The following is a 135,196-nucleotide window of genomic DNA, read 5'->3' as shown; positions in this document are numbered from 1 at the left end:
TTCCGGATGCTGAAAATGGCTTCCCTCAGTTATTTTGCTTGTAACAGCTGTAGCGTTATGATGGGTTATTTTGATAAGAGCATTTTAGCTCTGAGCTGAAGCACTGATCCAAAGAAGACCTCTCCCCCCAAAGTTATCAGATTTCCTTAAAGCGTGGGACTGGTTTACATCAAAGTGACAGTCTGGGAGGATGGCACCGAGAATAGGCCAAATAGTTTGGAATCCTGCTGTGAGATGTCTGGGGAAGGGGGCCTGTAGGTAATAAAAACTCTTTGAAATGGATGAGAGCCGAAATCCTGACACAGAGCTACGAACCCGGGCCAACCGGCATTTCCAAAAGATGGATTGACATGAGTCATAAATCAAGCCCCCCTCCAATAGGACACTGGGGGCTGAAACCGAAATCCAATCTCAAAAATTGAAGAACCAATCACCTATTGATCTGACAGACTATAAAGAACAGCGCACAGTCTCTCTCTCTCTCACCTGAACCAGAAACTCGCTGCCACAGATCAACTTGTAGCTCTGTTGCCGAACCGGAACCAGAAACCAACCAAGTCTTTGCCGGCAACAGAAGAGTTAAACTGGGAGAAGGAGATTGAGCCGTACGAAGAATTCTTTTAAAGGACTTTATTAAATAAAGAACTTTACAGACTGCGCTGCCCGCCTGTGCCCACCTGATCAGTGGAGTTTTACAGCTGGACAATTGACTAAGTCGACTGTATACGAAAGTGTTCAGTCATTTAAATAGCTATTGAGTCTTAAGAAACTTGACCCTTGGAATGAACAGGGCCCTGCTTTCCTCAAAGACTTTGTCTTCAAGTAACTATGGTGGAAACCCTGCTTACAAAGAAGATTTTGTGCACAACCTTGGAGCCTTCAAACCAGTGGAAAATCTGTTTGGAAAAGACTCTACATTCGCGAAACCCCAACTTCCAGGTGCATCGACTGAGTGGAAGTTCTTGGACAAAGCCAAACCGGACTGCCTTTGTTCCAAACCACACGGACAGTTTGGAGTTTGTGATTCATGACATTTGAGAAATCAATTAGAAATGTTAATCTGTGATTCATAACTCTAGAATGTGTAATATCATTTAGTTTTATTAAATATAAATGTGTGTTGCATTAAATTGTTTTGTTGATAATTTTAGAAATAAAATCTGTCAACGCCGAGAAATATCTTCTCATTCCTGTTTACCTGTTTAATCTGAAATTGTCACAAGTTAATAGACACCAGATTATAGGTGGCCCTGCCTATCCTTAATCATTGAATAATAATCAGTTAAGGGAAATTGTGGTAACAAGTGATGATAGGATCTTTCTCGGCACCTAAACGTAAATGAGACTGATATACACTCACCTAAAGGATTATTAGGAACACCATACTAATACTGTGTTTGACCCCCTTTCGCCTTCAGAACTGCCTTAATTCTACGTGGCATTGATTCAACAAGGTGCTGAAAGCATTCTTTAGAAATGTTGGCCCATATTGATAGGATAGCATCTTGCAGTTGATGGAGATTTGTGGGATGCACATCCAGGGCACGAAGCTCCCGTTCCCCCACATCCCAAAGATGCTCTATTGGGTTGAGATCTGGTGACTGTGGGGGCCAGTTTAGTACAGTGAACTCATTGTCATGTTCAAGAAACCAATTTGAAATGATTCGACCTTTGTGACATGGTGCATTATCCTGCTGGAAGTAGCCATCAGAGGATGGGTACATGGTGGTCATAAAGGGATGGACATGGTCAGAAACAATGCTCAGGTAGGCCGTGGCATTTAAACGATGCCCAATTGGCACTAAGGGGCCTAAAGTGTGCCAAGAAAACATCCCCCACACCATTACACCACCACCACCAGCCTGCACAGTGGTAACAAGGCATGATGGATCCATGTTCTCATTCTGTTTACGCCAAATTCTGACTCTACCATCTGAATGTCTCAGCAGAAATCGAGACTCATCAGACCAGGCAACATTTTTCCAGTCTTCAACTGTCCAATTTTGGTGAGCTTATGCAAATTGTAGCCTCTTTTTCCTATTTGTAGTGGAGATGAGTGGTACCCGGTGGGGTCTTCTGCTGTTGTAGCCCATCCGCCTCAAGGTTGTACGTGTTGTGGCTTCACAAATGCTTTGCTGCATACCTCGGTTGTAACGAGTGGTTATTTCAGTCAAAGTTGCTCTTCTATCAGCTTGAATCAGTCGGCCCATTCTCCTCTGACCTCTAGCATCAACAAGGCATTTTCTCCCACAGGACTGCCGCATACTGGATGTTTTTCCCTTTTCACACCATTCTTTGTAAACCCTAGAAATGGTTGTGCGTGAAAATCCCAGTAACTGGGCAGATTGTGAAATACTCAGACCGGCCCGTCTGGCACCAACAACCATGCCACGCTCAAAATTGCTTAAATCACCTTTCTTTCCCATTCAGACTTTCAGTTTGAAGTTCAGGAGATTGTCTTGACCAGGACCACACCCCTAAATGCATTGAAGCAACTGCCATGTGATTGGTTGGTTAGATAATTGCATTAATGAGAAATTGAACAGGTGTTCCTAATAATCCTTTAGGTGAGTGTATATATATAACGAGAAGTTACCTGACATAAATACTAACCTGCGTAGTTATTTAATGTCTGACTAACAATACTAATGAGAGACTCACCTTCGTCTTACTAACCGGTATTGTAGTCAATGTGTTTATAACCTTTTTTGTTTAACGATTTGTGTTATCATATGCGATCCCATGGTCTTTGATTTGGTCACGGAAGTGATTTCTCTTTGATTTGTTGATCTAGAGTTGAATTTTAATTAGTTTTTCCCTTTTGTATAATTAGTGAAGTGCTACATTTAGTCTTTGTTTTTGAATACATTTGACAATTTATATCTTTGGAATTGGTGTCTGCGTCCAATTATTACAGAAATTGAGTTCTACAAGATTCCAGGATTCGTGATAAGGTGATACTATAAATTCACTTCTTTAATTGAAATTTATAAGTATACCTTACGCTACACAGCTTTTGATACTACTGCTGAAGCTCCTCCAGCAACGCCTTAACAACTGCACTGGTTTCTTGGGTTGCACACACCGAGATGAGCACCTATGTGTGTCGGTGAATGAAATGATGCAACTGCAGTCACCAGTATGTTATATTTGCCAGTGCTTTCATAAAGGCCATGCACGTTTAAAATGACCAAATGTTATATTATCACACTTTCCCCTTTGCCTGGTTTATTGCCTACAAACCAGTTAAACTCCACTAAATGCTACTTAGATCCAAAACCACAATGGAGACCTCATTTTGTGAGTTAACTGGCATTGATTTAAGAACTGATTCTATCTTTTACATTTAGAATTGCATAAGTGTTATATTTGCACATGGTGTGTAATCTTGCCCTATCCATGTTAATTAAACTCCTGTGATGTTGTGTAATAGATTTCTGGGAAATGTGTTATGTAATGATTAGAATAACCTAAATGATCGCTTATATACAGAAGTTTCAGTGCTAGTAGACCATATTCAGTACAAGACCATCTGAAATATCTTTACGTTTTAAGGGTTGAATCTTTTTCCGTTCACCTTAAAAACTGCAGTTTCTTTGTGTGTCCCCCCACCCCCAAAACATTCATTTTCAACATAGGATTGGTCCCATTTATCTCCGAGTCATTGCACTGAAAGATAATTTGACCAAGAGTGAACGCAGATTAATGTGTTGTATATTTCCAGCAACAACATGGTGAGTTCTGCGGCGAGGGCTCTTGGAAAGGAAAGTGTCGCTTAAAGCAATGTTGTCTGATCAAAGTTGATCTCTCAGTTTCTATTATAAATGGGGCCTGGGGTTCCTCATGTGTTTTCACTTGTTTTCTCCTGGCCTGTAATTTAGTCCTCCAGCGACAAAGAGGCAGCTTACTCTACTGAGTCATAAAAAGATAATTAGCCATCATTTAAACTCCTGCTAATACAGTATTTCACAATGAAGTGATGGGTAATTTAGCTGTTACCATGTAATTATTATAAAATTAATCAAATGCAATGTTCAGGGCCACAGGCATTTATTAAAGCTTTATATCAGCACCTAGGAGTGCATTATTATGCTAATGTATTACGTTCCACAATTTGTTTTCATGTCCCTTAAAAATTAGCGAAGTGTTGCATTTTGAAGGGCACTTGTGAATGGTAGTGATGCGGGACAGTGCCCTGTCTAGATGTCAAAAATATGACATTGTTGCAACAAGATTGTGAAACCTATGTATGAATTTCTGCTTTGTGTATTTCTCCAGAGAGGCCAGGTGCAGTAGTTGTAGCTGATATTAAGAAAAACATTTCCATCCAAGGCCATAGAGAGAACAGAAGACAAAGGGCAAGTCTGTGATAAAGTTTGGGGTACCTCATTGACGTCATATAGTTGCCTAGCAACCAAATGGAGTAATCTTCTATATGCTAGTTAGTACATCTGTGCAGCATTTCTTTATAGCTGGATAAACTATTTTCATATTATCCTAATTAAATCGGGCCCTGAGTATTCCTTGTCCTCCTATCTATGAAGGGAGTGCATTTCTCCCTATCATAAAAAGAATGAAGCTTCATTATTGTCCGCTGACTTGTGTGTGCAGTCTACCCCTCTTGTCTGCCAGTTAGTTTCTTCATTCGGAGACGGTGATTAATCTCAATAATATGAATCAGTTACAAGTAGGTGCAACGAATCAAGATCTGTTATATCAACACATCAGTGCAGCAGTGTAATGGTGCCAGTATAGTTTCCAAGTAGCCACAGAAGACTAAAGAAACTTGCTTGTTTGGTCAAAAAAATTTAAGATATGTTAATAAATGTCATAAAATGTCAAATACAGACTCCAGAGCAGTGTTGTTTTTGCCACCTGTTTTTGATTAAGTCTTATTCTTAGTATAATAATGGATTCTGTTAACGTTTGCTATGTCAAACCTTTTAATTAAGTAAATCTCTTGCAAGGAAACTTGAAACATGCTCTGCTTCTTAACAATTGACTAGTTAACCAGGGGAACTATCAATAATAACGATCACATGGAAACCCTTAAAGTATATATTTTTTTTTGTTTGGTTTAAGTAAAAGAAAAACAGATAGCGATTGTTAGCCTAATACACACAGCTTAATTGCTGTCTGTGTTACCTTTGAGTAAATGTGCCTCTTCAGAGTTTTTCCCACACTGTGTAGGTCAGTGCAGCACTTATCTCCCGGCATGGGGGCTTTGCAGGCAGTTTGTATTAGATTTGTCACATTTAAAAAGCCACCAGTTATTCATATGTATCCGTATGAAATGTATTTCTTCCAACCATACAGATCCGTGTGAATAAATACACATTTTTCATCTATTTGTACGGATCCGTATGAAACGTTTGTCCACTAATTGTACAGACCCTAACCATATACGGGTCCATACCTGATTTCTGTACATAACATCTGTATGAGTTAAAACAAAAACTTTTAGTATGGATCCGTATAAAATGTCTTGCTTATAACCGTACAGATCAGTATGAATAGACATTTACATTTCAATAACTGACACACTTCACTTTTTTCCTAACTGCACAGGACAACATTATTAGTGCTGTGCTAAATGAAAAGTTTACTACAAATATGGTCCCTTAGGTTTTGATAAGAATTGGGGCAGGATGAGCTAGGAAGGTATACAAAATATACCAGATATTGTAGATTACAAAACTCACTAATTGTATGTCCCTAGGGGATTCATCAAGGGTGGAAGTTTTTTTTATATATGATCAATGTATGGGGCAGGATGATAGCAATGGATCATGGTCAATTGAATTGTGTTACAGTAGTGCATCCATTGATGGCTTCAGAGTTTAATGTCCACAAATACTACAATTATGGTTCTAGTCGAGAATTCCATACAAAACATGCACAAACCAGCACATAAACCACTAAAATGCAGAATTAATTAGTCATGGTAATTGTCCTTATACTTCAATTTCATCACGTTATCGTCTCCGTCATCAAAAACATTGATGAATATTTTAATCATAATTTTAGTCGACAAAAACAGCACTATTCCAGAGGTCAGATTTAGATTGTAAATGTAAATTCCACAAAAGCTATTGCCTATTTTTTCCATCTAGTCTTAAAACAAAAGCTCACAATGATGGAAAATGGCAGGTTAATATTATTTTTTGGATTATTTGACATCATTATTTATTATGTGTCTGTATGTCAAGTGGCCTTGAAATGAGTTACAGTTGTTAAAGAATCTCACGGACCTGTGATTCTCAAGCCAAGGGCATTATGTAATGTAGAAAGAAAACTTATTGTAAGGAATAAAACAACCAGCACTTAAGATGTAGAGTACTTCATGGTGTCTGTTTCCCAAAGGTTGCAGAACAGTGCAATTATTCAGTTCAGTGGATGGGCATTCAAGTCAGAGCCCACACACTAAGGTGATGTTTAACTTGGCCTACAGTGAAGTACATCCTCAATTTACATTCCTGGCAGCTGCAACACTAAAATGAAAGACATCATTAAGAGTGAGATCTCGCTCTTGGCTTAACGCTATGGAAATTTAAAAAACACTGCAAGTATCTAGTGTTAACTGCAAACAATGATTAAAAATGCAATAATGTGTTAGACGGTGATTTGGAACCCCAGCAATGTGATTTAATAGTCAGGCAACAATCGAGCCAGCTACATAAACAAGGGCCAGGGATTCCTAAGGACCCCTCAAATCCATTTTTCTCCATTACTCACAAATACCCGGAGACAAGAATGCTTGTGATTGACCTCTATTCTACATTTTATTCTCTTCACAAATTCTGGAAAAATCTGTTCATGTAGCACTAGAAGTTATTGACTGTGAATGCTCAATGGACAGGAGACTAGAGGAGTACAAAGTGCCAAATTGAGAAAAACCAGTGTCTTTCATAACTACAATACTTAATAGTGTGTTTAATTCGCTTTTAAAGACTAACTTTACACCATTAAGTACACCACTGAAATGCATACTTAATGAAGATGAAGCTATATAATTGTTTAATCTTTTAAATATTTTTTTACTATAGTGTTCTAACCCACCCAGCCTCCCTGTGGCACAAGATGTTTCCTCCAGGAATGGGTGAGCATTGTCTAAATATTACATCTCACTACATTGCATATGCAGAAGAGTTTGAATCTTTTTTGATAATGAAGCATTTCACTGTCTTGTGGAGATGGCAGCTATAATAGGATATGCCTAGCTGACACACTCAACATCCCTCAACTCAACTACCCACAATCTGTCCTTATCTCCAAATGTCACCACGGCACCAAACTGACACGTTGTATCAGGAATGCACAAACAAAAAAATATCACCCACCTCAGCCAGTATATCTTTACAGTTTCATGTGTGGTAACTTAATGCTCAGAGATGCTATTGCTGTTTGATTGCATTTACTTAACGATGTTTGGCCTCACAATTTCTCATTTCTAATTTACTGCGTTGTCCAGTTTACTTCCCCTTTATGTCTTTTAGTCTATATCCTTTTCTACTTGAAAAAGAACAATTAATGAGTAATGCATTTATTGGATTATTTTATATCTAAAGATTTAAAATAAAATCTTGGATCAATTAATTCTGTTTTGGTGTGAATTTTAGGATAAAAGCACCTTAATGCAGGATGTATTTTATGGGGATGCACAGATATAGAAAATCATAAAATAATAATATATAAAGCTGACTAGCTAGTGAAATTAACCCTACTGGATCAAAAACAAAATGGACACTAAAGGGAAGCACAAATCTTGTGGATTTATATCTCTAATATAGATGGCTACCCAGACATAACTGTGTTTACTATCAGAGCAAATAGATTTGTGGCACACCAAGGAAAAACATTTTTAACAATATGTGAAATTCAACAGATTAGTGCCATGACATGCTCTGACGTCATTAATCATTTAACTGTCGCTTTTATCCAAAGCAATCTATGGAGAGTAGGGGCTGACCTGTGCATCAGTGGCTGCTGTAGAATCACTTGAAAGGGATCTTGGTCAATGGTCTCATCTGAAGGGCAGAACACACAGAGATGTGAAGTAACTCTTTAGTTTAACCATGGGTTATTAAAGTTTGAGTATATTATTTTCAGATTATATGCTGAACAAAAATATCAATATAACATCTAAAGTGTGGGTCCCATGTTTTATGAGCTGAAATGAAAGATTGCAGAAATTGTCCACAAAAAGTTTATTTCTCTAAAATGTTGTGCACACATTTGTTTACATCCCTGTTAGTGAGATACATTGGCTCCTTTGCCAAGATAATCCATCCTCCTGACAGGTGGTGAGGTCACCCAGTTGAGGACGATGAGCTGCAGATGAGCTTCCCTGAGACGCTTTCTGACAGTTTATGCAGAAATTCTTTGGTTGATCTAGTTTAATCAGCTGTCCAGGTGGCTGGTCTCGGATGATCCCACAGGTGAAGAAGCCTGCTGTGGAGTCCTGGGCTGGCGTGATACACGTGGTCTGCGGTTTGGAGGTCGGTTGGACGTACTGCCAAATTCTCTAAAACAGCATTGAAAGCGGCTTATGGTAGAGAAATGAACATTCAATTCTCTGACAACAGCTCTGGTGGACATTCCTGCAGTCAACATGCCAATCACACGCTCCCTCACAACTTGAGACTCTGGCATTGTGGTGTGTGACAAAACTGCACATTTTATAGTGGCCTTTAATTTTCCCCACCTGGGTGACCTCAGCACTTGTCAGGGGGATGGATTATTTTGGCAAATGAGCCAAGGTAGCTCACTAACAGGGATGTAAACAAATGTGTGCACAGAATTTGAGAGAAATATAAGCATGTTTGCGTATGGAAAAGATCTGAGCTCTTTCATTTCAGCTCATGAAACATGGGACCATTACTTTAATGTTGCATTTATATCTGTGTGCTGGTAGAGTGCAGTCCAGAAATCCACACGGGAGTCGAGCAGCCCACCAAACTAAAAAATGGTCCAGCCCTTCTGGCGTTTGCCAGAATTGCCCAATGACCAGTCCGCCTATGCTGTGGGGTACAAATAGATCAGCAGTCATCCTTATTTTTATGTTGGTTGCACTGTGAAGTTCAAACTTAAATAAGCCAATATGCATTATAAATACTAAGGACAACATGTACACAGAAGGGCACATTTCTCTTGATTTATTTTCAATTATATAATGAATGAAAAGGTATTTATCAGTGAGATTAAGTGTGCTAGTAAGATTGAAATCCCATTCCATTTTGTGTAATTGCTAAATTATGATGAAGTGAAAGTTAGTTTGAAAGGAGAGTGCAAAGATCGAATCAAGTTTCTGCATTAATTTTGCTTGAGAGGAGAGTTTGTGCCTTTAAGTATCACTATAATCACTTCCTTTAGGTGTTAATTAAAATCCCAGTCAACATGCAATCTGTATTCTCCTGAAAGGGAAATAAAATAGTCTCTAGCACTAAAGATGTATTAGACCTGTATGTATTAGAGATTTCATATGAAATTAAATTAATTTAATCCCATTAATTAAGGTAGCAGGTTTATGGCATAATTTACATGTAATACTTTTGCCAGCATCCTCTGGAATTCGTTACTTTACTGTGGGTCTCAAAAGCAATTACGGTTTGATGTACTGTACCTGCTATGTGGTAGTGAATGAGAAATGGCTATTGCACACACTGCGGGCAAAACATATGTAATCAAGTCTGAATAATGGTATATTTTGTTTTTGTTTTCTTAAATAGCAGATATTTGTCAGCAAAGGATATTAAAGGGGAAACGGGCAATGTTTCATTTTAAAGACACAGCCACAGGGAAGAGAAGGTAAATAATGTGTTATCTCCGTTTGTTGTTTTCTTTGCAGCTTTGTAGCCTTTCATGAACGATGTTCTTCTGGACGGCATTTCTGATAATTTCATTTTCAGAGTCCTATGGAGCTCAGCCCCAGCATAGTACCGTGATTTGATTTACTTTTTTTCATGCTGGACAGCCTTCTGTTGGATTCACAGGTCCGGTGTTTATAACAATAAATCATCTATTCACTTGAATGCACAGATTTGAATTAGATGAGAAAGCTATTCACAGAAATGCCAAGGTCAAGAGGGATAATGCCAGACCAGTTGACTTTCTGTGTATGTGTTACAAGCACAAAGTTAAGCCCAATGGTGCCAAAAGGTTCTCTAGCACCTAAAATCATAGAGAACATTTTGGCACCTGTGGGCTTAACATTAATACATTTACACAATTGAGGAGTCGCAAGAAGATTTGTGATTCTGTAGTCTGTTGCCATAAATGTGCCCATCCACTTCTGAATATCCCATTTCAACTGGATAGCAAAATGCAGACATATTTGTCACCAGTGATTTCCTTCTACTGTGTCACAAAATACCATTTAGTGTCTCGCAAGATGCATGAAAGTATTGCTGGTAAAAATCTAGTAGAGATCAAAGCTTATCTCTACTTTCATATTCAACAAAATGCTTTCTCTTTATGCCTCGCTGTTTTTTTTCATGTCAGAAATGGAAGGGATTGTTGCGATCGTTTCTGATATCTCAGTGGGAAAAGGTTAGAAAATGGTATTGTATCTTTGTTACTGGAAAATAAATTGAACTGTGCTCAATTTCTGATGAATTTCCTTTGATAATGTTTCAAATAAAGTATAAAGTAGGAGGAAAACATTCCCATTGTAACTAAGCAGACACCAAATCAGCCTAACCAGATTGAGACAGATTTATTTAAGAAATCTTATCTGGATTAATATGTGCTTCATAACGTCATCATTTCAGAGCATCTTAAGTTACCTTTACATATGAGTGAAACCATTGTTTGTGATCTTATAAATGTATAATAATAATTATTATTAATAAAAAATTATTATTATTATTATTATTATTATTATTATTATTATTATTATTATTGATAGCTTTCATGTTATAAATCCCAAGGAGCTATGACTCTGCTGCACAAGATTTGACGGGGTTGACCAGCTGGGTTGTAGAAATTAACCAGACATCCTAGAGAGAAATAAAATATTATTTATAAAAATAAATCTGAATAATAAATTGGAGCTTGGATGTGGAAAATACCAATTAGTGTCATTTGGCATTTGCTTAAGAGTGCTCCTTTCACATCTTATTAATTAATAGATGTCATAGCAGGACTCTCAGTATCCCTCTGAGTCACAATTAATTTTGATCTCTTTGTGACACCCTGTGCATAGCGCTATGAATTATGATGGTACATTTCTTTTAACTTCTTTGGTCTGTGTTAGCTGAGCACTTTCTTTGTCACCAGAGGTTCATCGCAACAGGAGATCCATGCACACATATAGGTCTGACTTTCTGTAATGCACCATGGGTGTGTATGATGCATGGCAGATCGTTTACTGCGGTGGAAAGCTGTTTGTGTGGTTTGTGTTATAGTCATACATGAGACACAAAAAGGGTCCTAAGTAATGTCCTTTGTCGGATAATCCTGTTCAGCATTTCAGGAGGGCTTATTTTTCTGCGCCCTCTTTTCAATGTCATGCTCCCACACTTTGGAAATCTCTCTCTGACGACATCTCAAGAGTATCTCATCTTTTTCAGTATTTAACTTAAGATTGACGTTCAATCAGACCTATATTAATATATGTTTCTGGTTTATAAAGTGCATTGAGACATTTTCTTTATATATGATACCCTATATAAAATAAATATTGATTTGATTGATTTAATGATAGTGTGAGCTATTTTGGGTAAATGTTTCTAGTTTCCAGTGATGTTTCCCCAGGGGATGGCAGCATTAGACTTGGGGTATAAAACAGAAGAGGTGCAGCTGGGCATATGAGTGAAGGGCAGTCACAATGTGCGGTGGCAAAAGGTGTTTGGGCACCACATTTGTATAAAGGAGTAAGCTGTTACCACCCCATCTACTAAAAAAAAACTAAAATCTTCTTGTCTCTTTGGGCTAGTTTAAGTCTAATGGTGTCTACTTCTTCCTGATAATAGCACACAGGTTATTACAATTCGCTTTATCTGTGGGTTAATGCTCTGTCACATATATGGGCTGACAATCAAGGCTAAAAGAATAGCTTTGACGCACTTCTCTGCAGCTGAGACCAACACAGTGATTGCCCATTCCCTGTTCTTTAGGGAAAGCTTTTCTCTTTCAGAAGTGCAGAAAAACTAAACTGTTTACAGCTTAATCTGTTAGTACATTTTTTTTGGTGTTCAGCCTCACAACTTGAATATATTAACCTTTCAGCCTAAACACAGCTCCATGTAAACAGCATTCTGAAGGAATTTATTGGATGTATTTGTGTTTGGGCCCGAGAGAGGGGCAATAAAGTGTCTCTTCCTGCTCCATGGTTCATGGAAATAGTCTCTGCTATTGTATGTCTGAAGTCTATTAATAAGTTCATATTTCAGCTGTGCCTCTTCATTTCCCATCACAACCTGCCATTTGCTATCATATCTTATTGAAACCAACCAAGATCAAAAAAGGTCAGTCCAAGCGGAATGCTCTTTGCATATGTCACTGTGCCCGTTCTCATGAACATTTTGACATTTCAAGGAAATGTTCAAACTAACAGAATGGAAAAAAAAAAGGAAAGAAATCCTTTGTGCCGGTGAATCATCATTTTCCTATTGTATTCAGTTTGAAGATAAAGAAATTATTATTATGCTAAATATATTCTTTACAATTGATGTTGGGTCATTTAAATCTCAGCACACTCCTCTCTATAATTGTTATTTTGACTTTGCTGAATGATACAAGGTCTAATTCAAATTCATCCTCTTTGTTTATTTAATCACTAAGACGCATGGCTAAATATGTTCATTGTGGCCTTTTTCAAAACTCAGAATGAAGTATAAATGATTGAGAGCCAATCTTAAGTCTGTGCCAAAGGAGCTTGAGGAATATATGCTGAGCATCACCCTGAAATGAAATGATGTCAGATCCTCAGCCTCCACATAAATATGCTGTATATATTCCCTAGGTGAGACACTTGTATTTAACACTAAGAAAAGCTATTACTAACCTCCATTTGCACACATCTTTTCATATTTGAAGATGTCATTCAAACACACATCACAATGTTCTTGAAGTGTTACAGAGGGCAGATGTGGTGAAGGATACACAGAATGTGTTGTTTGTTTAAAATTTGAACTTTTTTAACATAGAAAGATGGGAAGAAGGCAACAGTTGCATGGAATTACAAGTAGCAATACTCCGAACACTGCTGAGCTCTTGGAAGCATGTATAGCAAACCATTAAAAACAATATAATCTCCTTTATAAAACTATTCCAGACTACTTTATTTAGTGAAATTATATATAATCATGAATTTCCCAAGAGCTCTAAAATCACCTCGTTTGGCAGCATGGTTAATAATTATTTAAAACATCTGTGTAAATTAGAGTGGTCATGCAGCATGTTGGAGTTAATGAAAATAAAACGTATTTTTATTAAACCTAATTTCCAATGCACTTGTTGAACTATTGCTGAATGAAAAAATAAATATATTGTATATACCCATGAATAATAAAAAAAGACAGCTGTTGCAAATACTGGTAGCTAATAAAGCATACATGATAATCACTACATCTTACAATTCAAGTGGCAACATTATGATGATTCCTACAGCAATATCATGACAATGCAGAAACAAAGACATTTGTTTTTGTCAACATTTAAAATACAGTATCAATGAGAGAATAGTGAATCAAAGAATCAAAGACTCGGAAGATATTTAAAAAATTAAAGCGTCGTTATTGATTTATTTTTGATGTAAATGTAATAGTACCGCAATGTTTTAAAAACTGTCATCCAATGGCTTTACACTCTTGTGCTTGATAAACTACTATAAAAATGTAAACTATTTTGATACAGGACACAACAAAACAGTTCAACATTGCGTACAATAACATAGAATCAGACAAAAGAACAAATACGTTTATGGTTGAAGTAGACAAATGCAAGATTGTTTGACCCAGATCTCACCTGCCATACTAAGCACAAGTATGCCACTAGAACATGAACACATCTTCGAAAAAACATTATATCTCATATTTTGACAAAAGACTTCAAATTGTATGACACGTCACTGTATATCATTACACGGTGCATAAGCCTACTTTTTTCTATTAAGAGCACTGTACATCAAGAGTATTTGCTTCCTTTCCAATGCTTTTTTAACTGGAAATATATGGGAACACAGAAAAAAATGATTCTCGTTTTACAAATTTACAAGGATCTCCAGAAGTAACCCATTGGCCTTCTTTTATTAATTAACAATATTATCACTCTGTAAAATGTCTCTGATGTGCAGCGTGTTAATTATCCTGTATAATTACCCCATGGGAGGGAGCAAGTGCGTAATAAGCTATTTTTGCTCTTTATGGTGGGGGGGAATACAATTTTAAGGCTTTCAGTGTCTTCAGGAGGGGACAGATCACATTTATGTTGTGATCTATGCTGTGAACTCTTTAATGTGGACACAGTCAGACCCCCAACATCTGGGCTCAAATAAGTTCTCAAAACTTTATTTTCAAGTTTCTCTTATCAGAAGGAATTTTTAGGCATTTTATTCAAGTGCAACTGTATCGTATGTAATTCCCGGATTGAATAATTTGCCACTTCCTCGGTTTCAGTCAAGTTTCTATCTTAAATGCATGGTACAGATGAGGACCAGCAGACACAACCCTATGTTTTCAAACCTCTCCCCCACACCATCGTTGGTACTTAATATCAAAAAGCTGAATAATTGAGTTGCACCGGAGTCACTCAGAGAATTGTCAATGAGATGCCAAGGAGCTTCTCATATATAGCTAGCCTGGTTGAGTGTCTTCATCTTGCAAAATGTATTTGGAGATGTTTATTTACACCCCATTCTGTTAATATAGCAGATACAAGAAAGGAATCATGCTCTGTCATATGGGGCAGACTCTCTGTCCATAAGCAGATTTACTCTAATTGTTGGCTGATAACTCGGTCATACTTTTTCAACTACAGGTAATGAACTACAAATGAACAAGATTACAAGACGGGGTGAAGTCACACTGTGGAGCAGTGCTGTATTGGGACACGACAATCTTCACCGGAATAAATGAGCTGGATAAGAAACAAATTATGCTAGAATCAAGCATGCAGCAGCGCAAGAAAGACAAACAAAATCAGTACTTGTACATGACAGGGAGGACATAACAAAGATTACACAGTGTTCAGACTGGAGTTACACATTTTATAAGTGCAGTGACAGTCTCACGGAGGAGTGCATCAAAAGTTAGATCATCTATTTAAACTCAGCATGGGTGCACAAGAACGCAGGCTTTCAAAACCATCAATGGGTTAAGCCATTTATCTCAAAAGCAGGGTTAGAAATCACACTTGAAAAGTACAAAATTTACGTTTATTTTATTTTTTTCCAGAGATCACTGGCTACGTGTATTGAACTACTCAATCATGCTATAAATCACAGTACACTGGCATCGCTTAATAATTGTCTAGACTCTGCCTTGAGACCCACAGAGTTTTGCATGAACAAATGAATGTCAGTGGGCCAACAGAAAATTAATTATATTGATATTCCCAGGTAACACGAGCACATTTCTAGATATAGCAGCTCATCTGTCACAAAGCTTTTTGTCACCTCTATTTAGCACTGCCACCTTACCATACAAATTGCTCATTTCTCTAGAGGGCTCCCTTCATCCATAAACCTCCCTGCCTGGCTTATTAAGACAGCTTGCACGTCTGAATGAGACCACACCTCCATGATCGTCACATTTTAATTTGTTGCTGTGTATAAGCCTGGAATAGTTCAACTGCAGGATCAACACCCATGGCCTTTGCTCATGCGCTTGCTTACAGTATGTTTACAGCTGTGTTTTAAGAGTCTGGGTATCAAATTGGTTGGAAAATCCCGATTCACTTCATTTAAAAGGCCCAAATGAAAGAATATATGTTTTGACTTCAGAAACCTGAAAACCATTAAGAGTTCCACCGTGTTTGAAGCTTCTGTCACCTTCAAAGCTTTGCCAGACAAAGTCCCTTTCATTATTTGGCACTATTTCCCCAGAACCATTATTTTCTTTAATGAGAAGGAGCACTAGTTTATGCTGTTACCCTAATTTATTAGATGACATCTGGTGTGTTCCCTTCTTTTCTAAGCACTGTCATCAGTACATTGGGCTCAGGTGTTATCCCTTTCTCACATCTGTTGCAGGCCAGTACGGGCAAGTTTCCACCCAACAGCACTTCCCAAAAGCTAAACAGAGATTATATCCTCTTGCAACTGTTTAGCCATCACTGGGAAGGTGCTTTTTTGTGAGGGAATATTGGTTTCTAGCATTTTAGTGACCCCTACACCAAAATAAAGATGGGGTTTAAAATTGCAAAAATTGTATTTACTGTGTAGCAAGCTCTGTATCTGCAAGTGGACTTTCTTTTAGATTACATAAGTTTAGTTACATCACCAATGCCAGTGATGTAGGTCTAAAGTGTTTGATAATTAGTGTAGGTAAAACAAAGCAATGCAACAAGGGTTTATTTTAGGTAACGTTAGCCCACATTGTTTGCATCCATTAAAAAATGAGTTATAATTCAGCCGTGTGGGCTTTGAAGGAACTTTTGTTTAAGGCTAAGCAGTAGGCATTCTGCAATGCGGATTCTGGAAAGCAGCTTTCTTCCTCACTCTGCAGCAGCAGGTTTGGTCTGTGTTTGCAAAGAGCAACTTAATTGACTGGGAAGTCATTTCCACAGTTTACAGGAGTTTTAGTAAAAAAAGGGATTTTCTTAAAAAAGGCAAAGAAGGCATGCACAGAAAAGTTCCTGTTTACAAGCACTCTCCCACCGTGATGACTCTCTCCTAGGTGCTGTCTTTGACACTAGCTGTTGTATATGACCGAGCCCTCCGGTGGTCCAAGCATGTTGTTGTTGTGTCCATCTTGCACTTTCTCCTGGATCGCTGTAGATGTTTCACATTCATTGCCGGCTGCCTGCCCACTTTGCCCATGTTTTCTTAATCTGAACAAAGTACAAGGAGACTAGGTTAGTGCCATGACTCTCAGAGGTTCTGTTCCCTTCCTCACTGCAAATGGCTCCCCAGCAAGATGTTATTATTTAATTCTCTTAATTTGTAAAATAAACTGAGTTTCAACAAAGCCTGTATTTCAGATGAACATAATTCTTTCATATTAGAAAGAAGCTCAACAAACAATTGATCATAAGTTCAAATACTTATTTAGAAGTAAACATTTCATTTATTAAGATGAATGTACATGTGTTATGTTAGTTCCCCTACTACCCTGATGGTGTTTGTAGTGACATGATTAATTGATCAAAATTGGAGGGATTAGGCTCCCACTCTTCCAACCAAAATATTTTGATCAAGCATCTTCTCAGACATCAATAAAGCAGCTATTTTCAAAGCTTTTCCCCATTTACATTGAACTACACATTGCTTTTCCTTATGAAATGAATAAATCAAGTGGGGGCATGTTTTGTGTGTAATAGTATATAAATCCATGAACTGTGCGTTGCATCTGTTTTGCATCATCTATACTGACGTGGCTTTGCATTTTGATTTGGCCAACATTTCAGTGCAGACCTTCAGACGACTATTAAGGTCACTGCAAACAAAGTCAGTCGTGATATAAAATAAAAAAATATTTTACAATGTAACAAAAGTGCATTTAAAAAATATATATATATATATTCGTTATGTTAGCAGTACAGAAAGTAAACACTTCAGTATAATGCAAATTAGTACACTAATTTGAAAACAATTAAATATTGTCATGTTGTATTAATCTTTCTTTATTTCAGCTCCCCCAAAATACAATGCAAATTAGTACATGTTAAATTAGTACCACAAGACCAACTCTTCAGCTGATTTTTTTTTTTTAATTTTAAATTTTGGATTTCCAATTTGCTTTTAAATGTCAGGACACTTATTGGATTTTGTTCTATAATTGACTCCAATCTGAGGCTTTTTGAGTCAAATTAGAGACCGAAGTGCAAAACAGGTACAGAAATAAGCTCTTTACCACTTAGTAAGTTTGCAGTGCATTGCTATTTCCTAAATACTTGCTTTCCACAAAAAGAAGTTTAATTGTAAAAATAAATATCATAAAGATGTGCACACACAATAAATAGGCCCAAATACACAACATATATAGAATCACGCCACACACATTTACAGGAATATGCACCATATATGTTTAGTGAGCACCCTGCACAGTTGGATGTCTACTTGTTGATAAAGGCTTAATGGCTGATAAGGATTTTATGATTAATATGATTTCTACTTCTCGCATATGATTATTGGGTAAACCACTTCTTTCTCACAACTTCTTTATCACAACACTTGATTACCACAATTACAAAGTTTACATTTATTGATGAGTTGTATCATCTCAACACTCAATCATCAATCCAAACATCAAGGACACTGTCTGGAAAAACCTTACTTTGTCTGACAGTGTTACTTTTTTGTCATTGTGTGTCCACAGCACACCTCACAAGAGATTGACTTGACTTGCATCTGATTTCTATGTGAGAGATACAATCTATGCTGCCAAATGCCTCGCCATTGTATCATTTTTATGACCGTGTATGAGGAATACTTGAGGATAGGCTGAAACAATAGTGTATGTTTCCGATGCCCTGCGATTACCTCAGAAGAAGAGGCAGGCCTGTTGTTTTCATGTGCTGATACAATGCTCCTATGAAACTGTCACATAAACTGTCAGCAAGAAAGAATATTGTTTTGGTGGATTGGGAGCTGGTAGGGCAATAAGAACCTTGGGCTCTCTTTTGGGAATTCTGGGAGCCAGCTGTTTTTTCCAAAGGCAGTGTTATAGAGATGTGCGGAAAGGGAATTATAGATGGATGACTGTTTGCTGCATGTGGAAAAGATATTCAGAGATATTCATAGCTGCGGTTAAAAAATAATGAGTAGTGGAATGAGGCTCGGTTTTCTGTCAGATCTGTACTACACGTAAAGAGACTCATCCTTTACACTGATTATCCTAATAGTATTTTTAAATAATGTGCTACTTAAAATGTGTTTAAATAATATTGTATAATAAATGTTAGATTACAACAATTAGTTGTATTACTTTTTTCCCTTACAGCTATCCATTAGTCCTGTATTTATGATAAGTTAAGTACTATATATTTTCGAAAGTCAGGGGAAATGTGAAGATATTAAACTGGATGTATTGCCAGATTAAACTGTCAACATCCATTAAAACTCATCACAATTGAAACTGGCATAGAGATCTTCCAAATTAGACTTATTGTGACACTTCCTTTCAATATGTACTTCTATAACTGCATACAGTTTTGCATATTTTTCCCAGTGTGATTGGACTCTACATGGTGAAACTAGACTGCCTTTTAATTGAATACAAAGCTTCAGACAGTTTGAGACTCTAACAACATCCCTAATCTTAATTTCCACTTTCGATAAGTGTTTAATACACTAATAGTCATTGGGCTTGATATAATACCTGAACCAAATCTCATTGTAAGGTCCTCTGTTCAGGGCTAAAGACATTCACTTCCTTTAACCTCTGTGCATTCAAAAGCCCTTCAGGCCAGGCATTGTTACTCATTGGCAAAGTCCTTGACAAACATTACACACAATTCTCAATGAGGTCTTACTACTGCAAGCTACAACTTTAATCATTTTGTTTTTAATCAAAACTGCTCAGCATTGACTTGTTGAAGCATTAACAGATCCATGATCATGTCTGACTGTAAAGTCATACAAACGGTCCACTTAGCGGCATGCATTTTAATATGTTTTCTGGCTCAGCATCACAGAGTGAGCAGCAATCCAGTTCTATGTGGTTTATCTATTGTCAGCAGACACCTCGGTCATGTTTCTTCTCGAAGCTGTGGGGACTGGAAGTGACCTACTCTGAGCATGTTCTGCTTGCAGTAATTTGCTTACTTTCTGTGAAGAATGTGGGAATTTATTTGCTTGAGTATTACCCTGCGTGTCATAAAAAAAAACAATCAAGAGGAAAACCAGGAGTGCTTACTTCTCTCTATTGAATATGATGAATTCCTGCCTCACGGTTTCCAGACACTGTTGTAGATGCGCAGGCTTCAGTCCCAACAAGAAAAAACAATCAAAACAGACAGACAACAAATATTTATTTTAGCAACATTCAATATGATGATTTTTTTTTGTTTGTGTTTCACCCTATTAGGAATTCCCAACAGAGAACAGCAATAGACATGCAAAATGATCCTGTTATTTACAGGGGTGACGGCGAAAATGACAGCTATGGCTAAAATGCTGTTACTGTCTTTAGAGACACATTGAGAAAAGAGAAGAAAACACAGACAGCGGTGACTTTCCACTAACCAAAGGGCACGATTCTTTAGTTGCATCTCTTGATTTGCTCTTAGCTAATCTCTTCTTCTTTTTGTGGAGAGGCTTGGACTCGAGAATCATCTCTTCCAGTTCGAATGTGGGGTCACAGTTCAGCCGCCCCTTCTGGCAAGAAGCACAAACATAGACTAAGGTCAGCTGATGAAAGGATTCACTCATTTTGGTCTTGTACAAAAATATCTCCAAAACAAACAAACTAAAGATCAGTTCCCTTTCATCATAACTATTATTGAGAAATGGGGCCATTGCCATAGGTTTTAATGCTCTTTCCTGCAGCATTTTTGGCTCCTTAAAGGAAACATGTGTGTTTGCTTTCCTTATCAATAGGATACTTTTTTTTTTTTTAGAAAATGCTATTACAAAAATAAGAAACTATTTTTTAAATGTGACATTGACATAATCCTAAAAATCTCACACTGCCTCAAGAACTACCAGAGAAATTAAAAAGCAAGAATGTGTGTACAAGTTCACCTGGGTACTCATTTAAGAAGCTATTAAGTATTAAATAATTGTAAATACCTACATGCATATATATGTACTTTCTCTGGTGCTTTAAGTCCAGTAAATATTGCTTTTCACTTTTTGTCAGCCTTAATCTATCTATCTGATTAACACTTCACTTTAAAGCTGAATTTGTATTTAATTAGTTTAAAGGGACACCAACAACAGTTTATAAATGTATATTAACTAAGCTAAATACACCGTAATATTAAATTATAAAGGGATATTATACAAATACAAAATACATTACTCATTAGGAAAGGCCATTTACTATAATAATATGAATTTTAATAATACACCATTCATATATTTATAAATGTAATGCATGCACCCTAATCTACATACTAATATTTGTGCTATGTGAATGCTGCTTCAGAAATACATTGTGTGTCTATCTAATGACTAAACAAAGTATTGCACATCATACATTAAAATGCAATAATAATAAAAATATATACCTACTGTTGCATATAGCATTACAAACATTTTTCTAAATATAATTATAACATTTGATTTTGCCCTTTTACCATTTTCTTTGTAAGCTTAAAGCATGCATCAGTAAACTTTTCCACGCACTTCATTAAGGTCTGACATCCTAATAATATTAATAATACAATACATAGCCAGTGCTCATGCTATTAGTTTAATTTTGTTAATGTCTAGACATCTGGCTAGAATCAGAAGAATATCTTCTGTTGCTTTTAAAAAATGAGTTGCAAATTAAGTTTTATGTCTTATTGTAATGCAACTCACAGTTAAATATCACAGAAGTGTATCAGATTATTTTTCTTTTAATACCATTTATATTTGTGTTTCAGTAGCTTGGAGAAAGCTCTGTGAAGAGGATTTAGCTATTTTATTTTCTTCTTCGTTTACTGTGATATGCAAACCAACAAGGTTTAAATGATATTTATATGTGCATTTCAAGTACTTTATACATTTTCCATCTTTTTACATTTTAAACTCTTCCGGCAATGTCCCTAAATTCTATTAAAGCTTCTAGCATTTGTGTTTGATTCATTGATCCTTGATGTTAATCAAATAATGTAAGTGTAGCTGTCTCTTGGAATTCAAATGCAAAAAGTCAGAAGCGTCAAAACAGCACATAATTTCATATGCATTATTCATAGAGTATTATAGAAATAAAATCTGACATATATGGAAACTCCAATTTAGCTCAGTCAACAAATAAGGTTGTAAAACTCAGCAAATAATCACACAAACGGATGACAACTACACAAAGAGTAGTGATAGATATCCTTGAATGAGCCCTTTTCAACGTGACCATGAATCTTGTTTTTGGATCACTATACACCAGTGTTTCCCAACACTAGGCTGGCATTACATCAAAGCTCATGTGTCACAAATGACACACATGTACCTGGTGGCAGCTTCTTTTCCCCTTTTCTCATTCAAAAATAAACAAACTGCCATTACGTATGGGTTGTAATTTGCAGTTGGTGGGTGGGTCAAAGTTTTGCATTCATATTGAATTTAGATTGATATGGCCCCTAGTCCCTGTCAGATTAATTGGTCATTTCTTTTTGCTTTTTAAAAGGTTATGTAACCATTTTTAGACCAATATTTTGCAGTCTGGTGGTTTATAATGAATCATGCCTACATTACACCAAGCTCTCAGGACATATGTGTGTTGTACATTCATTTTAATCCTTAGGAAAAACAAACACAGTTCAGTACACAATAAGCATTTATACATGGAGCGATCTTAAAGCATTCTGAACTACATTTAAAATTAACTTAAATGGACTAGTTTTCTACCAATTGCAATTTTGCAGAGTCCATTTAACAGAAGAATACAAAAAAAGAAAAAGAAAAAAGGTTGTGCTCTGTGGTTGCAATAGTACATCTCAAATTGATCAGTTAGCACTTACATTTGGAACAAAGCCCGGAGCAACTGCCTTCTCTAGGACCGCATCCCAGTTTACATCTGCCAGATAAGGGGAACTCTGGATATCTGTGACACTTGAAAGACGGCATTCGGGATCTTTGGCAAGAAGCTAAGGAGGCCAAAACAATGAGATCAGCACTGCAATCATCTGAGGCTTGGATTTGTTATGAGTGATAAATTGCACCTCAGAAATATTTGATGTCAGCAGCAGGCCATAAAAAGATAGAAGGCCCGGAGAAAGCATTTATCTTCGGCGCTTCCATAACGAACAGCTAGCAAGACACTGCAGCATATGTTCATTATTTGGCAAACTGGAACTCCTCCGACTGAAAATGTGAAGTGTCTACAAGGTATGATGGAAGAGGCGTAAAGCACTCGCCTCCCCTTTGTTATTTAGAGCGTGTTGTCTTTTAAGTGTCTTTTTAAATTGTTGCCAAACATTGTGTTACATGACAGGTGGCTCCGTTCTAAGGGCATATATATCTACTAAGTATTCCGTTAGATGGATGGGGAAAGCATGTTCCTTAAAGGAGTCATTATTTATTTCCTCCTTTTTATGTTCCAATTTGGAATTTCAATTGTCAGCCTCATTCACAACAGCACTCAACAAGCCAGTCTGGGGAGACGCGAACATCACAATGAAATGAAGAATGGAGGAAATGTCACAGGGGAGACTGATGGTAGCCCTGCCAATTACAGAAGGGCTCAGCTAGTTAAATACTACAGCTGTCCACCTCCAGCCACAGGGTTACAGCCCGCATATTAGTAGGTAACCATTCAGGTTAGTACCTCTACATTCATTTCTATTCCATTCTATTCTGGGAGACATATTTTACAAGCAAGGAATTAGTCCTTGCAAAAGGCTCCTGTGTGGGAAATTTGCCATGCTTAAATTAACATCTTGGGGAACAAAATAAGTGTCAGATACTGGAATATATTTCCCTGCTTTCAGATCCGTCTAACGTGTTCCTGACCTTTCTCAGCAGTGACACCATGCCCTTAGACCAGGTAGAGGAGAAGTGCACGCGCTCAGCTCTGAACATGTTGATGATGTCCTCGACCGCGGTACTGGAGTGGATTTCATATGGTCGCTATGGAAGGAGATAAATCGGTTCGTGAATTACATTAAATACAATTCCAAAGGGATGAAAACACAGCAGTGAATTAAGTAGTTTCAAACGGATGACAGTTTAGTTGTCTAATCTGTTCATTGTTTACTGAAGTAAGTCATTATTAAACTGTTTCTTTTCTCTTTTTTACTTTGATTCCACTCGTAGTGTTTTCCCATTTGTAATTCTTGTCATTTGTCAAAGTAAGGGCTGACAGTGGGTAATCTTAGTACTTTATTACAACAACAAACCAATGTCTTTTTCAAGGGGGCATATGGGAAAACAGGATACATATTAGAGCAATGAAGGTTTATTTTCATTAAAGTGGTTTTGAAGGCTCCTACTGTGCTTACTAAATTGGTAGCACTGCTACAAACACAGCCAAGCCATTATTATTAAATAAACATGTAGTAAATGTTTGTAAGGAATGTAATAAATATCTATCTTACCCTGCCAAGAACCTGAAGGGTAAACAGAATGCAAGTTCATGATGGCATGCTAAAACTGATTCAATTAGATCATTCAAAAATATTTTAAACAACTTTTCAGTATTGTTGAATACTAAAGATGCTTTATTCATATTAACGGTGGGGCTTGCACTGTACCTGCTGATACCCCCAGAAACCTCTGAATCTCTGCAAAATTGTCACTAAATGTAAAAAACTTGAAAACTAGCCAAACACTGTGTTACAATGGAAGGTGTACTTACAGACTGTTACATTTATGGAACAGCAATGTATTATATCCAATTTTAAAATAGTTTAATATTTTGCTTGTTGATTCATTAAAAACAAACTATAAGCGACATCTATGCAAAAAGCAAAAAAGAAAACAAACAAAACAATTCTGCTCAATTAATACTTTATGAAGAATATGTTGCACAAAAATAATAATTAAAAAAAACAGTAAAACGCAATTCAAGTGAAAAAATATTAAACTGAAATGTAAACATTTACTCTCCACAAGTCACTTTGTTATGTGTATAAAGACATTTGTGTTTTTAATTCTGTTCTTACTGTAATGTTAATATTTTTCCGTGGTGACACCTGCTTTAGCAAGCCTTTATAATAATGTTCTAGTGTGGCTACTGGCCAGGATATCAGCAGGAAATTATTAAGCGCACCAATCATACCAATTGTGTGAATAAGCACCTAGAATTACATTGTCACAGTCAGGATCAATGTGACAAATACGCAGCTTCTTTCTACGTGACTAATTATTTGAATAATATGTTTATTGGTAGCATATGAATCTTTTATAATTCAATCCAGGGCCCTCAAGGTAGCTCTAAAACATCAGGAAAATAAACATATTTTAATATTCTATCTGTAATATTTATGTTATGTCTGTCTTAAATAACAGAGATTGTCTAATATTTTATTGATGCTCCCGTGAGACTAACATGAACGTACACAACCTATTCAAACAGGAGGAATTTCCCCTCATTACCTTATTAACTGCAATAATTAGACATCCATATATCTTTTTTGTCGACGTTAGTGCAGGAAATATGAACACTATTACAGAAGATGTGGTGCCTCATTTGAAGTATTATCTTTACAAGCAAATTCAAATGAAAGTGAAAGCAAGGAAGCAAGCAAACAAACAGACAGCCCAATAAATAAGCATATACATAATAACATCTAAGGAACAAATTACCAGCTGAAAAGCATCATAAACACATACAACAGAGTTGGGGAATAACAAAATGTCAATGAACTGAATGTAATATAAAGACATGTCCAGTAATCAACCTGGTAGTGTTGTGCTCACAATAAACCAGCACGGACCTGTTCATTAATGCTCTATACAGCTGAGCCTTGCTAGGTAATTGTTACAACAGTTTTAAGTTCAAGGCTGAAGCAGAGGACACACAATTAATGACAAGGTCAGGTGTTTCTCAGGTAATGGTCTCTGAACAGAGATGATATCTCGGAAGAGGAAAGGTGTGATATCCCTATAGCATATGAGTGTAACATATAAACAACTGACATTTGACATGTCAATATTAAGATAGGCTAATTGAAATGCAAGACACAAGAATGCATACTGTTTTGGAAATAGTTCAAACAGTCTTTTAGGCCAGTGGCATTTATTGTGAAATGGAAAATGCTTTTTCTGAAAGCTGTGGGTTTCCGAGTTTCTCTTTTCAATACTTGAGCCCCCGCCATTTCATAAGTACAATTATTCCAGGATTGACCCACGTGTCAAATACAGGAGAACAACCCCTTCAATGATTTTTCAGCAACTGCAGTGCATCAAATAACATTGTATTTCGAATTATTTCATACTGAAAATTGAACAATAAAAAGCTTTTTTCCTCTGTGTTTTTCTTTCTTTCTTTCTTTCTTTCTTTCTTTCTTTGTTAATAACCATGTCAGGGCAGAGAAATCCAAGAAGATAATTTATTGAGCCTCATGCATTAAGAGGTCATAAATGCCCTGCTGTAACCTTCAAACAGCTTTTCCGCAGCCAAAAACATGCATTCTCAGGAAATAACAGCAGTCGGTAATTGATTGAATTTAAATACTAATCCACAGACCATAAATGAACTCAAATGATGATGTTTTATGGTGTTTGAAGGACAGCGTGGAGATTCTGAGAGTCTTACCCAGCCTCGTAGCAGTTCGTAAGCTGTGATCCCAAGAGACCACCAGTCCACAGGATAAGAGTAACCAGGTCCTCCTTCCAGGAAAGAGTGGAACACCTCAGGAGCTTCAGAGGGGAGGGGGCACAAATGGAGCATCTCTAGTTATGCAACTGAAACTGAACGCATGCAAATTCAATTAATTGTTCATTCAAATGTACAGTAAGTATAATGTTCAGGACGAAGAAGCAGAACAATTTGAAGCTTCATCTTTAACAAAAGCTAATCTTAAAATGGACTCGACAGGCAGCCAATACAATGAAGCAAACAGAGAGGCGACATTAGATTTAGACCTAGATTTAATAAGGAAATGAAGAGCACAGTTATTGTGTATCAGCATCAGCCAATATCGGTCCCAATATGTTTCCACTTGCTTTGATCTACAGTGTCTCTTCTATGTCACACCTGCAAAGTGTATGATTTCATCTTTCCATCTTTTATGTGGACGTCTTCCAGGTCTTTTTCCTCTCTTGGGATCCATTCAATAGCTTCCTTTGTCCATCTTTGATCTGTTCCTCTTGCAATGTGTCCAGGCCACTAACTTTTTAATATTTGATCTCTTTCAACGACGTCACATATTTTGATTTGTTCTCGGATCTGTTCATTTCGTCTTGGTATTCCAAGCATATATCTCTCCATGCTCGTCCGCAGTTAGTTATATATATTTATATATGTAAATGTAATCTGCTGATTTAGCTTTGAGAAATACCAGCATAAATATAAAGGGTGTTACAGTAATCCATTTTGGAGGAGTTGATGACATGGATTAGTTTCTCAGAAGCAGACAAGGAGTGGCAATATCTAACACCGGTGATATACATTAAAAGTAAAAAATAGGACCCAGATAGAACCTTGGGAGACAAAATTTGAAGCAGCAGCTGTGATCAATATAAAACACAGTCTCTTAGAAAGGGAAAACCCAGACTAACTCCTAAAAAGCCAAGTAAGGCCCTGCGGTGTTTCAAAATGTTGTAATCAACTGTTTCCACTAGAACTCGCAGATCAAGTCGTATAATTATAGCAGCTGAGATGGAGAACATAGCCATCAATAAATAATTACCACATTTGACTAACGGTCAGTTTGCAATGCTTACAATCGGACACACACTGATGAGAGTTATAATAGATTAGAAAAGGACAGATAAACAGTTATAATTGCTAGATTACCATGAAAACATAACAGCAATGTTTAAATTCTTATATAGGCTGAGTATGTTTATTGGAAAACATACCATTATCCCACAATATAGTTCATAGTCTGTGTCTTATAATTGCAATATATTTTCTAAGGTATATATGTGCTACAACTTCTATAGTATTCATAATTCAGCTATTAACAGCAATGTACATGTTTAAAGGAAAACAAGCTTAAAACATTAAGATATTTTAATAAAAACAAATCTATACCACAATTTATTTATTCCACAAATGTAAATGATCTTCCTGCTGTTGGTGGAACAGGTTGCTCATTTTAAACTCTTATCAATTTAGGTGATACGGATAGAAATGTATTTCACTAATTGCATTTGCTTTTCCAGGAACGTATCATTCCCCAAGCAGAAGATTGAATTTAGTCTTCTTTTTATTCCACTAAAAAAGCAATTTAGAAAATCATTATTTGACTCAAACATTTTCCATTAACCACATGATTTATATAAAAAATGACATTTTGGGGTTTGCTTTCTTGAGCTCCAAGCTTAAGGAAAGAGCTTTAAAAACTTTACCATGAGTTTAAAATCTTTAATTGGCAATATGCATTTGGATTTAGAATGTATAAACACACAATCTATTGATTGAGACTCAACAGCCTGCAACGTGCTGTTTATGATCTTTGACACTTACCTGATGCTTAACATTTGTTTATGTTTATGTCTGTATTACCATTTAAACATTTTAACATGCTGTCTTTAAGCTCTGGTAGTATCTAAACGTAATGGGAATATTAAGGGTAAGGTTAAAAAACAGTTAAATCATCTATTAACTAGAATTCTCTGATTTAATTTGTTCAGACTATGGATCAAGAACAATACATAAAATATGATAATCTAATGTTTCTTGCATGAGTTCTCTATAAAATATATAATTTTTGTATGCTGATAGGATTAAAATTATTCTAAAAAAGCAGTGTGGCATGAAAACAGTAAACACAGAGATGCTGGATAAAGCCTCAGGCTGTATTTGAATTTGGTAATTAATTAAATTAAATGAAAAGAGAAAATCTGAGATTCAGAACAACATGGAGGGTGGGCGGTTGCTCAGACTCAAGCATTTACAGCGGTAAGAGGATATGAAGAACAACTTCCCCCTGTAATGAAGTGAAGGCATCTTTGTGCCAAATGCACAAGTGTTTGTTTAGATTATTTGTAATTGTTAATGTAAAACCTGGTCTGAACCTTTTTTATTCAATTTTAAAAATAAACCATAGTTCAAACCATATATATTTTAATGCCTTGATCCTATAATAAACCAGCTGTCTAAAGAAATGAACAAAAGGAGAAATGGGAATATGTACAGTCTTTTTTAATGCGATTAGACAGAAATAAATGATGTGAAGTCTTGATTTTTAAATGCTTGGTTTGCATATTACTTCACAAACTGCACATATGGAAAATAAATTTCTAACTGCAAACAGATGCTGTTAAAAGCACACTAATGCTTCATAAATAGGGAGACAGATTGTGTTTTTGGCTCTTGCTTCATTAAATGGATATTCACTTTCCAATTGTAGACAGTTCAATTACTTTGTTTTTCCATCTTAGGTAGTATAGGGCCCAAATTCATACTCATTACTTATTCTAAGACTCAGTGAATTAAAAACACAGTTAAATGAATATCTCAATTATAAATTTGGTCCCAGACTGCAATACATCATAACAACTCTTTTGATCATAACAAATTCAATAAATACAACATGACTTTTTTTTAGAACACCTGTGAAGGAAGGACATGAATCTTAGACGTGATGGACTGTGGTCCCATCCTCACAGTTCTTAGAAAAGTAAAGATTCATGTTAGACTTCACAACTGCCAGTGCCACAGTGTGCATAACTTCATGAGTCTCCTGACATGGTTCCTTTATATTGGCATGAGTGACAGAGGAGGCGGCATCATTAGGACTAGCAGAAATGATCTCTAAATTTGTCATGGTGGATAGTACAGAGACAGCATCTTTAAGCAGTTGATTTTTCTGAAAGTCATGGTGACAGATTCACTTTCTAGGAGTACAGTGCCTGGGATCCCTGTTTACACCGTGACCAGGGACACCTCCCGGGATGCATATCCAGACTTTAAGATAGGTGACCCCTAGAACCAGTTTGGTAAATTCCTGGCCAATACCTCCAAAAATGTTGTCTGTTCTCACATAACCTACAGCAGCTGGATGTGGCACAACGTGAAATGGGTCTGCAGTACAGCTGGACCAACAGATTACTATTAGATTTTGTGGCCAAACCTGTCTTGTTGCTAATGGATGACCAACCTTTTACTGACATGTGAAAAATGTAAACACTTTGGGGTGTCATAGACATGACTTCGGAAACATATCTTAAAATAAAACTTGTAATGTTCCACTAACCCAGTGAATTTAATTTGTTGCTGTGGATTGTTTTATTTGAGTTTATATCACCAATTTTATGTGAATAGTATATAATAAGTGGTGCTAATTTGAAATACTTGAACAGGCAGAATTATGTAATCTATATTTTAAATACACCGATCAGCCATATCATTATGACCACCTGCCTAATATTGTGTAGGTCCCCCTTTTGCCGCCAAAACAGCCCTGACCCGTCGAAGCATGGACTCCACTAGACCTCTGAAGGTGTGCTGTGGTATCTGGCACCAAGACGTTAGCAGCAGATCCCTTAAGTCATGTAAGTTGTGAGGTGGGGCCTCCATGGATCAGACTTGTTTGTCCAGCACATCCCACAAATGCCCGATTGGATTGAGATCTGGGGAATTTGGAGGCCAAGTCAATACCCTGATTTCGTGATTCATCAGACCAGGCCACCTTCTTCCATTGCTCCGTGGTCCAGTTCTGATGCTCACGTGCCCATTGTAGGCGCTTTCGGCAGTGGACAGGGGTCAGCATGGGCACCCTGACTGGTCTGCGGCTACGCAGCCCCATACACAACAAACTGCGATGCACTGTGTGTTCTGACACCTTTCTATCAGAACCAGTATTAACTTTTTCAGCAATTTGAGCTACAGTAGCTCGTCTGTTGGATCGGACCACACGGGCCAGCCTTCGCTCCCCACGTGCATCAATGAGCCTTGGCCGCCCATGACCCTGTCGCCGGTTCACCGCTTTTCCTTCCTTGGACACTTTTGATAGGTACTGACCACTGCAGACCGGGAACACCCCACAAGAGCTGCAGTTTTGGAGATGCTCTGACCCAGTTGTCTAGCCATCACAATTTGGCCCTTGTCAAAGTCGCTCAGATCCTTACACTTGCCCATTTTTCCTGCTTCTAACACATCAACTTTGAGGACAAAATGTTCACTTGCTGCCTAATATATCCCACCCACTGACAGGTGCCATGATAACGAGATTATCAGTGTTATTCACTTCACCTGTCACTGGTCATAATGTTATGGCTGATTGGTGTATATATTTAAAAGGCTCAGTTGTTTCTCCCAAATTGTATTCAATATTTGGAAGGTCTGTTGTAATATTTTGTTGAATCTTATTTAAGTTCATGAAGATTGTTCAGTTGTTTTTGATATTGCCTCACATCTTTGATTATCAGGATACTCGTCCATGTTAGCTCATACATTTCAATTAATCCTCCTTATGTGCTTGTGACTTTTATTCATTCCTAGTCTTCAGCTTCTGACAAATATTTTCTATTGGGTTTAGATCATTAGAATGAGATAGTGTTTCTGAGTGGACTGATCTTTTTACTTACGAATCACATTTTCAACCGCAGGAATAACATTTTTGATTCAACACCATCTTGCCACATAGAATCACTTATGGATAGAGTAATTGAGCAATTATCTAATCAATAAATTATAGCAGCTCATTATCCAATATAGTTTTATAATTACTCACTAAATCTAACTACTGCCATAACTGTTGGGATGGTGAGGGCTGAAAATAGTTTGTCATCTGAAAGGAGAAGGTTCACCTCTGTCTCATTAGTGGAAACACTGACATATTTGCTGGTTTATTAACATGCTATTTGGCCAGTTTTCTACATTTTTTAATTATATTTTTTCTCAAAAATGAATAATCATGACATTCCTTGTACAAATGCCTCAGATGGTCTTTAATTTACAATGCCTCTGCCCTTCAATGTCTTTCTAATTCCAGTGGCAGGGGAATATCTGTCCTAACTCACCTCTAACTTATTGTTAATTTCTTTTAAATGTGTCAGATCTCTTTCTCTTGGATAGAATTCTAATTATTTTGCAAATGAACTGGCAAAAATGTGGTCACAGACTTGATTTTCTTGCCGTTTCTTTCATGGATAGAATGTAAAAGCAACATTGTTCGTAAATGCTTAAGGATATGTTTATACGATAAGGAAATTAATGAAGGTTTATTTCCTAAAAAAGCAATGAGAAATCTAAAAATGTTTGGAAGATCCAATTGTAGTGAACTTATTAAAAGAGATACATTTGTATTTGAACCTTTTTATTTTTTTCACTCAGACATTAAGTCAATTATTTTGGGAAAACAATTTATTTTGGTCTAGACACACCAAGAAAAAAATATTATTAAATTCAGTTGCTGACATTCTGGGAATCAACAATACAAAGAAAGCCATCTACAGCACAAAATTCAATTTAATCGAAGCAGGCCTATGCAAAATATAATTAGGCAATATACTTGCACTGAGAAAGACTAGGGAAGCATTCACTGAAGCTGTCAGAATGATAAGCCAAGTATGCTGAACATGTCAGCTGCAAACGTCACTAAATTGTTCATGTTGAATCAATCAAGAAAAAATACATAAACAATACATAGGAATTGTTTGTTTTGAAAAAGTGTAACACACTATGCTTGTCAGTGTAGTTATAAATGGTAGAATGTACTGACTTTCTTAACAATAATACAAGTGACTGGAGAAATTTAGATTTTCTCCCTTCACAGTTGGTACTTGTGTAAGAGCTTTGGAAAGCGTAAAACAATAATAATAATAATAATAATAATAATAATAATAATAATAATAATAATAATAATAAAATATACTAATGCATCAAAATGATGCATTGGAAATAATAATAGCATTTCATTGTAAAAGTTACCTTTAATTACATCATTAATTAATATATTTTAAAAATTAATATCAATAAAATACTTCAATTAAATAATTAAGAAAACAAATCTTAATATCAGTACACAATGAATTCAGAAATTCATACCTACTGTGTAGTTAGAATGTTTGAAGTGCAGACCTTATCCATCTGTCTGTCATTCCATGCTGTTCTACTTACCCATGTAAGGCTTTGTTCCAGCCATTGATGTGGCTTTTTCTGAGCCTTTCAGTACGGTGGCAATATTGAAGTCTGTAATATGAACGTGTCCTGCAGAGTAGAAGTGAAAAATACTTTTTTGTACTTCTTTTAGTCATAGAAACACATATATGTATTATACTATGTTTTATAATAATGATGAACAATACATACATTTGGAGGCAAACTATGTATGCACATTGTAAGTTGCTTAAAGGTCATACTAGGTCTTCAATAATATGACCATTATACCTTCCTGTGATCTATGAACAAACGTGTCCATGTCATTCAATAAAGTTTATATCATATTCGCTACAAATGTTAGGTATCACAAAATATGAACTCAGCTTGAGGCCAAAGTGAAATGTCCAGCTCAGTAGCACTGATGAATATAGTATGTGTGTCACTCTAATTTAAATCCATGCAGAAACAAGCTTTTTATTTCAAATGCTAGATTTGTTGCTTGCTCAATGTTTGTTTTTGCCTTTTTTGATCTTTGATAAATATTTGATAGATGTGTGATCATTGTTTTTCCTTAACAATGTGAGAACAGTCATAAATCACATATGTGTGCTTATGCAGTTCCTATTTGTGTCTTGATTCAGGAATCTCATTGACATGTTTCATGACCGCTCTTTACCCAGAAGTCTTTCTGTAAGTTAATGTTTTGGTGTCTGTACAATTTTCAAAAGTATAGTAAATCACCTCTTATGCATTTGAAAAAAACAAACAAAACGTATGTATTTCATTTTTAAGACCACTCACCATATTCTCTAAAGACAACACGTTGGTATATGAAAACACACAAGAGAGCAGAGTTCTGTAAGTAATTTCCCCCAAAATTGAACCGGATAACCTCAGTTAATAAGCTGAATGAAGATTTACAGCAGCTGCAAAATATTTCCCCACACTGTGCATGTTCAGTAGGGCACTGACCCGAATTAAAACCACTTAGTTTTTATTACCCAGTAAATGGTTCTTAATGTTCACATTAGGTTGCCTCTCATGACACATAACTTGCTGTATCTAAAACAATGAATCAGCAATGACTCAAGAGCACAAATCACAGTATATACACCAAGCCATGCAATGTTTCAGCAGAAAGTTATTTCAAATTAAACTGATCAAGTTTGACCTGACTTTAATATATGTCTTTGTATTACCAGTAGCAGTAATAAAATATACAATTTATTGTTAGTACAAGAAGAATTTAGAAAAATGTGTACAGCTGAGTACAAACAATTAACTTAGCCTATGCCTTTACCTCATGATAATGTACAAGAATATTTAGTCACCAGTTATTTAACACATAAAGATAGTCTTGATGCAATACAGGTGAATAGTATGATTAACACTATTTAAAAAATGCATGAAAACGTGTGCACAATATTAATAGTAAATCAAGTTTAGTAACGTTCCTGTATAAATTGTTTACGTATAATAAGCAGCTGACAATAACATAATCCTGTCAACGGATTCTATCCTACCAGCTAAAAATGCTTTGTTGGGAGACAAAAAATGTCAGTTTCATGTTCTGTCAGTTTATTTCAAATTTAACATTTACTGGGAGTTTTAAGTAACATTTTGTTTGTTATCAGTATGAATGATCATCAGAAAAAAAGCTGCTTAACTGCATATCAAATTTGTCATTTGATAAACTGAAAAATTATATGTGTATCTTCTCCCTTCAACTAAAAGAACACCCTAATCCAATTATTTCTCAAGAAAACAAGGATAGGGTATCACAGCATCTAATTACAGAGAGAACTACAGATTATGGAAGTTGCTTATAGCAGTGTGAAAGATTCTTGCCTAATCCTTTCTTATTATGTACTCAACCATAACAAAGTATCACGCAGTCTCACCACGCTGAGTGCATTAATACTCACACCAGGCACAGATGATAAACTATTAGGCTTTTCCACAAGAATATCCAGTATATTATTATGATAAACACTATACAAGATGTATTTGAGAAACATCTTGGTATTTAATCACTTTTCAATAGAAAAAAACCTCCAGGATGTATCCAGATAAGCTTAGTTCCATGGGTTTAATGGTCAGAACCGTTCAAAGCTGAAATCTTGTTGAATGCTTAAACAACAGGTTACATCTTATGTTCTCAACAGCAGGTGTATCTGCTTTAAAATGTATTCAAAATAAAGGTATATAACGTTCAACCATTGCCATTTTTATTAATGAATTCATTCAGTTTGCTTCTAGCAGACTCACATAGGTTTGGAAAATGACTTTTTTCCCCAGAAAGATTTCAATGAACTCTGTCAAGAAAATGTGAATAAAGAATAGGACGTTCTTTGGTGGCCTGGGAAGTAATTTCCCTTTTCTGAGAAAGGAGAATCTCAGCAGTCCTCTGTATTTAGAAAAGAGACCTCTCTTTTCTATTTGAGTAGCAAACATTGCCACGGGATTATACTTCACTTATAGATTATATTACACACAGCACAGTTAAATAATAGAAAATGAGCTAAGGAACATATTCATTATGGTGGCCGTGTTAATACCATAATATGATCATGTTTGTTACGTATTTTATTTCCTTCAGGTATTGTACTCTATGAGCCCTGTTCAACAAAACTGGCCTAAATTCCCTCACAATACCTCCATATAGACTTATCCTTGGGTGAATACTTCTGAATGTGAAATTGGTGAATCTAATGATGGCCTCTTCTCAGCTGTGTTGCCAATTGTAGTCTTGGATATGTCTATATAGAGGATACATATATATTATATATACATATATATTGTAGTGACCTGACCAAATCAGGGGATCTGTTTGTACTCTGTTCATGTTTATGTGTATTGTAAGGCGGGCCCACGCCAGGGGGGGGTCGGGGGATTGTATATAGTTACCCAATTAGTTCTCTTTTTATCCAGGGCTAGGCTGCGCTCGGTCTGGCTAGGTTGACAGGTAGACTGTGTGAGCGTAGCGATTGGTGAGTGTGTGCGGGGGGCGTGTCTGGCGGGGAATTGAGAGGAGGGGATTGTGACTGAGGAGTGAGCGTGAGCAGATGCTGTGTGCGAGTGAGAGAGTGTTAGAGAGCGCATTCAGTGAGATAGAGAGGACTATTTGTGTTATTTCGGTGTGGGTCCCAGCCAATAGGGATCCCTAGTTCTGTATTCCAAAGGGCAATAAACTCCCAACGTTGCTTTGAACAGTTGTCTGCAGTCCATCATTAAAAACAAATAAAAGAGACCCCCATTCGCTACAGTATACATATATATATATATATACATATATATATATATATATACATATATATATATATATATATATATATATATATACATATATACATATATATACATATATACATATATATATATATACATATATATATATATATACGTATATATATATATGTATATATATATATATATACGTATATATATATACGTATATATATATATATACGTATATATATATACATATATGTCCAATTTTTTTCAACTCACCATGTTCATCAAGAAGAATGTTGTCTGGTTTTATATCTCTGAAAGGTAGAGAAAGAAAGGATTTGTAAGTCATGACAGTGGAAGATCAAGTGGTGCTTTAAGTCTTCTTCAATTTCTGCAACTTAGAATCAGAATTCAATCAAACAAATTACTATTGGCTTGATGACATTTTATGGAATCTACTCACAATATCTGGGACCTGGGGACAAGGCCAATCATCATGGATTCGTTTACAAGGCTGGCTGATATTAAGAAACTCCATTCAGTGTCACATTCCTCCTATCGCCAGATGTCAGTTTTGTGTATAATTTTTCATATAATGAATTAAATCAGTAGAGCATAATGCTTAATATGCAGTGTTAAAAAAAATGAAATATTGCAGTAATAAATTAATTTCAAAATCATGGTCATGTTCTATTCAGCATAAAGACAAAAGCTGATCTGTTCGGCATGTCTTTGTTTGTATGCACATATCATTCTCGTGTTGCAGTTTGGCCGTAAAAGCAATACATTTAGTTATGCAATACCTATCCTATCTACTCACCTATATGTATACATTTACCAAACAATGGAATACAGTGTTGTTTTCATGAAAATCAAGGTGCTATTAGAGAAATTACCTTCGCATCTCTATTTTAAACTTGCATTTGATTTTAATAAGTAAGACATTTACATAACCTTCAAACATATTTGCATAGGGCAATCAGGAAGATCTCAATGAGATGTTCTTTAATTAAAATTATCCCCACATGAATGCATTAAATCACTTTCAGAAATATCCAGACAAATATGTTCCTACTCACGGAACAGTACACACTAGGACAGGTATTACTGCAGGACTGTGTTTAACCTGTGGTTTGATCACTTGATTAAAGATCTAATTATTGTGTCTCACTCTGAAATGAAAGTGCTTCTCATTATCTTTATATTTGAACATACGTATCGATTTCATGTGTAAAGTTTATTCTAAATCTCTAAATGAAATGCTCTATACACTGATATCTACAGAGAGAACGTGTGTTTAGTTCTGTCAGATGGACAAAACAGGTTGCATTGGAAAATAAATGTGCGAACGACAGATTCACATTTTGAGATCAAATTGAGTTCAGTCATCTATAGCAACCACTTTGAACACAACACATATAAACACTGTGCTGTTGCCAACAGCAAACAAAGTTCTATACAGTTACTATTTACTACCTATTAATATCAGTCTGTTTGTTGGTCTGCCTGTGGCCTTATGAAAATAAAGGATTAATTCATTATATCTATCGGTATATTACATTTATTCCAAATATTCAAATGTATAATGATTATGGTTATTTCTGGTCTTGGGTATGACACAACTTCATACGCATTTCTGATATTGATTTTGTTATTGAAGATCTTTAAAATACTCCAGAGATTCACAGTGGAAGATCAACAGTGTTAATTATATTATAAAAGATTTAAAGAACAAAACTATATCACAAAAAATTACTGCAATGAGAGGTCTTGTTGTAATTAAATGTTTTTGTCCAATTAAGTCATGATTGGATGCTTTGAAACAAACTTAGTCATCTATTTAAGCTAAAGTGGGCCTGCAGAAGGGAAAGTGAGTCATGTGCAATACAATGCGTTCCACCTTTCAGGAGCGCCTTTCATCACAAGCATGCCAGAGTGTTTTAGAAAAAATACAAGTGATCTAACACAAAGGTCAGCGAGATCAGTATGAGAAAATGATAAGCATTGTTTTGTTTGAATAAACAAACGGAAGGTTTACATGTTTAAAGACCCTAGTTTGTAAAATATGTCTAAATGAAATCAAACAATACAAATATTCAACTGGCTTCATATTTAGAAATAGTGAACCATTTGAACGTTGTGTCTGTTTTTTCTAAAGACGATACATTGTACAACAGATTACGTTGATTAACTATTTGATTATATTTTGAAAAACCTAAAGGAAGAAAAAACTTTAGAAAATCTTTATTTAGCATTGTCTTGGCTATTTTGTAAGAAACATAGTACTTGCAAATTCCAATGACATGTTGTTTAAGTGCACCAAAGGGCAGTATCTGTCAGTAACCTTTTATTCTTTCAGGTGTTTCACCTTCCTTTTTGTCAGGTCAAATCCATTTCCACTTTGTTAGATTTCTGCTTGAAGCATTTAATTGTTGCTGATGTATGAATGCACTTGAGTTTCAGAGCAATGAAAGAATGCATCTGCTCAAGCTACTTGTTCTGGTCATAAAACATCTTGCATAAACGAAGAGGTCCCATTGGCTGCCAAGTTCTAATCAGCGATTGCGTCAATCAGTCATTTTCAAAAATACAGAACATCTGTTCTCATTCAGTCCCAGTATCTTTTGGATAAATCTGTTGAAATGACAGGGGCCTGATTCACAAAGTGATCTGCATTAGCTTGGCTCTGGAAAGTCCATATAAAGTACTGGACACTTCAGCTGTATAAGCTACTGCAGTAATATCTTATATTACAAGTGGCTTTTAAAGGCAGATATGAGTACAGTTTTACCAGAGAGCACAGTATGTCTTATGTTAAGAAACAAACAGTTACAATTCCAAGGATATTTTTGATAATGCGTTTGACCTTTGGAGAATTTGTCCTGCTGTGTGAATTTGATGGAATACTGTAACATGAATAATTATGTACCAAATAATAATGTAAGATTTACAAGGATAGCTCTGAAGCTTTTCTCACTGTTATTTTTTTTTCACCCTTTAACATTATTTTTAAATAATGTACCATAACTTCAGAAAAACATCTCTGTAAACAATTTAGTAAGTGAAAGAAAACATTATACTAAACAATAATATGTACAGTCTTTTTTTAGTTTTGTTTCTTTTTCCAATTTTAATTCTTAGGCATTTAAACAACTTACTACACTAGTGATGTGAAGCTTTCAACTGGAAACCATTGGATACACTTCCATTAATAATGAGTTTGTTGCCTTTTCAATTCATTTTCATGCACACAGGATTTGGGATGAATTTAAATTCCACAGTCATGTAAGCATGGACCAAAATTGAGGATAATTTGGAAAATTGCTCTCATGCAAAATATAATCTTGGCCTACATTCATGTTTTCAAGAGAAAAACAACAAGCACACACATTTCAACAGCACTATAAGTACAATTACCAACATAGCAAAGATGAGAACATATAAAATCCTAATTAAATCTTATATGAGAATACAACCTTTTTCCTTCAAATGAATACACTCTTGTCCAAACCTACCATTGCACAATTACTAACCTGTGGAGAAGAATTTACAGTTTTTCATAGATAAACACAAAGTACAAATACAAAGACTCCAGGAAACACAGATGTCGTAAGTAGTGCTTCAGCACTACAAATTCTGTAAGAAAATATTGAAATATTGTAAACTTAAATAAATGATCAAGACTTCAAATAATGTCCAAGTTTTAGTTGGACTGTGAAAATGTGTTTTATTAGCAAGTTGAAATTACAGTTATCTTTCAAGTCAGAAGCACTACCCAAGGACTTCCTTCTGAGTCTTTACTGGCCTCCTCCCTGCCGCGCCGTCTGCGAAGGAGGTCGGGCTCAGTGGACAGGGAGCGCAATGAGGCCATCCTCGCTCTCAGCAGCAGGATGGACCAAATCTGCACTCTCCTGGCCGTGTAGGCAGCACAAGCAGCGCACAGACAGGACTCGCCTCATGGACGCCCCTATCTCACCGGGCTTTAATTTTGGCCCCTCAGTGGAGGAGATGCTCTCACGCACCCTTCAGGAGAGGGAGCAGTCCCTGCAGCTGGCCCGAGTGTACCCAGTAGCACCTCAGGTCCAGCAATGCAGACCGTCTGTGGCAGCTCGCCGGTGGGGAGGCCCCCCGACCACAGCTCCCAGGCCACAGCCCAGGCCACAGGCCAGACAACAGCCCAGGTCACAGCCCCGCCCACCTGCCGATCTTGCCAGCGTCTCACTGGCAGGCAGGCGCCCCCCCCAGGCTCGCCGCCCTGGCCCCCAGCGGCACACAGCAGCTCGTGGTAGGAGGGGAGGAGGCCCGACCCCACCTCCTCCACCACCCGAGCCCCACCCCTGAGGCGTTCCAGCAGCATCTGGCCCACCCTTACACCCCCCAGCAACTCTTAAATTGGCAACTCTGCACCCAAGACTCTTGGGTGCTCCAAATTATATCCGTTGGCTACTCCCTGCAATTTCAGACACGTCCACCCCCCTTCCAGGGCATGGTGTGGACGCGAGTGAGGGACCCGTTGCAGTGTGCGGTGCTTCGCATCGAAATTGCGGCTCTCCTGGAGAAGCGAGCAATCCGCGAAGAGTCCCCGCCGATCTGAGGCGCTTGAACCGCCACCTCAAGGTGTTGCGCTTCAAGATGCTCAACCTGCGCACCATTTCCCAGGCCATCAAGCCCGGCGACTGGTTCACCACGGTGGGTCTGAAAGATGCTTACTTTCACATCCCCATTGCGCAGCCGCACAGGAAGTTTCTCCACTTCGCCTCCGAGGCCCGAGCGTTCGAGTTTGCTGTTCTCCCCTTCGGCCTGTCGCTAGCTCCACGCACTTTTTCCAAGTGCATGGACGTTGTGCTAGCCCCCTTGCGTTGCCAGGGGGTCCGTGTCCTCAATTATCTAGATGACTGGCTGGTTTGTTCTCACTCGAGGTAGCAGGTTCGGATTCACATGGACCTGATTTTAGGCCGCCTCTCCGAATTGGTCCTTCGGGTCAATCGAGAGAAGAGCCGCCTGACGCCAACTCAGCAGGCACAGTTCCTCGGACTGTGCCTCGATTCCGTTGCCATGCTCGCCATGATGGCGCCAGAGAGAGTTGCCTCCATTCCCTCTTTCAACTGAGAGCTTGTGTCAGGGTGTCCCTTTGCCAGAGGCTGCTGGGCCTCCTAGCGGCTGCATCACAGACCCTCCCCCTCGGCCTCCTCCAGTTGAAGCCGTTGCAGTGGTGGTTCAGGTCTCTCAGGATGCACCCTCGCCGCGATCGAGCACACTGTGTCACGGTCACTCCGGCGTGCTGGAAGGCGCTCCATTGGTGGCGGAGCCCCCACAATTTGACCCTCGGTGTGCCCCTGGGGCCAGTCTACCATCGAACAGTCATGACGACAGATGCCTCCAAGCAGGGTTGGGGAGCAGTCTGCGATGGACTTGGAGTCCGAGGCAGGTGGACAGAGCCAGCACGGGCCCTCCATATCAACATCCTGGAGTTACAAGCAGTACTCCTTGGACTGTCTCATTTCCTGCCAGTCCTGCAAGACAGAAATGTGCTGGTTCGGACGGACAACACAGCGGTGGTTGCCTATATCAACAGGCAAGGAGGTCTCCGGTTGTGCAGACTGTACTGTCTAGCACGCCATCTGCTTCTGTGGGCTCAGCCACGGTTCCGCTCCATCAGAGCAGTTCACCTCCCAGGCCTGTCCAACACGGTGGCGGACCTCCTCTCTTGGGGAGGCCCCCCGGTCTCGGAATGGCACCTCCACCCGCTTGTGGTACAACAACTGTGGAGCCGGTTCGGCAGGGCGGAAGTGGATCTCTTTGCCTCAGCAGAGTCCACATACCGCCCACTATGGTTCTCCATCCGAGACCGCTCAGGAACCCTAGGGATCGACGCGCTAGCCCACACGTGGCCACGCTGTCTCCTTTACGCATTCCCACGCGTTCCCACCGTTCCCCCTTCTCCCTTGAGTGCCCCGCTGTGTACATAGTTCATTTATTCACATGGTAAAAGCTGTAGTTGCCCTGCGTTAGCTGCGCTATTCGACAGGTGTCAACTGCTCCTGTGTTCCATGTGTGGCGCATGAGCCAGCGCCTGCACCCCGTGATGTATATATGTGTATTAAGTAGATTACGGCCTCGCTCCTAGCTGCACTAGTAGAGCAGCCAGCCTTGCTCTTGTAAGCGGAGGGCGTAAGAGTTAACGTCTGTAGCCCCGCTTTGTATATGCTGATTGCAGACCGTTCCCGGTAGAGTGTGACTACGGTCCTTGCTCCTGGACGGCTCAGGTGCGGCCCTACGGGGCCCCTGAGGTTACTTTCTGGAGTTGTGTTGCCGAGGCCCCCTAGTGGTGCACCTCGGGGCAGGCTCCCTTATCAGCTCGCTGCCTCCTCCCTTGCGACGGTTTTGTTATACACCCCTCCACCTTGGGCAGTGCTTCCGACTTGAAAGATAATGATAGTTTGCGTATGCAACCCCGGTTATCTGAAAAAGGAAGCACTGCCCAAGGGTTGCAAGGTCGCGCGGTAGTCCTGGCTCCCGGCAAAAGAGGACGAACCTGCACTGATGTCACGTTTTATAGAACAGGAAGTGGGAAGGGACCTGTTCTGAGTGACAGGGGCCAATGGCAGCTTTGATAGAGTGACGTTTCGATCGGGTTGCTACGGAAGTGTGCAGAAACCCCTCTCCCTTGGATAGTGCTTCCTTTTTCAGATAACCGGGGTTGCATACACAACCTATCATTACTGACTAAACATACATAGACATCTTTCCCAGACCCATCAACTTAATATGTGGTGGAAGCACCTTTGGCAGCAATTACAGCCAGAAGTCTTTTGGGTCTCTACCAACTTTGGACACTGGGTTGGTGCAATTGTTGCCCACTCTTCTTGGCAGATTTGCTCAAGCTCTCTCAAGTTGCTTGGGGATCACTTCTGGACAGCAGTTTTTCAAGTTTTTCCATACATTCTCAGTAGGATTCAAGTCAGAACTTTCACTGGGTCACTCCAGGTCATTCACTTTCTTATTCTTAAGTGACTCAAGTATAGCTTTGGCTTTGTGCTTTGGACCAATGTCCTGCTGAAAGGTGATTGTTCACACAAGTTTTTAGACTTTAGCAGACAAACTATTTTCCCTCTAGTATTTGCCTGTACTTTGCCTTGGCTGCTCAGTTTGGAAGGACAGCCTGATCTAGGCAGTGTCTGAGTTTTACAGTGAGCTCACCTTCCATTTTTTGATGATTATGTACACTGTGCTAACATAGATATTCACAGACTTTGCTATATTTTTGCATCCTTTTAATGTCCTGTGTTTTTTCATTGACTTGCTCCTTGGTCTTCATGGTTGAGTAAGGAACCTCACAGAGGTTTTTTTATTCTGAAATCATGAAAACCACTAATATTGCACACAGACAGAGGCTGTTAAACTAATTGTGTGGCTATATAAAATACAAATAATGGGCTATAATTCCACCTGCTAAACTACAAAACCAACCAACCAAATAAACAGCAACAGTATCCAAGAGTCTCTTTAGTTTAAAACTGCTGCTATTTTCAGTGTACACTCTCTGTGGGAAACTGTTTAGCTGGTGATAACTCCCTGCATGTGGTATTTCCCATTTCACAATCAATAGTTTGGAGAGGAGTTATATGTGCAGGGAGATACTCATCTCAGCCAAATAAAAGAGAAGTTGGCATCTTTACTGAAGCATAAAATAGTGCAGGATATGCACCTGCATGTTAATAATACTTTTGCAAATGTGGGTTGAATATTTTAACATAAAAGAATTGATCTGTTCACCATAGCCTTCTTTATTTTTTCTGTTTTGAATAATGTATTCTGCATTGGTCTTGAATATTTAATATTGAGGCTTTGTAAATGTCTGTATCCTTATGTTAACATAAATACCATAAAATAACTGGTTATGTTAATATTTACATCCTCATAGTAACAGGCTTGTAAAATGTATACATTTCTTCAAATATAGTGTGTTACTAATATAAACATTAATTAGAACGGTATTCTCTCTGTTATTTAAGATATTATAAGTCTGATTTGGGACAGTTATGCAGTTATTTCGGAGTATACCGTTTATTTACAATGACCGAATATATTAGGAATAGCTAGGTGGGATTGTTTTTTAAATAGTGCACTTTTACTCTTTATCTATGCAGGCAGTGGAACAACAATCATAAAATGTAATATATATATACTGAAAGCCAATCTTCCTTCCATGATTGGTATATTAACAAATCATTATGTTTTTCTTTTTTAAGCTGTAAATAATAGGTATTGTGATGTGGTTATTAACTGCTGAGGTATAGTGAAAGGAATATAGTTGAGTTCAAAGCATGTTCAAACATGGGTGTTGATTCAGCAGAATCTGGTTATTTTCCTTAAAAGTCCAGTATGCATGGACCCTACTAATGTGAGAACGTAATGTTCCACACATCAATACAGAAAGAACATTCTTTGAGACTTCTGTATTACTAATAGACGCATGGAGAGGAAGAATCAAAATCTGAACTTGTTTATTTTAAGTGTCTCTTCCATCAGTTGCAACCTGAGTGTCTTAAATATGGTTTTAAGCTCTTTCTGTGATGAATGGGAAATGCTTAGAGTTGACTGAATAGAAGCAACATCAAAAGGATGGAAGAAATGGGTTGTATAAATAATTCACCAATGGCACAACCTTGTCTGGCATCCCACAGACTGCAAAATTCCTGTTTCATCTCGCCATTCTGAAGTGTAAATCGATGGCAAAACCTCGCTCCAAATTTCATGGGACTCAGAATAATGGAGTCATAATATGTGCCAATCTTGCTTCATATACAAACTAATAGAGCCAATTTTCCAAAACAACCATTTCAAATAAGCATTGAGATTGCATTGCAGGTATCACAAACAACAGTATTATGTAAAAGTTTCAGTCATATATTGGTTTATGGAAACCTTTAATTTAAAAACAAATCAAGCTACCAGGATTACTAACCGAAGGGAAAGCTTCCAGATATAATATATAGCTTTTTTTTTCTTCCTTTCTCTATATTTAAACAATAGACATAGGCTACATTTCAGTTATAAAAAGCAGACCATGCATTATTAATTGTCTGTTAATGTCAGTAGACCTTTAGAAGCATATAATAATTTGGAAACCCAAGAGGAAAATAAACTGTTAATTGTCAGTAATTAATTCAATTCCATTCTATCCACTTGAATGTATTCAATTATTAAAAATGAAGAAATACTATATTAATAATACATTTATATGCATAAAGTAGTCTAGTAATATAAGAACTAGAATTCAAAATTACATGTAAAAGGTGGGCTAAGGTCAGTCTAACTTGGCATTGCACTTGTCTTGCAATAAGAAACACAGACCTGGGGCCTTAAATTCATAATTTAGTCATGATTACCAAATTGTGAAACTTAGGGGAAAGATTTCTGTGTTGCCACTGCAACAGAATTAATGGAGTTTATCATGGGGGACTTTTTAGTGCCACAATATACTTTGATACAAGATGTGTATATTTGCTGACAATGGGAAATTACTGCTTGATTCTTTGTTTGGCAGAATACTCCCTATTTTGAAATTCTACGAACTGAAAAGCATGCTAAATTAGGCAGCAACTGATTTTGCAGGGTCAATATTGACAACACACCGACCGCTGTTCTCTGATCCTTTGCGAATGTATTTAAAGTGAACGGCAGCACCTTAACCTTAAGGCTAACAGCATATCCCAGAACATAAGAAGGAAGAAAAAGAAAACACTTTCAAAGAAGAATGGTGAGACTATGTAAACTAATCTCAAATGCTCCGACACCAGTTCAATGTCAGCCTAAGGGTGAGAATGAACTTCTGCTTTTCTAATACTAACCTGGCCAGCAGTAATATTACATTATTGAGACTTTAAAAAAACTTCCACATCAGTGGAATAATATTTTTACTGTGTAATGTGTGGTATGCTTTACAAATTGGCATTATCATATCAGTGCTGAGGAATCAGCTTGAAAAAATAAAGGAAATAAAAGCTAATGCTGTGTATACTGACATTAAAATTAAAATTATTATACTGTTGTAAAATTAATTCAGATAAAGGTTCACATTATACTTTACAGCAGGGGTAGTCAATTATTTGTGTCAGGGTCCAAATGTCTTGGTCATTGGGGGGTCACACCTTAATGCCCCTTTCCAACACACACACAATTCTATGAATTAGTAATATACCCTGTTGCTTATATTTAGTACATTCATTTGACAAAGTACCAAAATAAAATGTTTAAATACTTGTATATATTAGTATTAAAACTGTTTCAGACCACTTAAATCTAAATTTGTTAAAGATTATTGTAGTCATATAGATAAACATAATAGAAGCTTTCAAGTATTTTGTGTCTTATTAGATTCAAGTATTTAAGATTAGTGTTGAAAAATGAGGGCAAAGACGATTGAGTAATCAAGGGCAGGGGGTCTGGGGGACCCCCAGAAGATTTTGACAGCTGGAGACCTGAAATGTGCGATTCTGAGTCATTTTGAAGTAAAAAAGCAGCTCAAAATCTCCATGAAATCAGGCAGATTTGGACTCAAACATATCTTTGCTTCACAACCACATATCACCAGCGAAAAATCACACATCAACTGACATTTTATATGCAAACTAAACGCGGTTTCTGGTGCTGGTCAATCACAGATCTATGTCGATGGGATGTGATTGAAATGGCTGAGGAGCTCAGCTCTCAATGTGTCGCTGCTAGAAATATGTGTCTGCATTGGAAATCATTTGTTTCCATCGCTGATGTAGGAGTTTCTAGGTGAACACAAGCTGTGGCACCGTGCACCCCCGGGTCCTATGTGTGCACTTTTATATTTTAGAGGCGAGGCTGACATCTGTCCACACGACAAACAATGCACATTTTAGCTGCTTATCTATAGAAATCAGGAAAACCGAACAGCTGTTTTTGTGTTTTGTTTTTGAGGAGTACAAATTGCCGCTCTTGCCCAGTGCAGAGTGTGTGCAGAGACACCGGACAGGGAATCTGCGAGCAATCAACTCACTGACTAACTAACACCAGCTCTATATAGGACATCCATATTAATATGTCACATCCTATTGGCTAATAACCAGGAATTGCTGCGACAGGGTTCCACACTGTAACAAGCACTGAGTGCAACAAACCTGCGTAACATTACATTAAAATGTATATATGATAATAAGTTCATTAAAATTATTCTCGCGGTCCAGTCAAAACCGTCTGGCAGCCGCCTATTGACGACCCCTGCTCTACACTGATGTGGACTTTCCTTGTAATCCTTCTTGATCCCTGTCTGGTCTACATCCACAAATATTTTATCTTCTCCCCCTTTACCTTCACAAAACAATTACAAAGTAATTTCTTGTTCACATTACATATTGTTGTTGTTGTTGTTGTTGTTACTGCTTATTTGGTAAAGTCCCTTTTTAATATAGTGTATAGGACCCTTTTCTGTAACTGGATGTAGATTTATATGGAATGAAAAGTTAAATGAAAATATTGTATGAAAACTCACATTCTGTTGTAATTAGTGTAACATTAGAATTCATATCTTAAAATTTTATATCTGCAGATGATCATTTAATTTGATGGTACTCCTTCATAGCTGCATACAATGCAAAAATCAGGTTCCTCTTCTTCTCATTAGGCAGATCACTGAGTTTCTTTGCAATTTAATTCTGCATTTTTGAAGATAGAGAGTTCAGTCAAAGATAAGACCTTTTGATTTTTCAGAAATGATTAATTTCAACAGATTGTTCCACAACGGAAAGCCTGAACATAAATAAGCACTGCTCTGTGTGATTTATTGGGGATAGCTAAACATAAATAAAAGTGTGGCCGCTGAGAAGGATCAAGTATTAAGTAAATGCAGCCAGGGATTTAAATTCAAATGAAAATAAGATAGTTACATATATTCATTATCATTTCAACTATATTTTCATCATGGGCTTTAAAATTGAATTAATCTTTATCAAAGAGCACATTGTTTTTGTTTTCTGTTTTTATTTGCAGGAATTTTGTGATATGAAGTGTAAACTTTGTTGCTTATCCCAAAAAGCAATATATGAAAAAGTGTATAAAGGCAGGATTGATACATTATTTTAATGTTATACATTTTTCGTTATCTGTTTAGCCATAAAACGTTTGTATCTTGAAATTAAACTTTTTTTTGAAAATGCAATATTGTTGAACCATTTAAGTGTAGCTGTAAATTATGTTCATATTCTGAGAAAATCCAATTAAATCTCTAAGCTTCCCTTATAATGCCAAATATTAATGACATTTCATTCAGGCTTTGTATTATTTTTTTATCAGAGACTATACTGTTGATGTCTACCTTCAGTAATATTGGAGCAAAAAGCTGTGCAGACTGTCTGATACATCTGACGAAAAGCCATTTGCTCTGCCCTCACAGACACAGGTCAGACTGAATCCTGGATTGCACTTTCATGTTGCTTAACATAATCCTACAAGTCACATACAAATAAAGTTCAGTGCTATATTTTCTGTTCAATTAACTGTGAAACAAAAGGAACTTGTGGTGATATTTATTAAAAACAGCTTCTCATAAAATTAAACATAATAGTTGCCACTTACTGTGTGGCAGGGCATTATAATGTTTGCCTCTTGATTCACTGTAAACATGAGTTACCCTGAGATTACATTTCATAGCATTAGTAGTTGAGTATAATGATCACTGAATTGCTGGAATAATGTTTCTACCCGTGAATAATATATGTACACTATTAGCAGTCTAATTTGGTCAAACATAATTTTTTCTGCAGTAATTATATATATATATATGTTTAATGGGATGCATAACCGCTGTGCCCATGATTGTACAAACAGAATTAGCCGTTGCTTCTATTCAAAGCACACATTACATAATTCATAGGAACGATATTTTAAATTTCCTAAAATATCCAACATATTAATGACTGCACAACTGAATGCAATATAGGACTTAAACAAGAAAAACTAAAAGGGAAGCGCATTTTTTACACACACACACACACACACACACACACACACACACACACACACACACACATACATACACACACACACACACACACACACACACATACACACACACACACACACACACACACAAATACTAGGTAGGCCTATTTGTAAAATATAACAGCACAAAACGGGATGGCATGTGTTATCGGAAAGCACACTGCTGATTGTATTCACATACAATTGAAATGCAATAGGGATAGACATTTGTGACATTTTAAAAGCCTTGATATGCAAATGTGTGTAACAATACAACAGTGTTTCACTCTAAAGCATCAAAATGTCAGTAAAGATTCATATTATGATACATTCAAATCACCCCAAAACTGTGCCTCACATTGTATGTCTTCAGTTCAAAATCTGCATAACACCATTGAATTGCATGCTAAATTGTAGTTATACTGATTTTTTAAATACTCACCGATGGATTATATGGCAGCATTGCAAGTAATACAGAGCTAGTGCTAATTCACAGATGTAAAGTTTCACAGTTTCTTCTTTAAAATGCACATTCTGCTGTAAGTGATAGCGTAAATCTCCCCCAAGTAGAAGATCTACCACCATGAACATATCTTCTTCATCTTGAAATGAGTACCTGGGGAGGACAAGAAGCAAAAGCATGAATATCAGCATATTAGGTTCTTAAAAAATATATAAAATTGGAAATGCCATAAACAAATTGATTATTTTTTCACTAATGCCAGTCTAGAACTTGTTTTCAAGTCAAATCTTCCATCAGAATATAGTTTAGTTGGCATGAATTGTGATTCCTTTAGCTTAATGTAATCACTGCTGTTCAGAGGGAAAACAATCCCAAAGGTATACAATGATAAATAATTGAACTTTTCTCAGAAATCAGTCAGCTATATTATCTTCCATGAACTCCAGGTCAGTACAAACCTAATAAGGTTATTTGCGAAAATAGTGTGAAAATACACAGATTCTGCAGTGAGCCTAGTAGAAATAACAAATTACATGGTATACTTAGAAAGAGCTGGAGTTTCATTCTCAAGTTCTTCTGTCTGGTATTTACTGGACCATGAAATGTTTATGGATAAGTCAAATGAAAGAGCATGTATTAGTTTATTGTTAATGCTTAATGTGTTAGGTGTTTTTTGATTGTTTGCAATGAGTTAGTTACAGTCAGTCAGTTACAGATTGCAAGAGAATCAGTGTGAGTGTTACATTACATTTTATTTCAAAATAATAATACAGAAATAGCATTTAATTATTTAACAGTTAGCAAGCATTCTCAACTATAATGAGAAGATTGTCAATGAAAGTATGCCATTGGTGAATTGAAAGAAACAGTGAGGGTCAAGGAAAAGGTCCAAAGGAAGAACACAGGGTAATGTCTTTCACACTTCCAGGCTGAGAACACATATATTTTAAGTTGTTGATGCAAAACCATTCCTTTTAACATCCCTTGGTTTAGAAACTAAATGTTACTGAAATCGAAACTTCGGAAATGTGGATTTTTCTTTTTTTTTCTAAAAAAAGATTCTCCAGGCATAACAAAATAAAGAAAATAAAAAAAATCAGCAGTCTTTGTGAGAAAATCAGCCTCGCCATGATTACTTTTTTTCACAAAGCCATGTAATTTTACTTCTGTAAGCCTCTTATAAGCTCAAAGCAAAATAACAGGAAAGACTTGATTGATTCCAAAGTAAATCAGCAGCTCTTTCATTCAACTGCCTGTAAGTTAGGAAAGCCTCAACTCGCATAACCACAGGGCCTGGAAAACAAGTATAGCCACCATCATAGCAAGCTAACCAAATTATCAGGATTCTTTCAAAGCTTTCTTATTGATTTTTCAGCTTACCCTTAAAAGAAGAATGCATTTTCAAATCTCCCAGTGGCTATTCATTTTAATCTCGCAGAAATAAAACAAATCTGGTTTTCAATTATTTTATCGCAATCAAAAAACACCACCTGCTACCCTTACCATGGAAGGCCTTCCCTTGAGAAAAATCATTCTTTGATCCACCTGAGCCATACAGTGCAAAATGAAACATCATGGGCGCAAGTTTCATAATGCTAATGCAAGGCTAAAGCAATTCAGAAAGTTTGATGGGTGAGGCCTGTGCTAAGAGAACGATTGTGACCAGAATTAGTGATATGTATCTATTGAGAGAGGCGAGAGAATGAGTTAAAAACTACAGATGGATGTTGGAGGTTGAAGACCAAACTTACAGATGAAGAAGGGCTATTGCTCGAAAGGACCTGAAACTAATTATTTTATTTAAACTTGTGTAGATTTGTACCAGTATATAAATAGTAGTAGTAGTTGGTTAAGTATTTGTAATGTACTTTATTAATGTATTAAGTATTTGTAATGTATTTAAACAAAGTAATAGGGTAGATGGACACTTTGTGGGGACAAGTTCAGTTAACTCCTACCCCTGGCCAGTACAAGGTAAGGACTGAAAATTCACGGCCTGATTCAGAGTCGGCTCAACAAAATTGCCAGTGGGTAACGTGCCATACCAGCCTGGTTCCGGGTTGGGGCGTATATGCCAGTAGAAAAGGGGTTGAAGAGGCCATTGATGCTTACTACAATTGTTCAGCGATAGAAAGACAGAGCCCTAGCTACACTTCTGAATTCAGCAGGTAAGAGACACTGCTGACTGTGGGTTGCAAAACTATGTGATAAGCCATTTTTTCAATAGTAAGCTCTCCAGAAAGTCATCCTACCTGCAGCCGAGTTCATAAGTATGTATGAATCATGAGCAGAATCACGATTATTAGCAAACACGTTATTCCCCTCACACACTGGTTGCATGTTCATAGAATTTACACTTTCACGATTTATGGAAAAGTTACTATTCCTTAACGTGCATGTAGCTGTTTAAGTGTGTAATTGATCAAACCAAGGACTTGAACAAACACTAAATATATAAAAAACATTGATCTAGTGGCTAGTGGACATGGATCAATTGTTTGTTTGATCGTTTTATCAAAAACGGTTGCGATAACCCCTATCAAAATTCAACATTGAGAAACATTAACAGGGATCTGGAATACCATAATCTCCTGCACAACCCTATATAGTACTTTGTATTGCTTTCATATTATTTCTTATTCAATCAATACCCATTTTAGGGCAAACTGCCAGTCTTAGGATTGAGTTGTCTGTGATGAACAATTGCTCCAATCACTAATTTGAAACACTTCACAGTATTAATTAAATCCTGCTTAAGATGTCATGAGCATAAAAATGAAAAGCATAATAGCTTAACATAATAGAAACAATTATTACAGTCAATTAAAATGAATAAATGATGACTAAATGTACTTGATGTGCACTAATAATTAGATGCCCCATTCGGTTCTTTAAAACTGACAACATTCTATCATTGAACCCTCAGAGTCAACAAAAAGGATTAAAAAGGAACAAAAAAACGAAAACTAAACTGTTAGCAGAACAATACACACATGCACACACACATCGTTTCAAGAAATAAATCATAAAGTAAAGAATTAAGAAAATGTATGTCCATCAATAGCAAATCTGTAAAAGACAATATGAAATTAGTTTTTTTTTTTTTTTTTACCAAATATACTGCTGGTCTGTGTGCTAAAAAATAATCTGAATTATTCTCCTTTTTATTACAACCACTAAAATACCTTGGACCAGGGGAATATTTGGTGCAAAAAAGTGAAACTTCTGCAGAGAAGAAAGTCACAAGCACTATGAATCACTGAGGGGGAACTGTTGTGTTTCTGTGCTATATTGCATCCCTGGTCTTGTAAAATAACCTTTCAGGTAAGATCATTGTTCCTGTGACAATCCAAGTTGAATTACAAGATGCAAGGATTTCTAACGTTTAGTCTAAGAGATAGAATAAGAAATATGGTTTGGTTTTATTTAACATCCATCACCATTTAACGTACTGGAGTTGGCAGGCTGCTTGACATGAATGGCATATTGATTGCTCATAACTGGGCCATGACAGACCAGGATGGTTTTTATCAATAGCCCAATTAAATAAAAATAAAACCTGTTAGATGAAGTTTAGCACTTACGCGACCGAGCACTTCTGGTAATATGAAAATCGTATGTGCATGTGTATATGTAAACAGTGGCTACAGGAAGTGTTCACCCCCCGTGGACTTTTTCACATTTTGTTGTGTTAATACCTGAAATGTTCATGTTGATTGTTTTACATTGTTTTTTTTAATTGTGAATCAACAGTTAAAATCTGAAAGCTCTTGTTAGATAAGTATTCACCCCCTGAGTCAATACTTGGAGGAACCACCTTGTAGGTCAAGGATTTCTGTAAAGTGATGTAGGCATGTTGGTACAGCAAGAACATTTATATGAGATTTCATCAGATAATATAATACATAAATGCATAAATGAATGAATCAATGAAAAGATGCAGCACTCAAACCATGGTATGTTCTCAACAGTGCTACCTCTTGAAGAACTCATTTTATCAGAAGGAAGTCTGCACTGGAAAACTGCACATGCAGAGCTTCAAACAAGCTCCATTCAAAACCCTGTTATTCCATCACACAGACAAACAGAGATCATTCATCAGGTAGTTTCCAGAATCTTACACTACACAGCTGAAAGCAAGGAGATAAAATGTCAAGAAGAAACACTGTCTTCTCACAAAACACTGCACTAGGAGATGCCTGCTTTCATTATGTAGTGACTTTCATCAGTACATATACATATTACTATATAGTTCTGTATTTTGCAATGCAAATGACATCTAATGTGATTTGGGGATATTAAAAAGCAGTGCAGTGCATTTTTTGTTGCTCCAGAACATCCCTACTCACACACTTATTTAATCAAAATAAGAAGCATTGGCTCTTAATTCAAGTATGACAAAATGACTTGATGTTAAGTGTAATGTACTGACAATTTTATGCAAATACGTTAAGCACAGTGGGAAATTACAGTTTGTTAAAAGATGATTTATTAACTCGGATGTTATAATATGAAATAACCATGCTTCAGGTTGAAATGTGTTGCCCTGTGGATTACAAATTAGTACAATGACTTTAGTTGATATTTTACACTATGGTATTCTTTATCATTTAAATAAATACAATCTTTAAAATAAATAAATATTAAGAATTTAAAATGTATATATTTGATCTATGTTATTTAATCTAAAGCTTTAATATTAAACTAAGGAAACAATAAGGACATTTCCTAGTTTTATTTTATTTTATTTATTTAAAAAACAACAACATGTTAATAAGTCCCCCCAAATAATAAGACTTCCACACTTCACAGAAGAGTCTAAGCATTCAGGCACAAGCAAATGAAACGTTTTGAATAAAGACTGCCTCCAGCGAAATGGATGTATTTCCAATTAAAGCAAATCCCAGGACATGTTCTCACCCTGCAGCTTCCAATGCAGTAAGAAGTCTACATACTACTTAGACAATCTTACATTCTGCTTAAATATGTGTCTTTTAAATTGGAGGGTGCAAGAACAATCAGTGATAATGAAGCCATCAACATTGCAGATACCTCTGCTCAGGATACAGTCTGTTTTGGCAGTGTGTAATCAATGTTGTGCTGCTTAACTTGGAGAGCCTTAGCTGAAGATGCTACGAAAAATCCATAAGGCAGAAATATCAGACAGGTTACAAAGAAAAGGAAGCCATTTGGCCTATTTTCTGGTTTGGTTTCTAGTAGGTTATGTTATTGATCTTAGGACCTCATCAAGCTGATCCCATTTAATCAGCTTCCACAACATGATGAGGTCATTTGTTTTGGAGTGTTTCCCATTTCCTGCCTTGAATTGCTCTTGTCTTTAACTTGAATGTGCTTCTCCTGGAGGTTTTCAGCTCATTGAGGACATTTCAATGACATCCAGGGAAATGATGTCAAGTGTTCAGCTTTATTTTGGAGCAAACCAATACCAACACGTTGCAGAATATAAGGTGTGCAATACTGTCCATTATAGCGGCACAAGAATGTGAAAAAATGTGATATTAACACAATGTGTGATTTGGGCTCTTAACGATCAAAGACCAGGGTTTTTACATCTGCGTTGTCAACTTCAATGTCCTTTAAGGGTACTAAATCACATTGGTGTGTAAGGTCTGTTTCCTCATGAGTGCACCAGACTTTGGTGATCTTTACTGTTCTGATTGTGTTGTATAGAGTGAATACAATGTTTCTGGTAACGCTTTACAATCAGTCTCACTAATAACAGTGTATTTACATTGTAGTTACTCATAAGAACAGTTTTATTATGCATTAATACAATGTGGGCCATGCCCGATATAACTCCAAAGGTAGCCTCTCAGTCGGTGGGCATCACAGACAATTGTGTATTTACATATACCGTTAATCATTTTTAAATATTAATTACATTGTAATAATGCAAATTGCACTGTTCTTTTGAATAACTAAATGTAGTTACTGAGTACCTACCTACTATATAAATACACTGTAACTGGGAGACTTATTGTAAAGGGTTACCATGTTTCCTTTTACGGTTTACCTTAAAGACTATCTTTTATAACCTGTACGTTAAAAACAAAACAAAATCCAGAGAAAATAGGTTGTTCCTCTGTAGGTAGCAGATGTCTTTATTCATATTCTTTTTCCTGAAGTGAATGAAATACATCTAAAAGTAGACAAACATCTGACAGATTTCTGTAGAACCAGGTGGCCTTTCAATTAAAATACAATGGTGCATATGTGCTTATCTGGACTGTGGACAATGAAGCATGGTACATTTCAGTGAGTAAGACTTATTATATGATGTAAAAAATATATATTGCCAATAAGATGATGTTATTTTCTATTTGAAGATTAATTTCAACAACAACAGTAGCAATGGTAGTTCAATAAGAGAAAATAAACAGTGCGAGAGTTGGAAGTTTACCAAGCCCTGGTCTTAAATCAGTTCCAATCAATGGGAATCCTTAAAAAATTTGTGAAGATGAAAGTGTTCAACAAACTCTTAAAATAAATCACTGTTAAATAAAGATAATTTAATGATCAATATTTATTCAAGGGGTGTGAATTATTTTGACAACAGCTATATATATATATATATATATATATTTCTCTTGTGTCCTGAGTAGATATTCCTGGAACACAAATTCCTGCCAATTAACTTTATAGCTGACTCAAAAAATCATGAATCATTACAAATAACCGTGTCACTGAGCTTTGTATTGTAATGTGGCATGTCACACAGCTACTGCTTGGCTCCTTCTCACAGGTAGGTGTTATTGTATTTAATTACTACAGTCTGACCGGCTAAAGCGATCACACTGAGTCAGAGTCAGACTGCTTTACTAACCAGAGGTTGACAAGGAAGGGATGCTCCAGGCCCTGCATTATCTGTAGTTCTCTGAAGACATTACGGACTTCATCTCTCTCAATGCACTTCTGTTTGTTCATGTACTTCATTGCGTACATTTTCTTGGTGTCTCTCTTCTGCACAATGCAGACCTGTGGAGAAACAGGGAAGACAGGAAAGAAATTATGAACAAGCACACAATTACACATTTTCAGTCCGTCCCATTTTTATTTATAAGTAGTGGAAATGGGCATCTGACAATAAAATAACCCACAACTGAAAACAAATTTGCAATTTACAGGTAGAACAGGCCCAGGCACAGTGCAAGTAAAAATAATTCATGAAAACAGATTGTGACACACTACAGCCTCTTACTGAGAAGTAAAATAATCAAGATGTGAAATATGAAAGTATTTTTTGAATACCAGTATGTTACTTGAAAGCTTTAACAGTACATAGGCAACTACAGTCCTCTCTCATTACGCTGCCAAGTTTGGGACAGTCATATAAATTGACAGTATGCAGAATTGGCACAATTAAAGGGGCAGTGAAGGGAAACAACCACACAGTTCATTGGTGTGAAACGATTCAACATCGGAAACTGGCAACAGGCAAGGAGGAGATTATAAAGGGGGGTGGTATAGAGATGTATCTGTCTGAACCCCCTGCTGCTTGATCTATGAAGCCTCACAAAAGACAATCAGAATTCAGCCTTGAAAAAACAAACATGCAATAAACTGTCATATCAGAGACCTGAGCTCTGAAGCAAGGCTAAATCATTAATTTCCAGCTAGCTTTAATAGTTTCACTGCAAGAATATTAATAATGTGGGTAATTACCGCATTACCCCATATCTGACACTCAACTTTAAAAATAATAGCAATTAAAAATAATTAGAAATGGAAAAAAAAAGTAACTGACACCCTCCAAAGCGATTTCATAAGAGTAGTGGTAGTAAAGCACAGGTATAAACTGATGGATGGTCAAATCAAAGGCTTTTCATTTGTTATATCCCATTGAGACAGGATTCACATGGATCCAGTTTCCACATGATTGTACTTAATGGAATTTCTATTTCAACACTTTTAAAATAATTCCCTATCTACTTTATTTCCCCTTATTTGAACTTACTTTTTCTGTCTCCCCTAACCAGCAATGTCCCACTTAATCAATTACAGGATAATTTAATAGGATATTTGCAAAAGCACTTATTAGTGCAGCAAAGAAATTGGAAAGTGAAGCACAGAAGTCAACAAATAACGCAGTGAGAATTAGAATATAGACAGAGAGCAACCATGAACATAAATAAATAAAAAAGCAAACAAACAAGTAAATAAATGAATACATAAATAAAAAGCCTAAAGCAGACTATGGAGCAAGAAGAAATAGATACTGATTCTAATTAAGTCTCTCATTCATATATTTTTTTACACAATTTACCAATACTGTTTTGTTAACCTAAGCATACCTTTAATAAGGTTTTGTATATATACAAATGCTCTGTAATTACTTGTATCACAAGCTCACGAATACATAAATCTTGATTTCTTCATACTCAAAAAAGAATTTCATAAGACAAAATTGAGCCACTGTCTCCAGGTAACATCCCCCTGCATGGATCATATGAACGTGCTTCAATTTCTCTCATTGTAGGGAAATTGCCATCTATTGAGACATGACTGGAATAAGACAAGCTACTAGGATGAGGCATTAAAACAATGATAATTGTCCCAAATGTATATTGCTTGATTACTCCTAATTTTGGGTTTATTGAAATCTCAATTATTTTGTTCATTTATTGTATTTAGTGCTTCTGAAGTATAATACATTCAGTATCTATCAAAATAGAAAACATTCACTTGGGTAGCGAAACACAACAAAGGTTTTACAGATGTGTGACAACATTTCTGATTTGACATTCTGCAATTGTTCCCCAGTTTACAGATCCTCAATTTAATTTAAAACACTCTTTACTGTTCAATTTACAGTTTCATATGAAAGGCTGACCTTTCACTTCAAGTGCTGCAAGTAGTCCTTACTTCCAGTATATTGTAGTTTCAAACCAGGGTAAATGTGTTCTATATTTATTTTAAAAAATATCAGTGTTTGGGGTTCAGTTTCAGGACTTTTAGGCATCTGTATTGGTAATGGAAAAATGGAATCACAAATGACCATACATTCTTAAATAATTCGATAAAGATGGATCAAAAGAGATGTTTTATCCTTAAAAAATGTATAAAATCCAAGTCCTTTATCACATGCTTTCTCATTGACTCTAATGTGTTACTGTGAAAAAGAAATTACTTTAATAATACAGGAGACCACAATTTTGAAGCTTTTCCCATTTGTTATGAATTCTGTTCCACCTGTTCTTCCTAGGCTTGTTTGGGTTTTTCAGGGTAAATTGAGTTTATATGAATATTCTCTCAAGTTACAGGTGAAGGTCAAATACTATCCAGCAGTATGATACCATTCACTGTTTAGTTGGCAGCTGGGTTGCTTATGTTTGCTGATGGCTTTTTTCAGGTTGATAAAGCATTTGATAGCCTTTCTTAAATGGAAAAGAAAAATGTTGACTCTCTGCCTTAGGTAAAGAACAGATATTCTGCACATGACATTTAAACATCCCCTTATAAAGGCAAAACTATTGTGTATTCTGTCATTTCCTGGTGCAATTTCAATTAGATAGGTCAGGGAAGAATACAATACTTCTATGCCACAGGGTTTTGATAAACTATAAGTGGATATATTATACTTGTGTCACACATTTCATGTTACCACTGACTATGTTTACTAAAACAGGATATCATTGATGGGATGAGATTATTTTTTTCATGTAATTTCCTTTGAATGCTTCTGTGGATATCATTAGTCTACAAGCTCCTAAACTTTCACATCATGAAGTAAGATATTAAAATAAAAAATAACTACTGCCTCCAAGGCTATTTTGATAAACTAGACATGCCATAATTTACCTACAGCGCCTAGTGATTGGATTTTCTAGTAAAAATAATAGCTCACTTGTGTAAAACAATAAACCTACAATGAATCTCATAAATCTTATTTCACCATAGTAGACATGTATACAATGATATACTAGATTGATTTAAAAAGTATATTACGCAATATAGGAAAAAACTCCAGAAACCATTTCAGATTGATGCCTAAGAATATGTTCAGCAAAGGTATATTAAAGGACCTGTGGCTATCCTACAGAAACATATAAATAAGTTAGGTATACATGAACAATAATACATACATTATTTATTATTATTAATCATCATTATCATCGTCATAATACTTAATTTTTTACAGACACCCTTACCCTTACTCAGGGTGACTGATAGTGGTCACAACAGGACACCAGGATCACAAAAGCATTATTTATTACAGTAAGTGAAATAAAGTACAATATTCAGCATTCTTTGCATTAAGGAAAACTACAAGTACAAAAAGTGCCAGAAACCACAATATACAACATAATTCCTTCTTAAAGTTAACTAAAATCGGTACACAATACAGTACAAAAGGTACAACAATAAAAAATCAGCACATGAACTCTCCCTGGTAGCCCATTTAATAAGATAGTATGTGTAACTTGAATAGACAAAGCTGGCATGTAAATGTGTAGCACAAATAGTCTTCTTCAGTGACAGGACAAAATTTTGGGAAGGAGGAAAATATCTAAAATCATCAAAATATCAGACTGGGGTCAAATACAAAATGTGTCTAGAACATTGAAATATATCTAGTGACCAGGTAGCTGAGTTTAATGTAAAAACAGCCATCACGGGATCATGCATGTGATCAGAAACAGAAAAGGCTAAGGGTGTGAGTTTGGATTTGTTTTGGAGTTTGGACTCCCCAAGATGTGTCCTCTTGCTTCAATCTATATCTTCCATTTTCCACGTCACAGATACAAACATGTAATATTTAATCTTCTTATCTTTTATGTGGTCTTCTTCTAGGTCTTTCCTCTCCTGGGATCCATCTGAGACTTTCCTTTGTCCATTTTGGATCTGTTCTTCTTGCAATGTGTCAGGCCCATTGCCATTTTACCATTTTCACTCTTTTAATATATACATATCTTCCACTTACCTCACTGTGTATTATTACATGTTTTGTTTACTTGACTTCAGGATTAGGTGTACTTCAAGCCTAGACTGCTCTTACAGAAAATCACAATGTTTTCATAAAAAATAGGAACACATGGGAGTTTGTACAAGTAGCTTGAGGATAAATTGCAAAGCTTTTTTTTCATGGTTACACAGCAGATGGTGAGCCTGCTGAATTTCAGAGCACCACAGCTTCACTAAGCACTGTCTAAATATTTTGACACAATCGAGACAAATGTTCATCCAGAGGCGAAGTACATAAGTATTTACCAAACATAAGTGTCAGCAAACATCATGAAAGAGGGAAAAAGTGGTACCTTCAAAAATCACTAAGTAGCTAAATTATGCTCTGCCTGTTACCTATGGTCTTGTGAAACTGGCAATTCAAGAGAAAGTGTCAGTTTGTGACTTTGCAAATTCCCCTACAGATGTAATTTTAAAATCTCTACATTACTTAAATCAGACATTAAGCTCTTTATGCATTAGTACAGTTATCTTGTTACAGTAATACATATCACTGATTCTTGAGATAGGGGACAAAACATGTCCTACATAGAAAAGTCATATTTATGTTAAAACTCAAGACATTTATAATAATGGAAATGCTTAAAAAAATTATCTAAAGGAACTGTGAATACTGATGACATTAATTTCATATTTTTAAAAATAGTTTAATTAGAATTTGTTAAAAGTAATGCTCTGTACTTGGAAAGTACATGTAACTTAACCTGTCCTCAGAGTTCACAATGTCAAACTGCCTAATTTTATTTTTAGAAATACTACAAATGCATAAATATCAATATCAGATGAAAGGAAATGATCAATAAGTTGTGTCCTCACTTTCCATCAACTCCGTCAAATTTTTTTATAATCCTGAATAAATCAGGAAATGCATGGTCAGCTATAACCCCTTTTCCACTTCCTGCTCATGGTGGATGCAACAGTAGTACACAGAGTTTGGTAAGTTTTACATTTTTTTATATTTTAAACAAACAATGTTGATATCACTGCGGTCACTGCTTTAACATGTCAATACCGTCTTCCCATTATGGTAATCTTAGTTTGAATTGTGGAATACATTTTGGCCTTTTAATTAGGTTATAGAGGCAGCTAGCAACTGAGGAAAAAACAAAATGGCTCCAGTGTACAACACATGGTCAAGACGGAAAATATTCAATTTTGTCAACTGTCAGGTTTTATGTCTGACAGAGTTGACATGTAAGCTGAAGTGCTCCCAAAAACTATTTGGAAAGTAATATAATATTATTTTTGAATATGAGAAAATATTCTAATGTTATTTCATGGTTTTATTTACATATACATTTACACAAATGGCCTGATTTACATAACCTGTATATATAACACCTTTACATCGACTTGCATAGACAGGCTGGTGAGGTTACAATGCTATGCTTAAGATTTACTTTATTAATCCTAAGTATTAAAATTATATATTTATAGGTAACAATTGACATTTGGTTGCACTATTACACCACTAACATTGTAATGCTATGACAAGATGTTGCACTGTAACTAAGGCTGGATTTATACTCGAAGCTACAGTGACAATTTAAACTGTGTATTAAACTTCATTAAAATCATATCTTACAAGTGCAAAACTTGTTTTACTTGCATGCAGGCACACACACACACATACAATTCACACACTATGCTGTGTAGTTTCAAATTGACCTTTTCTAGATTTCTATAAAAATTCTAATATATTTTATTGCTTTGATATGTACTGTAGACACGCATGGCCAGAAAGAAACTGTCAGTGGAGGAGCAAAGAATGTGAAATAGGAGTATCAAAGAAAGAGAAGAGAGAAATTAAACAGTGACCCAGACAGCAAAAGTGAGATTCTAGAGAAGGAAAGACAAAGGTGGAAGAAGAGGGTTCAAGACAACAAAGCAAGACGAATCGGAGAATTGGGAGCAAGGGGGCAGAGGTATCAGAGAAAGTGTTTGAAGGATGCTCACAAAAGGTCCAGAAAGTGCAGGGCAGTGCAGCAAGTGGACACACCCCCAGATCTGATGGAAGATGAAATGGAGGAGATAGAGGAAATAGAAGAGTTGATGGAGGAGGAGAGGGAAGAGGAGCCGCTGAAAGGTCCTGAGGGCACTATTACAGAAATAACACTTGACAGCATTGAGGATGGAGACTGGCTAGCAGTGGTGTACAATGACCACTGGTGGCTAGCAAAGGCCATTGGTGTGGACACGGAGCTCCAAGATGTGAAAGTGGAGTTTCTGCACCCTCATGGTCCAAAACAAATATTCACCCACAAAATGGAAGGAGGAATGTCTGTTTCTGTCCAGTCAAAGACATTATATTGAAACTAATGGGGAAGGCATCTCCACTCCAATCAAGCCGTACAAGAGAGCTCTACAGCATAGCCCCTGATGTAATGGACTTCATAGAGAGAGAGCATGTCCGACGCCTGTTGCACAATGCCTAAGGCATGCAGATCAGACAAAAATGAAATCTAAGTAACTGATCCTGTTTCAAAACATATAGAAGTATTAATAGTCTCTGTCCTAGAGGGGGACATACTGCTGCAAGGAGGAAGGACAACCACTGGAAGGATTCTCAAATACAATTACAATGAAATATCTTTTAACACTTTATTAGTTCGTTCTCTCAATGTGTTAGTGACCTCAATCAGTTTGAAAAAATATTTGTTAGTATACTTAATCAGTTTTAATCTCCATCAGTTGTTTGTCAACACCGTCAATAATTGTCAACACTGTCAGATGAAGGTTTATGTTACTCTTTGTTAAATTTCTTGTGTTTATAAATTAAAACACCAGCTGAAATACATGTAATGATGTCGTCTTTGTCTAAGAACACTGGTTATACACTCACCTAAAGGATTATTAGGAACACCTGTTCAATTTCTCATTAATGCAATTATCTAACCAACCAATCACATGGCAGTTGCTTCAATGCATTTAGGGGTGTGGTCCTGGTCAAGACAATCTCCTGAACTTCAAACTGAATGTCTGAATGGGAAAGAAAGGTGATTTAAGCAATTTTGAGCGTGGCATGGTTGTTGGTGCCAGACGGGCCGGTCTGAGTATTTCACAATCTGCTCAGTTACTGGGATTTTCACGCACAACTAGGCTTTACAAAGAATGGTGTGAAAAGGGAAAAACATCCAGTATGCGGCAGTCCTGTGGGCGAAAATGCCTTGTTGATGCTAGAGGTCAGAGGACAATGGGCCGACTGATTCAAGCTGATAGAAGAGCAACTTTGACTGAAATAACCACTCGTTACAACCGAGGTATGCAGTAAAGCATTTGTGAAGCCACAACACGTACAACCTTGAGGCGGATGGGCTACAACAGCAGAAGACCCCACCGGGTACCACTCGTCTCCACTATAAATAGGAAAAAGAGGCTACAATTTGCACAAGCTCACCAAAATTGGACAGTTGAAGACTGGAAAAATGTTGCCTGGTCTGATGAGTCTCGATTTCTGTTGAGACATTCAGATGGTAGAGTCAGAATTTGGCGTAAACAGAATGAGAACATGGATCCATCATGCCTTGTTACCACTGTGCAGGCTGGTGGTGGTGGTGTAATGGTGTGGGGGATGTTTTCTTGGCACACTTTAGGCCCCTTAGTGCCAATTGGGCATCGTTTAAATGCCACGGCCTACCTGAGCATTGTTTCTGACCATGTCCATCCCTTTATGACCACCATGTACCCATCCTCTGATGGCTACTTCCAGCAGGATAATGCACCATGTCACAATGGTCGAATCATTTCAAATTGGTTTCTTGAACATGACAATGAGTTCACTGTACTAAACTGGCCCCCACAGTCACCAGATCTCAACCCAATAGAGCATCTTTGGGATGTGGTGGAACGGGAGCTTCGTGCCCTGGATGTGCATCCCACAAATCTCCATCAACTGCAAGATGCTATCCTATCAATATGGGCCAACATTTCTAAAGAATGCTTTCAGCACCTTGTTGAATCAATGCCACGTAGAATTAAGGCAGTTCTGAAGGCAAAAGGGGGTCAAACACAGTATTAGTATGGTGTTCCTAATAATCCTTTAGGTGAGTGTATATGCTTAATACTAAAAATTAAGGTGTGAAATTAAGGAATTTAGAATTTCTTTCAGAATAGTGTGAGATCAGAACAAAAAATTATATAATGAATTTTATTACTTAGCTCCTTTACTGAACACCATTATTACATACTTGAGGACTTTACACTCTTGTTGGATTAGTCAAATTAAAATAGCATGCTTTTAAGTGTGTCTGACGGAGTTGACACAAATCAAGTTATGAAGTGAATAAATATCAATTTTCAGAAAAAAACATTTTAATAAAATCCTGTTGTTAGCTTACACCTTTGTCTACAAATATATCCATTTCAAATTAATGCAGTGTTAAAAAATATAAAATAAGATCTAAAACATGTTTTATGTTGAATTCCATACCACACCTTCAGGCTTTCCTGAATACAGCTCAGTGAAACTGTACAATTCTCTGAGAGATTATTTTATCTGGGGGTTTCACTACATACATTCAGGAAACAAGGCTGTTGGATTGAATTTTAATAGATCGTTATTTACATGCTATGGTTGCATCAGTTGCATTGACAGGTGGAGAAGCACAGTAACATGTCTCTGCATTTAAACACTGGATCAGGAAGATCAGACATGAATGCCTTCCATGTAAACATGTAAATACCCTTTGAATGTCTTTTTGTTTTGTTATTTTTATGAGGAAATTATTTGAATGTGTTTTTCTCTTGTTAACCTGTTTATATTACATATCTCACTGAATCCATAACTAATTTGAAAAATGTGCAGTATCTTCTTTAAACCAAGCAAACTGTGACTGTGTTTGATCACACACTAAACATATTTTTGGTTTGTTTGTTTATTTTGCCAATGGGGCAAATTACATGCACAAACTGAAAAGACAACACATTTCTCATGCATTTGTGGTCACCACACTTCTGCTTCTCTCTGTGAATATGAGTTGTTGTTCTTTTTAGAAATAATTGAGTTTTTGAAAAGCAAAGTATTAATAATAAAATAATGGGAGGGTTGGTTTTATGGAACATGCTGAAAAGAGATGGTGTGTACTGATATCGCTCAAATAACTAATGGGTTTATACGGGGTGTAATGCTGGACAGAGAAGATTGAAAGAGTAGATTGCCATTGTGTCCAGTGGCGGTTCTAGACCATTTTAGCTGGGGGGGCATGGCCGGGGCAAGTTGTGATTTTGGGGGGGCCATCATCATCCCCGCGGTTAGCCAAATTAACAGGGGGTGCTGACGGTGTAAACAATTTGTCACATTTTTTATATCAGAAATACAATTGCTCATATAAGCAAATCAGTTGTTGATATCAGCAATTGTATTTCTGATATAAAAAATGTATCCCTAATTTTATGATTAAATGTTAAAACCTGTGATTTTAATCTGGTCAGTAAAATGGCTATTTACTGACTATTAAAAAAATATATTAGTAGTATTATTTTAATTAATAATAATAATAATAATAATAATAATAATAATAATAATATAGGTAAATGTAAAGGTTAAATTAATAATTTATGTTCAGCACAGTAAAAAATGGTAATTAAGCTTTTGAAATGTATGAATGAGTCAATGTTCAACTATACACATGAGAAAGTCACTATTTTTCAGTTACAAAGGTTTCAGTAACAAACTACCTCCATCCCTAAAGGGTTTGTAACTATTGTACATTTAATCTTGAAGTTTGCAGAACTATTAAAAAATGTAGGCCAATATTTGAAACAAATGGCTGTTATACCTGTCATAAAAACTGGATGGTTTTATGAGGTGACACTGATGGAGATGGCTATAATGATGCGGCTGACTAAAGTGTGATAAGACACTATTAAAGATTGATCTTCTGTACCTTTCCACTGTGGGATTTGCCTTGTAAAATTAATGAGGGAGAAAAGTGTATTATTCTACCTGAGTGCAGAAAAAAGGGCAGATCTAGCCTTAGAAAGAAATAGGAATGAAGTATTAATTGACTGTTAAAATATTCTATATTATGACATTTCCAGAAAGTCTACTACTTATATTTTGAGAGCTAAAATAAATGTGTTCCAGAACATGCAAAGGTTTTTGGAACAGTATGAGGAAAACTTGTATTGATGTAAAATAAAGAAAGAAGAATCAGAAGTGAATAGGTTTTACATTTTGCTTCCATTTCTACTTATTGAGTATGTAATTATTTGTCTTTGAAATATCTCTGTGGTGTTCACAACACTTGGGGACAAGCTTCATTGATATTTAATGTCAGGTCTAATTGCAGAAAAAAATGGCGCTGCACACTTTTTGGAATGAAATTAATATTTAAAGAATGATGTGTCACTTTATATATATAAAAAAGAAATTAATTGTACCAAATGTGTGCTTTCAGTTTTGTTGTTTGTGGATGTTCTGTGCCAAGCACGTTAAGTTCGCTATTTGTTTAAAAACAATCTTAAAAGATAGCCTATTACTTGATAATATTATCAAGACTTTGGAGCCCAAAAAAGCATCCTGTTGTTACATGAAAATACAAAATTATTTTACAAACCATAAATAGCCTACAGACCATAATTACACATCTCAATTAGTGCATTTGACTGAAAAAGCTTTACCTAAAGTTGTATATATTTTTCAATATGTTGAAAATAAGAAGTAGCCCCACATTGTTTTTTAACTGTCCGCAGGTGATACTCTTGCATTGAGGTTTAGTTTCTATCACAGCTGCAGGGTATTAAGCACAGCTTTCGATTTAAGAAGAAAATGCAGATTGTCTTGCTGCACAAAAAAATATATATATAAAACATGTAAAGTCATTATAAGATACAAATAATCATAAAAAACATATAGGCTTAATGACAACACATGTTGGTGTAGGCTATTCTACTGCCACTGACTCGTCATTATATCAGAACATGCAACAGTTAACTCCCCTGGCCATTCACCTGGGCTACTCAACCCACTCCTCCCCAAGTCGATAATATCGAATATCACGTTGTTTGCACATCTATCATCTGCGATATGCTAGGTCTTTAACTAAATCAAAGAGATGGGCCCACATTACTCCTGTTTTTACAAAATGGCTTTCTTAAACTAACTATTTCTAACATTGCTGATGTTTTTATCTTTTATGTTTTTATTGTTTTCTGTATATTATTTTTATATTATTTTGAAGAAATGAATTAATTCCATTAATTCCATATATTTTAGTATGAAAGGCTGCTATATAAATACATTATTATTATTATTATTATTATTATTATTATTATTATTATTATTATTATTATTATTATCATCTTTGGCAACATCAGTAAATTAAAGGGTCAGGCCTTTTTGAAGAAGGGTTAGGTTGAAGAAACAAATGTAATTTCTTTGGATTCCCCTTTAAGTATTATACAGAACATTAACATATTTAAAAGGCTGAGGCAATGACTGACAAATTCCTATAACATTACAGCCGATCTCGGGAGGGATTTCATCTCCTATGCACAATTTCACAATCAATATATATAATGGCTATACATCAATTTATCAAAATCTGATCCTACTCACCTTTCCAAAACTCCCCTTTCCAATGGCTCTGAGAATTTGAAAATGGTCAAAGTTAACTGGAAAAGACAAGAAAAAAAAGAAGAGAATGCTTTTCATATGCATGTTATTTTAAACATTGTTACAAATATTCCATGTTTATGGTCTGGGTGTAGGGAGAAATTAAGGTCTAGAGGACATCTGGTCAAGACATCAATAGAGACGTACAAGAGTCTAGAAACAGATATAAACTATTATCATGGTAAAAGCACACTAAAACATATACAATTTTCACATGTAAACCTGTATCTTATGTGAACATTGTCATAAGTTTAATAAGAGGTGGCTTTTGAATATTCTATTCAGTCTCCTAAAACAAAGACATAATTGTACAGTGTCTAGCTGGGTGACTGGGTGTCTAGCAAATATCTCTATAAAAGTAGAACTGCACTGGTTTGCAATCTCTGGGAAAGCTGCTAAATTATAGTGGAAATTTACAGTTGTAAACTTTCATAAGGGAATCGGTGAGTATGAAATTCACAACATACAGTGGACACATATATAAACCCATACGTGTGGACGTTATTCTCCTGGGTGAAAAACCTAATGTTAGACATCTGGTTTGACTAATAAAATTCAGAACCTATGTCAAACAGTCTGCCAGTTCTGTACATTTATTCTCCATGGACTGTCTGAACCATAAAGTCTCCACACTCTAACAGATGGTCAAACATGCTATAGAGAAATCAAACACCACATATTGAAATGCTATCAGCTTTAATCCAGGTACTATACTTAAAGAGTGCATATTGCATGTATATCTTGTTGGACTGACACACACCCTGAATTTGAAATCTGGTTAATACATTATGGCTTTTCCCAATACTTCAGCAGATATATACACACAGATACAGACACCTATGATATGGATAGATAGAGAGAGAGAGATATCAATAAATATATGTTTAGATAGAGATAGATGGATAGATACTATAAGTACAAATGGTAAAACAAGAATGAGGATAGATTTATTCAGGAATACTTGAAAGAATGGTATAGAGTACAAATATGGGAACCGTGTAAACAAAAAGCCATTGCTTTTATAGAAAAAAGTGGGATTCCATTATTGGAATCAAAGTAAACAAAAACACAGCGAAAATGTCCACCCTTGCCCTGTAGTTATCACAGGAGTCTGAAACGTTCACCTATTATCTAGAATCTTTCAAAATTGCAGGTTCTGGTATTTCCTAACACAGACAACAGGCTGAGAATGGTGAATATCTCTCGACATCAGTTGCATTCAATTTCTTCAATGCAATTTAAGGGTAATGAGTTGAAAATTCCAAATGAAAATATGAATGTTTAAATGAACAAGAAAATTCTCGACTGCTGACATCTGTGCCGATTATGAGAAGAGTTATCAAAAAAGCAAAAGTGCAAAGGTTGTGATGTCACAATAAAATGTGTTATCCTTTTCCCTCTGAAGTTTTATTTCACTTGGTATTGCAAGTAATAAAATGTATAAAATAAACTTGAATCGTTGATGTTTAAATGTAACAACCAGACAGAATTACAATAATGTAAAAACAAATGCATGTGTATTTTATGCAAGAATTTGCCACGACTACTGAGGTCTATCAAGTAGTAAATAGACTAAGGTTATTTAAATTAATACATACTTTTCATATTTAATTTAGTTTTGAGTGTACGTTTTCTGTTTTTGCTGCATTTATTTAGATATAAATCCTCACAAACCCATTTTGAAGAGCACCACAATGTGTGCAGTGATCTGTAGCAAGGACTGTGAACAGTTTGAATTTAAATTCCTAAGTGTCTTCTATGAAGTGTTGCTTTACAGGTGTGGGCTGTAATAATACAATGAGCAACATACTTCTGAAAGAGGAGCAGTAGTGCATCATTAGTAAGATGTTGTAGAATGCAATTATCCCCAAAAGCAAGGGTTCTCTGTAATGGAGTAGGAGTGTGAGTGAGTACAGTATGTCTGTGCTAAACATATGTTTTCGGTGGGAACCTCAGCCTTCTGTTCCATTCATAGCAGTCGTTCAAAGCAGTAGTCAGACACGTCAGACATTTCACACACTGAATCTGAAAGTCAGAGGAAGGATTAGACCGAAGTCACTCATAACTCTGTGAGTGGGAGCTCACTTCTACTTATAGCTCTCAATCATGGAAAAAACAGATGGAAATGTGAGCAGAATGTAGGATGAGCACTTTAAAGGGTTCCTAACTATTTCAATTATTCAAAGGAGGGGGAAGCCCCAAGCGTGGTAGTTGTGAGTGCAGATGTTATATAATCAGTAACATACACATGTACTGTGAAAACTGTGTAAATAATCGAACTTCTCACTTTGAACCTGTTGCAGCCATATTACGTATGTCAACATTATATACTGTAGACAAATGAATACATCAATAAAGTCCTGCCTGATGTTGAATTAGATATAGAGTAGCATTTTAAATGGTGTCTTCATTTTTGTTTTATATTCACCCTGAGTCAGAATAGAGAAGACTATTAACTAATTCTGTTGTATTTTTCCAACAGGAGCTTGTAAAAACCTGCAGGGGTTATTGCAATTTGCCTACCTGTTTCTCCCACTGGCAAGTCGAAATGACAAATGACTTGAACTTGAACGAAAACCTGAATGTGGAGCTCTCTGATTTTAGTCTCCCGGTAATTTCTCTTCCCCACCCTATTACTGTATACATGAAACCACTATTTACAATATTGTCAGTGTCAACTCTACTGCAAACTGCAAAATGTACAAATAGTTTTGAAGATGATATAATCAGAGCACGACCATACCTATTCATGTGGTCGCAGTTCTGACAAAAATCAATAGCTGTTAAGGAGGTAATCTCAAGTTTGTTTTTCAAATGAAAACATCACCCACCAAGAAGCCAGCTTTTTAAAGAGCTATTTCTTTTCTATTGATCCATGTAGAAATAGGGTAGAGTGCAGATTTGCTCAACAGGTTAAGTGTAAAGCAAATAGAAACCTGCAGCTGCAACTATACACTGATATGTATCACATGGTGAAATATAAGACCTTTTGAAACACATGAGAGAAAATAGTTGCAGTATATATTACAGATAACAAGTCTTCTGAATGTGCATGGTATTATCTCTTAAGATAATTATACATTTCTCAGATTGACTTTAATTCAATTGTACTTTTGGGTTATTAGAATTCCACCTAACAAAAATGTGCATACAGGGATTCTGAGTCATTCAAAAGTTAGTATTGGATTCCTGTACTACGCTGTCAGTTGCATGCTATCTTATTTATGAGTTCACAATGTAAACAATTTGTTCAATTTGTTTCAGTAAATCTTTATTTAGTGTAAATACTTAATAATAATAATAAAATAATTTGGTTTTATTACTTTTGACAATTGATCGGTTTAATTAGTTTTTAGGAAGGTCAAACTATCCCAGAGGTATTCAGTAAAGATACATAAATAAATATGGTGTTTGCCAATACACAGTGAGCAAACAAGATTATATTTGCAATACAGTTGACAGGACCAAATGTTCTCCCAAGTTGTAATCTATTTATTTATTTAATTAATGCATACATAGAAGACATGATCTCTGGTAGAATAAAACTCAGAAAGTCAGAGGTGTTTATGTATAGATTACAATACGTAAATACAAAATAATTGAATTTCTTCCAATTTGACAACTTATTCATTAATGTCAAAAAATATATAAATAAACAAATAATGATATTAAATCCCTGATCTCACTGGCAGAAAATAAATAGTACCTGACAGGCCTTTGAAATACATGAATATATGGCTTAACACAGTTAACCAGTTAATCTCCAAATATCCAATGAATGATATTCAATTACTTAAACTTTATTAGTTGCATATTGGCCATCTCTGTTTGAAGCCTGACTTTAAAGTGCAACTGGGTTTCAGATAGAATACTTTCTTTTTATACTCTTATTCTTTTGAATTGAAAAAGTCCTTAGTCGTCCAGTTCTATTATAAAACATGACATCATTATAGATGGTACTTTTGACAGAAACATGTCCTTTTCTATGTAATCTCTTGACATATGAAAGTGTTTATCAATGTCTGAGCCATTTGGATTTTTTATTGCGATCATTCATTCAATTTGTGAAAGGCATTGAGAACACTGTAGCAGCTGTTGAGGTTTTGTAATGTGATTTGGGACTTGTATTGATGATCCCTTTTGGGTTTGCTGTATCAAGGCAAAATGCTAAAGGTAGCTCCCCCAGGGTATTCTTAAATGATTTCCTATTTAGTGCCTGCTCTCTTGTAACAACAACTCTCTTATTTTCAGGCTAAACTTTACCCTTAAACACACCTCAAACCCCCCTGGACCTAGAAACTCTCAGTCAGCTGTGCACCACCCCTAGACCTGCTGCTAATAGTACAGCATTTGAGTCTAGCTGGCACCAGAGTGTAGGACACACTACCCTGTGGGACAGGCTCTTTACTTTACTCATTTTACTCAAGTTACAAATGCAAACACAGAAAGGCCTGTTGGAGAACATATAACCTGTACTTGCCATCACATAGTAGAATAAGTACCAACAGAAGCAATGCACCCTTCTTACAGATCAGATATTTTGCCGTTTTCCCTTCCGTTTTCAATTGCACACTTGTTGAAGTCACATCAGTGTTAATTAATTTCCCACAAGGTTCCCAGTCATTGTTTTTTCAATACGGTGAGGAAACAGAAATAACAATCCAGCTGGAGATCGGTATGTCAATGATGAGATCTGGCTTGTGCTGCAATCCTCTTTAAAGCACTCAGGCTCTGACACATGTAATAACATATTCATAACTCATCCAAACACAGAGTGGAGGAAAGGGGAAACTAACATGAGCTTAAAATCTTAGCTGATACTTCGATGGCGATATTTCAAGTTTGTACCGACGTATGGATTCCAGAATGCAGACCGTTGACTCCTAAAAACCCAGAGCAGCATTATTATCAAAGCTTTACTGGATGTATTTACACTCACCTAAAGGATTATTAGGAACACCATACTAGTACTGTGTTTGACCCCCTTTCGCCTTCAGAACTGCCTTAATTCTACGTGGCATTGATTCAACAAGGTGCTGAAAGCATTCTTTAGAAATGTTGGCCCATATTGATAGGATAGCATCTTGCAGTTGATGGAGATTTGTGGGATGCACATCCAGGGCACGAAGCTCCCGTTCCACCACATCCCAAAGATGCTCTATTGGGTTGAGATCTGGTGACTGTGGGGGCCAGTTTAGTACAGTGAACTCATTGTCATGTTCAAGAAACCAATTTGAAATGATTCGACCTTTGTGACATGGTGCATTATCCTGCTGGAAGTAGCCATCAGAGGATGGGTGCATGGTGGTCATAAAGGGATGGACATGGTCAGAAACAATGCTCAGGTAGGCCGTGGCATTTAAACGATGCCCAATTGACACTAAGGGGCCTAAAGTGTGCCAAGAAAACATCCCCCACACCATTACACCACCACCACCAGCCTGCACAGTGGTAACAAGGCATGATGGATCCATGTTCTCATTCTGTTTACGCCAAATTCTGACTCTACCATCTGAATGTCTCAACAGAAATCGAGACTCATCAGACCAGGCAACATTTTTCCAGTCTTCAACTGTCCAATTTTGGTGAGCTTGTGCAAATTGTAGCCTCTTTTTCCTATTTGTAGTGGAGATGAGTGGTACCCGGTGGGGTCTTCTGCTGTTGTAGCCCATCCGCCTCAAGGTTGTACGTGTTGTGGCTTCACAAATGCTTTGCTGCATACCTCGGTTGTAACGAGTGGTTATTTCAGTCAAAGTTGCTCTTCTATCAGCTTGAATCAGTCGGCCCATTCTCCTCTGACCTCTAGCATCAACAAGGCATTTTCGCCCACAGGACTGCCGCATACTGGATGTTTTTCCCTTTTCACACCATTCTTTGTAAACCCTAGAAATGGTTGTGCGTGAAAATCCCAGTAACTGAGCAGATTGTGAAATACTCAGACCGGCCCGTCTGGCACCAACAACCATGCCAAGCTCAAAATTGCTTAAATCACCTTTCTTTCCCATTCAGACATTCAGTTTGGAGTTCAGGAGATTGTCTTGACCAGGACCACACCCCTAAATGCATTGAAGCAACTGCCATGTGATTGGTTGGTTAGATAATTGCATTAATGAGAAATTGAACAGGTGTTCCTAATAATCCTTTAGGTGAGTGTATATTATATTTGGTATCATAATACCTTGATTGTATTTGTGTAAATATGACAGCTTGTATGAAGCATTACATGTTGTGTCAGTGGTTGAAATTAAATGAAAAGCTACAGGACCACAAATCTTCATTCGGAATCTATCAGATCCAGAGCAGCCCCCAGGCAAAACTACAATGTGCTGCCATTACTGTGTTTTCCCTTTTGTTCCTTGAGTAAATCATCAAGAATTGCTCTGACATGTTAGGGCAGAAGGCTTTAGGCCTTAGTGCAACACAAAGGCTTCTGTTTACTTGCCTCTTAAAATAGTGCAGCCTTTTGTGACATGTGGTCATGTTTCAAAATGCCCTCAACCATAGCCACAGTCAGACAAAGTACTGTTATGTACACTTGCTTGCCTTGGTTTTCTCAGTGGCCTTATTAGACATTGTTCACCAGAGACAGATAACAGGATTTAGCTATGAAATATCTGCACAGCGCTTGCAGAGGGAGCTTTCATTCTTGGCTAAGACATGTAATGGGGTATAGCTTGCTGTACGTTATTCTTTTATTGTAAATTAAAAATAATGGTTAATATACAACTTTCCAGGTTGTGAAATAAAAAAGAATTGAATAAATGAAATGCAAATAAATTTAAATACTACAGAATAAACTTGTTTTTAAATGTTGTTGGCATAGTGCATCAGTTTCTTTCAAAGTAAAACATGAAAGCTTTAAAAACTGACATGATTCACATTTCAGGTTTCTATTCCATAAGTCTGTCATAAGATATAAAGCTGTTCTGATCATCTTGAACCATTTACCCACTCATCCACAGCAACCTTATAAGATTACTTGTATAAGTGAACCATACAAGAGCTCTCCGTGCTTTGTGACGTCATGGAAATGTAGCAGGGCATCGCTAAGAAACCTTTTCTGAAATGACTGAAACAATTTGTTGTAGCTCACTGGCTCATTTATCCTGATGACTAATGCCTTTCAAATGTTACAGTCATTAAAGTCACCAGATGTAAGTGACGAACACAGATGCACATACTCCTTTATGTGTCAACGGCTGCCAAACATTTATGCTAAATTATAATGAATAAATCAAGTATTTTTACTTCTCTGACAGAAACTTCAAAAAAGGAGATGCGTAGTGGAGGCATACAATAATTAAATTAGCATACTGTATGAAGGAGGTGTCTAACGTCCTTACAGGAGTCTTAGAGAATTTCATCATTACAGATTTCCATCAAATCATTGCTTCATTCTTCACTGAATAGTTATGAACAAAAATAAGTCTTCTGTACACTTCACATGTAAAACAAACTCCTGTTTTCATTTGAAGTCCCTAGGTACCCCGACAGTCAGTGTTGTTTCTGAGATGGTTTTTCTAAGCTGGCAGAGATTTAAAATAGTGTAGTTCTACAAACTTCTGCAGTTCTAGTCCCAAAATTACAAGAAACCACATTATTTGCATTGCATGCTTTTAATAAATCTGCTAGGGCAGGAATAGTTTTCCGACCTTTTATCTCAAAAATAAAACTGTATGATGTTTCAATATATAATATTGTATAATTTATTTATGAAATAGAATTATAAAGTTTGTGCCTAAATGCATAGATTTCAATACAAATATGTATTGTGGGTTATGATCAATAGGAACTGTTGCCATGGATGAGTAATGTTGAATTTATGTATGGAGTAACAAAATCATATAAAACTGCAATGTATCATTCTTCTGTATTGTTCTGCCATCAAAAACATATGTGGCAGCTTTATAACTTTGGAATCAGCAGTGAGATAGAGTGAGAGAGAGAGAGCACATTTGATTAAATCTATTCAAGCTATGCAAGTTTAGTCATCAGTACTCAAGAAATCAAAACATTGATAAAACGTACATAAATCGTATTAAGTATTTCTACAACAACGCCACATCTACCAGACCAAGAGACTGACAAGATCAAGATCTTCACAGAAGTGCTTCAGGAAACACATTCTCTCCAAAACTCTTCACGGCAACACTTGAGAAGTGTTGTAATAGACTGACAATAGACTAACAACGATTTACTGATAGCATAGCCATCATTACAAAAACACCTGCAGATCAGTAATTTAGAACTCAAGAACTTGGATACACGTAAGAAACCTGGACTCAAAATTAATTTGATTAAAACCAGTGTTCAAGCTAAATTGAAAATTAAGTGAACAGTTATGTCTATCTTGGATAACAAATATGTGAAAATTTAGATCTTATGGAAGAAATGATAAGAGAAATAAAAATCGGATGGAGTATATTCCGAAGAAATGGCATGCTATTAAAAGGAAAGTTACCAATATGCCTGAAGAAAAAAGTATTTGATCAATGCATACTACCAATGCTCACCTATGGACAGAAATTCTAAACTTTGACCCAATATAAAACTACACAACTGTTGTGTGTTCAGTTGTGACTTCATTTTTAGTAAGGTGCAACTTTCTTTTAATCATAAATGTAACTGCTATGATGTACAGGTATTTCATTTACTATCAGCTGATGGGCCAAAGTTTTGATTTAATCCCACCCCTGGTCACTAAATACAAGAATTATACAGAGACTGCAAACTGCAAACAACACAGAGAAGCATGGAAAGATGTATGCTTGGAATAACAATAAGAGACAGAGAAAAATGATCAGAGAACAAACAAATATATGTCACATCATTGAAACAGTGAAAATCCTAAATTGTCACTGGGCTGGACACATTGCATGAAGAACAAAAGATGCTACAGAACAGATGCCAAAGAGAAAAATGACCTAGAAGAAGATCACATAAAAGATCAAATAAGAAGTTCTGCTGGTGTGACAGTGAAATAAGATGCTTTTCACTGAAAACAAATTTAAATAAGTTGGGGAGACCATCAATCAACAGTGGATATATATACGTATACCCCACTCATTTAAGAACAAGAATATAGCTGCAAGCAGCGATACAAGGGGCCAAGTACACATCTACACAGTACCATTCAGTCGAACACATTATAATGTAGTTCAAAACTGCTGTTTATGACACTTTATGCAATTTCACCATTGTTGAAATATGATTGGCTCATGGCGGCCATCTTGTTCCGTCAATCATTTTGCCTTAAACAAATCTGATATAGGACCTAGCCAAGGGCATGTGTACAAAATTTTGAATCAATCAGACCAACCGTTTCAGAGTAGATATTTGAAAATTATCCAAAGTTGACTTTAAATCCAAGATGGACACCATGCCATATGGCCTGCATATTCCACATGGCATAGCTCTGCATAAGACTCTCCAATTTTATGAAGTTTTGTGAGTTTTAATTTTTTTCCAATTTTAAGATGGCCACCAACTTATTGGTGACCTTGGACCACAATATTGCATATGGGACTAATTCTGTCAAAGAACAATGAGTCACACACATTCTAACATTGTACAATACTACAATATATGCAAGTTTGTACAATTCAACCTTTGCTGAAATTTGATTGGCTCATGGTGGCCATTTTGTTGTATGAATCAACTTGCTTTGAACATATCGAGGAGGTCAAGTGTTAAAAATGTTCTCTCAATCAGACCAGCAGTTATAGAGAAGAAGATCTTTGAATATTCATGGCCAATCCAACATGGCGGAAAAACCATGTGACGTATCCACTTGTCTTGAACAAATCTGAATATAGGTCATAACATAACTTCACACACAAAGTTTCACATCTGTACCATAAGCGGTTTCTGAGAAAATGTTTGTAGATTGTCCAAAAAGTGTGACTTAATCCAATATGGCCACCAGAACATGTAACATATGGCCTCCATATTGCATATGGCATAGCTATACATAGCCATCTATCACTGTATTAAGTTTCATGACTTTTCGTCCAGCAGTTTGGTTTTTCATAGGCTTTTTTAAAAAATGGCAGAAAAATAATAATAATCCTAACAATAACAATAGGGTTCCAGCAAACTTCATTGCTTGGCCCCCTAATTATTCAAATCCACAGTGAGTCATAAATCAAAGAAAGCACATCCTCCCTGCAGTCACAATAAACCCCCTCCCTTGGAATAAAGTGCTGGCAATCCAGAAAAAAAATAGAGAATGTTTAAAAAATAGGAAAAAATATATAATATTGGGACCAAAACATGATGGAACTGAAAGTTCTGTAGGAGAATTGAAAATGAAGCAAAAGCATCAGTCAGGAGCTCGAAGCTTCATCAGATTAAAATTACGTTTACAAAAAATATGGTGAGTTTATGGAGTTTATTATAATTTGTAGTATTGCTAAACAGTGAGATACTATTGTACATGCATGCATTTGTTATTCTTGAGCAATTCATATAATTATTAATTAAGAATAATAACCAATAAAGTTACCCAATTGAAATACATTTCCACACATTAACATTATCCATAGTAAGTAAATGACTCATGCAGTAACGCTTTCCACACAATTCATTCCACGTGCTGTCATACACCACTGGTTAGTGAACTGGGAAAGTACATACAGCATGTAGTAAAGGGCTAACTATGCGCAAGACATGTTACTGCTGTTTAGTGCGTGAGGCTCTGAGAAAGATTCCTTGTTTCTGCTCATAAGTAAATTTTACTTGCAGCTTTGCTTGCAGTTTTGCTTGATATACTCTGTCACTGAAAAGTTTCCACAAGCATCTGTTGATGTTGTTTCTTGGCAACCAGGAGCTCTATGAATAAAGAAAACACTAGGCCTTTATTCCTCAACTGCAGTAGTCACACCTATCCTTGGGCTTTAACTTTAATCATGTTAAATTACATGGGCAATGATTGAGACCATTTAATCCTCAAGTGTACAAGAAAAATGCTTATATCTATTGAATAGCAGCACTGCATTGTAGACCAAAGGAAGAAAGAAAAAAAAAAAACGAATGTACATACCTTTTCATTCAAGTGTTTCGATCAAGAGCTAGTATATCAGCATTTCTTTTACTGCCAGATATAAAATAATGTATAACAAGTATTCACATTTTATTGTAAAACTACATTACTTCTGTTAATTACCTTAAGCACTATATTTTAATTTATAAAAATAAATCACATTAATATGCCAAAAATTACAAAAGCAAATGTGTATCAGGTATCACCTATTTTGTTAAAGTTATAATATAATGTAATTGTGTTACTGAATGTTATTTGTCTTTGAAAGGCATCAAGCAATATTATTATTATTATTATTATAACCCATTCATAGCCCCATTCTCCCTATTTTAATTTACAATGTATAATTATACTGTAGGTGTGTTCTTTATGTACTGTAGGAGTTCACAAATTAAATTCTAAGTCTGGTTTGAAGTTGAATTAAGATATCCATGTAGCTCACAAACAGCATAACCAAAGAAAGGGTTAATGCCACAGCAGTTAGCACACATTGAGCTCTATAGCACAGAGATCACTGGTTTGAATAGGAAACAAAGGAAACGTGTCATTGCCCACTAATCCATGGTTCTGTGTGAAATTGGCAGAGTTCTGCCACATCTGGCATGGTTTAAGTTGGTCAGGATGCCCTTAGCTTGCCATGCAACAGTGACTCCTTTGACATAATGTTCACCTAAGAGCCTTCAGTGTTACCTGTGATAATGACATCCATCCTCCTCACGATACTATAGTTATGTTGTTTGTACTGTGGACTCACAGTGTGAAAAGAAGCAGATGGCTTGCCAGAGACAATTTAGAAGGACACCTTTTAGCTTCCTAAGTCTATGCTGGCACAGATGACAGAGCATTGAGCTGAGTTGAATTTCACATAGCAATTACAAAACTGGGGTGTTACACACACATACAATCTGTGAGTCTAAATTTAAAAATGAATAAAATGAGGATAGGCTACTAAAGCTGATGAAATGTAATATTTCAAAGGTTTGCTTTAAAAACAAAATCAGCATCTTGCTGTGTAGACCTGCACAGTTCAATATCTATTATCCTGTTGCTTTTAAAGCTGAGTCATTGCTGTAATATATTAAAATGCAGGAGAACCTCCTATAAATAGGAATCTATTGTTATGATTTACATACAAGTCTGTTTTCTTTGCTACCTGTCTTATTATATATATGTATATATACATATAAATGAACCATTACAAAATCTATTGCCATGTGCAACTTTGGAGTATGTCTTCCTACAACTATTAAAATGTAAGGAGAAGAGTAAGAAACAGTATTTATAACAACAGTAGTAGCAATTGCAGTTCCATCATAACTCTCTTTACAGCTAATATTTGCTTTTTGCCTGTTTGTTTATATTTTATTTCTGTATTAAGCCCATTTATATTATAAAATACAAAAAGGTAATGAATCGTATTATAATCTAGCTCACTTGGATAACCAAGCCTAACTGAAATGACACTACTGTACTTTACATATCACATGTTGATAAGCTTCACCCCAGCAAAGTGCAATTTCACAGAGAAGAGGATGATATTAAATCATTTTTGAAAACGTAAGCAATCTAAAATGAATGTCCTCAGATAAATTAACTGGAACTGTATTTGCTTTCGAGTTTTGAGAAAGGTAAAATTAAGTCAGAGGTCCACTTAAAAGGGATCCGTCTATTTAAATAATAAACTCCACTCTGTGCACTTGTAGAATAGTGAATTAAGGTGACGGAGCAACAATTTTATTACATAACATGTCATTTTAAGAAACTTGTAACATCTAGCACCATTGCCCAATTTATAAAAGGACACATCCGTTACTAGCCTGGGGGGGTTGATATTAATATATTGCCTAAGTAGACGATCCGCAGCAATTAAACAAACTCCATTCCAGATGTAGGTATCAGTAATTAAACCACTCATTATTTTGAATGTAGGCTATACATGCATATTCATATAAAATCAATCAATCAATCAATCAATCAATCAATAAAACATAAAGTGTGCTTTCATTTAAATGATACACAGTGGACACAGTATTATTAACTTATCAGCTACGTGAAATCAGATCCTCGAAACCAAAATACGTTTTTCTGTTGGTTATCCGAATAGATTGACCATGAACAAACACACGTATACGTCGGTCCTGCAGTAAATATGCAACCCATTTTCAATGTGCATTATTGTACACGAATATGTCTCTCAGAGCAGTGAGGAGACTGGCTTGTCTGTAAGCGCTTGTGCAGCAGTGTGTGGAAGTGCATGCTAAACCCTGCACAGAAGCAGCACTTCGGACAGCTCCTTACCGTCCTCATTCTCATCAAACACCGGAGTTTTGTGGGAGTGATTTGCGCCCATATTACGGAGCTTCTTCCAGCACCCCCAGACAATCTCCGGCAATTTCCACCACGGGCATCCCACGATAGAAAAGAAAAAGAAAGTAGCATGTATTTTTAATGCTTTGAGTTGATTTTCCACCTAGGATCCTTAAGTTCTTTCAAGTTTTCTTCCTTCCCGTTGTTAACAAGAATAGCAAAGCCACGCGTTTTCATCCATGGTCTCGGACTAGTGCAGCCTCTGATTCAAGCCTTTGCGAGACGCGAGTCTAGAGCATCCCCATCGAAGCATATACAAAAGAAAAGGCAATCCTTTATATATGTACAAATATCACTGGGAACGAGGACAAGTCTTCAGTTTCTTCTGGAAATAAATGCACCCCTCTATTGGCTAATTGGATCCATTTTCCAGAAGGGGCTGTTTTGAGCGGGGAAGCTGAGGTAGATACTAGCTCCCAGGTTGTAAGTCAATGAAATGACTGAAAGACTTCTTTCTCCCAACAGATACGCTGATAAAGGAAATTATGGAAACCCTACTGGCAGGTGCTGTTAGAGCGACTCCGCTGATGATTAACTCTTAGAGGGAAACACCGTCCAGATAAAGAAAGGATACATTTGTATATCCTTCAGCCAAGAAATGCTAAAAATAGATCATTGATATCCAGCTTGATTAAATAAGAGAAAACACGTGTGGCTACTGTGGCCAATTAAAAAATATGAGAGGTGGCTCTAGACTGCTCAGTACCAAAGCCTATGGTATGGGGGCATGATGTTACATTGTAAAATATCCATAATAAATACATATATTTAGTTAAACTTGGTAAATCAAGTATTCTCATCTGAAGTACCTTTACGTGCATTTATATTTCTACAGACAAGAGTTGAGGCAATTCAATGTTGTCTTATTACTGTATGTGAAAAACAAACTTCTACATTAATGTATTGATACTAAAAGATCTGTGTCTGCAACACATTTTATGTAGGTACCAAACGGAAACTAACAGGATAGCTATTCTCTATTGACTTTCTACTCTGTAAAGGGTTGGTTTATATCTATTTCTTTTTGGTCAAATTTCTCAATCCAGTATGTTATTATTCTAAGAACTCAAGTTGTGCTATTGTATGCCGTAAACCACCTTTAATTGTCATGTATTTCCAAGACTTTGTGTTCGTAAACACCTCCTGTGCTATCAAGAAATGAATGCTTCTTAATTTACAATTCTGCTTTTCTGGTCTTGCTTTGTGCGTTGAACTAATAGGTAAGTAATTCTACAATCTCTTCCACAATGTTTGAAATGTCAATACAATCATAGCTCATTTGTTAGAAACAGAAGTTACCACTATTCAAATATGTGTTGCTGTCCATTTATGCAGTATCTGAATCCTGGCAACATTTGGTTGAATGTGTTGTACAGCAGGTAACAATTTTAAAGTGTAAATAAACAGAATGAAAATTCAACAACACACCCTTCTCAAATCCTGATGAAATCTTCATGTTGAAAGGAAAACAAATTACTTACATTACAGCAAAGAAGAGAACATGTTGGTATACTAATGCAAATTAGCCTCAGTCGATTTGGCCTGTTGTTCATAGTCAATGGGAACACAATAACGGATGTGCTACTCCCAGCTCAGCTAAACTAGGCATCCAACTGGGAACCTTCCAGTTGTACAGGTTGCTTTACATATAATATTAGGTGGGGGTGAATCAAGGTTCAAAACATGAATGCAGAAAAATGGGTTGTGTCAAGATTACACAAAAACCCTGAGGATACTGGCGTTTTGTGGTAACAGGTACTCTAACAGCAGTAGCAATGGCTGCACACTCTATGGCTGCCTAGGAAAGGACACTATTTATTTCATTCATTGAAACATTTGAATCTTTTTGCTCCATGGATCAGATCATAGTGCTTTCTAAGTCTTTTATTAGAGACAACTTTTCCCAATAAATACTCTGTGTGCATCACTGAGATCCCAGAAACAATCTACAGTTATGTCCATAAATATTTGGACATTGACACAATTGTCATCATTTTGGCTCTGTACACCACCACAATGGATTTGAAAGGAAACAATCAATATGATCTTTAAGTGTAGACTTCCATCTTTAATTTGAGGGGAGTTACATCCAAATTGGGTGAACGTTGTAGGAATTACATAATTTTTTATATGTGATCCCCGCAGTTTTAGGGGCTCCAATACTTGGTGCAAATCCTTTGCAGTCAATGACTGCCTGAAGTCTGGAACCCATAGACATCACCAGATGCTGGGTTTCTTCCCTGGTGATGCTCTGCCAGGCCTGCACTGCAGCTGTCTTTAGTTCCTACTCATTCTTGGGGCGTTCAAAAATGGTGACAATTGTGTCTCTGTCCAAATATTTTTGGACCTAACTGTACAATGCATGTTTCTGGAATTAAGTTCTAGACTGAAGAATGAACACAATATTAAGAAATTAAGAAGTATGATACAGTAATGGCAACAGTATATTCTCATACTTAAACAGACAATCCATAAGTGTTCAGAAGTATGACCCAGTAGCACCTAGTCAGACACACAGAGATACATTTTGTGAGTACCTATTGTTAAATTGTACAAATATTTAGAAACCATTGTCCACATTCAAAGGGAGCAGCCTTATATTTTGCCACTGGTTACAATTACTATACTTACAAATTACTAACTGACGATACAATGGAATCACTAATGAATCACGTAGGATAAATACCAGTAACAGACAATCTTATCACAGAAATTGTTACTCAACTTTAAGTAAATAACTGATTACAACTATTTGTTTTCTGTAATGTATATCTAAACAGATGCTTAAAATGAGTGCCAGGTTTGTATTTGGAAAAACAGACAACTCTAGAGGGACACCTAGTGTTACTTTTCAAGACCTTCAGGCACAGTATCCACACATCAGTCTTTATTTCTTAGAAATTCTCTCCATACCAACAGTTTTCATTTAGGAATGTTAAAATGTAATATATAATTTATAGATATTGCCCTTAAGAATTTCCAGATAAATTTGCATTGAAAATGTTTGTAGTTAATGTAACTTAAATTGAAATATACACTACCATTCAAAAGATGTGTTTGAATAGGAAGTATAGGAAAATGAACAGGAAATATAGTCATTGACAAATAATGATTTTAATTGAAATAATAATTGTGTCCTTCAAACTTTGCCTTCGTCAAAGAATCCTCCGTTTGCAGCAATTACAGCCTTGCAGACCTTTGTCATTCTAGTTGTCAATGTGTTGAGGTAATCTGAAGAGATTTCACCCCATGCTTCCTGAAGCACCTCCCACAAGTTGGATTGGCTTGATGGGCACTTCTTACGTACCATACGGTCAAGCTGCTCCCACAACAGCTCAATAGGGTTGAGATCCGGTGACTGTGCTGGCCACTCCATTACAGACAGAATACCAGCTGACCGCTTCTTCCCTAAATAGTTCTTGCATAGTTTGGAGCTGTGCTTTGGGTCATTGTCCTGTTGTAGGAGGAAATTGGCTGTAATCAAGCGCCGTCCACAGGGTATGGCATGGCGTTGCAAAATGGAGTGATAGCCTTCCTTCTTCAAGATCCCTTTTACCCTGTACAAATCTCCCACTTTACCACTACCAAAGCACCCCCAGACCATCACATCGCCTCCACCATGCTTGACAGATGGCGTCAAGCACTCCTCCAGCATCTTTTAATTGGTCTGCATCTCACAAATGTCCTTCTTTGTGATCCGAACACCTCAAACTTAGATTCGTCTATCCATAGCACTTTTTCCAATCTGTGTTCTTTTGCCCATAGTAATCATTTATTTTTATTGGCCAGTCTAAGATATGGCTTTTTCTTTGTAACTCTGCCTAGAAGGCCAGCATCCTGGAGTCGCCTCTTCACTGTTGACATTGAGACTGGTGTTTTGTGGTTACTATTTAATGAAGCTGCAAGTTAAGGACCTGTGAGGCGTCCATTTCTCAAACCAGACACTCTAATGTATTTGTTCTCCTGCTCAGTTGTGTCCCACTCCTCTTTCTATTCTGGTTAGACCCAGTTGGCGCTGTTCTGTGACGGGAGTAGTACACAGCGTTGTACGAGATCTTCAGTTTCTTGGCAATTTCTTGCATGGAATAGCCTTCATTTCTCAGAACAGGAATAGACTGACGAGTTTCAGAAGAAAGTTCTTTGTTTCTGGCCATTTTGAGCCTGTAATTGAACCTACAATTGCTGATGCTCCAGATACTCAACTAGTCTAAAGAAGGCCAGTTTTATTGCTTCTTTAATCAGCACAACAGTTTTCTGCTGTGTTAACATAATTGCAAAAGGGATTTCTAATGATCAATTAGCTGTTTAAAATTATAATCCTGGATTAGCAAACAATGTGCCATTGGAACACAGGACTGATGGTTGCTGATAATGGGCCTCTGTACGCCTATGTAGATATTCCATTACAAATCAGCCGTTTCCAGCTACAATAGTTATTTACAACAGTAACAATGTCTACACTGTTTTTCTGATCAATTTTATGTTATTTTAATAGACAACAAATTTGCTTTTCTTTCAAAATCAAGGACATTTCTAAGTGACCCCAAACTTTTGAACGGTAGTGTATTTTACATGAATTTCATATTTTCTTGTTATACTTAATTAAGTTTTACTAGTTATCAATGTAAACATTTCAGACTGAAACTGAATTATTGATCTGTTTGTGATTTGGTTATCTTGAATAGTTATTCCTCTACAATCTAGAGGAAAAATAAAATAAAATTGTTGTATATAAAAAAACCTATATAACCTAAAAAATATATTTTGAAATGTATGACGGTGATCTTACCCACTGTAAAATACCATTATACACTCACCTAAAGGATTATTAGGAACACCTGTTCAATTTCTCATTAATGCAATTATCTAAACAACCAATCACATGGCAGTTGCTTCAATGCATTTAGGGGTGTGGTCCTGGTCAAGACAATCTCCTGAACTCCAAACTGAATGTCTGAATGGGAAAGAAAGGTGATTTAAGCAATTTTGAGCGTGGCATGGTTGTTGGTGCCAGACGGGCCGGTCTGAGTATTTCACAATCTGCTCAGTTACTGGGATTTTCACGCACAACCATTTCTAGGGTTTACAAAGAATGGTGTGAAAAGGGATAAACATCCAGTATGCGGCAGTCCTGTGGGCGAAAATGCCTTGTTGATGCTAGAGGTCAGAGGAGAATGGGCCGACTGATTCAAGCTGATAGAAGAGCAACTTTGACTGAAATAACCACTCGTTACAACCGAGGTATGCAGCAAAGCATTTGTGAAGCCACAACACGTACAACCTTGAGGCGGATGGGCTACAACAGCAGAAGACCCCACCGGGTACCACTCATCTCCACTACAAATAGGAAAAAGAGGCTACAATTTGCACAAGCTCACCAAAATTGGACAGTTGAAGACTGGAAAAATGTTGCCTGGTCTGATGAGTCTCGATTTCTGTTGAGACATTCAGATGGTAGAGTCAGAATTTGGCGTAAACAGAATGAGAACATGGATCCATCATGCCTTGTTACCACTGTGCAGGCTGGTGGTGGTGGTGTAATGGTGTGGGGGATGTTTTCTTGGCACACTTTAGGCCCCTTAGTGCCAATTGGGCATCGTTTAAATGCCACGGCCTACCTGAGCATTGTTTCTGACCATGTCCATCCCTTTATGACCACCATGTACCCATCCTCTGATGGCTACTTCCAGCAGGATAATGCACCATGTCACAAAGGTCGAATCATTTCAAATTGGTTTCTTGAACATGACAATGAGTTCACTGTACTAAACTGGCCCCCACAGTCACCAGATCTCAACCCAATAGAGCATCTTTGGGATGTGGGGGAACGGGAGCTTCGTGCCCTGGATGTGCATCCCACAAATCTCCATCAACTGCAAGATGCTATCCTATCAATATGGGCCAACATTTCTAAAGAATGCTTTCAGCACCTTGTTGAATCAATGCCACGTAGAATTAAGGCAGTTCTGAAGGCGAAAGGGGGTCAAACACAGTATTAGTATGGTGTTCCTAATAATCCTTTAGGTGAGTGTATATCTGTGTAAGAAAAGGGGATGTACAATGAATTTTGATAGTGCTTTCAATATGGTACAAATTTCATTTTTTAGTCAAACAAGATGAATGAGATGCATGTTTTGGTTTATTCAGTGCAGGAATATATATTGTTTATTTTTCTTGTCTTTATTTTAAAGGGAGTCATGGCTTACAATATGCAATTGAGGCAGTTCAACCAGAAAATGCAAACCAGCCATGCAAGTAATTCAAAGAGGGATTCAGTTAAATAAATGGCATTTCAAAACACTCAGCTCAAGCTTCACAAACCCTTTTATACTCTTTCTACTTTGCAATTCGTCCAGAATCTGCAAGACAATACTGTTTTATTTTACTTTACATGTATACTCTACTTATATACTAATGTATTTGAAAAGCAAGTTAATAAGTTTAAATGACATATGGTTACAGCTGTACAATAGTGATTGATGTATGAAAAATAATGAACTTTTACTTTTTATTCATTATTCATTGAAAACCATCAGAAAACCCCCAATCAAAGTTAAACATCACAAATACCATGGACTTTATTTGTATGTATGACATTTAGTCATTAGTGTTATTGCTTGTAGTTTTGATTTGTATAATAAGGGAGGGATAGCATTTTTATTTGTGAGAGTTAGTGTAAGAAGACACAGTCAGTTTTCACTCTACTGCTTTCAAACTCGGACACAAACATCCCTGAATATCCACTCATGACACTGCACTGTGTCACCATGTAGCAGCTTTTGATGTTAAGACATGTGTACTGAGGATTAGGCAAAGTTGCTTATACACTTTAATAATGTCAAGTATATGAAGATGAGCAATGTATAGTGGTTTCCCCTATCAAAACAATTCACCAGAATAGTTTCGGTCAAAGGGATCTGTTTCTTATCAATTTAAAAAATAATTTATACTTAACAACATAATTGAAAGCCAAACAAAGAAAGTAATAACTAACATATTTCTTAAAGGTTTATATCCCTTACAAATATGCGGTGTTAGGGCAGCCCTAGAGGTGCACTACACACACATACCTTACTAATCTGATTCATTAGCTGAAGGGTTGCACGGTGACCTGAATGCGGCGTGTTTCTTAAAGTTTACAACAGCCTGTAGCCCTAGACGTCACTGCTGTGTATCCCTCCAGCTGTTGAAAAGCAGGGAAACTGAGAGGCAGGAGTTAGTTTCCTACCCACTGCTTTGTTTCTCCATCAGTCTTTGCAGAACATCTGGGGAGCTCCAGTATGAAACTGGGAGTCGGGGTTTTGGCTATTTTGAGCACTTTGCTTGTCCTGGCAAACTGTGCTCCACCGACATGTTACTCCAGAGTGTTAGGGCTGAGCAAAGAAATTATGGATAGTCTGGAAAAGTTACAAAAATACCAACGTACGGTAAGTTTAACTTTTAATTTATTTTTTAAATAATAATATTAATATTACTATGGATAATAATAATAATAATAATAATAATAATAATAATAATAATAATAATAATAATATGTTGTTGTTTTTCAGAAATCGTGTGTTGAGGTGTTACCCAAAATGTATCTTGATGTCCATGTGAGTTCAACTTTGTTGCTTTAAAAATGCGCATGCTATGTATTACATATGTATACTCATGTATTATGTATTACGTAATGGTTGTTAATTATCCGAATATCATGTGGGGGTGCTTACTGTAATATGTATTTATTTGAAGTTTATTATTAGTCAACATATACTACAACGGCGTTAGTAGTCTCTATACAATTATATGGTTGACCTTCAGTTGAGTAGGATTTCTACATTACAAATGCGATTTATACTTATTTATTATAGTTTTATTTACCAGTTTTCTAAAATAATACTCATCTCTTACTAAACATCGTTGAGTGACTTCATGATACAACTGAATATATTTGTCAAATATTTGCACAAATGAGACTCCTATGTGTTATGTATAAACTAAGATATGTATCACTTTCCATATGTGCATTAATCAGGCAACCAACCTCCTCTCATATCGAGGTAATGTCATCATAATGAGTAATGGCTCTCACGTCTTGTGGGTATTTTTAGGGCTGTTTCGTTATTTGAACAAGAAGGAAAAACTTGTGGCTGTTAACTTTCAAATTGTAATCAAGTACATCATTTTACACTGCACATACACATTTCTTATGTTAAATTTGTTATTTATTGCATTTATTATTCTTTTCTAAATCTTTACTAAAAACGTGTTTAATATGAATATAAATATAAATTGTATGTTCTATTTTTATTTGAAAAAGTATGGAATTTAAGCAGAATATTAATTTAGTTATAACATTAAATGTTTAATTTGTACAATCAAGCTATTCATATAATTAGAAAGTTCACCGAAAACACCAGTTCACTTACTTGTGTATGTATACATAAAGGTGTTTGTTTTTACTAAACTGTGATTATTTTCCCAGAACTCTTGTGTTATGCCTAAACTGCGAGACTTCCTGTATATGCTGGAGAATCTCACCACTCCAGAGTGCAGGGAGCGCCCCAGAATAAAAGCCCTGAATCGCAGAGTCAGAAGCCTGTATATCATTATCAACAAAGTCTGCTACAGGGTACATGCCAAAACTATTTGTATTATTCTGTCTTGCCTTTGGCCTGCTATGGTATCGACCACTAACTTTGTCTTCATTTATTAAACAGGACCTGGTGTTTTTTACTGATGACTGTGATGCACTGGAAACTGGTGAAAGTACACCAAGACACAGAGAAGACAGACTTCAGCTTTATCAAGAAAGTTGAAAAGAAAACGTTTCAGTTGTGGCATAGCACACTGGATAATTGATAGGGCGTTTCAGGCAGTTGAGGTTTAATTACTTCAAAGAAGGAATATTTTGGCAAAATATACCAGAGGATGTCAAGCCTCACACAGGAAATGAAGTAAATGCCTTTCATTCCTAAAACCTGGTAAAAATAGGACGGAAAATGAACATGCTTCTTTTGACTGCAGCTTAGACAATACACTATGATACTACTATGATAGGAGATGTAAAGGCTTTCAAAATAGATGTTTATATATAAGCTCAGTCACATAGGTAAAGAGTATATTCACGACCAGAAACTCAGAATTTTAAAGCAAGTACTCAAAGAGAGTTCTGCACAATTCCATATGAGAGCACTGAATATATTGTACTTGCTAGGCTTCACTTTAAAATAGTTACAAGTTCACCTTCCTCTTTTTTGATTGAAATATCTGTTTTATATTTTTTTCTACTTTAGAAAATATGTTTTAATAATACAGTTCCTGTTTCATTCAATTTTAATTTTACTAACTTCTTTTACAAATAATTTACATAATTGTGTATTTGTTTTTATTATAATTACATCTTGCTTCTTGCTTATGTATTTTTTTTGTATGCAATAAAACATTGTCTTAGTAAATAATAGTAAATAGCATTTTATAACTATATGTTTAATTATTCTGCATTATTCTACCTAGTAAGTTGCTTGTGCTTTTTGTACAGATATCATTAATAATTACTGATTTATTATTAATCAAAATCACCACAAAATCCCATTTAAAACAATGGTGGACCAATCAAAATTTCATTCCATTCTGATAGCCAATTAGTAGTAAGAACTTACAGCCATTCAATATAATATGTAGAATGGTGTCCCCTGAAAGTAGAAACATCTGGTGTCCCATTAACGGTGATAAGACCATACAGATATTTATGTATGTTCATATTATATTTCTTACTAAGACACCACAATATGTATGTTGTGCTTTATGTTGAAGCACTTCTTAATCTGTGACGTAGAGACATTTCAATGAATGCACCCTGTCGCAATGAACATTTTGAAAAATGTTTTTACCATTATTACTATGACAGTAAGATATATAGATAATGAAATAGCTAAATAAATACATTATACAGGAACTGTACAAGTTTGGATATTTCGACTCCCACATACAGATCTTAGAATCCTTACTTGTGGATTATGAGACAGATTTTTCTTCAATTTTATCAAGATTATGAATAATAAACTCTGAAAAGCGTAATATGGGGAAATGAAGTACAGTACAACAACACAGAAAAATGACTAGAAACTGATGACAAGGAGAGCATGCTGGATATCAGCAACAGACATTTTGCTGATTTAAATATTCAAATTATCTCAACAAGCATACAGGTAGGGTTTGTCTCACATATATATGTTGCCACATGTATTTTATGTTTTTCTGGTCTTCTTAAACACATACCAATGAACAACCAACAAATGTCAATAAAACAATACAGTCAAAGCATTTGTAGCCTAGGTGTAGGCCTAATCAGTCTGTGTTTGACCAATAATTTACCAGTCATGGTCTACTGTTTATTCATAGACTTCATAGGCCTTAATATATTTGATAATGTTTTGTACCTGTTCTCAGTCTCTGTTGACAGGAATTTACGCACACATTGTGATGATGTAGTGCCAACCAAGTGACGTGACTTTCCCAAGTATTAGCACAACATAACAACAACAACAACAACTCTCTCAAAAGCACTTGAGGACCAGAATCATTGGAGTGATATTCGGTAGCTTAAGAACCCAGTAAAGAATTGAAGTCTTTGAAGTTCAGAGAATAATATATTTATTTACCGAGCTCAGAAAAATCATGTGCAAGGGGTAACCCCGCAGTGAAACTAAATTATTAGCAGAAATTACTACAGTTTTAAAGGGAAAATGACGTAGGGTACTGTGATAATTATCCAATCACAAGTTCCAGAAAATGCCAGCTCTGCAGAGTTTGTAGGATGTTCTTCCAGAGGGAGGGAGGCGGTCATCATGGAAGCAGGTGTCTTCCTGTTATGGCATACAAACTGCCCAATCTCACAGTTTTCTCTAACGATGGACAATGAGGTAATCAAACACTATAATGTAACATCTTCAGCCTTGAGAGAAGAACAGGAAATCCACAAACAGACACTAAGCCAACTGGCAAAAACATGTGGGCTGAACATCCGTGGGTTGTACTCTTATCATAGAAAAGCAGAAGTGGAAGCAGAGAGAGAAACGTCTAGAGGATATACCCTTAATAGCCGCCTTGTTGACTATTGCTAGCTTGATAAATCCAATTTTCTAGCCCTGTATACATGCTCTTATTTTTAATGCTAATATTAATATATAACATTATACAGTTAATATAAAACATTATACAGGGTTCCTCATTAGCCATCACCAATTTATATTTCAACCATTAAGAGAAATCGGTACCTGTTTGCTTCTATTCTTGCAGCAGCCTCATCTCCAGGGGAATTTACTAGCCAAACTACCGATACATTTGTTTGATTAGTTGCCAAGATTACTCTGGCTGGACATAAGGAACAACCGACTCCAGAGATTACCTCCACAAGTTGGCCAATGCAGGTTCATATAATTGCAAACACATTTTATGAAACTTAAGAAACTAGATGGAGCCTGCTATTAAAAGTACAATACATTTTTAGATAGGCTACGTTCAGTTCTTATACATTTGAGAAATATGCAAACTTTGTGTGTAATCTGATTCTGTCTTCAGAAACTGTAAAACAAAACAAAGCACAACAAAACACTCAAAGTCAAACAATATAGAACTACTTTAAATAAGCAATCATGTCTTCCTCAGGGACACTGTCTAATGACTCCAAAAATTAAAATATAGCCCAGACAGGGGTAAACTTTTCACCCTCATATAAATCTTGTTGGTGTTGACACAATTATAGAAGCTCAAATAAACCTATGTGGCCTTGTGTGACTGGGGAATTAATCGATGACATTGTGTAGTTATAGTATTGTAAAATAAAGCAAAAACTAATACAGAAAAACTATGATCAAGTACACAAGAGCATGAATATTTCATACAGCACCTAGAATCGCATATTGAGGTTCCGGACATGTTCTCAGATTCGCTTTTTAAATACCATTGCCAGCTGTATGATTTATTCCTTCAAATGAAATGCATAGAGTGCCAATAATATAGACTGATTGGCCCTATTCCTTCCTCTGCATTTGTTGGATTGCTTTAGTTTGATCGGTTAATGTTCTGTTTTGCAAAATCTAATGCAAATGCATTTGCAAATGCAAAGCGATAAACTTGTTATGAAATAGAAAATGTAATGATGCGAATAAAAGTATGAATATAATGGATCACAATTATTATGCTAAAATTAATGTGTACTGCATTTCCTCATCAATACATCAGCTGTCAACGTTCCTTCCGCACTGGAACCTAAATCATGTAACGTAAAAATAAAGATAATTTTCTATGAATTAATTTAGTTGACACCTTTATCCAAGGTTGCTTACAAGGATTGCTGTTTTCAAAATACACAGTGTTATAAATTACCTTTAATAACAGAAATGCCACAAGTTGCATAGGCCTATTCTGAGTATCTGTTTCTCTGATAGGGGCTGGAAGTAAAGATTATAATGGAGCGCAGATAAAATGTGCTTATCCACCGAGGGAATGTTTTGTGGACCACAGGATAACGGAACCAGCAAAGTCAAATATTCCTGTGCCATTATTAGTTTGTTCTCCAGCAGGGCCAAGAAAAAAGCCTATGAGTTTCAGTCAACACAGAGAACTCAGAAAGCAGTGAAAAAGTAATTTAAAAGATGTCTTGGTAACTCGTAAATTATGTATTTTTTATCCCACAGAGAAAGACTTTCAAGAAACAAGACTGTGTTTGCTTTAAATCTCACGCAAAGCACATTGAGAAAGTTAAATTGAAAACCACATCTTATACGTAAATAGGAAGGGGTGACCTTGAAATGCCCACACATTCTTTCAAATCTCAGGTTTATATGTTCTCCTGGCAATGAACTGGAATACATTAGGTTTTCATTCTGCTAAAATATTCCGTGATGAAAATAAGAAGAATAAACCAAAGCAGTTTCCCCTTGAATTTAAAGAATGTGAAATGAAACAGAAGTAAATGTAGTTCTGAGGTTTAATTTTGCTACATATTTAAGTCATGAGAGAGACCTTTCATTGCAGACATATTAATGTTTGGCTTTGAAGTGGCCCAATCATGATGTATGTTTTCTTTTTCTCTTTTTAAAATAAATATTTATCTTTAAGGGACAGTTATTAAGAACGTGAAAGGCCACTGTGATCATGTTCTGTGAGTAGAAAATAAAATACCTAAACTAATTTGTTTCAAATGTTTCAAATATGTAGAATGTAAGGTATAGTACTTTTCCATAAAATGTGTTGTAATAATAATAATAATAATAATAATAATAATAATAATAATAATAATAACTAGAATAGAATATAATGTATCTGAAGATACTTTGTCTGCATGTGAATGTATGTTTTGCATAATATTAATTTTAATGAATATAAATGTACAGTGCCATTATCCAGAACACTTCACAAAACTAGGTTATATGACATGGTGGCAAGAAGGAAGCAATTACTAAACATTTATCCTGCAAAAATGTGTCAAAAGGTGTTGTGGTCAGACAAGACCAGTATAAGTTTACATATTGTGTGTCTCTTAGGGTTGGTGACCTCTGTACAGTGTGCTGTGAAAGCCTAGAGCACGTTATGAAGACCACTTGTACTCATAGCAAATTGCTTCTAAAGCAATAGTCAGTTGCAGATAAACATGTTTCAATTTCAGTCATGGTTACAGCTAGCCATTCTATGCTAGCATCTATGCCAAGACTGGAAACAAATCAAAACCACCCTACCCAGCCCAAATGAAGCATGCTACCTGCTGATTGGCACAGTTTGTGTAGCTCAATGTAGTATACCCTTGTGGTTTCAACATTAACACTGTGGTGTAAATATATTTTCCAAGTATTTGATGTTTTTTTTCTCCTGTTTTGCAATAAAGCAGCAGAGCTTGAGAAATCAGAGAGCTACGGTAAGCCTGATGACAAAACGACTGGGGAAAAATGTTCAGCTGCCTTCAAAGAATTTACTGAAAAACAACTCCAGATGGAAAAACAAGAGATGTATGTTATCTCAGATTTCCTGCTATTTATTTTAAGCTGGCTGACCTACTAAAATTAACTTTATGGTGTTACCGTAAAAGACTAATCATGTGGCAAATCCAACTTGCACATACAATACCTGAATGTGGTTGGCTGCAGTCATCATTCCAGACATAGGAAAACACCGCAACATCTAAACCTTTCCAGGGGGTTCACTGTGAAGGCGAGTCACTTTAGTGCTGGCACTGTGACACACACTGTGAAAGCCAGGCAGTGTTGGGTTTGAACTGCTGATCTGGGAAATCACAGACAGTTGCTGTATTATAGTCTCAACCTGGGCACGACTTCTGCGAGATCATGTTGCTCCTTCATTTCACAAGACGAGATGCTTATTACTGGAACTACTCCCAGTATTCCAAGTTGTCCACGAACCTTAAAAGCTTGTAAAAGTTCTAAAGAAACTAAGGTATAAAAATAACACATGATTTATGAAGATATAAACGGGTTCAGGATTGTAGAGGTAGATGTATTTAGGCTTTCACTGTATTCATATGGATTTAAATAACAGAATAATATAAATTGAGCAAATACAAATAAAAACTCTATATACAATTCTTGATTTGTTTCAGAGACCAGGATGTAATACAAATACTTTTAGAACAGAGTTCGAAAAAGAGGAACGGTACCTGAGTTTTTTTAGGCTTTCTTTTATAATATTACATATAATGTTACAGATCTGACAATTTTACAAAATTTACAAAGATATTGAAACAAGAATCAGACCCATCTCTATGCCAAGTAGAATGTTAATTATTGTATAGAGTTTTTGAGTTTGGTGGGAAATTAATAGCTATTGGGGTTATGATTAATTTTTCTGTCTTGTTTTTATTTTAGTTAACACATGAAAGACAACCATGATTTCAAACAAAGTTACTCAAAATCCCACAGAGAAGATCCAATGAGAAACATCTATATGTGGTACTGTCTATTATGCATGTATGGAAACACTAAATATACAATGCTGTTAATTTCAGATTATAATGATAAACTTTTTATATTTTTATTATATTTCAAGTTACTGTACATGAAAAATGAACTTTCACATCTAAGCCTGGGAGATTTACTGCACTCAGCAGAGAATATACACACATATACACTCACCTAAAGGATTATTAGGAACACCATACTAATACTGTGTTTGACCCCCTTTCGCCTTCAGAACTGCCTTAATTCTACGTGGCATTGATTCAACAAGGTGCTGAAAGCATTCTTTAGAAATGTTGGCCCATATTGATAGGATAGCATCTTGCAGTTGATGGAGATTTGTGGGATGCACATCCAGGGCACGAAGCTCCCGTTCCACCACATCCCAAAGATGCTCTATTGGGTTGAGATCTGGTGACTGTGGGGGCCAGTTTAGTACAGTGAACTCATTGTCATGTTCAAGAAACCAATTTGAAATGATTCGACCTTGGTGCATTATCCTGCTGGAAGTAGCCATCAGAGGATGGGTACATGGTGGTCATAAAGGGATGGACATGGTCAGAAACAATGCTCAGGTAGGCCGTGGCATTTAAACGATGCCCAATTGGCACTAAGGGGCCTAAAGTGTGCCAAGAAAACATCCCCCACACCATTACACCACCACCACCAGCCTGCACAGTGGTAACAAGGCATGATGGATCCATGTTCTCATTCTGTTTACGCCAAATTCTGACTCTACCATCTGAATGTCTCAACAGAAATCGAGACTCATCAGACCAGGCAACATTTTTCCAGTCTTCAACTGTCCAATTTTGGTGAGCTTGTGCAAATTGTAGCCTCTTTTTCCTATTTGTAGTGGAGATGAGTGGTACCCGGTGGGGTCTTCTGCTGTTGTAGCCCATCCGCCTCAAGGTTGTACGTGTTGTGGCTTCACAAATGCTTTGCTGCATACCTCGGTTGTAACAAGTGGTTATTTCAGTCAAAGTTGCTCTTCTATCAGCTTGAATCAGTCGGCCCATTCTCCTCTGACCTCTAGCATCAACAAGGCATTTTCGCCCACAGGACTGCCGCATACTGGATGTTTTTCCCTTTTCACACCATTCTTTGTAAACCCTAGAAATGGTTGTGCGTGAAAATCCCAGTAACTGAGCAGATTGTGAAATACTCAGACCGGCCCGTCTGGCACCAACAACCATGCCACGCTCAAAATTGCTTAAATCACCTTTCTTTCCCATTCAGACATTCAGTTTGGAGTTCAGGAGATTGTCTTGACCAGGACCACACCCCTAAATGCATTGAAGCAACTGCCATGTGATTGGTTGGTTAGATAATTGCATTAATGAGAAATTGAACAGGTGTTCCTAATAATCCTTTAGGTGAGTGTGTATATATATATATATATATATATATATATATATATATATATATATATATATATATAATTTAACTGCATCATCTTGCATGTGTGTGTGTTCTTCATCCAGCAGTGGATCAATATAGACTGATGGTATATTGATGCTATATTGATACCAATTGCATATGGTGGAAAACAACCATACTATTGTGCAGCCATTATTATTATTATTAACCCAGCCGTGCTCGTCCATTTCGTCAGTAAGTCACACTTTACCTTTTACATGGCATCTTTATTGATGATTTATTTAGTGATCTTTAGTGTTGTATGTGTTGTACGGTTTTCAAAGTCTGAGATCAATGTAAAAAGATAAAGTCATATAATGTAAAAAAGCAGACAACATACGTCTCTGATATTACTGTATTTTTTTAAATCATCTTAATTCTCTTATGTTGACTTCAAGTTAAAGACTTTGTTGTTGACTAATATCACTGACGTGCATTGAATCATTAAACAAATTCTGTTCTGCACCTTATTTCCTAATTAAATGCCGCACTATTAATGCGAACAAAAGTCAGTGTTTAATTTCAATATTGGAGCCATTTGACAGTTTTATGAGTTGCTTGATTTTGCCATTTATTTTTGTATTAATAGTAATTTCCATTCCTTGGTCCATATACAAAACACACATAATGTAAGTGAAAAAAAACAGAAAATGTTGCTTAAAATGCTGTTTGGAATATAAGGCTACTTGCCATCTTCTCACTTCATGTAATAATTAAACTCCCTTGGTTTGATATCGTAGACCTGTTCTTTAGTACACATTTACTTTAAAGTCTAAATTTGAATTCCCCAGAAAAATGATTTACAAATACTTTTTGAACTCATAATGAAGGGTATTTCCATATACATCTATTTGATCAAATATAAATTAAAGAATGTGGAATAAAGATTTAATTTGTATCATGTACTGGTGGTCTTTCTACTATTATTAGTAGTAGAAGTAGTAATTATTCTGCTAGTACATTTTTTTGTGGGTCTCAAGGTCTTGAATCAGATTCGGATAGTCCTGGTCTTGGTCTTGACTCGGACTTGGATATGGTGATCTCAACTACAGCACTGAGGCCTGGTTTATTTTTTTTAATTTTTTTTAATAAAGCAATAATATACAAAATATAGAAGAAGCTGAATATTTGTCATGTTCAAAAATAAACTGTATGATGCTAAGAGACCAGATATGAAGGATTTCAAAGTGCAAGGATTTTAAATATACAAAAAGCTGAAAGACATCTTAGCAGCACAATAGCCTAGCAAAGCCTGGCTTACCACCAGAGAGTCAGCAGTGATACCTCAGAGGCAGGATGTGGGGATGTGAGCATCACTATAGTTACGATAGCCAGGTAAAGGGAAAGCCATTTACGGCAGAGGATTTTTCAGTGTGTATTTTACCAGTCATAGGGGAGGGAAGATTTGTATCTGTCTGTCAAAGAGTTCCAGATAGAATATTTAACATAGAATTGCATGATTTATGGATGATGTAATTAATAGGCATCAAGGCATTAGGTTTCTAGATAATCAACCCCTACAATGCAGTCTGGTGGCTCGCTCCTTCTGCTCTCAGTTATGAATGTACAGGTAATTCTTTGCAAGCAATTCTGAATCATACATTTATGAAAATGGGAAGCCATGTACTGTAAGATCTATAGGTTTGCACACATCCTTCTCTGTTTTACCCACAATTGCATTAGGCTAAAAACAGGTAAATCATAGATTTGATGTTTCTGTACTCATCTACAAAAGTAATGTCCAGTGGAAGCGGTATATGAAAATATATATGTATATTATTGTAATTTATTTTTCTTTTTTTGTCAATGATCACCCTCTGGTGGTTTTTGTAAGGAACATCAGCAAGTGTGTATAACCGACCTTACTTATGTTTATTTATTTTTATTATACAGTTTTATATTTGAACATAGAATTTTGCAATAAAGTTACATCCACTACTAATTATACTGTTTATATTGCATTGTGTGAAACTGCACTGTTGTATATAGGTGCGTAAAATAACATTTACGTATTTTACAATCTCAATCAAAGTGATGAGTATTAACATATCAGTTTATGAATTAATACAAGTGCATTAAGCTAGCTGAATTCTAGTCCTGTGCTATTTTATTTGTGATAAAATAAAATAGAAAAGAGTTTTATACAGATAATTTGCTTCACATTAGTTATATAAAAATTAAAGAAGGATTGCCATCTAGTGGATATACATCATCACACACTTAAATGATGAAAGGTGACACAATAAGTCAGAAACAATCTTGAGGAAGTCTTCAACCAGCAGTGGATCAACAAAGGCCAATGATGCTGATGCAGAATGATTCTTCACCAGCAGAGAAACCATAGCAAAGAATGAACTTTAATAAATCCTAGTATTGATGTTTAACTGACAACAGTATTTAATTATTACTGTACAACCCTTAAAGCAATAATCAATAATACATTGTAAACATATTATATATGGTTAAAAATGGATGTCCAAAAATAACATTTTGACTGTTATCAGTAGTAGGTTTTCTATTTTCTATGGATGAATAATTATGTTTTATTGTATACATAATCATTGTTTACTGATATATATTCAAAATAATTCCTAGATATATTTATTTGTTTCTAAATCAAATCAATGTAAAGAATAATACTTTTTTCTCATGTAAGAATAAATAAATAAATAATTGCTATACTTTCAGAAAATCATTATTTTTTCTTGGGAAACAGATGATTCTGATTAAGAAAAAGGTTATATCATAAACATTTAATTCCCTGGTATTCAAACGAAATAAAAATCAAATGGAATGCTGAATCAGTCTTGTCTTTCAATCCACTCCTGCCCAGAGGCTTAGACATACTTAAACATCTTGGATAGCTTTTAGAGCTATCAGAAATGTTTATTAACAATGACTTGGAACATAAATTATTCCATCTGTGCTTTCTGGACTAATTTCACATTATCCTGAAATGGAAAAATCCTTCTAATCTAATGTTGTTGTTTTTTTCTGGAAAAAGTTATGCGTTCTGCATGGTTCTCTTGAAGTTTCCAATCAAGTATTCTACTAGTGTATCAGAACGCAAAAAAGTCGGGTGTATTTTAAATTGAACATGAGCTCACATTTTCACAGGAAATACGTAAATAAATACATCAACAAAAAGCTGTATTGATTAATACCAAGTATGTTAAATTATACTGGTAGCGTACCATGACATTTTTTTATTTGAGAAATGTGGCTGAAAATAAAACTGCTTTTTTGCCAATTCTACTGTGCCAAGTTCATATTTATTCAAGCCCAGCACAGACGTTTAAGGCATAATGGAACCTCAAAGAGGGTTCCATTACATATTATTCTGAGGCACATTGTGTGACGAACAAAAAACACATGGACATAGTTTTGTAACTCTGTGGGCGAAGACTAGTAACTATTTTATCTATACTTCAATCAGTATGTGCTTGTGTAACTATTCTGCAAGTGGATAAACAGAAAAATAAGTATTGCTGAGTGCCCACTAATCACAAGACCTTGCCATATTCTCTTTAAACCCAATCCATTTTATCAGTGGATTTTCATAATATGCATGAAGTATGGAAACCATAATAACCAAATGACAGTAACAGTATCTTTCTGTACTTCTAGTATAGCAAGAATTGCACATACATTTTTGCTGACATAAAAGTGATGGTGATTTTCTGCCATTTATGAGCTGCTTAGCACTGAAACAACTAAATCAGTCATCCACAACAACAAACATATGGCAAAATACAAAACAAAAGTATCCGTCACACTTTGTGCTTGGATTATATTAAGCATCATATAACATAGCCTAGATGAACAACAACAACAGAAAAAAATATATAATGTCTCCTTCTCTGCTTTAAAATACCTGAGGATTGAAAACTTTGGGAGATCAACACCTTGAGGTGGCAACATCATTGCACATGAAGATGAATCAGACAAACAGCAGTATTCATTCTGCCTCATTGCACTTTAGAAAACTGAAATAAGTACCGGAGCCCACAGGAGGATGTAACATTTTCTAGCATTAGTGTCTCGAATGTTGCTGTATTGTGACAATCAATCATAAATAACAATTTTGATTCTTCATGCTTTTTTGTGTGACATGATTTCTTCTCCCGAATGAAACGTATCATCGACTACAATATTTTGTTGAATGTGCGATTTGACAGCGGTGTCAAAGATTTTCTATACCAGGCCTCAATCTGTAGACATATAAACACAGTGTAGCGCCTACTTGTAACACAGTTCCTGGCACAGACAGCACACCCCCAAGGAACATAAACATAGACTGGAGAGAAGAACTTTGAGATCGGGGAAGGAGTAGGACTGTGTATATATGTGTAATTATTTGATATTTGTTGTTGTTCTTTCTTGGCCCCTGTATTTATTTCTCCTTCCCTTTCTGTCTGTCTGTGTGTGTATGTGTGTCCCTTTGTGTCTGGGCCAGTAATCCCTGAGAGTGTGTGCTATGGATAGGACTGGGGGTATCAGACTGCCTGTCTCTGGGGCTCTGGCAGTAAGTCTTACATGCTGTCAGTAAAATTAAAAAGGAAGACATGCTTCAGGTGTACTGGTTAAGGCACAGGACTGTAAAACAATGTTACCCTTAAATTACCTACCACAACATGTAATTAAATACAAAGGATCTTTTGTCAAGCTTCCTAGAACCTGTTACAATGTAAGAAGGTGTTGCACATGGTATTTATGATACACAACTACTTTCAGAGGTGTCCCCCAACAGACACTTTCATCTCCACACAAAACCATTCAGCTGTTGGAACTATTTACCAAAGCATATTGTTGAATCCAATCCAGTAGGGTCCTCCAGATAAAGCAAGGTATTTTAATCTAACGTTTGTGCATTACTGGATTGGAGGTAGAGCTCTTACAAGTCGAACAGTCTGTTTTTGTTTTCACCGAGTTACAAATAAGTAATTGCATAACAACAATTTGTTTCAGTGTAGGGGATTAGAAACCACTTTTCTTGGCCCAATTCACTAAGGATAGACACGCACAGATAATACCAGACACCACCTATATAATCCTACTGTGGTAATCCTGATGTTTTACATCCCAGGGAGTGTATGTTTTTAACCACTACTTTCCATTTTCCTATTCATGATATTGGCATAATCAGTCCAGAATTAACCAATTAAGGTTTTCAATTTGAAAACAAAAGAAAAACAAACAAAAACATATTGGACTATTTGAAATACCACATAAAACTGAAAAAAAAATGGCTGTAGCAGCTCCAGGTACATTTGTATCAAATACAGTTCATTGTAAATATTTTGTTTAAAAACAACATATATAACTAGAGAAATGAACCAGTGTAACCTGACAGATTGAGAGTGGTTTTACATTATTATATTCATTTTAAGTGATACATTAGTTGTTTCTAGGTGGGATTTTGAATGTTTTCATAAAAGTGTACATTGGCAACTCTGACTAGTTATTTACTAGAAAAAGCTATACACCTGTTTTTAATTAAACCTACAGGACTGCTTTGACTGGTATCAGTTAGAAATAAATATCATATTGTTCATTTTGACACACTTTGAAATTTTTTATCTTTGAATAACTGCTCAAAAATTCTATAATGTTCTTACATTATATATATGTTTGTCTACCTTTGGCCTACTGCATGTATCTTTTAAAATTTGCAATTGATCAAACATGTAAGACATGCCAATCTGTGCATTTGAAAGGTGTTCATTAATGTAGGTGCTGTACTTATTTTTGTTTTTTGGATGTTTTTAGCTTATTAAAACATGTGCACAATGTGGATATATAACAGATTTTTCTATATGATATTATCAAGATGTTAGCCCAATAGAGTAATATGTCTTCAGATCTTTAACAAGTAACCTATATATTATGGTGATTTCACAAAGTAGAATACAATCTCCCAGTGTGAAGGGTCAGTCTGTTTACGCAGCAGGTTTGTTGCATGTTTGAAACTGTGCCGATCTGGTGCTCAGAAGTGCGCCTGAGATGTTGGTTCAAATCCATCTAACTATGGGCATTGTTTTAGGATTGAATTGTGGATGGTCTAATTAAGCCACCTGGCATTTTCTTGTAAGTTTCACAATTGTTATAAACTTTTTTACATGAAGTCCATTATATTCGTATTTGTGACTCTTAGGGGGGTTTGCCCACACAGGGCGCCCTCATTCTACAATGCCTAGCTTGCAAACCTATAGAAAGACTTAGCACAATATTTGTGATTAGGCTTTTTGAAGTTGTTAGTCTCCCTAGAGTACCAAAAGAAACTCAAAAACGGTGTAAAGTTTATCATATTTTATTTTGAAGGGCCAAAACAACTAAAACATTATGATAAATATTTGTGTTATTAATCCCAAGGTGATAAAGTAAACTGGCATACATACAAAACAATTTTGAATTAATAGTCCATGTTTTGGCGTAATAGAATCAAACACAATTTAATCAGAAAAACATGGTTACTTGTTCAAAAAATTCCACTTTAACTGTCAACATATGGTACATTCAGTTGTTCCAATCCTCCAATATTAAAAAGGTGCAATTAGTTTGCTGATTAATGAGCATAACAAGGAAAGTTGCCTGATACCCAAATTATATCTGGTGTCACTTTGCCAAAAGAGAAAATAAACCATTTAAGCAGCAGGAGTCAAATAATTTTACATTTTATGTTCTGTGACATTGCACTGAAAAATTTGAAGTACCGCATTGTAAAATGTAGTCATTTAGCCAAAGGGTGGCAGAAATTATTTTCTGTTTGCTAAATTAAATTGGTCCATAAAACAAAGATCACACAATTGTTTATTTATGTTAAAGGCTCACTAAAGTTATAGAAAAGATCATTTTACTTTACGAGGGTTTCAGGCAATTTTCCATCATATTTACAACTTTATTGTGTCTTTTAAAAAATTACTGCCTCATTAGCTCACATAACAAAATATTTCCACTAAAATGTTTAAATTACTACCATAATCCTTAACAATTGTAATTACACCACCTAACAAATTTGGCTGCAATAAATTTACTTTTTTCTATTTATCTGCCTGTGCATATGTTTAGTACTTTAAAGACGGATCATTACATTTGATTGTATGTTTCGCTCTCCGTGTTATTTGAGACCTGCGAAAATTACTGTTTTCATATATTTCAATATTTGAAATAAAGTTTCTGGAAATGCTGTAAAATAATGAAAGGCTTCAACAGAAATCAAACTGTTTCAAACTACCAGATTCTTCCAATTGTTGACATTATCTGAAAGCAACACATTTCTGCTAAATAATGGATTTCGTGTATCCGTAACTTATGTTTATTTACCTCTAAATTTTAAGTTGATCTCAGTGCATTGTTATTACAGACAGAAGTTACAAGGGACCAGTTCCATTCATATGAATATCATTCTTAGGTCCTATAGTGATGTTACACCTAAAGCAAGTAATCCTCATCAATCAAACATAAACTCTTTTGACCTGACATGTGTCAGCATATATTGATAAAATCCCATAGGAAGACTTAAATAACCAATTTTTTTCTCTTCTGTTAGCCAGCAAGGCAAGCTACATTTATGTTTGTGTGTTTGATAATGCAGATTCATGTAGTGTTTGTATCCCTAAGCAAAGCCTGTAAGTCAGAATTTCTGCTCCATCACATAGCTGGGGAACAGTCACACACTTCTGTTTGCCATTATGTTCGACAGTCTAACTCTTTAATGGTGAAAAACCTGCAGGTTGTATATGTGTCTTCATTTCATTAACTGTATTTTCAGTGTAGTAATTAATAAGTAATCTGTTTCGTTAAGTAATTAATAAGTAATTAAGTTCAACAAGATAATATACATAATAATATTTGTAAAACTTCTATGTACACTGCTATGTTATGTTATGACTGAGCTGGCAATGACCCAGCTTTTGAAACAAGGCCTAGTAGGTTATTTCAATACACTCTCTTTATCCAGAAAGCATCTGTGAACTATAGCTGATGTCTTATATAATCTTTCAGGACATTAGGTATTACATATACATTACATACACTCTTGAAGCTTGTTCATACAGGATCCATCCTACAGTCTTCATTCATGATTGATAACTTTCACTGAAACATCTTGTCTGTAGCCTGCATATTATATGATGTTTCCTTGGTGAATTCTGTTACATTATGCAAGCAACATTGCCTGGACTGAATAAATAGATGTAATGTGAATAACACAATGTTTCCAGTGAGTATGTTCCAAAAAATGTATGATGTGCAAAGCCAAGCTGTCAAGCCAAAATATGACTGAAGTAGTTTTGCAAAGTCCATATGCAGTGTCTGTAGTGACCAGTTTGTTTTGATTACAGAATGTGTGGATAATTAAATAGGAAATTGTTAGTCTTGGATGCAGAATGCCATGGGTTGCAATTAAGTGTATAAATAAAATAATTTATCAGCCAAGACACACATGCAATACTGACTCGAGTGTTTCACAGAGGAAGTAATTTGTGTACTAGTGGAGGTATAGGAAGTCATATGTACATGTTTACCCTCAGTAAGATCACAGTAGTCAAATCCTTAGTAATGACATTTGTGCACAAACACTACCTATTTATAGAGATCTCTTTCAAATCACAAATTCATGGAGATCATTTTATGCAGGAAGTCCAGGCAAACTGTGCTCTCAGTTCTCCCAAAACACATCCCTTTTTCAAATACAGTATATGCAAATATAAGCAGCCAAAAATATGGAAATATATAATTAAGAATCAAAACAATTATGCATATATAATATATAGACTACAAATTTAAGCTGTTAAATAAATATTAATGAATGTTGATATCCTGTACAACACACACTGTAGAGACTGTAGAGATTTAGTATTTTCTAACTTCAAGTCAGTACAATCACCTTATTTGAAACTACAAATATATAATGACATAATCCTAATTCGATTTTAACATTTGTCCTGTATGACACACACAGTATCAGAGCATCTATTTTTAAAACACTGCATCAAGACAATCTGGTTCAAATATCTGTCTATAGAGGGCACCACAAAAATCCAAAAGCACTTTGGACTGTGAAAGTTAGCAAGAGATTCAGAACCCAGACTGTGATGTTGTATCATTATCAACTTCTCTAGCACACAAAAAATATACAGTCCCATTTCTATGTTTGCATGCATGCAGGCCCAGGAGTTTTTATCATAGCAACTTGTTTTACTTCATCAAAATTAAAAATGTATAAAACATTCCTGCTTTTTCAATAAGGTATTTAAAGTTCAAAGGATTCTGTATTTTATATTTTGGGTTCTGATTTTACAGAAAATAATATTATTTTTTGAAAATAAATTACATAATACTAGAATTAAATTTGCATGCATTGCATTTAATATCGGTATGTACATACCATACCCAATGTTTATATTTTAAACTGTCTTGTCAAATGTTAATCCAAATATGACTCAAGATTTGGCTTTTGATTAGTTGGTCTAATAAATGCTCTATGTATAGAACAATTCACTGCTTTCCTTAGATGTTAGTTATCAAATGTGATTCCATAAAAATGTATTTAGATTATGCTGATGTACGGAGTCACAGTACTGACACATGATTGGTTGAATTAGAGACTGCTAGACCTATATATTAAAACCTTGTCCACATATATTCTTGGAATTAACTTCACCTATTATGTTGTTCTATTTCTGGAAGCCAAATGTAACCGATATTCAGAATATTCAGGTATTTAGAGGTCCGTAAGACACTTTGTAAGGAATGACACTGACTATTTTCCTGATTTGGATAGAATGTAAAGATCGCAAGGAATTATGCTTTCTTGTTGGGCTGTATCCGATTCCAGGGTCTGCTTCTTAGTTACTGTACATCAGACATGGACAAAAGTCTACCACATGCAAACTAATATGGAGATGAAATTACAGTTCATCAAATCTAGTTAATTCTAGTTATATAATGCATTTGAACTTAAAATACCTCTTTGTGCCTACAGCTTTAAGTCAATGAATGAATCTTACTCTAATTAAGACTGTGTTCTCTTACTCTTATGTCTTGGCCTACTGTGTTTCTTGAAATGTGTTTACTTTGTGACTCTGTGATGCAAAAGAAAGAAACCCCAAAACAAGTAAATACTACTACTACTACTACTACTACTACTACTACTACTACTACTACTACTACTACTACTACTACTAATAATAATAATAATAATAATAATAATAATAAAAAAAAGAAGACGAAGAAAAATAATTGATTGAGTGATATGTGGTGTGAACGGAAAGTACACCTGGTGTGGTGTTCTAAGTTCCAGAGGCAGATGAGTGATTTCTGAAGTGCAGAGTTGTTCAATACTAATGCTTCTATCACCACAATTTGCATTGCTTTATTGCTATATTGCAGTATTTACAAAAGAGGTTGTGGATACAATATCTTTAAATCTTACTTCCTGAAATATATATTAGAAACTTTGTTATTTAATCACCATGTTTTATTTGTAAATATAGGGCTTTCTCATATTTTGCATATTGGTAATTGCTTTCGAAAATAAAATGCATTGTGACTGATCTCACGAGGTTAGGTTTGATTTGGTTTATTTCAATTAATTTGATATCACCTATGTTTAAACAACTTGCTTGTTGCTGTTGTTTTCTAAGTCACAATATACTAGTATAGGTTGTAAGGATACTGTATAATCATCATATATATGCTATCATTTTGGTAGGTTTTTTTTTTTTTTTTTTGCAGAGTAGCATATTAAGTTTTTATTTTCGACAGGGAAAATTGTATTATATCCAATGTAATGGAAGCTAATGCATTTTGGGCCACCTCAATATTCACACACACTACAGTGACGAACCCCCTAAAGATGAAGACTGGTAAAACTAATCATACTGAGAAATAAAGTTAAAACGTACAATCATTTAAAAATTGGGATAAGCAATCTGTTCATGTTTCTTTCATAAACAGTTTTCCATGAACACACACACACAACAAAAATCATAGAAAATGTTTAATTGATTCAAGCTCATTGCTGAAACACTTATCAACAGTAATATGTTGTTTTACCTAATTTAGAAACTCCTTTTAAAATTAAGGAAAAACTATTTATAAATATACACCTATGCACATATAAACACAAATGCTCAAATTATGTTTGCTATTAAAGCAATTATGATTACCTCACAGGGATAATTGTACATGCCAAATTCAAACAAAGTGTTTGAAAGTGGCAGTAAAATAATCCCTGTGAGGTATTTTCCTAATTCTTTGTAGGGGAAAAGGGACAATTTGTATATAGTTGTGAAGTATACTCATAAAGTGACATTAACAAAATGTGCATTAGGGAAATCTGTATAAAAGATTACAGAAATGAGAACCTATTTTTAAAAAGCTCCTATGAAATGTATACTGCGTGGATATTACCTATATGTGTGCTCTAGTCCATGCTTTGAATAATTTGTGTATTAAAGATTTTTTACTTTGACATTAAAGACAAGTTTTAGTGTGTAAAGTGTAATGCTCAATCAACAATGATTTATAATAGGTTACTTAAACATCTGTATATTTGATAATAGTTTTATGACACATACAAAACAAAATAAGAACGGAAACTGGAGTTCTCAGTAATGAAAAAATAACTTGGGCTACTAGACCTTTTAAAAAAGCACACAAGCTTCACTCTAAAGCTTATGATGACCCAGGAGCCTATCTGAAATAGTTTCCCATAAATCATTGCTGCCCATATTTGATAGTATTTATGTTTACAAGCACAACAACTTTATTCTGCTTTCCTGACATCAGAAAGAGTTAACTGTACAGCAGAAATCTGACATAGATGACATCAATAATGCTGATCTTTGGTATAATAGTATATTCCAAAACTGAGGTGTAGAATCCTTTTTATACAGGCGTTGGTCAAGGATAGCCCACAAATGCTTATTTGAGTGAGTGTCTAGGTCTATCTTTAGATACATTTTATTCCACAGTTGCATGTATCCGTTTTGTATTAATTTTAAACCATTCAGGTTTCCATATATTTAACATAAGAAACAAATGACAATACTGTGTTTAAATAAAACTACATTCCCGTTTGATGTGAATTACAAAAATATAACCAATAACTTTGTATAAAACGTATATATTAAACATGTAGTCTTGTTTTTAGTTCGATCAAATAAAACACAGACCTATCGTTAGTATCGCAAATTGCAAACTTATACCATGTCGTATTTATATGTTTAAGTATTCTTATACATAGAAAAACAATATGATACAGGTTTGTAATTTATAGCAGTAGAAGGCACTATAATAAAACGTGCTTCTGTCAATATATTAAACAGAGATAGAGTACAAGTTTGTTGTTAGCAACTCAAGCGAATGCCAGCATATTCAACATATTGGTTAGGCCTTTATCAATCACCAGTAAATGATGCAGATGAATGCAGTTAAGAGTTGCTGTACAGGTTGTTCCTATTTTTATCACAAGATGGTGCTAAAGTATTTATTGTTGCCCCTTGTTTAAGAAATAATGTACTCAAAGAATATAAGTTGAATAATACTAATTTGATTAATGTACGTTTAAATCGGGCAAATTATTGTGTAATTACATAATACAATAGTTCCTATTATTATTATTATTATTATTATTATTATTATTATTATTATTGCGATTTTGTGTTTGTTATATAACAGAACGTGTTCCTTTTAAAAAATAATAGTTGATTATTAAACGTATTACTCAATTAGTGTCATGTACATGATTAATGAGATAGACGATATTCTGCTCTCTCTATAAACGTCATGGCCTTCAGTAGAGAAATACATAAAGTTTCATCGTAAAACTATCTTAAACATACGTGAGTATGCATTAAAACAACTTTTAAATGTGGTAGACTTTTATGTATCTATGTATGTATATATGTATGTGTGTCTATATATATATATATATATATATATATATATATATATATATATATATATATATATATATAATGTATGTATTTCGGTAAATGTAAAGTATTAACTAATATCTATAATCGTCAACATTAGATTCTTACCACACATATTCCAGATAAACGAGCTCTACTTACCTAAACGTGAAACTGTCGGGATAACTTTTAAGATACAGTCGCATAGTATTTTTATAGTAGTACATTTAAACACGGGTTAAATAGACTATATGTTTAATCAATAAGAGTTCCCTGCACATTAACAAATACTGTTAATCATGTATTAATGGTGAATATGGAACTGTCAATCTTAGCAGATGAGCAACATCGGTTAAACCTGCATTTATTCTGAATACAATTGCTTTTCCTTAAAAATATATTTACATTGTGTTTTCAGTTAATTTTAGTTGCACCAAATATTGAAGTAATAGTCGGTATACCTGTGTTGTAATATGAGTTATTGGTCTGCAAAACGGTATCGCATAACAAGCTATTTCTGATTAATGAAATTATTCTTCTGTATTCTTCTAAGTGTGCCATTCGTATTGTATTTATTTAGACTTGATATCTAAAGCATCGTTGAACTATATCTATATCTATCTATCTATATATATATATATATATATATATATATAGTTACATCACTGCACAAATAAATACCTTGAAATGCTTTAGTTAGACGCATACTAAATTAAGCTTGTTTTTGTAGATTGAAATAGTCTATTTCGTCTTGCTATATTTCGTGAATAATGTAACTATTATTGCAAAATATATTTCATGAAACGTTCTGATGATATAACTCGTATAACTACGCATCCCAATAATATAGGCTAGTTCACAGATGAAGAAGTAAGCCTGGAAATAAGTTTTATATGGCAATATCTATTCAGACATGAATTAATCTCTTTGTAGAATGCTAGTAAATATTATATTATTATTATTATTATTATTATTATTATTATTATTATTATTATTATCAGGCATTGTAAAATATTATTATACATATATTGTAGAATTTAATGTTTACTGTCTACTGCATTACATAAACATGAGAAGGAGATCATAAAAATGCATGAAAGGCCCTTTTGGTGAAGATATTTCTAGTTACCGTATTCAGCCCTGGGAAGATGCAATGTGCAATTGTCCTGCGTTGGGAATCTCTATGAGTCTACATGGCGCCATCAACCTGGAGCTACAAGGAACACAGTGAATCTCTCTGCTAACTACCCGTTGTGATCTTTTGGATGGTAAAAACAAAAGTGAGTTTTGTTTTCTCTTCAGCCTCAGGCAAGAAAAAGAAGAAGAAAAAAAAAGATCCCTCCTTGAAAAGAGCCGACAAATCCTTTCTGCTCTATTGTGTGAACTTTTCTCTTTTCAGATGGAGCGTTCATCCGTGTGATTCTCAACTTATTGTCATGACTTATTTATTAATTGTTCTCATCTGTGTGTAATTGAGCAACGAGGGATTCCAGCCCAAAGGGAGGACAGACTGGTGCCCAGAGCCAAACATGTCACATAGCTGTCTTTTCTTTTGACATTAGCCTGTGATTGAAAAGGCTTCATGTCAGAATCAAAGCCTTAAACCACCGAAAAACGATGTATTCATTATTATTATTATTATTATTATTATTATTATTATTATTACATAGGCATCATTTGTGACATTCTAATACATATTGGCTTATCATGTCAATGGAGCTTAGGGTGACCTTTAAGTAGCCTATATTTTCAACATTTGTATAAACCTGTCTTTTCTTTTCTTTTTTCGCTCACCCTAATGCTACTGTTAATGGAATAAAAAGGGACACGTGGAAAATAGTATATAAAGTGAATAATAGTGTATTGAAGCTCTCATTGACATTTCAGGAATCATAAAAGTTCCGCTTCGCCTGCAGCTACAGTCTATCTGGAGCCAAAGTGCGTCTGTGGAAGATTGCCTTTGCTCATTATAGCAATTACGTAGCCTCGGCTTAAATGGCTCAAAACTGAACTTGAAAAACTCTAATTGTAAAGCGAAAATGGGTAAAATGCTTTATAGTGACTTTTCCGTAAACTTTGAAATGTAAGTGAACTAAACTTGCAGCGTGATGACAAAGTACAACAATAATGTTGCTGTGGTGTGAAATGATCAAAATAGCCCCCATCCCTAATGCTGTAGGCTAATACTTTCAAAATCCACATAGGGCTGTCACTCACAAATGTGATTTAATGCTTTTGATTGCTTTAAGAAAGTTGTGGGTCCATACCTAATATTTTCAGGCCACTCCAGGCTTCTGTCCAGTCTCTAACTCTTCAGTGTTATGTCCAGCAACATAGATTGTAGATGTTGGTCCCACTGAGCTTGCCCGGCACCAAGACAGTCTGGGAAGGTTAGTTCAAAGCAATAGGTAACAGCTGTAGAAATATGTCAGTTATGTTCTGAAAAATTGTATATGACAGTTTCAATACACAGCGTAACACCTAGTCATTACAATTATGCGCGTCTTTCAAAATCGACACATTGCGGCCAATCGTCATTTTTCAAGTGAACCATAATTAATGTGACAAATCTGAATTCACGTTTATGACTCAAATGCATTATTGAAATATTCTGTAATAAAAAATAAATTTAGATTAGCTCGTTGGTATAAGTATGTTCTCCATATAACCTACTCATTCGTTCACGTATAAGCGCATTTTATAGTTTTAAACGGGTATACAATGTAAATTGTTTTTACTTCAGTCTGTCTCTAAGTACTAGGTAAATACATGCCGAGAAGACTCAAATGGGCCTCTTTTTCCCATTTAGATTTCAATATGATTTAAATCAAAGTTTCGGTTTATTACAGTGTGATCGAGTACGACACAACTTTCTCCCATATAAGAGGGTTTTAAGCCTTAATGGCTTCCCCATCACGTATCTCAAACTCAGTTGTGTATTGCAGCTCTCTTAGTTTAATATAGCCCACATATAATTTAAATGTTCAACCATTTGCAGAACTGCGAGGAAAGTTTATTTTGTTTGCCACGAATGGAAACTACTCAAAAACCGCCAACATCTTCATGCAATATATTTTTTAAGGAAACAGAGCAATGTTGACCACTATTCAGGCCTATAGCAAGTCAAATGTACATTTGAATTTATGTAGTAAAGGGTATCGGATTCTTTCCTGTATAATAAAGATGGAATAGCAAGCACATAATGAAAAAGAATAAACATTTATTGTTAATTTATTTAACAAATATAGTCATAATATAAATGAAGATATTTTTCAAATATACAGTATATTACAGTACAGAAATCCCTTCCAAAGGGAACAATAAAACACACAGACAGCGCTGTTAAATTAAATTGCTATAGTCTTCGGTCTTTGAATTCAGCAAAGAGCATTCATCTACTGAAGATGATTCATCAGATACAAAAACCCCACACTTTGTTTTTATCGAGTTTGTTGGACTACCACAAAGAAAATTGCGATCTTACTGGTCATGGGTATTTAACTTTTCTGAATGAGTGGTTCACAGAATCCAAATCTCCCCGGTAAAATGTCTGAAGATTATTGTGCTGAAAATTGTCAGATTGCATTTTCATTTGGCTTCAATTTCAAGATACACAATCACCAAATAAATGAAACTAAGTACTTGTCTAGGGGTGTCTTTTGAGATGCCTTCACAAAATCTGCCTATCTTTCATTCGAGAACTCATCTATTGACCATGGCCTTTCAAGGACAATATTTATCACAAAAGCATACATTTCATTACCTGTTGTGGCCAACGGTAATTGTATGGTACTACATAGTAGACTGCCTGTTGGGCAAGTGATAAATCATTGATATCAAACTAAATATGGTTTCTGATACTTTCCTATGCATTTCAAATGTTTGATAAGAAGAGATACGAGAGGTATTTTGAAGTCAGCAATGACAGCCCCTTCTTTAGGCCAAATGATACATGCTGTATCCAACATGTGCGGCATACAGTCCAACGGGAGATACGGGCAACGAGTGTCTCTGGAAAGGGTGTGATGCTCCGTAGGATGCGGGGACATGGGTACCAAGAGGAAAGGAAATCCCAAAAGCTGGTGGTAACATTGGTTTGGCTGCCATTTTCAGCTTCTCTAGTTCTGCTTCTTGGAGCCTCTTTGCTTTCGCTCTTCTGTTCTGGAACCAGATTTTCACCTGCGTCTCTGTCAGGTTGAGAGAGCTGGAAAACTCTGCCCTTTCGGCTATGGACAGGTATTGTTTCTGACGAAATTTCCTCTCCAGGGCCAAAAGCTGGGAAGTGGTAAAGGGGGTCCGTGGCTTCCTATTAGTTTTGTGTTTTCTCAAGGGACATGCGGGGGGGCTGAGTCTTCCTAAAATGATCACAAACAAATACATCATTAGTATGTCATATATTCAGTTAAACTACAAGCACAAGTGTATATAAGGTGCAAACTTTGTCAAGAAATGCACGGTTTGCACGCAGATTTTTAGAATTTGTACATGCAAAAACACATGCGTGCATGCATAACATCCACACATTAAATATACCTGAAAACTGCGGCAAAGCTATCGATTTAGGGCGCAAACTATACAAACTACTATGCACTCAGACTGTGCACAATTGTAACAACGATAAACAAACTTAAAATGTTAAATCACGCACTCAATTTGCCAGAAGGAAAGAAGAAGAAGAAAAAAAGTGTATACATTCAAATAAACTACTTTTAACGTGAATGCATTAAACAGATCAATTGAACAAATCTTACTTGCAGGAGGAGGAGAGAAGCGGGGACTTTGTATCCAAGCATTCCGCTCTTGCCTTTCTGGGCTCTCTGACTTGACAAGTGCATCCTCTGGCATTTGCATTAGTCCTCCTACCGAGAAGGGCGAGCTGATGAGGTCTGGACCGTTTAATGTCCCAGTCCTTGGACTGAGTGTGTGAGACGTCCCCGGCACAGACGTCCCGTCGGCACCTTTAAAGACCCGACTGGGTTTTGTATCTGCCATCAGAGCCTCGACACTAAACGGCAGTATCGCAACTTTCGGCTTCTCGGTCTCCTCGTCGCCGGCCGTGTTCAGATTAGTTTGCATTTCACTCCGGTTCAGCACTACCCGGGACGTCTCTTCAGCCTTTAAGCCAATCGGTAGAGAAGTCATAGCAACACTTGGGGCCATACAGAGCCACTCTCTGCTGATGGTGATGGTGATGGTCAACAGTTCAAAGCGCAAATCACGAATACGAGGAAGAAACGAGGTCCTCCAGCATTTATAACACTGTCACGTTTATTGGACCCAGTGGCAAGACCTTGCTATTAAGGCAGGCTGTGGGAGGACACCGTCCAATCAGAAAGCAGATGGGTGGGACAAAGAGATGCCATTCGCCTCTACGTCTGTCTTGGCTGTCAGTCAGCGGCGACTTCTAGTAAATTATATGTAGGCTGGTAGGAGGTAAACAATGAATGTATATTAAGCAACTACAGGGCCGTTTACATAACTTCACGTAATTAAAATGGACAATAATCAAAAGTAAAGACTGAAATGTTTCCTCTATTTACTGCATACTTACCATTAAAAGTAAATACAATCTAAATGAAATATCAAAATATCATCAAAAACAATAACATTAATAACTATTATTAATAATAATAATAATGAAATAATAATTGTCTATTGAAGGTCTTGTGCACATGGTTGCACAACATTACTCAGCCTTTTCTTAATGTGATTGGCCCCATGCTGAGAAAAGTTTATTGATCGCTGCGGGGCTCTAATCTCATAGAAACACACAAGCCATTGCAGTCATTTAAGGGTAATTATCTGGCTTGGAGGAGGGATCACTGAGATTTTGTTTCCCTTTGACTAGATCCATTAAAATCAGAAATGATGTGCACTCATAAAGGGGGTGGGGCAACACGGGGTGAACGTTAGATTAAATTGGTGACTCCAGACATACTTAAAACTTATCAGCGTGATCTCGAAAGCTGCGGGTTTCGTCAATTGATGTTTTGCATAATTAAAAAACAAAACAAAACAAAACAAAACACTCAAGCAGCTCTAACCGTACAGGATGTTCTGAGTAAAACTATATATTGTGCAGTTGTGCAACTCCTGCCCACAAATACATCCAATGCCACAGACGTTGACAGTTGTTACTACTCCAGAACATAGGAATGCTATTCCAGATACACTAAAATATAAAATACTAAATGAATGTGCAGATAGAGGTCTGGAAAGTAATAACTACATGTTGCCTTCTCTGTGGACTTAGTACCTTCTCTGGGAAGCGTCTGCATTGCTAATTGCTGAGTATAAACAATCTGTCACGATTAGTCAGTGCCTCTAATAGGCAGACAAGTTATGTTGTTTTTAGGCGCCAGCAGCGGTCTGATCAAAGGCCTCGGCTTCAGGGAGACTATTGAAAAACTTTAACCCGCATCAAGAGAGCAACCCGCCTTCTCCTGCCCGCCCTAGCCCTGGGACATTAGGCTATTCAGCCTGAAAAATTAGCTTTCTCAGCCGATCGCACGCCATTTTCCAACTTTTTTTCATATGGACTAGTCTATTAAGACTCAAAGAAAAAGGTCACTGCCCCCCACTAGTGTTCATCAGAGCACCCCCCTCAAAGAAAGGGATCAGTCGCAACCAGCTTCTCATGAGTGGGATGTTATTTACAGCTTGTGTATTTATTATCCGACCATAAACAGACCCGTTTACAAAGAGGCTTATTGATATCGATAATAGCTGAGCTATGCATATTCCCTGAACCCGTGTGCATATATGTTTCTTGCCCACATAGTATTGGTCCATGTCTGAAGTAGGCAACGGCCTCAGATGTTCTCAAATATTTTGCGGCGTTCTTTGTCCTGTTACCGCGGTACACAGTAATTGGCTGTAACTGATATAAAATTACACGCAAACAGTAATTTTGTGTTTCCTTAATTTTACATCCGGCGTTCAGAAGAAATAAATCTGCAATTTAGTTTGGAATCACTTAGAGCCTATTACACGAAATGATTAGCACTGAGTGTGAGTCTCCTGCGTCCCTGCTTTGATGTCTTCAAATCTAGTACAGGCTCAGGTCTGATTGAAATATGCAGCATCCTGACATGCACACACACACACACACACACACACACACACACACACACTGTCTCTCTCTCTCTCTCTCTCTCTCTCTCTCTCTCTCTCTCTCTCTCACACACACACACACACACACACAGACATGCATGCATGCGTTTGTGTGCCATGTTTCTCTGTTTCATGTGTTTCACTGAAACATTTCAAAGGTGCCATGCTTTTAAATGAGCTCTTTGAGGAAATGCATGTGAAATGCCTGTCTGACGTGTCTCTGCAGCTTGTATTATTCGTGTTTACATTCACCGGGGTGTTTGCATTGGGAAATGTGGAGCTCAGTAGGACAGTGACGCTAGATAACAAAAATTGGGCAATTAGCATCCCAAACAGAGCCTTTTAAAGTAATGAATGTGCCAAGGAAAGCCGATTACCATAGCGTTTTATTTCAATTTCAATACAACAAATGAGGGTTGAACTGGGATAAAAAGCTACTATAAGCCACTTCAGAGCTTTGTTTGACTTTATAAACTTTACCTTTGATTCGGTGCGAGGGGGCAGCGAAGAGGGACAATGACCCTTTGTCTTCTTCGCACTGAAAGTTGTCTTAACCCTTTTCATGCAAAGTCTGTCAATTTTGACTTTAAAGGCTTGGCGGATCTCAAACAGTTTCACCGACAGAAATTCCTTTCCTCTATGGAAATGAAATCTAAATTACACCTAGGCCTGTATATTGTGTCAGATGAAAGATAGACTCAGCGTGATTTGATTTAGTTTCATTTCAATTTCCCTATCATGGTGCAGAAGTTTAGCATTATCTCTGTAAAGTCCCCAAGGTAAAATATCTCGGTGGTAATAATAATAATAATAATAATAATAATAATAATAATAATAATAATAATAATAGTATTATTATTATTATTATTATTATTATTATTATTATTATTAGCTATACCTTAAGCATTTTAGTAATGCAAAACCATGGCATGCATTTCTGTGTAATCACCTGACAAACAGGTTTCCTTACATTACAATGACAAGCAAAAAAATGTGCCACTGGAATAAATTCCTCCAGACATGGTTACTATCTCTTTAAGGCTACAAAACATGCAGCTCTGAATGGCATGCACTATTTCTAGTGGCCGAAATTAATTTGATCGCGACATTATGATGCACTTGGAAAAGATGAAAGAAAAGGCTGGCCGTCTCCTCCAAGATCTCTATAATTATAGATAATATATCCTATTTCAAAGCAATTAGCTCAATCAGGCGTAACGAGGCACTTGGCTGCCAGGGAGTAACAATGCCTTACGGTTATTTAAGCTTCAAGATGTCAAGCAGACTCCAGGGCTCTTTGGCTGGCCTGAAAGTCTTGGCTCAATTGGTAATTCCGTGGCAAGCTAGTCTTTTCACTGGCAGAGCTCTATATAATTAATAATGGGGGTTATTATGTTGCTTACCGAGTCTCGAGAAACTACCATTGTCTTTCTCACTCCAAGGATGGGAAATGTGCAAGTGAAACGCGTTTGTATTGTATATTTGACATATAAATATGTGTGCATAAAGGCTATAATCAGTGAATGATTAAATACATAAACACATACATACATGCATGCATGCATACACACACACACACACACAGCGTTTATATTATAGCTCCCAGTTTAAATTACTTTATTTTATATTACACACGTTCACTACAACCCTAAGATATATCTCGCAATGCACAAACACAACCTCGAAATCAATCAAAAACCTTCCTGGCATTAAACGACAGGTGTCAACTACTTCGATATTGGTACATGAGTGGTTCTGTCTAGGATAATACCTGTTATTCGTATATAGGACATTAGATATTTTATAGTTTGGCTATTTTTCTGTCAGCAGGCATTTAATTTGAAATCCAAATACGCTTTCCCTGGAACTAATCTATAGGGTTATATTTAAAGCATAAAGTGGTATGTTTAACATGGAGCTTAACTCGACAGAACATAAATTAAAAGATGACCTATGGGATTTTCCACATAGAAAATCATATAGGCCTAGTTAATGATAGGCTATTTGTTTGTCTTTTCTCGCTGTATATTATTATTATTATTATTATTATTATTATTATTATTATTATTATTATTATTATAGGGAATAAAACGATATGGCATCCAATGGAAAGGTCTATATCGAAATTAAGCGAGGTCACACTTGAAGGAATAATTATGAAACAGGGAAATCACATAAAAGTATAGTCTGTTTTTGGAAACTGTGCACTTAGTCAAGAGTATGACCATTTTGTTTATATCTGTCCTTTCTGTTATTTATTGAACTAACACATTTGGGATGACTGGAATGCATATAGTTCAAACATATATGGCAAGTATAAGTAACAAATTGGCCATAAATGCATCTGTTGCTGTATTATATTTTGCAATCCATATGTAAACGTTCATTGACATGTGTTTCAAAGACATAGCTGAGAGAAACTACATCTCCCTGTGTTTTGCCTCATCTTTTACACTACCCCCCCCCCCCCCCCCCCCACACACACACACACACACACACACACAGACACAAGGCGAGAGAGAGGAGCTGAATCAAACGTTACTCGCAGTTAGTACGTGGTTCAGATGGCACTTATAATAGACACAGTAGAAAATGCATCAGCTGTGTCACTGTTTTTCAACTGAATACCGTATGCCCTTTTCTCCACATCTGTTCCTATCGTAAGTGGACAAATAAACTACTTGTGGATATCCCCTTCATTTGGAGGAACAGAGCGGCGAAAAGGACTGTATGTATCTAAGCCATTGAATTAACTTTTCTATGTATCTGGTATCTGTATAAAATGTATACAAATATAAATGTTACTAATTCGATAGTTTTCCAAAAGCACTTTGTTTTTAAATAACTTTCCAAAGGCTGTTGCATTCTATCTATCTTTATACACACATACATCTATATATATATATATATATATATATATATATATATATATAGGTATAGGTAACATATTCAGCAGGATTATTGTTAATTATATGTTTATGTACTTCTATCTATACAAATATCCATATCTATAGCCCTACATAGATTATATATAAATGCTATATATTGTGCTATCTGTTGGGATGGTCCCCAACCTGACACAGACCCATTATGTAAAGCAAAGCCCAATTTATTCCTCACTTGTCACTGGACTGGCAAGAGAGATGAGCGTCAAATCATGTCTTTCCAAGCTGACCTCTTTTCTTCCCGGTGGTACAAATACAGACATTGTGCACATATCGTTTTCAAGATCTTATCTAGTCACAGCATACAATATAGGTTGCTGGTTAATACGTTTCAGACGTTGTAGGCAAATCCCATACATACTTACCACAAGTTACCCGCTATTAATATTAAGTATATGTTTACTTACAAATACAAGTTTTTTTTTTTTTTAAGTCTAAACATTAAGTGTTAAAAACAGCACCACTGCTGTACTGCTTCCACTCGTCACGTTTGCGATATTACAAATGAAAAGTGATATCAAGTTCATCCACGAAATATAACCTTAGTCAAATTTCACTTATAGCTTAAAGCTTTACAACTTAAAAAGTCGAAATATATGTAAATAATAGAATAAAACCTATTATGTATTATAGTTTTCTATAATATGTAGACCATAGCAATTATTTAAATATTGCATTGCTGAGATTTGAGACATGTATCTTGGGGAATGCTTTATCTTTGCTTTTGATTTTGTGTCAATTTTACATTTTATTATTATTATTAAAAATATTATATTTTGCCTTACCTCGTTCTGGTCACCTCTTATTATAAATCAATTAGATTTAGATAGCCTATGTGAAATAATCAACCTTATTAATGAGAAAAGGATCAGGCAAGACATATCGGATGAATTTAAAACTCTGGATTATGATTTTATTTAAAATAATTATATTTTTATATTCGCATTACTGCATTGGATTCGAGAACTATAAATTCCCCCGTGTGCTATAGGACTCTAAAACTTGACCTCTGAGTCACACCCTGAGTACCGCAATGTATAACGTTGCTCCATTAATAATACCTCTCTCCCCCCCCACACACCCCTCAAAAAAGTTAATGTTTCTATAATTGCTAAATATTTAGGACAGAATATCATTAATCCGAATAACTCTAAATCCATTATTACTCAGCCACGAGCCTTTATTAAAGAAGTGAACCAGTACCATAAGATTTAATTAGGAAACCAATTTCTTACACATCATTACACAAAAAGCTTTTAATAAAATTAAATGTATTCCACTAGGCTGCTTAATGTGATATAAAGAATGCAAATAGTTTGATTTACCAAAGAGGAGGAAACCATTAAGTCGTTTAATAAGTGGAAATATTTGCCAGTGTTCTCAAATGTGGAGTGAACCTTCAGATTAAGACCTAAATAGATGCGTAATGAGATGCTTAATGAGCGCATAACAAGCTATAGCTGCATCAACAAATCATCTCGGGTAGACAATAAAGAAAAGATACTTAAAATGAGGCATTGACCAATTCCCAAAATGCTTTAAATCGCCTGCTTCTTCTACAAATTGTATATACCCATACGTATTTTTAAATAATTAATAATATCATACTAGTCAAACAACAATAGATAATAATACAATTATATATATATATATATATATATATATATATATATATATATATATATATATATATATAATTTATAAATAGTACAGTGCACATGACACATATTGACAATTTGTTTTTATTTCAACACTATGGAAATATTAAGTGGAGACACCGTATTCCCTGTAAAAACGTATCAATATCAACACACTGTAATTTTACGAGTGTACCTTATATAATTTTGTATAATTGGAAGTGGAATTTTGTTTAAAAAATAATCTTTGTTTGCAAACACAAAACACAAGTAAAACAGATTTAAGTAGATACACTCCTATAACAGTTTTGTTTAAAACGTCTTGTGAACAGTTTTTTGATACATTGCCGTGTTTAATGAAGGACAACCCATTGTATGTTCAAACACAGGCACTCTGTTGACATTTTAGAGAAACATGGACACTGTGTTGGGACATGCGGGAGAGACAAAGTGTCCCACACATACCAACTACGCATCAGTGTCAGTGTTGTTTACACACCATTGCAGTAGAATTGCATCTCATTAATTGTAAGGGTAGCTGTATGTGTGTCGTCATTAAATAACTTGAATAATTAAGACCGTTCATATGCCCATAAATACATTTGTACACTACTTTTTTTTTTCTTTACCGTTCATAACCAACGAATTAAGTTCAAACTCAAGCTATTGCTCTACCTTGTAGATTTTTCCTGGTTCATTTATTTACATCATGTTTAAACTCCTATGAAAGATTATCTGTTCTTATTTTGAATATTGCAATATCAGTTTAATTCAAATTATATAGTAGCCCATTACTCATAAAATAATAATAGTTCTGATCTTATCGGGGGGGTATTACCCTATATTTATGATTAGTTCACAGACTATGGGAATGTAATGCCTTGCATAACAAAACGTGTGCTTGTACGTGTACATGCAGAGGATTTGTGCATGTTGCTGCAGTAGTGGGTGTTGTGGACAATAGACATAGAAGACCGTTGTCTCATGTATAATTATAATGTATATAATGTGTGTGTGTGTGTGTGTAAATATAGATATAGAATTCATATTATTTTTCATTCAAAGCATAATGAAAACGACGACTAAAAGGATCTGCCCGTTACAAGTTGTTCTTGCTAAAAAAAAAAAAAGAAAGTTCAAATATCAGTATAAATCCCTTTAGATAATAATAATAACAATAATAATAATAATAATAATAATAATAATAATAATAATAATAATTTTAAGGAAATGTTGATTGAAATATGACACTGAATGATGCCCAATTTCTTACAATTCCCCGGTAAAAACGAAACTTTTGAAACTTTCTTTGTCAATACTACCATTAAAACACCAGGTTTTAATCTTTTGTTACTACTACATTTTAACAATGTCTAAAATTAACTAATGAAACCAGTAACTAAAAGACAAACACGATCAAACAGTAGAGCAGTACAGTTTTCAGTAACTATATCGCGTTTCTTTTAGTAACAACATACATTTTAACATTGCAAGTCTGTCTTTTTAAATTACCTTTATATTATCTTTATATTACTATTTATTTAAATTTCTTAAAAAGGACTGCATGGACATTGAGCTACTGTTCCATAGCAGAAAAATCCTTGCAGGGGAATATTGGAAAGTATTTTTTACTTTCTATCTTCAAATGAAAAATGCATCTAAAAGACAAGTATATATTATATTTGTATTTGAGATATGCTTGTGATTATTACAATGATTAGAAATATAAGATCAGTTACAATCATCATCATTATTATTATTGATATACGTCTTTCCCTAAATCAAAGACTGCAGTGAATACGCTTAGTGCGCAAGTGGATCAATACAATGAAACTGCCTTTAAGTGACCTGCAAGGAAATACATGATCAGTTATCAGATACAGATAGAATTGAATACAATAATAACAATCATAATACGATAAACAGATAACTAACCAAAAATACAAACAGACGCAATATGATGTATTATGCATACGTGCTTTCCACAGGTTTAAACTGACAATACTCCACTGTATCGGTTCTGCATGCTCATTGTTATGTGGCACGAATATTTGCAATAGGATGCATCTTATGTTTTTTGCATTACTTTTCTATTCATGTTTTCTCGTTCATTTATAAATGTATGACAGTAGGTTAATATCTCTTTGGAGGCATTTAACAGTTTTTATAACAAATATATCCACTCTTGTGTCTGTGGGGCCTTATTTAGTAATAAGTGTAATGGCAATTTGTTAAATAAATACATAAATATTTCCTCTGTTGTCGAAAATATCCATTACTCTCTTGAGACTCTTAACAGATCAGAAATATATTTAACTGGACACCAGCTGTGTATCATCTTAAGAAGTGTAAATTGTAATTATGGTTGGTTTTGAGTTATGGTATGGTGCCTTATAAAGAACAGTAACTCTAGTGCTTATATATAGAAAACATATCTATTTATATCTAAAGTCGGATTACCTGATCTTGAAACTAACGTTGTGACGCATCAATATGAAAAAAAAAACTTCCTTTAAATTATATAAATATCACACTATCTTTGTGTACTAAAAAACAAATTAAATTTTATTAAATTTATAAATCAATAAGTAATCTATCAAAGACACATTTCAATATGATTACTAAACATGGCTGTTCATATTTGATAATGTTTAAATGCAACAGTTAAATACAATATACATTTTCACTGAGACCAGGCTACTGCAAAAAAAAAGGCTCACATTATTATTTTTTCTGCTGAAAATATATCTTATATCAGTGTGTGCAGCTCAATTTAGATTTTGAAAATAACCTCTAATTTTCCAACTTTAACTGAGAAAGTGCCTAGACATTAGAACAATTACTGCCAAATAATTCCAGACGCTTCTGAGACCAACACTTTCTTTGTATAAAAAATGACCGAAGGCAATTATTGGCATTACGATTTCTTAGAGGCATTCCAGTTCCCTGATGCAACAGTAGCCTTCTGTGGCATGTTAAACAAAGCCGTTTGCCCTCTAGAAGACTGGGGTGAAGGCATGAGAGCTGTAGTTAAAAAAACACAAGCACAAATGAAGTAAAAGCTGTCTCTCGTCTTGCAAATCATAGATGAGCAGATCTGGCACCAGTTTAATCTGAAAGGCCTCGGCAGTCTGTAACTGGTTGTTTTAGCATGAGCTGAACAGTCGCAGTTTTAAGTCCTTGTTGCCCAACAAGAGCTCCGTCACCTGTCTGCCCCAACTGGTCTGAAGTGTAATCTTCTAATGTTCTCAAAGCCCAAAATTATAAGTGTTTCGGTTTTAATATTTTCTTCTTTTCATGTTCCTTATAACTTGAAAGATCTCTCTAAAGCTCTGGAATCCTGCGGAGATTTGACTGGGGAAGAAAATACGAACGCACCTCAGAAAACTAGGCCATACGTGGATTACAGAGCAATTTCTACTAATTTATCATTGTTGGTGTAAACTTTGTAATTCTGTATCCAATCCTTTCAAATCTGCTTCCCCAGGGTAGAGAGTGACAACTTCTATTGTGTATTGTATATTTAACTCTTGTATTAGACAATAGTTGTATTTTCTGTCAGATTTTGATATTGCCTTTCAGTGATTTTAAGCTACCAAAATCTGTGTATTATCTGTCATAAAGTCCCAGATGACCCTTAACTGATCCTTGTAAACCCTGTTGTGTTGTGTGGTGAAAGGTTTTCATGGAAGGTTTCTGTAACACCTTCCAACACTTCTGATGTTTAAACTATTTTCAACTCCAACATCTAGCTGGTCCTTCTTGTTTTAAATGTTGTATTAAAATAGACTTAAACAGGGGCCTTACCCACTGTGTTCCCCCCCAGAGTGCCTGGTGGTTTTAATTAAGTTCAGGTGCTTTAGAAACCTAGTTGAAGGTAAATCTCCCAGAAAAGGACGCACTCTTTGAAGAGAAGTGAAGACACGAGACAGCCGTTTGGAGTTGCGTCAACAGGGTCTCTCTGGCATCACTTGTCTTCACACTACAAAGCTTTGAAAGGAAAAAACTTGATTTTAGATTACATTTTCAATTGTTCTGGTATTAAAGTGTTTAAGATTCTCTAAAGTTGTGTTTTAATGTCAGAAACTACTATTATCCCACGATATCACAATAACTTTACATGATTTTTGCTTCTATCTGTAATAATAATAATAATAATAATAATAATAATAATACAAAGAAGGATACCATTCATTAAAACTATTTAAAATGATTTGAAAATAAACAATATTATAAAAAAGGAGATAGGGAATGGACATAACTGACTGAAAACAAATGCTTTGATGTTTGTTTGTCAATATTAAGTTTTAAGAACTTTTAAGAACTTGAACATGACTGTATCCTGTGAATCTATTTTGAATGCGGTGTGCTGTCTTAAAGGGGAATGGGAATGTCTTTAAGAAATGACAATAGCTCACGTAAACATTTAGCCAGTAAACTTGGCCTTGCATTGAATTTAAAACCTGTGTTAAAAATGAATAATATTAAGGGAAGTTAAGCACAAAGGTTAGAGGTCAAGAGTTATTAGCACTGGGTCAAATGCAAAGATCTATTATTCTAAACTAGAAATGCTTCCTCTTATTAAGTCGATTGAAATGGCAAGGTAGAGCTCATAATGGCTGTTGGTATTCTAAGACTGCAGTGTGTCTACCTCCAGCAGGCCAGTTTCCTTATCTGTTTCCAGAGCAACAACTTTAGTATTTAACAGGAATTTGGTTCAATAATCAGAGTCTCTGATCTTAGACAAGCTTATAATGAGGAGACAGATTGTTAATGCGGGACTAAAATACATTAAAAAAAGCCAAGAGTTACTGCTGTTATTTTTTTTCTCTCTCTTGTTATCCAATCGGTTAATTTCAAAAGTAGTCATGGAGACTACACTTGAAGAAATACTGTCTGATTTTAAAAGGCTAGGAAGTTTAAAGGAGAGAGAGAGAGCGAGAGAAGGAAAAAGCAAAAAAAGCAGGAGCCTAATCTGATGTCTATCGGACTGCGGATAAATTCCAGCACATTTTATGTGTTCAGACTACATAACATTATCCACTAGAATTGCAGAGATGGGGTTGCATGAAATTCTCTGTTGAGTGCAAGAACTACAGCTCTGGAAAAAATTAAGAGACCACTGCAAAATGATCAGTTTCTCTGGTTTTACTATTTATAGGTATGTGTTTGGGTAAAATTTACATTTTTGTTTTATTCTATAAACTACTGACAACATTTCTCCCAAATTCCAAATAAAAATATGAATGGAATGGAATGACTGCCATACATGTAGAGATGCTGATTTAAGACAAATTTACAGTGGTCTCTTACTTTTTTCTAGAGCTGTATTCTGTAGAGTTTATAATGCTAATGCTTGCTCATTAAAGAAGATAGTTTTCTTATAAAAGAGATTTGCATTTACAGGACATACAGTACAGACAGATAACAGAGAACATGCAAATTGCAAATTACCTGTCATTTATCCCATTCAAGTACAGCAACTTTATTTGGCAGTGATATCCACACCATACACAAAGAACAACATATGGGGAAATCCAGCCATTTAAACAACAGCAAGGCACTGTATCATATATACTAAGTACTTTTTAATGTGACATTTATTTTGTCACTGTAACTCAGAACTCAAAAGTAAAAAATTATAATGACTTTAACACATAAAAAATATATATAAAAAACATGTGCCCACTATTGAACCTATGGGACATGCTTCAGTATGGTTGCAATGAGCTGTAGCATTATCCCAACAACCACATGGTGGACAACATGCTTCTAGTCAAGAATTTGATGAGATCCTTTGCCATTCTCTCCCACTCTTCTCTCACCAGCACTGAGCAACTGGGGAATGTTTTAAGGAGGATGATGCTGGGATGCAAAATGGAAATTCTTCCAGGAACATTCCAGATGAGTAGAATGAAGTCGCAATCAGGCGATCTTGCAGAACCATCCATCCTGGTGATTCCTTTGTGCTTGTTGAGGGCCTCCATTGTAGTCTGCATTAGAAAGCATTATACACCGGCTACAGTGATCCTCTCGAAGAGATGGACAGGAGTGTGGCAATCTGTGTTGGTCCCTTCCCAAACAATTATGCCGCCACCACCATTACTATCTGTTTCAGAGACCAAGACCTGAAAATGTCAATTTTTGTTGTTTCATGCAATCACAATTGTATCAATCACTTTACGAGCTGTAGAATGACTCGACAAAGCTGTGCTGTCACATGGTTCATGGTACATGCACAAAACATCACCCCTGAGTTCCCTACTTTTCTGTCTGGAGACACAGCCTTTGTATGTTTGAGATTTCAGTGCCTGTTTTACAGAAAGCTGTAGTATCCTCACATCAGCATGCTGGTGATGGCCCATTGTGGTTGACTGTGGACAGCCTCAATTCCAACATCTTCAAATGTCTACAGTCTCCATGAGGTTTAAAATGGACACACCTGTTCCTCAAAGTAACAGTGGATTGCATGCATTTATTTACAAAATGTACCAGTGTTAATTAACTTAGATATCCACAAGAGTAGACATTTATAACCTAAGTAGGTACTAGGCTCTAAAAGATGGAGTCACCCTTGACTTAGGTCTGTACTCCCAGCACATCCTGAGCAACAGAATCTGTTCCTTCCATACCAACTACTCGACTCAGCTGCTCGTCCAGACCCTGGTTCTCTCCCGCCTGGACTATTGCAACTGCCTGCAACTGCTACATGCCCGCTCCAGCTCAACCAGAACTCTGTTGTTCGTCTGGTGTTCTCTCTGCCCTGATTCACACATGCAACTCCACTACACCAATTAATTCACTGAATCACGATCTTGGCTCACACTGAAGACTTTGGCTCTTACCTATTGCTGCCTTATCTACACTGCACCTAGCTACCTACAGACCCTCACATCTTCTTGCTCTCCCTCCAGACCACTCTGGTCTTCCTGCGCCAGGAGACTCACTGTACCCCCTCCACTCCTTTTCCACCCTCGCCCCTAAGTGATATAACGACCTTCCCACTGAGGTCAGGACCACACAGTCCTTGACCACTTTCCGGCAATGACTCAAGACACATCTGCTCAGACTGTACCTGCAATTCAGCTGCCTAATCTCCTGGGCTGCTCAGGCACTCCTGCTCTTATGCACTTTATTAAACTCTGCTTCCTTATGCTCTTGCATACTTATGTATTGTTGACACTTCTTTTGTGTTACTGCAGCTTCTCCTACCCCTACTCATCCCTTTAGCGCATACTTAGGACTGTATTATGTCTGCACTTGTTAGCTAGTTTTACTAGGGTGTATGCTTATTGTATTTTTGACTCATTATATTATTGCATTTTTGTAATGCTTTAAAACGTCTCTTGTGCAAACTGTAAGTAACTGTAAATGCATAAATACATTTAAAAATCTCCTTATATTGCAGATACACTCAGTTTTCACTATCTTTCATAAATAATCCTCTTGAAGAAGATTAGGACAGAATGGCCAAAGCAGATGGTGATATATGTTTAAAAGTCTTTGGCAAGACACCCAGTCTATGCAGCTGTGTTTGCTAGCAAGAATGGATATTTTTATGTGACAACTTTTATATTTAAATGCCAGCAAAGCTTCACAGGATGCAACACAGGAGTTGCAAAACTGACACCCATAGAAAGCCTATTGTTTTTCCATGGGTATCAGTTTTACAACTCCTGTGTTGTACATAATATTTTGCAGTTTGACATTAAGCACATAAAGTGCATTCAAGAACAAATTAAAAGTCCCTAGCAATAATTAAAAATAACAGTCAAAAGTGTATTTGCAGTAGTTCCCGTTATAGTAACTAGCTGTAGACCTATTTGGTCAGCTTGAAAAAGCTTTGAAATCCACTAAGAAGGAAAACAGCTTTCTCTTCCACAGCACTCACAAGGCACAGGTCATAAACAACACCCACATTTCCCCCACAAACATCATTTCATTCGGGATGGCTGATTTCCCTTCAGATCTATAAACATGGCAAGAAATTAGAAATTTCGGCATTATGTGAAAACAAACAACACACACTGGTAGAAAAAATAAAAGAAAGCCCTGGTTCTCTGGAGAGCTTGAGAAATGTTCGGCGCACTGGGAGAGCTGCAAGTCTCCGTGCAGTTTCCCCAGCAGCTAGAGGCTCAGCGCGGCGGTCCTCCGGGGTGAAATCCATCAAACAGCATGCTGCATTCTATCAAGCCCAGCTCAGGGAAAGGGTCAAGTGGTCCACTGCCATGCTGTTTGAGCTCATCGGAGACATATTTAATTTAATTAAGGTTGTCAGTGCTATTGATTTTGGCAGTTTCAATTACTGCACTGTTATGGCTTCTGGATCTACTGATCTGTGATGAGCCCTATCAGTAGTGGCACACATGGAGGAAAAAGCTCTTTGTCTCCCTTAAAAGCTGACACATCCTGCCACAGGCCATAACTTATTACTTTTATCCAACACAGCTCCCCTTCTGCTCCTCATAATTAATTTCTCATTAGACAGCTCTTTATTGTTTAATTTGTGCAGTTTATAATCAAATTGGGCAGATTAATTGTGACTGAATTTAAGGCTAATGAAAAATAAAGGTTTTTCATAACTTACCCTTCAATTACTTGGGACAAGATAAAATATAACACTTTAAGTGTTGTCAGCTTTTTGAGAAATAAATTAGACTATTTAAAGAGGAAAGGCATTTAACAAGCACTTATTAAACACTTATCACCAATATATTCCCCTTCACAACCCTAATTACAAAAGTCTGTTTTACAAATTCTTATGTTTATTTATGCTTTGCCCTCTACTTGTATTATTTGTATTTGCACGTATCGTAACTTCTGAAAACTGCAGAATGCAAAGCATGGTGTAGATGTGGAGTAAAGCACCCATATCTTGATGACCTCATAATGCAGTTATATAGACTTGAGTTGGCAAAAATGTCCCGTAGTTCCAATAAGTAGATCTGTATCGAAGTATATTTACTACATGAGCTTTGTGTAGGTTGAATATATCTTCAGAAGTCATCAAGTATAATTGTGCACATATTGTATTGTGTTACTTCAAGAGCGTTCCCAGTCATATTTTCATCTCCAGTGAATATTCATGCATCTGGTTCAGGTATTAGAGACCGCATGTATACATCCACGATATATTATTTACCATTTCACTTCTAGAATCTAATAAAATAAATGTGCTATTTGTCATCACTAATTCAAAGTGTAAATTCTTAAAACCTGTCTACGGGAGGTTTGGTGGTAAATGAAATATTTTAGCTTCAGACAAAGACAAACAAACCAAAATAAATCTATATCAACATGCAAGATCAGCCTAGTCCAAAAATGGCTGAAAATAGGAATAGAATTACTCACTGAAATCCATTACATTCTGAACTTCTGTTATCTATAATATATTCAGTAGAGTCTTAACTGTTTCAATAGGCCTTTAAGTAGATTGAGATTTAGCTCAATGGTCAGGTCAAGAGAGTCATGATTAATCCTTGCTCTTCTTACTGAAATTGTCAGTGACTCTTTCACTAAGAACTGTTTGTAGTTTGCATTACAGTTTGAAAGCAATTTGTAAGACTCCTCTGTGATGTAGACCATGTTGGTGACTGAAACACCAGAAGCATTTAACACTTAATAAAAATCTAATAAAGCTGACTTTCAACCATAACTGTGTGAATCTCACACTTAATGTATTTTCACTCACAGTATTTTTCGGAGCCTCATTTCAACTTTTGCAAGTTTCTCTCTGTGTTTCTTGTCTTTTTGAGGATGTCTTTGAGGACAAAAGATAAGATGGTAATTCCTTTTTATCAAACACTACATCCTGAGCAGCATTTAAGCAATCAATAACAAGGCTGTACAAGGTTTTAGGCAATTCATTTTCACTGTAGCTTAAAGTTGGTGGATTTGTGTCCCTTACCTAAGAGCTACAGAATGAACATTGGTTTCATCAGAGGAGCATACATTTTGAAATTTTCTACCTTGTGATGAACTTACAAGATTAACTTTGATTTCCCTGGATTGTACAAGTTATTCCTTTCTACGATATAATTTCAGTCACTCCCAATAACAAATAACTTAATTGAAATTTAGTTATGTTATAGGGAATATATAATAGATTTGTTCGGAAGAGATTCCCTGTGTGAATGCTGAGAAAAGTTTTCAGTTTCTGATTTCATTCTTTGTGAACTTGGATAGGAACTAGGAACTTGGATACACCCTGTCACTGAGCAAGTGTTAAACATTTAAAAACTGGTCAGTCAACAGAGTAACTCCATTTAAAATGACTTCATGGAATGAGAATACTAATGTTAATACAAAGATAATTATTGTTACAGTACACCTAAGCAATTACCATGTCATTCAAGAAATATGTCTAATTATCTTTGAGAACAGGCAGTAACCTAAACAGCAGAATGAAAGAAAACCTAGAAACTAATTGGTTACAGACATTAAGAAATGTTTAACGTATTCCAAATAGAACAGATGGTCATGATATTGATTTGGAGAGGATATGGCTGTAGACCTTATGGGTATAGATCAATAGTATTACTATAATTGATTTGAAATTGAACTAAAATGGATCAAAAGTGGCGGTTGTAGCTAAGGTGAAAGCAGACTGTGTATTTCATTGTTATAAGCCCAACAGTCTTCTCTAATGAGTCTGGAAACAGGCCTTGTTTATAGTGCTATAAAACCATTTACTTTGCTGTAAACACTATGATGAAAACAGATAGGCAATCACATTCTCATCAGTGCTTGTACCTTGGAGACACATAACTGTAAGCTGCTTTCTGGAGGCCACGGTCTTCTAGGGTTTCTCGAGTCTTTGATGCTATATGCAGTGTGTAAATTGGGAGCCTTATATATGTAGTCCTGGTTTTAATTTATGTTTATCTAGATCGAGAATGAAAATTCATAACCTAGGAGCGTCATCTCTTTCATGTGCTTCCAAGTCTTTCTCTAAACATGATATGAGAATGCATGTTGTGTATTTGAATGTATCCAGTGAACTCCTTTGCATTACGTTTTACATATATGTCTTTGTGAGAATGCCTGTAAAGCATTTTGGGTACACAACATGCAGTTACCGTTTTTACATACTTGTTTTCCTTTTTTTAGGTGCACAATTACGTAGACTCATTGTTGTAGCGCTAGTATAAATAAACAACCATGCAGGTACAGTGGAGGCTGCCGTAACCCTTCCTTTTCTCAATTTTTATCTTTAAACATTTTACATTCACATAATTTTATATTCACTTAAATTTTTCACCACAAATTCCAGCATAGTTTCTCCTGACATGTATGAGTGACACATTCTGCTACGGCCCCGGAGAGCCACAAGCTCTCCCGTGTTGATGTAATAGGCCTACAGAAAACAAACAGAGCTACAATTACCCACAATCCACCTAGGGAAGATTATATTAAAACAGGCAAAGCGGATTCAATTTAGTGCACTTTCTTTCATATCAGCAGGGACATAACTCTTATATATATTTCTTAGTTGGATTATATTTTCTTTCTAGATGTCTGATTTATTATTTTTTCATTTGCAACGGAGCTTATTTCATATAATAGTGAAACATCTGAATCTTGAACTCACACTTCAGACGCACACTGTATAAACTGAAAATAAGGCAGCAGACATCCAGAGACCTCCCGGAGACAATTGTACAGTGTTAAATATTGTGGTTCTTATTATAGTTGCTACTTTTAACATTCACAATTGACCTTAAAAGCAGAACACTGTTGCACTGCAATTTTATCTCAACTGTAGGCCATTGTATGTTCACTGTCATATACAAATGTCCAGGAAATGATATTTTGTGTAAGGCCTTGAATATGTGATTTTGAATCCAAAATGAGGGCTGTTTGATCTTAATTGCATAGCCCTAGAACCCCTTAATAATTAACACAGGGCCCCATTACGACTTACATTTCTAATTATAGTTACTGTGGGTGACTGAGACACACACTTACAATAAAATGGTGCCTCGAAGGCTACATAAACAACATTTCACAGAAATTACTTGTTTTATTAAAATGTAAATTTTCTCCACACCATCAACACAGATGTAGGTAAATAGGAAAATGGTCTATGTGAGAACGAAACACTGATTATATTTGACAAGTCTTTGAGGAAAAGTAACATTGAACGATTTACTTAGTCATCAAAAAATATTCCATTAAAAACTATTTTCTTTTATGGATCATTAGGAAAGGTTTAATTGTAACTATGGTATGAAACAAACAGGAACACTTTTGGGTGGATTCCAGTATTTAATTATCTCAGTGTTAAACCTTAAGACTTGATTAAAACTACCATTTCATTCAATATTTAAAATATCCCTTGTTTGTTTTCTGGAAAACGTTTTCTAATTTCTCAAAGACTTTCTTAACTTCAGCTAACATGTAGTGCAGCATTATACACACTAAAGTGTATTTAAGATGAAACTTCTAAGGAGACTTTGCATAGTTTCTTACTAATAAAATAAAATGGTTATTTCTTTTTTCTTTTTTCCCTGCCACAGATTGAGCATTATG

At 35.9% G+C, this 135,196-nt stretch overlaps 3 protein-coding genes across 3 annotated transcripts; 1 reads left to right on the top strand and 2 right to left on the bottom strand.

Moving 5' to 3' along the window:
• Positions 1-13,514: 13,514 nt before the first annotated feature.
• On the bottom strand, positions 13,515-82,162 carry LOC136766526 (serine/threonine-protein kinase 32B-like). The gene is made up of 12 exons (XM_066720040.1): positions 81,609-82,162; positions 68,213-68,268; positions 56,516-56,667; positions 49,651-49,824; positions 36,474-36,511; positions 32,982-33,071; positions 26,505-26,608; positions 23,759-23,875; positions 22,768-22,893; positions 20,348-20,479; positions 20,019-20,083; positions 13,515-16,992 (listed from the first exon to the last, which is right to left on the bottom strand). The coding sequence occupies exons 1-12, from the start codon at positions 81,658-81,660 to the stop codon at positions 16,854-16,856; spliced, it is 1,245 nt and encodes a 414-aa protein (XP_066576137.1). The 5' UTR covers positions 81,661-82,162; the 3' UTR covers positions 13,515-16,853.
• A 6,643-nt stretch (positions 82,163-88,805) lies between these two features.
• On the top strand, positions 88,806-91,100 carry cytl1 (cytokine like 1). Its single transcript, XM_066720039.1, has 4 exons — positions 88,806-89,104; positions 89,228-89,272; positions 90,145-90,291; positions 90,380-91,100. The coding sequence occupies exons 1-4, from the start codon at positions 88,958-88,960 to the stop codon at positions 90,476-90,478; spliced, it is 438 nt and encodes a 145-aa protein (XP_066576136.1). The 5' UTR covers positions 88,806-88,957; the 3' UTR covers positions 90,479-91,100.
• A 23,070-nt stretch (positions 91,101-114,170) lies between these two features.
• On the bottom strand, positions 114,171-116,254 carry msx1a (muscle segment homeobox 1a). Its single transcript, XM_066720038.1, has 2 exons — positions 115,722-116,254; positions 114,171-115,325 (listed from the first exon to the last, which is right to left on the bottom strand). The coding sequence occupies exons 1-2, from the start codon at positions 116,128-116,130 to the stop codon at positions 114,907-114,909; spliced, it is 828 nt and encodes a 275-aa protein (XP_066576135.1). The 5' UTR covers positions 116,131-116,254; the 3' UTR covers positions 114,171-114,906.
• Positions 116,255-135,196: the final 18,942 nt, after the last annotated feature.

The sequence above is a fragment of the Amia ocellicauda genome, chromosome 13, assembly GCF_036373705.1.
Source record: "Amia ocellicauda isolate fAmiCal2 chromosome 13, fAmiCal2.hap1, whole genome shotgun sequence".
Taxonomy (NCBI): domain Eukaryota; kingdom Metazoa; phylum Chordata; class Actinopteri; order Amiiformes; family Amiidae; genus Amia; species Amia ocellicauda.
The sequence above is the reverse complement of the archived record's forward strand: the minus strand, read 5'-3'. Positions and strand labels throughout refer to the sequence as shown.

Coding starts and splice junctions, on each gene's coding strand:
- LOC136766526 (XM_066720040.1), bottom strand. CDS start 81,660: ATGGGCGCAAATCACTCCCACAAAACTCCGGTGTTTGATGAGAATGAG. Junction 26,609..32,981: donor TGGAACAAAGCCTTACATGG/GTAAGTAGAACA, acceptor TCCCCTCTGAAG/CTCCTGAGGTGTTCCACTCT. Junction 22,894..23,758: donor TGGTGTCACTGCTGAGAAAG/GTCAGGAACACG, acceptor TGGCCTCCTTAG/CTTCTTGCCAAAGATCCCGA.
- cytl1 (XM_066720039.1), top strand. CDS start 88,958: ATGAAACTGGGAGTCGGGGTTTTGGCTATTTTGAGCACTTTGCTTGTC. Junction 89,273..90,144: donor AAATGTATCTTGATGTCCAT/GTGAGTTCAACT, acceptor TTATTTTCCCAG/AACTCTTGTGTTATGCCTAA. Junction 90,292..90,379: donor TCAACAAAGTCTGCTACAGG/GTACATGCCAAA, acceptor TTTATTAAACAG/GACCTGGTGTTTTTTACTGA.
- msx1a (XM_066720038.1), bottom strand. CDS start 116,130: ATGGCCCCAAGTGTTGCTATGACTTCTCTACCGATTGGCTTAAAGGCT. Junction 115,326..115,721: donor CTTCTCTCCTCCTCCTGCAA/GTAAGATTTGTT, acceptor TGATCATTTTAG/GAAGACTCAGCCCCCCCGCA.